The sequence below is a fragment of the Manis pentadactyla genome, chromosome X (assembly GCF_030020395.1).
Source record: "Manis pentadactyla isolate mManPen7 chromosome X, mManPen7.hap1, whole genome shotgun sequence".
Lineage (NCBI taxonomy): Eukaryota > Metazoa > Chordata > Mammalia > Pholidota > Manidae > Manis > Manis pentadactyla.
Genome location: NC_080038.1, coordinates 108,865,091 through 109,009,269, shown reverse-complemented (window position 1 = coordinate 109,009,269; position 144,179 = coordinate 108,865,091). Strand labels below are relative to the sequence as shown.

Sequence of the window (144,179 nt, the reverse complement as noted above, 5' to 3'; positions counted from 1 at the left end):
CATGCCCATTACTAGGTGTGCCTGTAGGAGATCCAGCAGTCCTGCCTTGATGTCTGATTTCACCCATCAGCCCAGTCCCCACCATCAGGACCAGAAAGTTCCTTATCTCACAAGGAGGGTGCACAAAACTGTGGGCTGGCAACACTGATGCAATTCCCCTGTGGCCAAGAGCACACATCTGCCACTGAGGTATAAGCACAGTGATGGCCATTGTGCCACCGGTGGGACACAGTGGGTGTCGATGCATGAATTACCTAGAGAAGTTCAGAGCATTCAAGGGCTGTGGGGGAAGGCACATGGGGCCTCCTACTGTGCTTCCAGCAGGACCCAGTGGGTGCCAAAATGGACCCAGCAGGCATTGATGTGGGAATTCTCCAGAGTGGCCCAGAGTGTGCAGGGGCTTTCTGGTGACAAGACATAGGGACTCAGCTGGTGCCTATCTAGGAGTTAGCTCAAGTGTGCCCCAATGAATCACTAACCCACAGCCCTCCCCACAACCAGTGCAGAATGAATCCATAGGTATCCACCCAGGATTCCTCCAATGGGACCCCCAGATTATGTCCCAGGGACCACAGCTTGAGAGCACCAGCACCAGGAAAAGCCTGTCTCACACTGACTTGTCCTCCAGATTGTCAAAACCATGAGGCACATGCAGTCTGCATAGGGGGCCCACCTACACATGGCCAATCCTTCACTGGGAGACTGAGCCTTCTCAACTAATTCATAGAATCAAGCAAAGAAAGTTATACAACATGATGAGACAGATGAATACTGTCCAGATGATAGAACAACAACAACAAAAACAAACAGAAAAAAACCTAAATGAAACAGAGCTAACCAATCTACCTGATAAAGAGCTTAAAGCAATGGTTATGAATATGTTCACCAGACTTGAGGAAGCAATGGCAGAACTCAAGGCAGACTTCAACAAACATAGAATATCTGAAAAAGAACCAACCAGAGATGAAGAATTCAAAAGAGGAAAGAAAAAAATACACAGGAGAGAATGAAGAGCAGACTAAAGGGTGCAGAAGAATGGATTAGTGACTTGGAAGATAGAGTAATGAAAAGAACTTGAGCTGAACAACAGAAGGAAGAAAGAATGAAAAGAAATGAGGATAGGGTAAGAAAGTTCTGGGAAAACATCTGCGTTATAGGAGTTCCAGAAGGAAAATATAGACAGAAAGGAGTAGAGAATTTATTTGAAGAGATAATATCTGAAAACTTCCCTAATCTGGGGAAGGAAACAGACTACTAGGCCCCAGGAAGAACAGAGAGCTCCAAACATGATGAACCTAAGGAAGTCTACACCAAGATATATCACAATTAAAACGTAAAAGATCAAAGACAAAGAGAATCTGAAAAGCAGCAAGAGAAATTCAACAAATTATATATAAAGGAAACTCCATAAGGCTATCAGCTAATTTTTCAGCAGAAACTCTTCAGTCCAGAAGGGGATGGCATGATATCTTTAAAGTCCTGAAAGGAGAAAATCTCAAACCAAGAATAATCTACCCAGCAGGGTTATCTCATTCAGAATTGAAGGAGAGATAAAGAACTTCACACACAAATGTCAGTTAAAAGAGTTTACTACTAATAAACCAGTCTTGCAAGAAATGTTAAAGGAACTTCCTTTAGAGGAAAAGACAAGACCCTAACCAGAAGCAAGAAATTTAAGAAAGAGAAAAATTTCCACTGGTAAAGTAGACATATAGCAGAAGTAGTAGATAAATTACTTAAAAGCTAGTATGGAGGTCAAAAGGACAAAAGTGGCAACATCAATTACATCTAAAAATTAGTTTAGGGAACCACTAAATAAAAGGGTGTAAAAGAAGATATTAATAAACATAAAATATGAGGGAGGGGGAATAATAAATGTAGTGCTATTAGAATGTGTTCAAACTTAAGTGACCATCAGATGATGTAGATTGTTAAATTCATAGGATGTCATATAACAATCCCATTGAAAGAACAAACCAAAAACTTATAATAGATACACAAAAAAGAAAGATAAAGGAACTGAACCATGACACTAAAGAAAGTCATAAAGCACAAGATGAAGAGAGGAAGAAAGAAAGGATCAGAAAGAATAACAAAAACAACTAGGAGATTTAAAAAATCACAGTAAGTACATACTTACCAATAATTATTTTAAATTTAAGTGGACTAAATGCTCCAATCAAAAGACATAAGGTAACTGAAGGGATTAAAAAAATTACAAGACCCAATTATTTTCTGCCTACAAGAGACTCACCTTGGACCTAAAGACACACACATACTGAAACTGAAGGGATAGAAAATATATACTATGCAAACAGGGATTGAAAAAAAGCTGGAGCTGCAATAATTCTATAAGACAAAATAGACTCCAAAACAAAGAAAGCAACAAGAGACAAAGAAGGTCATTACATAATGATAAAGGAATCAGTCCAATAGGAGTGTATAACAATCATAAATATCTATGCACCCAGCATAGGAATACAAAAATACATAAAACAAATACTAACAGACCTAAAGGGAGAAATAGACTGCAAAACAATCATATCAGGGGATTTTAACACCCCACTTACATCAGATCTTCCAGACAGAAAATAAATATGGAAACCAAGGTATTGAACAACACATTAGACCAGATAAACTTAACAGATGTATAGAGAACATTCTGCCAATAGCAACAGTATACATGTTTTTCCCAAGTGCACGTGGAAGAGTCTCCAAGGTAAATCACATATTAGGAGACAAAAGTCTCAACAAATTTAACAAGACCGAAATGGCAAGTATCTTCTCAGACCGCAATAGTATGAAACTAGAAATCAAATACAAGGAAAAAAACTGGGAAAAACACAAACACATAGAGGATAAACAACATACTTAAAATAATGGATCAAGGAAGAGATGAAAGAGGAAATCAAACAATATCCAGAGACAAATGAAAGGAGAAACACACTGGTTCAAAATATGTGAGGTGCAGCAAGAGTGGGTTTAAGAGGGAAGTATATAGCAGTACAAACTTGCCTTAAGAAACAAGAACAATGTCAAATAAACAATCTAACCTTATAACTAAAGCAACTAGAAAAAAGAACAAATAAATCCCAAACTTAGTAGAAGTAGGGACAGAACAAATCAGAGTAGAAATAAATAAAATAATAGAAAAAAATCAATGACAACAAAGAGCTGGTTCATTGAGAAGTTAAACAAAATAGACAAACCCCTAGTCAGACTTATCAAGACAAAAGGAGAGAGGACACAACCCAAATTAGAAACAAAAAAGGAAAAGTTACAAATGACATAACAGAAATTCAAAGAATTGTAAGAGAACTTTACAAAATATTACACATCAATAAACTGGACAACTTAGAAAAAATGGGTAAATTCCTAGACACATAGGTTTCTAAGACTGACCCAGAAAGAAACAGAAAATCTGAACAGACCAATTATTATTAATGAAATAGAATTGGTAATGAAAAAACTCCCACCCAATAAACTCCAGAGTCAGATGGCTTCATGGGTTAATTCTATGAAACATTTAAAGATGAGTCAATACCTATCCTTCATAAAGTATTCCAAAAAATAGAAGAGGAGGAAATACTTCCTAACTCATTCTAAAAAGCTAGCATTACTGTAACATCAAAACCAAGACACTACAAAAAAAGGAAATTATAGACCAATTTCCCTGATAAACATACACACAAAAATTTTCAACAAAATATTTTCAAACTGAATTTAAAAATACATCAAAGGGATCATTCATCATGACGAGATTCGATTTATTCCAGGGATGTAAGGATGTTACAATATTTGCAAATCAATCAATTTGATACACCACAGTAATGAAAGGAGGGCTAAAAACCATATGACCATCTCAATAGATACTGAAAAAGAATTTGACAAAATCCAACATCCACTCATGATAAATACTCTCAACAAACTGGTTATAGAGGGAATGTAGCACAACACATTAAAGACCATATATGACAAACTCAAAGCTAACATCATATTCAACAGTGAAACACTGGAAGCTTTTCCTCTAGGATCAGGAAGAAGACAAGGATGCCCACTCTCACCACTTTAATTCAATATAGTGTTGGAAGTCCCAGCCATAGCAATTAGAGAAGAAGACATGTAAGGGATCCAAATTGGTAAGGAAGAAGTAAAACTGTCACTACTTGCAGATGACATGATACCATATATAGACAACCATAAACACTCCACCAAAGAACTATCTAAACTAATAACTGGATTCAGTAAACTTGCAGGATACAAAATCAATGTACATAAATCTGTTGCATTTATACTAATAATAAACTAGCAGAAAGAGAAAGAAAGAAAACAATTCCATTTATGATTATATAAAAAAGAATAAGACACCCAGGAATAACACTAACCAAAGAGGTGAAAGACCTATAGTCTGAAAACTAAGACACTGATGTAAGAAATTGATGAAGACAAACAAATGGAAAGCTATCCCATGCTCTTGGATAGGAAGAAATTAATACTGTCAAAATGGTCATCCTTCCCAAAACAATTTCCAGATTCAATGTAATCCCTATCACATTACCAAAGGCACTTTTCAGTGAACTAGAGAAAATAATCCTAATATTTATATAGAACCACAAAGGCCCTGAATAGTCAAAGTAATCTTGGGAACAAAGAACAAAGCTGGGGGTATCATGCTCCCTGTCTTCAAGCTATACTACTAAACTACAGTGATTAAAACTGTATGGTACTGGCACAAAAACAGACATACATTAGTGAAACAGAACAGACAGACCAGAAATAAACCCACATATATATGGTCAATTAATATATGACAAAGGAGCCATGAATATGGAATGGGGAAAAGACAGTCTCTTCAATAAATGGTGTTGGGAAAACTGGACAGCTACCTGCAAGAGAATAAAACCAGATTCCTGTCTAACTCCATACCCAAAATAAACTCAAAATGGATTAAAGACATAAATATAAGATATGGAGCCATAAAACTCTTAGTAGAAAACATAGGCAAGAATCTCATGAAAATCAGCATGAGTAATTTTTTTCTGAAAACATCTCCTCAGGCAAGGGGAACAAAAGGAAAAAATAAACAAGTGGTACTATATCAAACTAAAAAGCTGGACAGCAAAGGAAAACCATCAACAAAACAAAAAGGCAGCTGATTGTATGGGAGAATATATTTGCCAATGATATATCTGATACGGGGTCAATATTCAAAGTATAAAGAACTCATAGAACACCATAAAACTAAATAATACAATTAAAAAATGGGCAAAAGACCTGAACAAACATTTTCCAAAGAAAATACACAGATAGCCAACAGTCACATGAAAAGATGTTCCACGTCACTAATCATCAGGGAAATGCAAATTAAAACCACAATGAGGTATCCCACATCAGCCAGAATGGCCACTATCTAAAAGACAAAAATAAATTGTTGGTGAGGATGTGGAGAAAAGGGAACCCTCCTACACTATTGGTGAGAATGTAAAATAGTCTGGCCCCTTGGAAAACAATATGGAGTTTCCTCAGAAGACTAAAAATAGAATATTATATAACCCAGCAATTCCACTTCTGGGAATTCATCCAAGGAAAATAAAATCTCTAACTCTTAAAGATATATGCACACCTATATTTACTGCAGGATTATCACAATAACCAAGATATGGAAGCAACCCAAGTGCTCATTGATAGATGAACGGATAAAGATGTACATTTACACAGTGGAATATTATTCAGCTATAAAAGAAGAAAATCTTGCCATTTGTGACAACATGGATGGACCTATACAGTATCATGCTAGGTGAAATAAGTCAGATAAAGATTTCCTTATATGTGGAATCTAAAATACAAAATAAACAAAAAGAAATAGACCCATAAATACTGATAACACATTGTTGATTACAATAGGGGAAGGGGATGGAGGATGGGTGAAATAGGTGAAGGAGATAAAGAGGTATAAACATCAAATTATAAACAAAAATAAGACAGTTGCATTAAGAGAGAACTACAAACCAGCATCCCTTATTAATATAGAAGCTAAATCCTCAACAAAATATTAGCAAATCAAATCAAACAACATATAAAAATAAACATATGCAAGTGAGACCATTAAAATGGTGGAGTAGCAGTTCTAAACATCCATTCCTTCACAGAAACATTGAAAAATAAGCAGAAACTATCAGACCAATTTTGTTAGAAACCTCTGGAAAATGAAGATTTACATCAAACAAGTGAAAGCAAACTCAAGAGAAAAGCAACTTAAAAATGGTATGAAATATTTGTTCCATTTTTACTTGCCCTTATACCACACTCTTCCTGGTTTAGCAGTGTCAGGCCCCTGTACCTGGTTCTGGAGGGAACAGAGATGACCTTATTTGTAAATTATAGTATTTATCTGTTCTAACCTGCCTGGGGCCACCTGAAAAACTGACACAAGGTGCTATCTCTTTTGCACACAAATAAAAATTCAGGGCAGAAAAATGTCAGGCATTTCTCAAAAATATTGTAAGCCTAAAGAAAAATTCACAGCCAACTGGGGCTGTACATTATGGTTGAGCATACAGTAGATCACCTATACCCTGGCAGGAAAATCTGCCAGGGTTGAGAGTCTTTGGGTTTCAAATAAGGACATTCAAAAGTATCCGGATACACTGGGGGAATTTAGAAAGCCACATGCATATCCCAAGACAAGGTGCATGCTCAGAAAAGAGGATGATGCGATTCAGCTGTTTTCTGGCAGTACATAAAAAAACATAATCTTGAGGAAAAAAAGACGGCAGAGTAGGAAATAAAGGCAGAAGCCTCACCCCACAAACACATAAAGAAAGAAACTACAGCAAAAACAATTAAACCTGAAAATGACCTGAAGAATGCAAAATAGACAATGTACACCTGGGGAATAAGAGAAGACCACACAGAAAAAGATAAAGTGGCAGAACCATGACTGAGCAGTACCCAAGCCCTTCCCCCATCCAAGCCCACAGTCAGGAGGAATAGGAACACAATGGGGATGTGACAGGCACCCAGGAACATGGCATGCCTGGCCCTGGACATCTGCTCCAGGAGTTCAAGTTCACATTACATTGGGTTCTGGTGATTAGCACAGCTGGACACCAGGGACAGTTGGAGCACCAAGCTGCTTGTGAAGGACAGGCACGCTCCACTGGTCCTGCCAAGACCTAAAGCAGAGGTGGAAGTTTGAAAGATTTTCCAGGAGTGGGAGTGTTGCCAGAGGGGCAAGGTTTGGATGGAGCTCTCTCCTCAGGAGACGATACCTCTCCAGACCTCTCTCAGCTCAACAGGTCAGAACTCTAAGGAGCCCCAGATGCTCCATTCCCCTCGCTGCCAACTCAGCCCCAAGGCACCTCCCTGTGCTCACTGCTGCTGAGCCAACATACTTGGCTCAGCAGCAATGTCAGACTTTGATATCTGGCAGGCAGAGGGAGACTCTCCCATCTTTCTCAGCCCTGTTTCAGCCCAACTGGGAAAGTACCTGCAGGAGTCAGCTCAGAGAGCTCCTTCCTCCCCACCAGTGTCCAAGTCTGATACTGTGTGTCCATCCTGCCTCAGAGTCACACAAAGCGCCCACCCCATTAACGCTGAAGCTCCATCACCACTCTAGGGCAGGTAGACGGACTGTCCACAACAATCCCAGCAGAGGCCTCTGCTCTGATTACAAAGACAGCTGAGGCAAACTGCCAGTGCTTTAGGCTCAGACCACTACCAGTAAACAGACAGAAAGGTGGCCCCACCCACTGCCCACCAACAACAGCTGGGGCTTCCACAAAGTAGAACCAGGCACTGGAGAGTAGTCTTGAGCTTCTGTGCTCCACAGGACACCTCCTTCATAAAGCTATGGCCAGAAACCATAACAAACCATCTAATACAAAGGAAGAAACACAGAAACCCTGACAAAATGAGGAGGTAGAAGAATATGTTCCAAACAAAGCTACAGGACAAGACACCAGAAAGAGGGCTAAATGAAATGAAGATCACCAGTCTTCTTGATAAAGATTTCAAAGTAAAAGTTATAAACATGCTCACAGATTTGCAGAAAAGTATTGAAGATCTTAGGGAGGACTTCAACAAAGAGATAGAAGAGCTGAAAAAGCCACCGGAGCTGAAGAATACAGTAAGTGAAATGAAACATGCAATGGAAGGAATGAACAGTAGATGGCTGTAAGTAGAGGAGATAGTCAATGAGATGGAAATTAGAGAACAGGAATATAACGAAGCTGATGAAGAGAGAGAGAGATAAAAGGATCTCTAGGAGTGAAAGAATGATAAGAGAGCTGTGTGAACAATCCAAATGAAACAATATTCACATATTAGGGGTACCAAAAGGAGAAGAGAGAGACAAAGGAATAGAAACTCTCTTTAAGGAAATAATTATTGAAAACTTCCCAATCTGGGGAAGGAAGTAGACACTTGGGTCATGGAAAAGCAGAGAGCTCCTAACGAAAGGAATTCCAGGAAGACAACACCAAGACATATAATAATTAAAATGGCAACGATTAAGGATAAGGAGAGTGTAGTGAATGTAGCCAGAGAAAGAAAAATGATTACTTATAAAGGAAATCCCATCAGGCTATCAGCAGACCTCTCAGCAGGAACTTTACAGGCCAGAAGGTAGTGGCATGAAATATTTAATGTCCTGAAGCAGAAGGATCTTCAACCAAGAATCTTCTACCCAGAAAATTATCACTTAATTTTGAAGCAGGGATAAAAACAATTTCTATATACACAAAGGCTCAAAGAATTATAACAATAAACCACCATTACAGGACATGTTAAAGGGATTTCTGTAGATGGAAATGTTCTTAAGGCTAAATAGTTTTCATCAGTGAAAATAAACCCATATGGTGAAATCAATAAAGAGATACAACAAAAAGTGCAGATTATGACATCTAATACATAAAGTGTGAAGAAGGAAGAAGAAAAAGGTACTTTTAAATTGTGTTTGAAATAGAGCAATCAGCAACTTAATATAGGATGTTACATGGTAATGAAGCTATTGAACCTTTGGTAACTACAAAACTAAAGCCTATAATAGATGCACAAACAAGAGAGAGAAATTCAACAACGGCATTAATGAAAACCATCAAATAACAAGAGAAGAGTATAAGAGAGGAAGAAAGGAACAGAGAGGAGCTATGAAAATAACCAGAAAACAATTAATAAAATGGAATAAGTACATATCTATCAATAATTTAAATGTAAATGGACTGAATGCACCAATCAAAAGACACAGAATGGCAGAATGGATTAAGAAGCAAGACCCATTGCTGCCTACAAGTGACTCATTTCAGACTCAAAGACACAGACAGACTGAAAGTGAAGGGATGGAAAAAGATATTTCATATAATAACAGGGAGAAAAAAGCAGGAGTAGCCATACTTATGTCAGACAAAATAGATTTCAAAACAAAGAAAATAATAAGAGACAAAGAAGGACATTAAAAAATGATAAAGGGGTCAGTCTAACAAGAGGATATAACCATTATAAATACCTATACACCCAAAATAGGAGCACCTAAATATGTGAAACAAATACTAACAAAACTAAAGGGGTAAACAGATTGTAACATGCCTTTTAGGAGATGTTAATACATGACTCACATTAGATCAACCAGACAGAAAATAAATACGAAAACAGGCACTGTACAATACATTAGATCAGATAGACTTAACAAATACCTACAGAACACTCCACTGAAAAGAAGCAGGATACACATTTTTCTCAAGTGTATATGAATGTTCTCCAGAAAAGGTCACATAGTAGGCCAAAAACAGAGCCTCAATAAATTTTAAAAGATTGGAATTGTATCAAGTAACTTCTCAGACCACAATGGTTTGAAAATAGAAATTAATTACACAAAGAATACAAAAAAGCCTACCAACTTATGGAGACCAAACAACATGCTTCTAAATAATCAATGGATCAATGAACAAATTAAGACATAAATCAAGCAATACATGGAGACAAATGAAAACCAAAACACCACAGCCCACAATCTGTGAGATGCCACAAAAGCAGTTCTAAGATGGTAGTACACAGTAGTATAGGCCTATCTCAAGAAATAAGAACAATGCCAAATAAACAGCCTAAACTCACAATTAAAGAAACTAGAAAAAGAACAAATGAAATGTAAAGTTAGTAGCAGGAGGGACTTAAAGATCAGAACAGAAATAAATAAAACAAAGAAGAATAAAGTAATAGAAAAAAAAATCAATGAAAGCAGGACCTGGTTCTTTGAGAAAACAAACAAAATCAATAAATCCTTAGCCCGACTTATCAATAAAAAAGAGAGAGTACACATGTAAACAAATCAGAAATGAAGAAGGAAAAGTCACAATGGATACAACAGAAATACAAATTATTAGAGAACACTCTGAAAAATTATATTCCAATAAATTGGACAACCTAGAAGAAATGGACAATTTTCTAGAAAAATACAACCTACCAAGACTGACCCAGGAAGGAACAGAAAATTTGAACAGACCAATTATGAACAATGAAATCAAATTGGTTATCAAAAAACCACCAAAAAACAAAATGTCAGGTCCTGATGGCTTCACACTTGAATTCTACCAAACATTTAAAGAGCTAATACCCTTCCTTGAAGTATTCCAGAAAGTAGAAGAGGATAAAATTCTTCCAAACTCATTCTATGAGGCCAGCATCATTCTAATACTAAACAGAGACAAAGATATCACAAAAAAAGAAAATGTTAGACCAACATCCTTGATGAACATGGATGCAAAATATTAGCAAACTGAATTCAAATATACATCAAAAAAGATCATCCATCATGACCACATGGGATTTATTCCATGGATGCAAGGATGTTACAGTATTTGTAAATCAAACAATATCATATATAACATTAACATACATGGATAAAAAACACATGATCATCTCAATGGATGCTGAAAAATCATTTGAGAAAATTTGATATTCATTCATGATAAAAACTCTAAAAAAAATGGGTATAGAGGGAACATGCCTCAACATAATAAAGGCCATATATGACAAGCCCAGAGCTGACATCATACTTAATGGTGAAAAGCTGAAAACTTTTCCTCTAAGATTGGAAACAAGACAAGGATGTCCACTCTTACCTCTTTTATTCAACAGAGTACTGGAGGTACTAGCTACAGCAATCAGACAAAACAAACAGATAAAAGGCATCAAAATTGGTGAAAGAAGTTAAACTGTCACTCTTTACAGATGCCATATTATACATGGAAAACCCTAAAGAGTTTACCCAAAAGCTATTAGAACTAATAACTGGATTCTGCAAAGTTTCAGTATACAAAATTAATACACAGAAATCTGTCACATTCCTATATGCTCACAATGAACTAGTAGAAAGAGGAATCAGGAAAGCAACTCCATGTACAATTGCCTCAAAAAGAATAAAATACTTAGGAATAAACCTAACCAAGGAGGTGAAAGACCTATACTCTGAAAACTATAAGACACTCACGAGAGAAATTAAAGAGACCAATAAATGAAAATCTATCCCATGCTCATGGATAGGAAGAATTAATATTGACATCCATCCTAAAGCAATCTACAGATTCAATGCAATCCCTAACAAAATACCAACAGCATTTTTCAATGAACTAGAACAATTTGTCCAAAATTCATATTGAGCCACGAAAGCCCTTGAATAGCCAAAGCAATTCTGAGAAAGAACAAAGCTGGGGAGATTACACTTCCTGACTTCAAGCTCTACTACAAAGCTACAGTAATTAAAACAGTTTGGTACTGGCACAAGAACAGACCCATAGATCAATGGAACAGAATAGAGAGCCCACATATAAACCCACAATATATGATCAATTAATATATGATAAAGGATCCATGAATATACAATGGGGAAAAGATAGCCTCTTCAACAACTGGTGTTGGCAAAACTGGACAGCTACACATAAGAGAATGAAACTGGATTATTGTCTAACTCCACACACAAAAGTAAACTCAAAATGGATCAAAGACCTGAATGTAAGTCATGAAACCATAAAACTCCTAGAAGGAAACATAGGCAAACATCTCTTGAACATCAGTATGAGCAGTTTTTTCAGGGACATGTCTCCTTGGCCAAGGGAAACAGAACAAAAATGAACTACATCAAACTTAAAAGCTTCTGTACAGCAAAGGACACCATCAGCAGAACAAAAAGGCATCCTATAGTAATGGGAGAATATATTTATAAGTGACTCATCTGATAAGGGGTTAACAACCAAAATATATAAAGAACTAATATACCTCAACAGCCAAAAAAGAAATAAACAGATTAAAAAGTGGGCAGAGGACTTGAACAGACATTTTTCCAAATAAGAAATACAGATGGCCAACAGGCACATGAAAAGATGTTCCACATTGCTAATCATCAGGGAAATGCAAAACAAAACCACAGTGAGATATTACCTCATGACAGTTAAAATGGCCACTATCCAAAAGACAAGAAATAAGAAGTATTGGCAAGGATTTGGAGAAATGGGAACCCTCCTGCACTCTTGGTGGGAGTGTAAATTGGTGTAACTGCTGTGGAAAGCAGTATGGAGGTTCCTCAAAAAACTGAAAATACAAATATCATTCCATCCAGTACTTCCACTTCTAGAATTTATCCAAGGAAAACAAAATCCCTGATATGAAGAGATATATGCACCCTCTATGTTTACTGGCACATCATTTACATGAGCCAAGATATATGGAAGCAACCTAAGTGCCCATCAATAGATGAATGGTTAAAGAAGAGGTGGTACCTATATACAATGGAATATTATTCAGCCATGAAAAGAAAATAAATCCACCACCTACTTGGGTCTAGAGAGTATTATGCTCAGTGAAATAAGCCAGATGGATGAAGACAAATAACCTATGATTTCACTTATTTGCAGAATACAAAAACAAAGCAAAACAGAAGGAAAAAAAAAGCAGTAGACTCATAAACATTGGGAAGTGACTAGTGGTTACCAAGGAGGGAGGGGTTGGGGTAAGTGGGTTGTGAGGGTGAGGGGAATAAAGGTGTACAATAATTTGCAATCACATTATAAATTGTTCACGGCGATGGTAAACAACATGGAGAATATATTCAATGATTCTGTAATACCTTTCTATATTGATAGATAAAAACCACACTAGATGGAGTGAAGATTTAATAATATGGGTAACTGTTGAGCCACTGTGGTATACATTTGAAACCATATAAGATTCTATATAAATGACACTTCAATAAAAAAACCATAATCTTACCTCTGATTTCCAATGGCATGTTCCTCATTTCTTTCTGAGCCTTTCCCAAAAGTGCTTTTAATGTTCACATTTCTATCAATATTCTTTTCATTATGACAGGCAATACATGGATTCCCTAAAATGATACAGGCTTTCTCTATCATGTTTCCTCCTGAGCCTTCATTGGCTGAGTCTTAAACATCCTCATTTCTCTTGACAGTCTGTTCAAGGAAATCTAAGCAGCATCTCATTTCTTGGTACAAAATCTGTATTAGTTTTCTATGGTTTGTATATCAAATTATACCAAACCCACAAACTAGGTGAATTATTTAAGAATAAACAATAATTTATCCTCTCACAGTTCTAGTGGCCATAAATCTCAAATCAATGTGTCAATAGGGTTGACTCTCTCTCTAGAGGATCTAGGGTATAATTTTGCCTCTTCTAGCTTCTGGTTGCTGACAGCATTTCTTTGCTTATGACCACATCATTTCAGCAGAATCTCACTCTCTTTCTCTCTTATAAGGACATTGGTGATGGCATACAGGGCTTACCTGGATAACCCAGGATAAGCTCATCTCAAGATTCTTACCTTAATCACATCTGTAAAGGTCTTTTTTCTAAATAAGGTATAATTTACATGTTCTAGGAATTAAAACTTGATATCTTTTTGGGTCACCATTCAACCTAGTAAATTATTTAAAAGAGGAATCAACTTTACTTGAAGAGAAATTATAAAGCAAACCCATGGCCCTACAATCACTTGATTTAGTCAGTTACTCTACTGTAAATAGCTGTCTCTAAGCTGATATAAAACAAGAAACCCATTTACTGACTATTGACACTGAGAACAAATTACAATAAGATTAATCTGGCCTATTCTGTGTTCTCAATTTTACATAACATATTTCACTTTACTGAATTGAATTTTTACTAATTGAAATTTTTTGCATGCAGTAAAGTCCTCTTATTGTAAAATTCTTTTATTATAGTTCCTGTCATTATCCATATGAGGGCAAATATCTAAGTTTTATTAGAAACAAGGCTAATAAAAGATGTTTTAGATAATTTTGAAAACCCAAAAGACATGGCCAGTATAAAAGATAGCTACAGTTCATATATTGTCCCTATTGCTTATCATTTCAGATACATATAAACTTTTATCTCCCCTTCTTGTCTACCTTAAATTGTTTTGTTGTTTCATATACTATAAAACTTCAATGAAATTTGTGATTGTTTAGTTGTTAAAATTGATACCCCCTATTATTTATAGCTGTTGATATGAAGTTTGAATTAAATAAAAAAGACCTTATGACAGCTTCTGAATCTGAAATAAACAGGGAGCTTTGTTAAATTTTGACAAATAGAAACCCAGAATTTACAGATTTTCTGCTAGTCCTAGGTCACTGGCAGTGGAGAAATGGGAACCCTCCTGCACTCTTGGTGGGAATGTAAGTTGGTGCAATTGCTGTGGAAAGCAGTATGGAGGTTCCTCAAAAAACTAAAAATAGAAATATCATTCCATCCAGTACTTCCACTTCTAGAATGTATGACAACTTCTGAAACTGAAATGAACAGGGAGCTTTATTAAATTTCCACAGTTATTGCCATCATCTTACTGTTGAATAACAGGTATTATAAACTCTACTCAAGGTCTATTTGATAGAAAGGTATCATCACCCAGGACAGCAGAGCCACAAAAATTGAAGAGCAGAGTATGAAAGCATTGTGCAGGACAGGAAAAGGCTATGTAGGGCAAGGTGGTACACACTGGAAAATGTAGGATGGGTTCAAGTCAAACAGAGTAAGGAGGGTTTGGGTAAGGCCAGGAGGTGTTGAGCAGAACCTTTTGCTAAAGGCAAAATTCAGAAAGTGCAGGAAGCAGGCAAATATGCCTAGGACAAAGAAGAGTTGAGCAAGTCAGCAGGGCAAAACAGGTCGTGACACAGTATGTCAGAGTGAGCTAGCATAAGGCAGGTAGGGCATAGTAGGGAACTGGTCAGTGTAGGGTTGAAAAAGTAAAATCTGTAGAGTTCTGGGAGGGATAGAGTAGAATAAGCTCATTACAAAGGTAAGTGTAAAGTGGGTTATGGTAGGACACAACCAAATCCGACAAAATGGCAGAGCTATATAGGACAGAGCAGGATGGGGCACAGAAGCCTCAGGTAAGGTGAGATGGAGCAAGGATGGGCAATGAATAAGTTCAGTCTGTAAAGAAATATTAAGTCCATGAGAAAACTAAGAACAGAAGTCTCCCATTACTTGGTTAATAAGAATTATGTGAATATAATGATTGATGTGAGTTTTCAATATTGGTAGTGCATATTAAGCAAGTCTAAATATAGATTATCCTAAATTGCAAGAGTCCTGCGTCAAGGTGCCTATCAACACTCATGTTACAAATCACAGAATTTTGTTCTACCATTGTCCTTAAACCTGTAAAGTTGGATTTAAGAGTATATTATAAATAAATCAATGCCTATCATAAGCAATCTCTATATATTTGTAATTTAATACTGTTTCTTAACTTGAGTGTTAAGAATCACAAGCGGAATTTGTGGACATATACACTTTAAAGTTGCTCCTGTAAAAACAGGTGTGATGAGGTTGGTGCTGTATTATTCTCACCAGATTTTTACAATCAGGAAAAATGAAAACTCACGTTGTTGTGGAGAGGTCTAGGAGGACCCATTAATACCACGGCTATCGTTAGCTACATCTGTTGCAAAGGGAGAAATGTCCAGAGTCTTCTTCCCTGAGACAGAGGATGGGAGAATGGGAATATATTTAATGGGTGACACTCCCTCTTTCTAATTAGTAGATATATTTTCTGCTTTTTTAATATGCCTAGCATTTGAGTGTGCAACTTAATGTAAACCATATAAGTAGGTTACTGTCTTGGTTAAAGACTAGACCATCTAATCCTTGGAGTATTGCAAAAATATTCTAAATTGTCTCCCAGAGTATTATCCCTCTCCAACCTGTTCTTCAAAGCACTACTTTGTAAAATCTTTCAGTTAGCTCCCAGTGCCCATAGGAGACATCAAAACAACTTAGAATAGAATGGAAGAGCACTCTATTCTAGACCACTAATTATGCCCCAAAAATCTATTCTCCCCTTCTTCTTGGACAAATGACCACACACTCAACTGGAATTTATATTTCCCTCCCTTCTTTGCAGCTAGGTAAAACCATATGACTAAGTTCAGGCCAATGGAATGTGAATGTAAGCAATGTATGCAAGATCTGCATCATTTGCATCTGAAAACAAGTGAATTTCCTGGATTTTGATTCTTTATCCTTCTCAAAGGCTAGTTTGAACCTATGCAGAAGATCACCACCCTGGGAAAGAGTGAAGCAATAAGATGGGAGAAAATTTGTTTCTTCTATCTGTATTCTGGAATCCAGAGGGAAATAAACATATATCTGGTACTATGGATACCACTGTGGAACCCACTATAATTGTGGGTGTGATTGTTAGAATAGTGTAACTTTTAATTAATGAATTAATTATTTTCTGATGCTCTTCCTTATTTATCAGTGTCTGGCTCACAATATGTTTCTTAAATGAATGAATGGTGATGTACGAATATGTACCCAACATATGTGGGCAGGCTTGTACTACTGAATATATAAAAACATATTATGTGCTATGTCTTGTTACATTCAATTTTATTTCTAGTTTATACTTCATTTAATGTAGATGTTTTTGAATGACAGATTAGTTTCATAAGATCTTTGGAGTGCAGTTTTCATAAAAAAATTAATTTGACAGTATGACCAATAATATCAATCTATCCCCATTCTCTTGTTACAATTTGTCTAATAGTACTATTGGAATTGTATCCTCTATATCAATTACAGGGTCTCTAAGAGGTCCCAGTTAGGATGAAAATTAACACATCAAGCCACTCTTACCCATTTACACCCTGAAATTAACTCATCTTGATGTTATTTTCAAATATGACAGTTGGGGTTTCATTGTACCCAAATAATACAGAATATGACAGGAAGATTTTATTAGATGGAAAGTCAGAAAAAGCAGTCCAGGCCATGGAGTTCTGATAGGAGAGCAGAGATGTAGCCAGGTCCCAACTTTGTCTTTGTCACCAATGATTGAATGTCCAAAATTTATACCTAACCAGTACTCACTAATTCTTATCACTCATATGTGCTCACATTGAAAGTTATTAGTTATTGATTGGTGAAACTTTTTCTTATTTAAGAATAATATTTAGTCTTGTGGTAGGTAATTAAAAATCCTCCCAGGTTTTATCCACATTATAACTGAACAAAGAGAGAAAGTTAAACAGTAAAAATACCATGGCAATTAATATAGAAGAAAAAGAGAAATGTTTGCTAGACCCTGCTTGGCAATATGTTGAGTTTAAAATGAAAGATATTGTAGTTAAAGTAAAAAGATAAAAAATAAGAGATGTACTGGGATAACACTGTCAGAAAGATCACGAGCAATTTACAATGGTGATTCATTAACATCCCAAAAAGTGAAAAAGATAAACACATTTTAATAAACAAATGTTACTGATTTTAATTTTAAAATTGAAGAAAAAAATTATCATATGTGTAGTTTGAATAAAAATTACTCTGACTTTGTCCATGAATCAGTATATCAGATAGTAAAGGGATTGATCTCAAGCCATTTTTTTCCTACTGGAAAGTTACTAAATAAAAAATAAAAATTGTTATTATCTTTAAAGGATCTTGATTTTCCATATTAAAAAGGGTAGTCTTGCTGGTGAATTTTCAAAATACATTATTGGCCATTGATTTCACTCATCTAAAATCAGCATTAAAAACCTCTTTATGAGATGGATGATAAGCAGTGGTAAACTCACTGATAGGTAATTTTTACTGTCAATTTTAAATTGAGTAAAAAGTCACAAATATCTTCCCAGAGATGACAAAGCCTGTTGGCCATTAACTTAAGAATTCAAATCTTTTCTCTCCTATGGGGTTGCTCATAGTTGAAATCCCTTCTCTGATTTCTGTTCTGCCAAGAACTCTTGAGTGCTTGTACCAACTTACAGCTGTCTCTTGCCCAGATATTACCCTTGAGATCCACTAAAGAGGATCAGTGAGTATAATAAGCACCACAACATCAATAGAAAGAGGGAATAAGATTTAGGTCTTTTTCTTTCTTTGGTACCTTCAACTCTACATACTTTTAATTTAGACATATCCCATCACACTGATAAGAGAAACAAAGAGTAGCAACCCTCTTTTCTCCACCCCCAAATATCTGAATATTCAACATCATCCCAGTGTGAACTAGTACCGACCTAATTAAAAAACAGCCTACTTCACTAAAAAGAATCCTCAGACTTAATCAATCCAAACTATTCCCTGTGCACAAACATGCTACCACTATTCTATCTGTGATTTTATTTCTTTTGCCAAAAAAGTCATCCTTGCTTTATTCTACTCACACATCTCAAGTATCAACTCAATTCCCACCTCTTTGATTGAAGCTTTCTCTGAAAATATCAGTTATGACTCTCTTCCTCCTTTTAAATTGTATAGCATTTACTAATGCAGCATGGATGCATACTTATTCCTATTGGTAACTAAGTCCTTTACAGTAACTAATTCTGTGTTCCAACTACATTATGTTTATGTACTTCCAAATCCTCCATAGTGTCTAGTGCAACACTCCGCTAAGTGACACTCTTGTCCCATGACAATCCATTATAAAGCATCCAGAATAAGCTTTTTAAAAGCATAAATCAAATTATTCCACACACCTGTTTTCAAACCCTCCAATGACTTTCTGTGATAGGTAGAATTAAATGAAATCTTACTATGGCCTACAACGCTATGTGTGATCAAAGTGGAAAACTATATTAAGCATTAGCCTTAATTGGTTTTAATCCCATGATTTTGGACTCCTCTACCAATCTTCTTCCCAATCCAGACTAAACTGTGCAGTGTACCATTCAAATGGAACCCAGCTCAGCTTGTTTGCTCACTAGGAGAGGTATGGTCAAGAAGCACTTGGAGTGTTATTTCACTAATTATTTCATTCAAAATATGTACTGAACACCAACTATATGCTAGATTCTGTTCTAGATACTGGGGCATAGTAACAAACAAGAACATGTCCCTGACTATTTGGTGTATTCGAATTAGGGTGAACAACTGCCCTGCTTTAAATGGGAAGGTTTCCTGGGAGGTGGGACTTTCAGTGCTAAAATTTAGGATGATTTGATCACTGTAATTCTAATGGAGGAACCAGGCTATAAATATATACATAGAGAGATGACATCTAATAAATATCTATTGAATCAATAAATCAATTATAATTAATTAAGGAAAAAAGCCTTTGGGTATTTCTTAAAACCTTAATTAGTGATCTTGAATCCTGTCTTGTGATTTTCATATGGAATTTACCACGTCTATTGCTGCATAACAAGTTAGCAGCATTTAAAAGAAAGCATTTATTTTTTCATGGTTTCTGAGTGTCAGGAGCCATCTAGGAGTGGCTTCACTTCACGGTTGTGGTTTAGGAAACGCAATGAGATTGCTGTCCAGATGGCAGCTAGGGCTACAGTCACCAGAAGCCTTGACTGGGGCTGTGTGATCTTCTGTTAAGCTCATTTGCTCTTCCATGGTTATTAGCAGGCCTCAGACCTTCACAGACTGCTGGCCAGAAGCTTTGGTTGCCCGCCATGTGGAACCGCCCATAGACCGCCAGAGTATCCTCGGCTGGTTTCTCCCAGTGTCAGCGATCACAGACAATCCCCAAGATGGAAGCCCCCAGTCCTTTTATGACCCAATTTAGGAAAGAACCATCATTTCTGCCATATTTTTTTGGTGACAGGCCAAACACAATCAAATGTGGGAGGGGACTGTATAAAAATGTATATACTGGGAGATGGGTTTACTAAGGGCCAATTTGGAGGCTGGGTAACACACCAGGCTTCTATCCCTGATCATCTTTGTCTCTGACCATAAACCATTAGTTTTTAATATTTAGTATGCTAAAGAACTTCCTTTTCAAAATACAGAATTTCAGGGCCCACTCTAAAAGCTTCTGATTCAGTATGTTAGTGTGTAGCATTTTTATGAAGCACCCTGGGTATTTCTGATATAGATAGTGTGAAGACTACACACTGAAAACAGAACTCAGAGTAAGCCTGCAGAACATTTTCATTTAGTCCTATGGGTATAAACTACCTCTTATAGAACAGACCAGTGGTTGCTATAGGGGAGGAGGAGAACGGATGGGTGAAATAGGTGAAGGGGTAAAATATTAGTGAGAGCGTTTGATATCTTGATCTGGATGATGGTTACATGAGTTACATATGTGAAAATTGATCAGGCTGTATACTATGATTTGTGCATTTTATTGTATGCACCTCAATAAAAAACTAACTTTGAAAAAAAAACAAATAAACTATCTCTTATATGATCATGACTTCCAGATGTATCATTTCTGATCTAGCTGCAGCATCATCTCAGACATGGTTCCAGGTAGCTCAAATCCATTCTTTCTACTCCCTAGCACACTGTTCCATAGCTGTCACTCTCCCTGAATTCCTCAAGGTGATGGATACTGTTTTTTTCAATAGCTCAAGTGAGAACTCCTTTGTTTCGCTAAAACCCCTCATACCAACACACCACAAAGCCCAATGATTCTACTTTGTTATTATTTTTCTATTGGTCTTCTCCTTTTCCCTTGCCAATGCCTTAATTCATGTACTTACTGGATTGTTGCCAATAACCTTTTACCTAGTGTACCTGCGGCCAATGCTACTCCTTTCCAATCTATTCTTTATACCACTGCCAGAATTTTTTTTTCTAGAATACTGATTTTATCATCTTATTTCCTGCTCAAAACACTTCAATTCCACATTTCCCATTACCTTTGGGATAAAGTACAAACTTTGTACTGTGATATAGAAGGCTCCTTTTACTAAGCCTCTACCAACATGTCCAGTTTTATCTCTTGACATTCCACCAATTTTCCAATAGCTATAATAAAATTATGTAAAATTATGGAATTCATTGTATATCTTGTCTCCTTGACTTTTTGAAATCTATAAATTCCTATTCATCCTGAGACTCAGCTAAGGTACTCCTTCTTCCAGAAATCTTTTTTCTATTGTCTTCACAATAAACAATACTTTCCTCTTAATCCATTTTTAAAATTTGTAGTTTCTTAACTGAGTGCCTATTAATTGAATGGTAAATGCTGCATAAAATCCTGATTATTGATTGACAGATGAGCAATTTATCAGGGAATATAAAAGGAATTTCTATTCAGGCTAAGGATACATATTCTTTGATTCTGCCTTTAGAATCATAGAACAATGAAAACAACAGAAATGAAAATGACCCTAACCTTAGATAAAAGCTAGTTTTGATACCATCCTAATTTTGCACATAAGGAAACTCAGATTTGGAACAATTAGTCTGGTTTGAAATCCACAGCAAGTTAGTGAGAAGATAGGACTAGAAAATATTCATGTGGACAGCATATGTGTAGTGAATATGAGGCATAAAAAAATCCATATCCTTATGCATCCATAGTAGAAGGCCAGTTTTCACTTAATCTGGGATTCAGCTTTATCTGAGCATACCTGGTAATGATTGGTGAGCAAGTTTGAGAGGACATGATTCACACAAAGTTTTGAGGCGTTTTGTTTTTGGTGTGTGTCTGGCTGAATGAAAGGTGTGGGAGATGCAAGGTGTGGGAGATGGCTATAACATTTGTTGGAAAAAATTCGCCCCTTGATCTTACTGTATGAGTTAGCATTTGAGCCTTGTAGAAAAATGGGCTTTAGACAACAGCTCAAGCAGCTATTTACCCAGAGAGACTGAAATATGGGGAAATCGGTAATACTACTTTAGGGCCTGGATGGTGAAGCATAACACATATCAGAAGGAAGGACATTTTCCAATTTCTGCAGGAGTATGACATAGATTTGACTCATTCAGGTTTTCAAAGGGCAATGTATCACCTTAGCACCCCATGGGCTTGCAGCTGAGAAAGAATTAGGAGATAGTTCCCTGCCATTCATACTATGAATTTGGGAAAAAGACACTGTCAGTTTGGGCTCTGATAACAAATTACCGTAGACTGAATGACCTAGAAAAATTAAACATTTATTTCTCACAGTTCTGGAGTCTGGGAAGTCCAAGATCAAGGTGCCAACAGATCAGGTATCTAGTGAGAACCCCCTCCTGGTTTGCAGATGACCATCTTCTCATTGTATCCTCACATGGAGGACAGTAGAAAGAAAGAGAAAGCAAGCTTTCCTTTGTCTCTTATAAGGGCACTAATTTCATCACAAGGGCTCTATTCTCATGACCTAATCACCTCCCAATGGTCTCATCTCCAAATACCACCACATTGGGGATTAGGGTTTCAACATATGAATTTGGGGCAGGGGACACATTCAATCCATAGAAGAAACCATGACCAGGTACAGTCTTCATGTTTTCTTTTTTACTACTAGATATGGTTCAAAAACAAGGGTTGGAATATAACTTGAAAATATTGCTTGTGAACATGTGTGAGACACCTCAGTTTGGATAAGATTTTTAAGAGATTTGGAAGTCCTATACCAGTAACTGAGGGCATAAGCTAATATATGAGTTATAATTATTAATTCCATAATCTTTCTGGCTGGGAAGGCTTGTAGAAGCTTGAGTTATAGGTCATCTCTGTGTAATATGGTAATCTCTAGAGTGGCATATAGTATCTTTGGTGTTTTTAACAGCAGTGACATGATTATGACTCAGAACAACCAGTATGCACTATTGGATTCACCTAATATGTACTTGTTACCACTTCCTAATAAGTCTAAGATATGTCATTTCAGTTGATCACCTGCTGTGTGCTCAGTACTCAACTCAGCAGAGGTTCACAGCTACCATAAAGCCATTCTTAGCTAAAGCAGCCTAAAGATACATTCTTATCTTTGAGTTCCTCAAGTGTACATTCCTAGAACCACTATATTTAAGAACTTATTAGATCATTTTTGTGTTTAATTATTGTTATATTATTATTATTATTATTTGTTTATTCTTGGTTTTCCAACCCAATCTGAATCCACTTTAAGGGCAATGGACCATCCTACACCTTATTCAATTCTGTGTTTCTTTGAGAACTACTGCACAGCTAATCATTCCTTATATATTCTGTATATTATCTATCCCAGTCTCCAGTCTCCAGTTCCGTTGTACCTGTGATCAACCTCTATTTTTGCCTTCCACCAATCTGATGCAGAACTTGGCCCATCATCACAAACTGAAAAGAATGCAGTCCCTTCGAAAGCCTTATTGTTAATCTGATAGCACAGAGTCCTTTTTATAGGCAAGGTAGTAAATTTGCACAAAGGCCATTGATAGTTAATAAGGCAGAACTACGAAGCAGATACCTACATGATATAATTATCCTTTATTAAGAGTTTACAATTTATTCATCTCTGAAGTGTTAATGTTCTTAACATGGAGTAAACCATAATGCAACACTCACAATGAATTCTCACATGTTGCAGTGAATTTCATTTTGGAGGCATGCAAGTATGAAGAAAGTGCATCATCACTGTAGTACAACTACAGAGCAATCCCCCTTCTCACTGCATCTTAAAGGGTGCCATACTGGAATTGTGAGTTGGACAAGCCTTTGTTATGTGGGCCCTTTGGCACCCTGGCCAAAAGTCACTAAATGCTAGTGTGGTACTGTAGTCATTACAATGAAAAACACTACCAGACACTTCAAACTCCCCCAGATGGTGCATGATACTACTCTCCTTTGAGAATCACTGCAAAGTTAATAATTTTTGCTAGTTAACAAAGCCTATGTACATTCAATTACTCTGCTGAGGTACTAACCAAGAGCAATGGTACTTAAATAGCATTGTTTTGATGGGAGCTACTAAAATTCATAGAAATACATACACAATTTCAAACGATGTACTAGTCTGTCAGCTCCTCAGCAGCACTGTAAAGCCCTTCAGGAATAACCCAAAACTTGAGATTCCCCTATCATAAGCCTTTGGTACAGCTGAGGGAGTCATTAGAGAGTTAAGTAACTCTTCCAAAGATCACAAAATGGTGTGTTGCAGTGTGTCTCTGATACTATTGCTTTTTACACTTTACATTTGAAAATTACTTTTAGAGGAATTTAAACATAAATTGGAGGACAAAAATGGCTTACCTAGTCATCATTCCCATGCCAGATTTCCCTGGATTAAGCAAGCACTAATGAATGCTATTTCATTGTTCTCCATTTAACTGGTAATAAATGTGGAACAGCTCAGTGAAGAACCTAAAGAGCAAGAAATGCAGAATCTAAGCTCAAAAATCTGTTTGCTAAAGGCAAGATGGTTTCTGTTATATTGCTACAGATGCCAAGGTACCCAAACTCTGTGGAATATACAGAGGAAAAAAACCTAATTTTTAGATCCTCATTCCAACAAGTAATGACCATTCCTGCTGGTCATTTGTGGGCATCATTTCAAAATGTAATGAACATGGGACTCCCTTGTCCCCTCCTGGCATTAGCCAGGAGCTCTTTCCTTTCACTTTATCTTTAAATAAAAGCCTCTACCTTGCTCTCCTACCTTGAGTGTTTGTGAAGCTCATTCTTCGGCTTCATGAACAAGAACCCCGGCATCATCTTTGGGGGCTCGTCCGGGATAACTTCGGAGGTCACAGGAATCGAGGCTTGGATTCACCAATACAGAGTAAAGGCCTGGAAAACTCCCAACACCTCTCAGACACCACAGATAAAGAAAAACCCATTGCACAGAACACCAAAATTTGGGAACCTGAGTATGCCTGTGAACCTATAGAAGATCTGAAACTACTGTTCAAAAGAAAATCTCCAACTACCAATATTTGAGATAAGTACTACATGTTTCTTTTTCTTTTTCTCATCCTCTTATAAGTAATAAATATGAAGTCTATATTACTTTTTTATTTGCTGCTCTCTAATGCTCCCTTCATAATAAATGAACCTAATTCCTTAAACTGAGCTGAAGACATAGCTAGAATAAATGGAAGTTCATCTTAGATATGTGGATTACTTCCTATTTCTAGTACCTCAGGAATCCCTTAGTGGGTGTCTCCTCTTCAGGAACATGATAGGTTGCAATTACAAATTCTTAAAAATGATGCACGCATTGCCCAGAGAGTACTAAGTGTTGAAATAACTAGTTGGAATGTAAAATTCTGGCCCATTAATAATACCTTAAAGGACAAAAGGCCTTAAATGATACTATCTGAAAAATAGACCTCCTAAACACTGAAGTTAAACTAATGCGCCAAGCAGTTATAGAAAATAAAATGACACTAGACATCTTAACAGCAGCACAAGGAGAGACCTGTGCCATAATCAAAGTTAAGTGTTGTGTGTATATTCCATATATTCACAAAATGTCTCTGATTCACTCCAGGACCTCCAAAGGCAAATCTAAACTATGTCAAGCCCAGAAATCCCATGGACTAATACAATAGGAAACTGGCTTTCTAAGTCCTTTTAGTAGAAATCCATTTTACTCATCAGGCTCATCATTATTCTCATACTAATATTTGGCCCCTGTATACTTACCCTAATAACATGATTTATTCTATCTCGCCTAGAAGCCATGAAACTGCAAATAGTGATGGAAATAGAATGCAGGATGGAAATGCCCATCTTCTGAGGCCTTCCTGACTGACCACTGATGGAGACCTAGCTGCACCCTTTACTGTGTCCCCTCTCAGCATGAAGCAGCCAGAGCAGTCATCACCCCCTTTCCCTAGCAGCAGCGAGGTCTCTATCTGTAGAGGGTGGAATGGGACAGGGACCATGGTGTAGTCAGAGTAGGGAGAGGCCCTCTGGAAAAAGCAAGGCAGGGTATTTGCAGTAAGAGCAATGTAACTACAAGCAAGGAAACCCCCTACCAAAACCCTGTGTTAAGCATTAAGTTCTAGGGTTATTCTTCAGTGAGATCACTTTATATTCCCCAGATAAAGAAGAGTAGCACATGTTTTTATTACACTAATCATTTATAATCATGCGTAAGATTCACTTTGGCTTGCTAAAAGGCCCAGGCCTATGTGCTGTCTTTCCTCCTTCAGATCTGATGAGGTGATTTTGCAAACTAGGCAACTAATTTAGCAAGTAAACCCAGCCATGAACAACACAGTAAAAGGCAGGAAGGATTTCACCTTAAACATAAGATTACATTTTAATACCCAAGAAGTTAAGAAGTTAGAAATTCTTAACTTATTTTTTAGAAAACAATACCTCAGTTCACCTTGGGGGCTGGGCAGGTGCTCCCAGACCAAGATGCTGGTATCTCAAAGAGAAATCATCAGAGCAGCAAGTTGCTTGTGTTAAGTTAATTCTAAATATTAAGGGACCACTTAACAAGTCCACACCCCTAAACCTTTATCCGGTTCCCCCAAATCCTCAACTGCCTATAAAACCCCTAGACAACGCATCACCCTGGACTCTCTTGTCCCCTCCTGGCATGAGCCAGGGGCTCTGTCCTTTCACTTTATCTCTAAATAAAAGCCTGTGCCTTGCTCTCCTAAAAAACAACAACAAAAAATTGTAATGAACATTCCTGCTTGTCATTATGTATCAAATTAGCATTGCAAAATGTGAGGTTAGAACACATCACTTAGAGTCTAAACCTAAGAGTTACTCTTGGGGTAATTTTCACAGGTGATAAATTAAAATTCCTTGGAAAAGTCACAAACAAAAATGAATCTGAGATTGGTAGTCTTTCTAATCTTCTAGTATTTTCCATATCTGACCCATCTGGTCTGAAGAATGCTGAATGAATAATCATTATATATGCACTATGTGTCATCAGACTTTAGTCAACTATGATAAACATTCTGTATCAGTTATACAACTTGACACTAAAGTAAGCACAGCATATTTCTTTTCAAATCAGGGTGTCTGTTTTCTTTGGGTAAATTCCTAGAAGTGGAATTAGTAGGTCGAATGGTATTTCTATTTTTAGTTTTTCGAGGAACCTCCATACTGCTTTCCACAGCAGTTGTACTAATTTACATCGCCACATTATTTACAATAGTTAAAATATGGAAGCAACCTAAGTGTCCATCAGTAGATGAATAGGTAAAGAAGAAATGGTATATATACACAGTGGAATATTATTCAGCCATAAAAAATAAATCCTGCCACTTGCCACAACATGGATAAATCTAGAGGGTATTATGCTCAGTGAAATAAGTGAGAGAAAGACAAATACCATATGATTTCACTTATGTGTAGACTATAAAACAAAACAAAAAAATTGAACAAAACAGCAATAGACTCATAGACACTGGGAAGTGACTGGTGGTTACCATGGGGGAGAGTTTGGAGGAGTTGGGGAAAGGGAATAAAGGGGCATAAAAGCTCAATCATAATATAAGTTGGTCATGGGGATAGTTGTACAGCATGGAGAATATAGCCAATGATTCTGTAATATCTTCCTATGTTGACAGATAGTAATTGCATAAGTGGGGGTGAGGATTTAATAATATGGGTAACTGTTGAACCACTGTGTTCTATATTTGAAACCAATGTAAGATTGTATATCAATGATAAAATAAAAAGTAAGCATAGCATGCCCCAGGACCTTGCAATGAAATTAGCCTTTGACTGATGTCCAGAAGATATTAAGTGTATATGTATATAGGTTGGGAGTGGTACTGTAAAATGAGAAATATCATTGCCAAAATTCTCTTGGTATTATATTTCCCTGCTTCAGTATGAGATATGTTATCTATGGAGGCAGCAAAACTTTTCTGAAAGATAAAAATTAAATGAGGCTACACTGTAAATAGAAAATACGGCTTTGTTTACATTACCAAACATTCAACTGTTGAAATACTTCTCCATATTGTGCAAGGAAGACTTATTAGAATTTGTTACTATGTGAGAAAAGACAATGTTCTGCAGATCTCAACAAAAGTCAGACAGCTGTCAAGGATCCTAATAAAGATGCTCTCCAAAATCCACCCCCATAAAAGCAATGAGAACACTAAAAAGTGGTCAAAGTTAACTTTTTTATTAAAACTCTGAAAATTAACTAAAGGCTTGCAATAATCCAAGGAGTATTTCTTTAAGAAAAACAGTTGAATCTTGGTAAAAACATCAAGCTTTGTGGTGTTTTTGCTTGCTCTATTGCTATCCCCCAGATCTATGGGAACCTTGAAAACTAACAGCCTCATGACTACAGTAGTCAAAACCAGCATTCTAGCAACCACTGAAAGAAAGAGAAACAGGTTCGGAGTTCCACAACATCTATCTCCTGATAATTGTTACTATTTGACACATCTGGAAGCTCCTTGCATAATTCCATTCTCAGGATTGTCTTTAATTGATTTGAGTCAGAGCTCCCTCTATTCAAACAACTCTATATCTAGGGAATTTGTTGAAAAAAACCCAGTGGTAATTGTTTAATACTACAGCTACCTGAGATAGTGATACTGGTGGGAGTTAACCGGAGGCTGATTAAAGAACTTAAAAGGAAAAAACTGGCAAATGAGATATTCATAGCAGGCCTTTAAAAGATCAATGTATTTTTGGAATGTCAGAAGGCTACATGGGTGTGCAGGGCTGTAGGCATCCCCCCCAAAAATCTCAGAAAGCCCTGATCTTAAGGCTCAGAGTAAGCATAGTACATTATTTAAAATGTCAAGTATTCAAAAAAAATTAGAAGACATTCAAAGAAACAGGAATGGAAGGTCCATATGATGGGGAAAAAAAGCAGACAACAGAAAATGCACCTGTGGAAGCCAAGATGTTGGACTTACTAGAAAAGACTTTAAATCATCTATTATAAAAATGTTCAAATAACCAAAGAAAAGCATATCTAAAAAATTAAAGGGATGTATGATAATGATGTCTCACCAAATGGAGAATGTCAGTAAAGAGACAGAAATCATATAAAAGAACCAAATACCAATTGTGTAGCTTAAAATTAAAATAACTGAAATGAAAAATTCACTAATGGAGTTCCACAGAAGATTTGAACTGGTAGAAGAAAGAGTCTGGGAACTTGAAGATAGGTCAGTTGTGATTATACCAAAGAGCAAAAAAAACAAAGAATGAAGAATACTTGGCTCAGAGGTCGGTGGTATACCAACATATACATAATGGGAGACCTAGAAGGAGGAGAAAAAGAGAAAAGGCAGAAAGAGTATTTGAAGAAATAATTGCTAAAAACTACTAAAATTTGATGAAAAACATGAACCTGCATGATTAAGTAATTGAATGATCAACGAGTAGGATAAACTGAGAAATATCCACACCTACAAACATCATAGACAAACTGCCAAAGCCAAAGCAAGAATCCTGAAAACAAGTAAAATGTTACTCTTACATACAAGGGATCCTCAATAAGAATAAAAGTTGAAGTGTCATCAGAAATCATGGAGGCCAGAAGGCAGTGGGATGATATATTTAACATACTGAAGGGAAAAAGTACCCCAAGAATTCTAAACCTAAGAAACTATACTTGAAAAACAGATTTTAAGACATTAAAATTAAAAATAGTTATGACTACCTTGCAATAAAAAGAACAAAGGTGGAGGACTCATAATTCGCAATTCCAGAATTTACTAACAGAGCTACAATAGTAAGTAAACTGTGGTACTGGCATAAACATTCACATAGAGATCAATGGAATACAATTGAGAGTCGACATATAAACCCATATACTTATGGTTAATTGAGCTGACAAGGGTGCCAATCCAATTCAATGGGGACAGAATAGTTTTTTCAACAAATGGTGATGGGCCAACTAAATATCCATGTGCAAAAGAATGAAGTTCAAAACCTAATTTCACACCACATAAAAACATTAAGTAAAAGTGGATTATATATCTAAATGCAAGTTCAAACTATAAAACTCTTAGGAGAAAACCTAAGTGGAAATCTTCATCTGATTTGGAAATAGATTCTTAGAAATGAGATAAAAAACGCAAGCAACAACAAAAAAAAATGATAAAATAGAGTTCATCAGAATTAAAAAACTTTTGTGCTTCACAACCTAAGTGTCCATTAGTAGAAGAATGGATAAAGAAGATGTGGTACATATACACAATGAAATACTACTCAGCCATAAGAAAGAAACAAATCCTACCACTTGCAACAACATGGATGGAGCTGGAGGACATCAGTGAAATAAGCCAGGTGGAAAAACATAAGTGCCAAATGATTTCCCTCATTTGTGGAGTATAACAACAAAGCAAAACAGAAGGAACAAAATAGCAGCAGACTCATAAACTTCAAGAAGGGACTAGTGGTTACCAAAGGGGAGGGTGAGGGAGGGAAGGTGGGGAGGGAGGGAGAAGGGGATTGAGGGGTATGATGAATGCTACACATGGTGTATGTGGGGGGTCATGGGGAATGCCATGTAGCACAGAGAACACAAGTAGTGACTCTGTGGCATTTTACTACACTGATGGACAGTGAGTTCAATGGGGTAGAGGGTGGACTTGATAATATGGGGAAATGTAGTAACCATATTGTTTTCAATGTGAAAACTTCTAAGAATGTATATCAATGATACCTTAATAGAAAAAAAAAGAAGTGAAGGAGAGAGAATGGTATTAATGGGTACTTTGGGTAATACACTGTGATTCTGAATGTATGGGGAGTAAGGACCAGACAATCCCTGCAAAAAAAAAAAAAGAAAGAAAAGAATGGATAAACTGAATCTTGAAAAAGAAGAACAAAGTTGGAGGACCCACACTTCCCAATTTCAAAACTTACTGTAAAGCTACAGCAATCCTAAAAAGCATGATACTGGAATAATTATAGACACATAGGTCAATGCTTTAGAATTAGTGCCAGAAATTAGCCCATATGTGTATCAGCAGTTGATTTTCAATAAGGGTTCCGAGGCCATTCAATGGAGGAACAAGCAACCTCTTCAACAAATGGTGCTGGGACAATGGGATATCCACAGACAGAAGCACAAATTTGTTCCCCAGTCTCACACCATGTACAAAAATTAACTCTAAAATGGATCTCAGAGCTAAATGTACAAAGTACAAAACTTTTGGAATAAAACATAGGTGTAACTCCCCATGACCTTGGATTACACCAAGACTACTTGAATATGACAGCAAAAGCACAGCCGCCTAAGGCAAACAAACAAAAAAGATGAATTGTACACCATCCAAATAAAAACTTGTGCACAAAGGACTCTACCTAGAAAATGACAGGACAGCCCACAGGATGGGAGAAACATTTGCAAATCATGTATCTGATAAGGGTCTGTCTTCCAGAATGCATAAAGAACTCTTACAACTCAACAGCAAAAAAAAAAAAAAAAAGGCAAGCAACCAAGTGAAACAATGGGCAAAGTCCTTGTACAAGCGTTCCTGCAAAGCAGTTATAAATGGCCAAGAGGCACATGAAAGATGCTCAATATCATTAACAGACAGGTCAATGCAAACCAAAACCACCATGAGATAGCACTTCGCACCCCGTGGGAGGGCTATTACAGGCAAGACAAGGCAAGAGAAAGCAAAGCAAGCAGAAAATAACAAGTTTAGGGGAGGATGTGGAGAAACTGGGACCCGCATTCACTGCTTCTGGGAATGGAAAATGGTACTGGTGCTGTGGGAAATCAGTTGGGCGGCTCCTCAGTAAGGTAAACATGGAATTACCATATGACCCCGCAATGTCAGCCCTAGCTATATACCAACAAGAACTGAAAACAGGTGTCGGAACAGAACCTTGTACAGGACTCCTCACTGCGGCCCTATTCATGATGGCTACAAGGTGCAAATCACCCAAACGTCACCAGCTGATGAACAGATACACAACACGCGGTTGACCACTGGTGTAGAGTTTGTTATTCAGCTATGAAAAGGAACGGAGAGCTGATCCATGCTACCATGTGCCCAAGCCACAAGGCAAACATTATGCTGAGTGAAAGTGGCCAGAGACAGAAGGCCACCTATTTACCGGTGTGAGGCCATTTGTAGGAAATCTCCAGAATAGGCAAACCTCCACGGACAGGGAGCAGGCTCGGGGCTGCCTCAGGGAAGAGACGACAGTGGGGTGAGTGCCAGAGGAGTACAGGGGTTTCTTTTTGGGGTGGTGCCGATGTCTCGGGACTAGATAGCTGTGATGAATGCCCAACACTGCGGGCCTATACTTGGTGCCTCTGTATCGTACCTGTTTGAGTTTCTCCTGTCCCGCGGGAAGTGAGAGTTCCCTCAGAGAGAGGTGCCAGGGAGCAGGGTACACAGGCTCACGCCTGCACCTTATCCTTGCAGGCCCAGGCCCGCCAGGGGCCAATGAGAGAGCAGTGACCTCACCGGATATATGTCACAAAGCGGGCTCCTCGACCACTCAGGGAATGAGGGGCCGTTCCGTGGTCGCTTGGATACGGAGTAGCGTCCTCAGTACCTGCTGTCTTGAGAGGTTGGGGCCAGTGGCGCACTGTACGGCATGGCACCGCACCTCGTCGCAGCGCATCCTGCCACACCAGACCGCACCTCTTCAGACCGCACCTTGTCAGACCACACCCCTCTGCACTGCAGAGCTAGGCTGATCGGAGAAAGCGCAACATGCCGCGACATAGGAGACGTCGAGCGTCATCTGGTGGCAGGAGGACGACCCACTCTTGCACCAACCGAGCAGAGAGCAGAGCTGCTGTTCTCCGTGAGCCATGTGGAACGCGTCCTGCGGGAGCGTGGCCACTTCTTGCCGCGCATGAGCCCTCACACATCGGTCTTTGCAGCGGCCGTCATCCAGTACCTGACGGCCAAGGTCTTGGAGCTGGTGGGCAATGAGGCCCAGAAACATGGCAGTGGGCGCATCACACCAGAGATCATAGACAGGGTGCTCCACAGTAACCCGCTGCTCAGCAGCCTTTTCAGAGACTACCTTCTTACAAGCGGCCCCGGCCAGGCAGTAGCTTGCCCAACACGATCTGGATCCTCGGGCCTTGGCAGACAGGCACCAGGTCTACTCACAGCTGGCACAGTCCCAGACTGGCTGGTGCCTTGGGCAAAGTCGTTGACATTCTTTAGTGTGTTTTAAGAAAAATAAAAAATAAATTAAAAAGTAATATATGTTCCATGTCCATTTTGATGTTAAGTTAAATGCTATTTAGTATTGTTAAGATGGCAATATTTCCCAAATTGATCTACAAGTTCAATGTAATCACTACCAAACTTCTAGCTGGCTTCTTTGCAGAAATTGCTAGCTTATCCTAAAATTTATATGGAAGCGCAGGAGACCCAGAATAGCTAAAATGATGTTGAAAGAGCACAAAGTTGAAGCTCACACATCCTGATTTCAAAACTCATTACAAAGCTACAGTAGTTCAGGCAGTGTGATATTGGCATAAGGATGGACTTATATAGATCAATGGAATCAAATCAAGAGCCTGGAAATAAACCCATACATCTGTGGTCCATTGATTTTCAACAAGAGTGTCAAGACCATTTAGTGGGGGAAAAGATAGTCTTTCCAACAAATGATGCTGGGATAACTGGATATCCACATGCAAACAGAAGAATCCGGACCCTTGCCTTACGCATATAATAATAATAACATATTGACATAGTTAATGAAAAATTAACTCAAAATGAATCAAAGATCTACACATAAGAGCTAAAACTATAAAAATCTTAGGAGAACACATAGGTATTTGTGACTTTGGACTAGGCAAAGTTTTCTTAGATATCACACCAAAACCATAAAAAAAGAAACGAACAAAAAGATAAATTGGAGATCATCAAAATGAAAAACTTCTGTGCTACAGAGGGCACCATCAGGAAATAGAAAAGACACCCCACAGATTGGGAGAAAATATTTCAAAATCACGTATTTGTTAAACGACTTAGATCCAGAGTATATAAAGAACACCTACAACTCAATAATAAAAGGACAAATAGCCCAATTAAAAAATGGCAAAGTATCTGAATAGACATTTTTCCAAATAAGATGTACAAATAGCCAATAAGCACATAGAGAGATGTTCGACATAATTATCCACCAGAGAAATGCAAATCAAAAGCAAAATGAGGTATCACTTCACACCCAATGGGATGGAAGTCATTAAGAAAGCAGATCTTGTGGACAAAGAATCAGAATCGTGGTTACCAGAGGCCGGGGGCAGGGTGGGGCTGAGGGTAGTCAAAAGATGCACACTTCCAGTTATGTTAAATCAGTAGTAGGGATGAAATGTACAACATGATGATTATAGTTAACACTGCTGTATGATACATACAAAAGTTGTTAAAAGTAGATCCTGAGAGTTCTCATCACAGGGAAAACCTTTTTTTTCTTTTTACCATATCTGTATGAGATGACTGATATTAGCTATACCTAATGTGGTAATCATTTCCACAATATGTGTAAATCGAACCATCATGTTGTATATCATAAACTTATACAGTGATGTATGTCAGTTATTTCTCAATAAAATTGGGAAGCAGAGAAGACAGATAGTAGCAAGTATTGGCAAAGATGTGGAGAATTTGAACCCTTATACACTGCTAGTGAGAATGCAAGTGGTGCAACTGCTTTGGAAAATAATCTGTCAATTACTCAGGCACAGAGTTACCATGGGATCCCACAACTCCACTCCTAGGCATACACCCAAGAGACCTGAAAATTATGTTCACACAGAAGTTTGTACACACATATTCACAGCAGCATTATTCATAACAGCCAAAATGCAGAAACAACACAAGACTGCATCAATTGGTGAGTGAATAAATAAAATGTAGTTACACAATGCAATATTATCTGGCAATAAACGGGAATGAAGTACTGATTCATGCTACAATATGAATGAATCTTGGAAATGTTCTGCTAAATGAAAGAAGCCAGACACAAAAGGCCATGTATTTTATGATTCCATTCATATGAAATGTACAGAATAGGCAAATCCATACAGACAGAAAGCAGATTAGTGATTTCCTAGGGTGAAAGGGAAGAGGGCTGGGAGGAAGTGGGGAGTAATTGCTAAAGGGCACAGGGTTTTTGGTTTCTTTTGTAAGTGAATGTAGTAACCATAATGTTTCTCATGTGAAACCTTCATCAGAATGTTTATCAATGATACTGTAATAAAAAAAATAATAATAATAAAATAAAATTATAAAAAATGGTTAAAATGTTATATTTTATGCTATACATATTTTACCACAGTAAAAAATAGGGGAATTAAAATAGATATATATATTTTACCACAATGACAAAGAGGTGATTTGAAATGGATCAGTTATGTATTTGAAAATATCATCTTTGTTACAAGTGTCTCTTCAGCTGCTGTTCTCACTCCCAAGGTTAGCTACTCCTATGGACACTCTCCTGAAGCCTGCTACCCTCCTGACTCTCCTTTACCCTACAGACCCTGCCTTCTTAGATGCATCGGTACACCCCCTGCCACTTTCTTCTCACCTTTTCCCCATACCTAAAAGTGCATCTGTCCTTGTATTCTTCTTAGAGGAAGCAGTTTCCCTCCTTCTGAAAAAGTGTGTGTCCCGTTTTGCAAAATAATAGTTATGAAATCCAGGCATTATGAGAGAGGGGCTGGGGAGAGGGAGGTAACTAGGGAGGGAGAGATTAATTTCCTAAATTCTTTTTATTCACAATTAACATGACAAGAGGCAGACACTTGATCTAAAATTTACATATAAGAAGCATGGTCAGAAAAAAAGGGAAAGGGAAAGAGAAAGGGAAAGTCTGGTCCTATCAGCCCTGATGGAATATGGGGATTAGAAAGGAGAGGTAGGGAAAGTGGGCAGGCAGATAATACCTATTTGGCAAACCTCTTGATTGAGACTCTGAAAGTTTCTGAAAAGAAAATGTCTCAGAAGTTGCCCCTTCACCAGAGTCTGCCTGGGAGCTTCTTTGTGTTGTGAAAGATACACAAAAGTTTGAGTTTCTTGTGAAGACTTGTAGAATATAGCTGAGGGTTATGAATGGGGAGCTTATCCATGAAGGCTGTGGCAAGGAGAAAGGAGCCCTGGATTCTATCGCACATTATACTATTCTTGAGCTCTTATTATGCCTGACATTGTTCTAAGCACTTATGTATTTGTACCCATTCAGGAACTACAACATACCTCTGATTTAGAACCATTATTATTATTTCAAAGCACTAGATCTTATATAACTCAGTCTTAAACATCACACCTACACAAGAGACTCAAAATACAACATCTGTAAAAGAACTGTGTATAGTCTGTTTCAGAAAGTATGATGGTGGCACATTGCACAGGTCATGGATATAAAGCCTTACTGCATTCATCTTATACTTAGGTCACTAATGTAGCTCAGTAACTTTGATTTCATTTCCCACTTCATTGGAATCACAGGAACCTTGACTCTTATATCCCAGTTTCAAGTGGTAGTCATATTCTTCAAGTAGGCTTAAATCTTTCAGTTTACTGACTGTTATTATCTTCTTTTAAACTTATTTCCCACTGATGGAATGCCCATTCTCTCTGCAGACTCCTCTGTGTATTGCCAGGTGCCAGCACGCCTACTCTTTTGTAATCTTGAAATTGTGTGTCTTCTATCTTTGACAGAGAGAACACTTGCAAGGTGGCCATACTTTTTAATATAAACAAAAACGGGTAGTAGTAGCACAAGTTCCCTTCTTCAATTGTTAGAGTACTATAGACATTCCTAAATAACATTCCTCACAACAGATTTTTCTTAATATCAATTACCTGAATGATATTTGGAGACCTGCCAGAGCTATTTTTCATCCTCTTGTTATTCTCAAAGATTGAAACCATGAAGTATAAAACCTCTCCCCACATCAAAGACTTTGCCTGCCCCACCCCCAGATGGTTCTGAATAATCCTCTTTGATGGTACACTCATATTTTTTCTCTCACTGATTGCTTACTACAAAGATGGAACTCTCGTTCCCCAACTTCAGTCCTATAATTGGGTTCCACTCCATTCTTTGCACTTATTTTCAGAAAATCAATAAAGTTTACTCAATTGGACATTCCTCTGGCTTGGCCCCCAAATCACTCCAGACAATATCCATGTGGTATTTGACAAATAATGTTCCCTTTCCAAATCCAGCTCACACACATACACCTTCTTGATCTTTATCATCTTTTCTGCAAACTACATCGATTGAACAATGTTGATGCCTTTATAGTTTTATGTACCTTCTGTTTTGACTTAGCTTATGTGAACTTGTCAACCGTAATTAAATTATTGCATGTTAGTTGATCTCAATTCCTTGGAACTAAATTTGTGTTTTGTTTTCCCCAAAAGTATTGTGGAAATGAATATTTTTATCTCATTGCTTTATGCTTCCAGACAACTTTATCTATGCCTCTATTTTCGCACTATCCACAGTCTGCTTTGCATTATTTTCATATAATGTTTGGCCAGGTGAGTGCCCCATATCTCCATGATTTTCTAGAGAATAGGGACTGTTACCTAGTCATTTCTTGGTACATAGTACAGAGTTATGAATACAGAAAGTATTTAATAAAACAGTAGTTGACTTTCATTGAGTGATGTGATTTGGCTAACAATGAACATATAGCAATATCTGTTTCTTGATATAGCCATTATTTCCCTCTCCCTCTTCATTATTTTATAACAGATTTGATCAAATACCAGTACTTATTCTATCTCATGTTTGCCTTGGTGGCATGGCTCAGCAAAAGAGACTAAACTATTTATTGGCCAGAGTGGAGAGATTTTGTGGTCCACTGTGTAGTTATCTCATGAGTTTTATTATGATTGTGCTTAATAATCATTGTAATAATGAATCCTTTTGTAGCCCTTTACAGTCCTCTCATTGAATGCCAACTATGTGCTAGGAACTCTAGATATCACTAACGTTCTTGGCAGATATAAGGAAGCTATTATTTTACCAATAACAATATAAACAGCAATATTTATTACTATGCCAGGCATTATGATAAGTGCTTTACATGCATTTTTTCATTGACTTCTCATCACAACCCTATTAAGTTAGTTTTACCAATATATCCATGTTACAAATAAGTTCAGACAAGTAACTTGCTCAATTATCACACAGCTAGTAAAAAATGGACCAGAACAATTGGAAAATAATAATGAGCAAAGACATAATATCATTAAGGTATAATGAGTTGAATGGAGAGCTAAACCGACAAGTTGAAATGACTTATCAGAGAGCAGAAAAATGAAGAAAACAGATTAAAACCTAATTTATTTGAAAGTTTAAAAGTTTATGAGCAAAGAAAGTATTCTAAAAGGATCCAGCATCCTTGTTTCCCAGTCAGATTACCTTAAAGGAATAAAAAATCAGGCTGGCTTTGGAGTTAGTTATTAAATGCCAGAAGACAATGCAACTATCTAACATTTGTTAGTGCTTATTATGTACTAGGTACTGTGTTACATAATTAACATTTGCCTGTCTCATTTACTCTTCAGGACAATCTTGTGCGTTGTTGCTTGGTATCATTTTTTTTTATTTTTTATTTTTATTGAAGGGTAGTTGACATACAGTATTACATTACATTAGTTTCAGGTGTACAACACAGTGATTCAACATTTATATAGATGATAATTCTAGGTACCAGCTATCCCATACCAAGTTGTTACAATATTTTGACTATATTCCTTATGCTATACATTACATCCCGGTTACTTATTTATTTTACAATTGGAAGTCTGTTTATATATATATATATATATACATTTATACTTTTTGTGAGGGCATCTCTCATATTTATTGATCAAATAGTTGTTAACAACAATAAATTTCTGTATAGGGGAGTCAATGCTCAATGCACAATCATTAATCCACCCCAAGCCTAATTTTTGTCAGTCTCCAATCTTCTGATGCATAACGAACAAGTTCTTACATGGAGTACAAATTCTTACATAGTGAATAAGTTACATGGTGAACAGTGCAAGGGCAGTCATCACAGAAGCTTTCAGTTTTGTTCATGCATTATGAACTATAAACAGACAGTTCAAATATGAATATTCATTTGATTTTTATACTTGATTTATATGTGGATACCACATTTCTCTATTATTATTATTTTTAATAAAATGCTGAAGTGGTAGGTAGATACGAGATAAAGGTAGAAAACAGAGTTTAGTGTTGTAAGAGAGCAAATGTAGATGATCAGGTGTGTGCCTGTAGACTATGTGTTAATCCGAGCTAGACGAGGGCAATAAACATCCATGTATGCAGAAGATTTCTCTCAGAACAGGAGGGGGGAGGTTCTAAGCCTCACCTCTGCTGCTCCCCATTTTCTCACCACATGGCCCCCTGCGACTGTGCCTGTCTTAGGTTGTTCCTCCCTTGAGGAATCTTACCTGTCTCTGGCTAACCAGTCATCTTCCGGGGCCATACAGGGAAATGTTAAGTTGGTAAGTGAGAGAGAAGCCTTATTGTTTGAAAAGGTTAGCTTTTTACTTCTTTGCATATTAATGCCCTGTGGCTTCTATGCCCAGCATTTGTCTTGAGGTGTCTTTACCACTTGGAAGAATTATGATACTCGGTAAATTTGACATGTGGCACGAGTTCTATTTAAAGGTTGTGATTAGGTAGGAAGAAGAAAAGCTATAGAAGTGGCAGGCAGAAGAAAACCTGGGAAGATTGATTATTTCTTTGACATATCTTCTTGTAGAGTAACTTCAGCATGGATAGGTTTTAAACTACTAATTAAATTGTGCACACACATTAACATAATAGGAATATAGTTACATAACCAAAGCATACCTGTAATTACCAGCCATCTCCAGTGAAAGCTTGGTATCATTTTTTATCCTCATTTGAGGCTGAAGAGACTTGAGGTACAGTATTAAGTAATTGTTCAACTTGTCACAGCCAGTAAGTTGCAGAATCAGAACTTATACCTATCTGTTTGAATCCAAAGCCTATCCTCTTACCACTTCAATGCTCTACCTAACATGCTTTTTTTTACATCTCTGTTCTCAAGTGCTTGAGGTTCTGTCTTATGCAAATTCTTGCTTGGTTTAACCCAACACATGGAATTTGACCTCATATCAAAATTTGGATATTTGCTTTATTCTTCTGCCATATCTGACACCCCACATCCAAAATGACCTTAGGTTTGGACTTTAAACCTATTGTGTATGTTCTCTATTTCATAAGAAGTATGGCCTGAATATTTGTGTCACCCCAAAATTCATATGGTGCAAACTTAATGCCTATGGTGATAGTATTAGGAGGTGGGGCCTCTGGGAGGTGATTAGGTCATGAGGATAGAGCCCTCCTGAATGGAATTAACACCCTTATAAAAGAGGCTCCAAAGGGCTCCCTCTCCCCCTTCCACCATGGGTGGACACAGGAAGAAGTTGGCAGTCTGCAACCTGGGAGAGCGCCTGCACCAGAAAGAAACTATGACGTTGCCATGATCTTGGACTCTCCAGCCTCCAGAACTGTCACAAATAAGTTTCTGTTGTTTATGTGGTACCCAGTCTGAGGTATTTGTTACAGTTTGAATGGACTAACACAATAAGTAAGACAGTGTTTCTGAGCTCTGACCCTGAGTAACTTGAAAGTCATCATTTATTGTAGCTCATTTATGTCTTCTGTTTTCCTCATATCTACCTTTACCCACCCCCCAACCTCTGCCTCATGTACATGGTTCACCAGGCTCTTTTTTCCACCTGTAACATCCTGCTTATGGACAGGCAAATCTGGTGACCAAAGAGTGTTGGCATGTTAAGTTCAGCTGAAATGTTGCTCTGTGAACTGCTGTTTTGAATGAATGCTTTTTTCCCCCAAATATTTAAGTCATATGGAAAGTCTCTCTTTTTGACATAAAAACAATATTAAAAAGCCAGGACTTCAATCGAGAATGGAACTGTATGTTGTTTTAACACATTGTTCCTCTGGCTCTCAGGAAACAGAGTGGGCTTATAAATAAAACAACTGTGAACAGAAATGATTTGCAATTATACATGCTATCTATATTTGTATTCATGCCAATTTACAAAACAAGTATTTCAAATTCATTTCTACAAAATTTGGTAACTGCCTGCTTTGGACAAACCACATCTATGCCCTCTGAGTTGTGTCAAAATTTACTCTCTAAAAAGACCTTAGCTGCTCCTCAAAGAGTAGCACAATTCTGGAAGATAAACTAGGCATTGAAAGAAGACAAACTTAGTTTGACTCTTCGCTCTTTTTGTTAACACCAAAGTGACCTTGGATAAAAGCCATTAAACTCTTCCTGACCAAACAAGACCAGGGGATTTTACTACTTAATTCACAGTGTGGTTGTCCAGATTAAATGAGATAGGGCACACCAAAACATCTAAAAAATTTCCAGGTGCACACTGAACACTCAGTGTTACTCAGTCTGCCTTCCCACTCGGTATTTTGAGCCTGTAGGACTACAGTAGTGGCAGGCTGGTTGTATGAAACACATAGTAGGAACTCCAGAAAGTGGTTGATTCAGTACCCAAAACAATATGTAAATAATATACATAACAAAAATATTTTAGGATATACTAATGCTTCTCTACATCTCAAAGTGCCTTTTCTTTAATTGTCTCATCTGTATTTTATAAAAATTCTGAGGCAAATCGGTCAGTTATGAGGAAATCAAGGCACAGATAGGTTGACTCACCCAAATCATAGAGGTTAATTGGCTAAAACTGTGTTGGTACAGTCCAAAGAGGGAGCTCTAAAAATTCCAAAACTAATTTCAAGATTTTGATCATGGGAGATTTGAGGTTCCTACTGCCAGTGGTCCACCAAGCATGCACAGCCTGGCTAACTCCCGGGTCATTCCATGCCATATGGATCATGTTAGGATACAACTGGAGGTAAGAATGAAGGTATTATGGTTGACTCTCTGAGGTAAGGCTTATAAACAACAATGAAATTCCCACATCAAAGACCTAATTTGTCTTAGTTTCTTATGTTAAAACAGCAGGGATAGGGGAAGAAAATCATCTGAAAATAGCATTACACATTTTACTGGTTTTGATATTGCATCATAGTCATGCAAGTTGTTACCATTGAAGAAAACTAGGTGAATGATGTGTGGACCCCCGCTGCATATTTTTTTGTGACTTCATATATAAATCATTATTCTCAAGAAAAAAGTTAAGATGATACCATTATACAGCATAATCCTGTGCTATTTGGTATCTAATTGACTTTTCTTTATTTAAAAGTAGCTGTATTAAGTTTTATTGAACTGATATTGGAATTTAATATTTAAAGAGCTGAGTGTGACAAAAAACCTACAACTCATCTCACTAAATAAAAGGTAAATTCTGAAACTCATATAATGAAAAACAGCACCAAAATATGGAAGCTTTTGGACACAAGGCAGGCTGGGTGCCAGACTGCATGTACTCAAGTGTGAAGATACCGATCAGAGCCCTAGCAAGAGTGATGGCTAGGATGGCATGCTCTTACTGTGAGTTAATAGACCAACTCAGGCAAATTTTTTCCTTACCAGTTATATCTCTGGTCCAAACACTGCTTATGCAAGTGAATATGAGCCAGAGTGGCCATGAGAAACCCTTTTTCTAGTCTAATGCAATCAATACTACTGTGAGATAGGCTATATATCAGAAGAGAAAGCTCCATCCAATAAAGATTACCTTTAATCTCTTTATTGGGCTCAGATAATGTTACTGGGATCTAGACAACACTATCAAAATAGAGACCTAGAGAGGACAGTATTTCCCAACCTATGGGAATGCTAGGCACTGAGTGGATGACCCTAGTAGGAACTCAAATATAAATTGGGGTACTCTGTTTATTGGTGTTTGGCTCTGTCTTCTTCCTGTTTCATTTATCTGTATTCATTTATGATTCTCTGCCTCTAAACTACTTCCTTTGAAAGATGTCCTTAGCATTATGGTCACAATAATCCATCTCCTGATTGTCATTCTCCATGTAGAAGGGACAGTCCTAAATGTCTTCACACAGGCCTGTAGGTATCAAGGTTTCATACTGTGGTATTGTCCTGATCTGGACATTAATTCCATGGTTAGGTTCTTTCTCTGCATTCTGCAGCCATCAAAATTTAACTGTTCTGCAATCTCATCCAAACAGAGACTATATTTTACTCGGAAAGAATCTGATCAATGAATATACTAAATTCTAAGTTAATTCTTTGCATCAATATTTATTGAGGACTTAACTTTACACAAGGCATATTCTGGGTATCAAGGTTATAATAATGAACAAAATAAATGCCATAACTTCAAGGAGCTTACATGTTAGTAGGGGAGAAAGAAAATAAATAAATAAATATGCAATATAATGTCAAGTAGTTAAATCCTTTTGAAGAAAAATGAAACAGAATGAAAGAATAGAGAATAACTGCTATTTAGAAGGGTTTTTTAAGTTACTGCTATTTAGATAAGCTCCTCCCTCAGCTGATGATGTTTGAGTGAAGACCTAAATGATGTGATGTAGGAGTCACGAGAGGGAGGGGAGTTCCAGGAAGAAGGAACACCAAGTGCAAAGATTGAATGACTGTTAGTAAATTACTGAGTTAGATCCTTGGCCTTCTCTAAGGGCCATAGCAAGATTTTTTCAAATTTCAACTTTTGTGAATGTCTCTTAGAATATGAATGCCTTGGAGGCTTCACAAGATGATGGTTTGAAAAGTTCATAATAAGAGCAACACTGAAGTTTTTTGAAAGCTTTCTTCCTCCCTCCACCTGCTGTATGTGGATGAATTCTGCATCTAATCCTTACCATTCTCAAGTAACTAGAATCCTCAATGACAAAACACACTATTTTCTTCCCAGAGGGTCTGAGGGATCTTCAACTGATTGGGCAAAGCTATTTTGTTCTACTCCACTGTATAAAGACACATTGTCTTGACTGCCAGTGACAGTCACTTTTAATCAATAATGATTATCAAGAGTGACAATCTTGCCATATATGAGTTCCTTTTCTACTAATGGTTTAGCTCTTCATACTTGAACACAAAAAGTTCATCCTTCTCTCAGAAAAGACCTCTGCACACAATGTTACCCTTCTTTTCAACTTCTCTTCTGTCCCAATGTTTCTTTTTTCTCCTCTCCACTGATCCTGATGCCAGGAACACCACCTCTATTTTGTGTGTAATACACCATTCTTTTAGCTGCTAAAATATCTCATTTGGTCACTCTATGTCAAAACACCTCCTGCTGATTATGAATTCTCTTGTGCTCTGCCCTTGGCTACTTTCAATTATGGCTGAACAGAATCCTGGGCAATTACTCCTGGATTCAATTATCACATACATGTACATAGCACACTAGGTTTAGTCAGGTGTAATACCCAAGCATTTGTATTTGTATAGAAGATTAAGTGTTCTATAGGAAAATGTGATTGCAGTAATTAATTTGGAATGATCTCTTTAAGCTGCCATACAACTTTATTTTTAAAGAACTCACAACTAGAAAAGTGCATATTGATTTTTAATTGTGAAGTCTATCTTACCTTCAGCAGTAAAGAACCAGGCTTTTATAATGCTTCTATTATATGTTGCTATTCAGTCAAATAGCAGTTTTAAAGACAAATTCTTTCTAAATGAGTTCAAGCACTAATTTAGGAATGGGAATTCCACCATTTGTTCCATTTGTTACAATTTTCTAATAGACTATTAATGATATATAGGTGGGATATTAAAAGTTAAATTAAGCTGCATTGTTTTGATCTCAATTTAAATTAATTCATGTCTTTTACTGTGTATACGGCAAGTTTCCACACTTCCCAAGAGTTATGAAATCTGAGTACACCTGAGATATTAACACTAACATTATTATGAGTCTGACTCCAAGTTAATTCAGCATAATTTTACTTTGTTAGTATAGGGACTGAAGCCCTTAAAGTATTTGTGATACTGAAGGATGCAATTATACTTAATATTTCAATTATTAGAACATAGTCAATATTCTTGATGAAATAACTTCTATGTAATGGGGGTAGAAAAGAGTTTCTCTGCTTTGTACAGCTCCCAAATTATACTCCTATTCTATTTTAACTTTGTTGAGGCCTGGTTCCTACAATTATCTCTACTTTGATACGAGTTCCTTTTTGCTCATGCCTCTATGTTTCTACAGCACTTTATTCATCTCTCGTGAAGTGTCTAAGGTATTTCATCATTTTGATCTATTTTACGCTCTTCTTCTCCACTAAATGTTGACATCAGGTTCTGCCTTCTATTCAGCTTTATATCCCCTTGCCCACTTCAGCACTTGGTATCAAGTAGAAACTCAGTACATATTGACAGAATGAATGAAAGAACAAATGGATACATAAAGACAGAATATATATCACTGCAACTTTTCCTTTCATTGTAAATAGCTTTCGAGGTATGATATTTTCTGGTCATTAGAATATTGAATGTCCTGGAAAACCTAAGGAATTCTTATTCCCTGCACATGAAAGACATCTAGATAAACAAATCCTAAAATCTATATTAATTTTCTCAGTCATAAATAATTTAAACTGACCTTGAGGACATGCAGACTGATATGATTAAAATTGCTATTTCATGCTAATTTATTATTGATCTACACAATTATGGACACCAACAAAAAATGGAAGATATGATATCAAGTTGTAATGTGATACCTCTGAAAATGTAACACATTGTGATACCTTCTTCCTTCTGAGGTTCTGAAACTAGAAAGTACATTTCTCTGAGGGACTGTTGATTTGTACAAAATAGTTAACTCACTTTGGTAACTTGAATTGATCAAATCATAATTGGAAAAATGCCATTTAGAGAATTTCATCTGAAACCAGAAATTATATTTAAACTACCAGTGGGGGAAGTTTCACTATTTAGAACAATGCAGATACCCTGCTTCTTGCCAAAGAATATAAAACTACAGCCTCAAAATGGTAGAACAGAGCCGATGAAGCCCTTTAAGATGAGTCGGTACACTGATCACTGCTCTGGTCTGGTGCTTCAAAGCAACATTTAAGCTATTTACATTACATCACATGATGAAATGCTCAAATATTACCTAACTATTGTGAACAAATTGTAATAACTCAATTAACTTGGAAATAAAATTGCCCACAGCAAACCTGACTTTTTTTTTTTTTTAAGAAAAAAGGGAATTATTTAAGAAAAGTATCAGAAAGTTAAAATTAGTCTGTTTAGGAACTGGTGTAGATATAGTTTAGGAATTCTGGATTAACATGAATATGATTCATGATTTTTGAACTAGAATTACCTCTTCCCTTGTTAGTACTAGTAATGTACAATAGATAAAAGAAAGAGGTCTAGATTATAATTTTGATAATAAAATGAGTTATATAGCAAGCTTACTTTTAAATGTAAATATTCCTTTAAAAGGTTTAAAAATAGGTTACTCCATAATATTGTCTCATAAACAACAGACACTCTTTGCCTTTTCTCAGGAGTCCTCTAAGAAGGATACAGGTGTTAAGCTAAGCTTTCCTGTAGGTTTGATGCCAGGAGAGGAAGAAATCACATCTGTTCGTTTTAGTTCTTTCTTTTTTGCATTTTGGCAATGGACTAGATTGGCATTTCCAGGCTTTGTTTTATGAGAATACACATCCTACCAAATGTTAATATTTACATGTGTGTATATATATGAAAGAGAGAGAGAAAAGAAGAGAGAAAAGGAGGAAGGGGGAGAGATAAAGAGGAGGGAGAGAGAAATGAAGGAAAGCAAAGATTTGTGGTCAAGTAAATGTGGGTTTCTCTGGGTTAAAAAATGTTCAAAAAGGTTTTCCTTTTTCAATAAACCCAAAATTTTCAATGCTTTAAAAGATTTATTACACTGGGAAAATCCATGATTTCAAAGATCTAATGTCTCAAGGGTTAGTAACTTTTAAGAAACACGTTTTAGGTAATCCTAGAGTAGACAATAAGCTCCTTTGAGGGTAGGAACAATTTCTAATTCACTCATGCATCCCTACTGCCTAGCACAGTGCATGAATTCATTCTGCTTTGTATATTCTTTAGTATATGACATAGTTTATAAGTTTAGAGGGATAGATCTGTACCTTTCTGTATGTCCAATGGCCATAAGCCAAACTGAAAGTGGAGGAAATAGCCACCCTTACAAAAGTAGCCCAAAAAGAAAATTTTAAACATATGCCCATAAAAGAACACTGGGATATTAAAATAGGATATTTAGAGTTCAGTAGAATTGGTAAGAAATTTGGAATTTTTTTTCTTCTAAGCATCTATTTGCATTGCCAATAGTTTGCAAAAACACAGCTTGATCTTGCAGCTAAGTGGTTAAAATTCATTTTGATGTAAAGAGTGCTGATGTTTACTGTGTAAATGGAAACCCTTTAATTTTTTGAAATGGACACTGATCAGACTAAAATAAAGATGCAAACTAAGAAACTTGTTACTGACAATCTAGGCAGCTTTCTGAGCTGAATCTCATCAAGAGAGCAGAATGTGTCACTCAAGACTCCATTAAAGAAACAAAAAGGAGTAATTGTAAGATGAGCTTTAGTTAATGAATTATAACATGTCACAAATCATGTTGGCAAAATAGAAGGAGGTGTGAACACAGGACTTCAAGTAAAAGTAGTGTTGAAGAGAAGTATATAATCATATGTCAGCCACAGAGTCCTTAAGCATGTAAAGCTAGAGATCAAATCTGTGGAATCATCAGGGCCACGGTAAAGTCCAGATATTCTTTACATAGTACTTGAGAAAATAAACCCTGGAGTGAGGCAGATTGTTTAGACAGGCTCTGACACAAACAGGCTGTGTGATGTTGGAACATTTAATTAACTTTCTAAAGTTCAGTTTCCTCAACTGATAAAATAAGGGTAAAACTAACTGCATAGAGTTAATATGAGGAATAAATATGAAAATGCATGTAAAATGCTTTCCACGGGGCCTGGCTCAGTATGGTTGAAATAAATGGTAGTAGCATCATTATTTCTCCTATGACTATAACTACCAGGCTGTCTAGCTGTCTTTCTCCCAACTTTTAACTATAGTACATGCCATCACTCTGCTTCATTTATCAGGTAGCCTAAGTTGCAGCATCTCTTGACTAGCCTCTGTCACCCTAAACATCCTTACCAATTTGGTCAAGCTAAAGATATCTCTAGGTACAAGAAGATATCTCTGGGTACAAGTCGTCTTCTCACCTCTAAATTTTTTTCCACAATGTTTTGTTGCTGGAATACCCTTTTCCCCAGTCCAATAAATGAATGCCCTGGGGTTAGAGATTTTGATGCCCCTGCTTCCTATACTTAAAAGCCCCGTTATGTTTTGTTTAAATGGGCTTTTAAAAATGCTGTTTCATTTTCATATCATTTATTTATTATTTACATACCACTCTCGTCCAGAAAAGATTAGAAATGGCTAAGTAATGTTCCAGTAAGCTTGGTTTTATAAATCTACTCTCTGTATTAAAAGTAATTTATTATCTCAACAAGAAAAGGAGATTGTTGGGTGGTGATGGTGGTAGTAGTGGGGCATGATGTTTACAGGGAGGTGATTTAAAGTAAATGGGGAACCATACATTTTCTACTTTTAAAGTACAAAGGAATAAGGGTTGAGCTTGGCAAATGTTAGAATCATAAAATTGGAGACCAGGGAAGGACTTATGGTATCAGTTTGTGAGATATCCTCATTTGAACAATGAGGAAACAGAAACCCTGAAAGTTAAGTGATCATAGCCACATAGCTAGTGACATCATCTTTCTGTTTTAAATAGTAATAATTAAACAAAAATAAATTTATTGTATTTTCTCAGTTACCTATGATTATAGCAAGGCTTGCTGCCTTTCTGTAATATTATCTTCGATCTGATGTCAGCATATTTTATTTGAGGCAAAGTACTTAGAAAGAAAATATTTCTTGAATGCTAGACTCACACTTCTGATGCTCCCACACCACCACTACAAGACGGGGATGGCAGCACAAAAAGTCAACAACTAGTGTCCTAGTCTCATCTTTTCAACTGTTCTTAGGAGTCTTCTTCCATAAGGAAGAACTCACATGTTAGTCAAATTGTCAGAAAAGGGCTTTTGGCCTCTCCTTTACTTTTAGAATCTGTCCCTAGTATAAAGTTATTCTTGCCCCATTCTCAGAATTTATTTACCCCTGACCAGTTGAAATAAATGTCTGGTAACTAATATTTTGACATGGAATTGTAGCATTTTAGAAATAGAAGTGTTAGTACAATTATTCTGTGATCTATGTCCTGTTCCATACTTTTTCCTTCATATTAATGATGAGAGATATCTTAGACTGTGAACTCCTGAATGAGAAGAACATTTTCTTTCACTCATTCATTCAACAAATATGTGTTTAGCAACTACTGTGTACCAGATATTGAATTTCTACAACCAGATCAAGGTGAGCTCCCTGAAATAAAACAAATGTATGTATAAACAGTATGCTTGGAATATAGCAGAGGCTTATACATTTGTTGAATAGTGAATGGAATAATGGGTGTGATCTCTAGGAGCCCTGTTAAAAAGAATCCAGATTTTCCAATCTTGCTTCCCAATTTGATCTAAGGATAACTCATCATAGTCATGCAGTTTGATGTACTAAATAATTGATTAACCTTGATGACAGTGATGTTGGTGATAGGGCTGGTAAACTTTATTGTTCATGATTAGAAAATAAAAGGACTGCCTTTTTTTCAATGCCTATTAAAACCCTCCAACAAATGCATTCAAGGAGAGGTACCCTTCTTGAATTTAAAAGAGCGTAAAGCCGACTCAAAAATTCCTTCAAAATATATCTTTTCAATGCCAGTTTTAATCAGCTGGATAAAGCTTTAGAATTACTAAGATTGGCCTTATCTCAATATACATTTTCTGAGTTTGCTAATGTTTTTCTCACTCTTTGGGGTTGGGATGGTGGGGACAGGAAACTTTCAAAATTTCATTATTCATCTTATTATTATTATTAATAAATAAATTCTAGTCTGGGAGACTAAGTGCAAATATTGTTTGTCATATTTTGAGCCTGACTCTCTAGTACAAAGCTACAGTCTTCCCTCAAATATATATATATATATTGATTAATATATTTATATTAATTTTCCCTGAAAATAAGAGTTTTGCTTGAGTGATTATAGAATGTGGAACACTGCTTCCTAGTTGAACACACAGGTCTTGGTTTGGTTCACAAGATTCTGAAAATAATCACTTCTTGTGGGTTGTACTTTCTATAAGCTTACTGATTTTATAGAGAATATTAAACTTCTAGTTAATTTACAATACTTAGTTTAACCTTGGAGTCTTACAAACTCTACCATTTACCTTGATATGGAGATCAGTATTCGTCTTTAGGAGAAGCAAAATTCTCTGTGATTCTGTGTCTTCTAATTGTTACTTTTCTCACACAGGGCTTACCAGTGCTCTTTGGAGGCTTTGTCAACTAAAAGAAGAGATGTGATAAACAAGGACAGTTGTTCACGACTTTCTTAGCGCTAAGATTTCACTTTGCATTCTTTCCTAGTCCTGGGGCCTCTTCCTTAGTACTTCAGCTGGACTGTACAGTACTTTGGCTGGGGTGGGGAGGGGGTTGGTGGCTTTCAGTGAGCCAGCTGATCTGTCCACACAACTCTTTTTTTGCTTAAGTCAGCAAAGACAGGACCAGAGATACAGACTGACTTATTTGGCACTACTTAGTAGGAACAGAGGATCTCTCTCTCTCTGATTAAATTAATATGAAACACATTTTCCTGTATTGAATCCCAGCATCTTCACGTAGGTTAATATCTGGCAGCTATTGTGACCTTGGTAGAGAGGGCTAGCTGAGTTAAATAAGCTGCTGATGTGCCTGTCATTCAAGCATTTATTCAACAAAGCTACTTCAAACCAAAAGTTTTAACACTCTTTGCTTATTTCACTCTGCTCTAGACACATGTTTGTTTCCACTCCAAGGCATTTACACTAGCTGCTCCCTTTCCCTGAAATGACCTTTCTCTAGTCCTTTCCCTGACTTGCTTCCTTATTTTATTCAGGTATCTGAAGGAGGTCAACATCTCAGGTAGGTCTCTGAAAATTCTGTCTAAAGTGATATATATGTTGCTAAAACTATAGCAATAAATAACATAATTTATCATAATAATAGTAATAAATAAATATAATTTATAGTAATAAACATACTATTTATGATCCTACTGAAATGTAAGTTTCATGTGGGCAGGCATATCATCTAACTTGTTTTCATTGTTCCTCCATCCCCTTACCTCTGTGTCTGGCACATGGTAAGTTCTCAACAAATATTTTTTGAATGAGTGCATGAGACAGTAATTAAAAGTGGGCTATGTGCTTGGCACTGTCCCAAGTTCTGAGGATTCAGCAGTGAACTTACAAAATCCTTCCATTATAGAACATGGAGCATCACTGCAAATTATCTGGTGAGAAATCATTAGCAACTTTACTAAAATTGCAGTGGTGGGGATGGAAAAGAAGGGTAGACTGGAAAAGTGTTTAGTAGGTAGGCTAAATGGAGTTCGATGATTTTCAACATTAAGGTGGCAGTTCATTATCATCAAGGTCTGGACAAAGTTTCAGTTGAGTTGAAGACCTTCTAAACTTTTTGATGCTTATTTCCTGAACCCCCTCTCCTTATTTTCCCAAGCACTCAGTGTTGTCTTTCTTCTTCTCAGCTTACCAAGTATCTTCACTGACCCTCAGCTTTAGTAATGATCTTCTTCTGGTCTGGGTGAGGTACATCCAGATCTCTTATATAAGTGTCTAATACTCCAAATTTCCACCTCCTTACCCTGTTTGAAATCCCTAATTCCCGGGACTCTCAGGATCCAGACAGCAGTATTAACGTAGAACTTCTCTACTTTGGGATGGCCTTAATATCTTATGCAACAAACAGGTTTTCACACTGCTATGTGCTAAGCACTAAGGATACACAATTAAATAAGCTAGACAAGGTCCATACCATCTAGAAGCTCCCCATCACAGTCAAGTCATCTCCCCAACATAGACAGCAGACAAGTTCTGTTTTCCTTTTTATAAAGTCATCAACTTTAATCAAACTCCTTCATCAAATTTTATTTCTTATGTAAAGAATATAGTATTTCTCAGGTGATCAATACATTCAGAGCATACTGATGTTCAAGTCTCTCCCAACCTAGGTTACCAAGTTCACTTATACCCCAGATGCCCTGATTCAGTGGTTTCCATCCTGTGTGTACTTCCATCACCACCACATTCACATCAAACTGGGTACAGGGATTAGCAGCAGAAGAAATAATTTAAACAACATTAATAAACCACCTAACCATCAGAAGAGTGGGTTTCTCAACTAACAGCTTAGTTTTACAGCCCTCCTCCCATTTATTACTGAAGGGTTACAATGTTAAGCTAGACATTGATATTCCAAAGTAACTCTGTCATTTATTTCTAGGTTAGGCTTCATTGAATGCTTAAATTGTTTTTCCCCCCCACTGTTGACTGATACGTGCAGTTTTTAAAAGCTTAAAAGGTAGTGACTCATATTTCTCAAAGAAATTAGGCAGTGCCCACAAGCAACAAATATATTGGCCATATATAATTTTACCTTAGAAAAGTGGTTCATATAAGATAAATGATATGTCTTTGAATATTTCTATGGTATGGCAGTAAAAGGATGAAAGGGCATAAAAAATAGATGATTAAAAAACCCCCAAAAGTTAGATTTAAACCAACCTATTCATAAATACTTAATATAAATAGCCTGAATAAGACAATTAGAAGACACAGATTGCCAAATTATTTAGAAAAGCAAGACCCAGCAATGTACGGCATACAAGAAACCCACAATAAAAATAAACTCACAAGTTAAAAGAAAAGGATGGGAAAATATATGCCATGGAGAAATGAATAAAGGAAAGCTGTGTGGCTCTATTAATATCAGTCTAAGTATATAGGAAAGCCAAAATACTATCTGGAATAAAGAGGGTCACTTCACAATCATTAATCAACCAATTTACATAGAGACTATGTAATACTAAGTGTGTATGTAACTAGTAATGAAGCTTCAAATACACAAAGCAAAAACTTATAGAATGGCAATAACAAATGGACATTCATCAATAAAATAGGAGATTTCAATGACTCTCTCTAAATAATTGTTAGGAACAATTAAAAAGGAAGTCAGTAAGACACTGAAAATTTGACCTAACCTATATTTACACTCCATGCAATAACATCAAAGTAAGCATTCTTTACAAGTACACATAGAACATTTACTGAGATACCGTATTCTGAGTCTACAACAAGCAATAATACATTTTAAAAGACTCAAAGTAATACAAAGTATATTACCTGATCAGAATGTAGTTAAATTACATATCAATAACTGAAATATATCAATAAAATTCCTAAATATTTCACAACTAAAAAACATTTTTAAAAAACCCATGAAACAAAAAAAGGAATCAATAGAAAATTAGAAGGTATTTTGAACTTAACTAAAATGCAAACACAATATATTGACATTTGTGGGAAACTTAAAGCCAGATTTAGAGGGGAATTTTATAGCACTAAATCTCAATATTAAAAAAGAAGTTCCCAAATAATGACATCAGCTTCCACCTTAAGGAAGTAGAAAAAGAAATTAGTGCCAAAGAAAGTAGATGATAGTAGACTTATACACAGAAAATATAAAGAACTATCAAAAAGCAATATAAAAGGGCATGCAGCAAAGGAAGTAACATTTCTTTAAGAAAATTACTAAAACTTGGTGAGAACAGTGAGTGTATGGCATTTGAACCACTATCTACTCCTTCCCTCTCTTCTACCAGATAGCAAGATAGAAAATCCACTCCAGGGTGGTGCAGTTAAGAACATAGGGCTTTCCCTTTCTCCAGCAACCAGTGAGAGGGCTATGGTATCTTCCCAGGAGAAGCAGGACATTAGATTTTTCATCTTGCCTCAGCTACCTGTTGCAGAAAATACATTCTAGGTATGCGTGGGTGAAAAATGGGGCTCCTAGTCTCCTGCCATGTGATGGAGGCTCTACCTTGAGTGCAGCATGATGAATATGCTGGGCTCAGAATGCCTTTGCTTCAGCTCATAGGCGATAATTTCATTACAAGAGAGCATGTCAGGACCTGAGACTACTGCCTCTTGTTCCCAGTGCCCACCTCTAAAAGGAGGTGTGTCACACAGAGGTAAATGCATCATTTTCTCTGTCCTCAGGTTATGGGCCTTGGCCCAGAGATTTTTCCTTGGGGGAAAAGCAGGCCTTAAAACAGAGTTCCCAAGATCTTCCCAAAGTAACTGACTTCATTTGAATTCGATTATCAGACAGTTCTAGTCAGAAGATTATCTTAAAAACAATGGAGGTTATGGAGGAAAGCAATTAAGAGGAGACAGGTAGACTTATTCAGGATATACGATAAACCATAGGCCAGTTACTTTACCAGAAAGAACGAGGGAAAGAGCTAGGAAGATCCCTCTTGGAGTCAGAACAAATCTCAAGCACTGACCACAAAAGCCATCCCTAAAAAAGGAGTCTAAATTTAATTGGATGAGTTAGTGAAGCAATTTATGCCCAAGTCATTGTGAACAATAAAGTAGTCAGCCAACAATTAGTGGAGCTGAACAGCTGGGAGTGGTCAGTGAAAGAGACATCAAAGAGAGACCTACTAAAATCACTGTCATCACAGGGAGGATGACAAGAGCATGATTAAGGCTGTATCCTAGTAGAACCAACATCAGGGCCTTCACACTGTGGGGGAAAAAGTTAATGAAACAAATGCTCTAAATATATCTCTCTCCTTTCTTCTCAGATTTCTAAAAAGACATAAAATTTTTATACCAGTAATTACAATATTGCATTATTGCATTTGTACCTTGTAGTATGTAATGTGCACAACAATAATACCAGAGAAAGAGGAAAAAGGTAATAGGATTATATAGGAGTAACATTTTTTTATCTCATTAGAATTAAATTAGTACAAATTTGAAGTGGATTCTGAGAGATTAAGATGTATAACTTAAAAATATGTAGTGAAAAAAATCATTAAATAATTTAAAATGCCATATGAGAAAATATTAATTTAATGCAGAAGAAAGCAGTAACAGAAGAATAGAGAAATAAAAAAGACACTAGAGTACAAGAACATACTCAGGACCCAGAGCATGGTTGCTAATACCACTTCCCAATAAAAAGAACCAGGACTCCTTGGAGAATGGCTGATTCTAGGATTGGGGTAAGAAATACAGAATTTGAGCCTACAGCTTCTTGTGCTGCCAGAATGCAATGGAGTACTGTAAAAAAAAAAAAAGAAAAATGAAGGGGAGGTATGTCAAAGTGAAACAGAAGCTACCTAAAAGAGATGGCAATGGTCAGAGCTAGAACAATTTAAGCAACAAAATAAATAGAGCTGGATTAGAATTGGATTCAGTAAAATTGAAAAAATAAGTAGAAATAAGTAGAATTGGATTATAATGCTGTATTAACTTTCTAGGGCTGCCATAATAAAGTACCACAAACTGGGTGATTAAAGCAACATAAATTTATTTGCCAACAGCTCTAGAGATTAGACATTCAAGACCAAGATGTTAGAAGGCTGACTTTCTCCTGAGGCCTTGCTCCTTGACTTACAGATGGCTACCTTCTTGCTGTGTCTTCGACATAGCCTTTCCTCTGTGTATGTGCATACCATGGTATCTCTCTGTATCTCCTCATTGCCTTTTCTTATAAGGGTATCAGTCCGACTGGATTAGAGTCCACCCCAATAGCCTCATTTTCAACTTAATTACCCTTTTAAAAGCCCTATCTCCAAATACAGTCCGATTCTGGGGTACTGGAGTTAGGGGTTTAGCATATGTATTTGGGGGCGGGACATAATTTGGTCCATAACAAATGCAAATCACAAAATAGATATATATCAGTCTATACTGATATGAATAAATGATTGAATAAATTAATAAATGGAGAAGAGACAAATTTCTTGACTGAAGAATTACAAGTGAATTTTGTAGATACCCATTCTAAATGAGGGAGAACATTACTCTTCATTCCTTAAGTGTGGGAAATGCATAGTGGCTTCCTTTCAAGGAGTACAGTATATAAAGGGGGGAAAACCAACTTTATAGTGGGGAGACCTGATAAACACTACTTCCTAAATTTTATATGAAAACTCAGTGGACCTAAAATAGTCAAGACAATGAAAAAAAATAAAAAACAAAGTTGGAAGACTCACTCTTCCCAAATCAAAAATTTGTAACGAAGCAATAAGAGAGTATAGTAATGGCATAAGGGTAGACATATAGATTAATGGAATAGAATTGCAAGTTCTGACATAAAACCTTATCTATGGCCAATGTTTTTTGACAAGGGTGCCAAGGCCATTCAGTAGGGAAAGAATAGTCTTCAACAAATGGTGCTGGAATAACTGGATAGTCATATGCAAAAGAATGAAGTTGGACCCTTATTCATATACAAAAGTGGATCAAAAAGCCTGACTATACCAAGGTTCAGCAAAGATGTCTAACAATTGAAATACTCATAAATCGCTGATGGGATTGTAAAATGGTACAAGTACTTTAGAAATTTGTTAGGAATCATTATAAAAACTTAAACATATCTCTAACATGTAACACAACCATCCTATTTCTAGGTAGTTACCTAAGAGAAATGAAAGCACAAATCCACTGAAAGATTTGTACATAAATGTTCATAGAAACATTGCTCATAATAGCTCCAAACTGGAGGCAATCCAAATGAGCATGTACGTGTAAGTAAACAAATTGTAGTATATCTGTACAATGGAATATTACTCATCAATGAAAAGAAACACAATTGATACCCACTGCCAATATGGATGAATCTCAAAATAATTATACTGAGTTAAGGATGATCAGTAGCAAAAAGTACATAATTGATTATTTCATCTATATATAAATCGAGGAAATGCAAGAATAATGAAAATTATATTAGTGATTGGAAATGGGTGGTAACAGGGCTTGAAGGAGAAATTACAATGGAGGATGAAAAAAGTGCTTGGAATAGTAAGATATGTCCATTATCTTGTGGTGATAGTTTCTTAGGTATATGCTTATTTCAGAAATTATAAATTGTATAGTTTAAATGCATGCAATTCATTTTGTGTCACTGATACCTCATTACAACTTTTAACAAGAACTGTAGATGCACTTAAGGGCATATTAGATATAGTGGAAATGGGAATATGTGAACTAGAAGGTAGATCAGAATAAAATATCCAAACTGAAGTATAGAGAAAAGAAGTTCAGATAATATAAAAGAGCATGCAAGCCATATGTGGTACACAGATAATATATGTTTAATTTGGCGGGCCAGAAGCAGAGGAAAGAATGGCACAGAAGAAATATTTGAAGTGTAATGATCAAAAATTGTCCAAAGTTTTCAAAAGCCATAATTTCAAGAAACTATATCCCTTAATTAGGGTGAATTCAATGAGAATCACATCTAGGTATATATATAGTAATAGTACTGAAAGATAAAAATAAAGAGAAAATCTTTAAAACAACCATATAAATAATTAAGCATATTATCATAAATGGAGCAACACTAAACAGACAGCTAATTCCTCAACAGAAACAGTAGAAGCCAGAAAACTATGGAATTACATTTAAAAATGCTGACAGATAATAATTCCCAATTTAGAATTTTATACTGAGGAAAAAATATCTCAAAAAACTGTCACAAACTCAGCTGAACAGGAGACAGCTGAGTTGTCAGGTGTTGGAGTAATCAGTTAATGTAACCAGCCAAAAATGAAAGTAACATTCAAGCCTTTAGTCATTTAACAAGAGGCTAAATCATAGAAAACTCGACTTTGTCCTGGTCCATTTCCCCACAGGGAATGGCAGGCTGGTTGAGGATTAGGTAGATCAGCACAGATTTGAAGGTTGTCTCATTGCCAGAGGAGCCTCAAACAAAAAGCTCTTGAAGATTTACAGATTCTGGATTTGGGGGATGAGGAGTGGGGACAAGGGGAAGGTCTAGTAAGTACTGAGTACTGAGTCAGAGTAGAGAAAGGTATCTTTAAGTTTTCTCCCTCTTGCCTTGAATAAGAAGGTCTAGGCAGAGGTGCCTGAGGAAGGCCACAGATAAAGACGCTTCTAAATAAAGGCACCCTGGCTAGGAAGGTAAATAAGCAGCAAGTGAGGTCTGACTCCTTGACTGCAACTCCCTTCCGTGACTGGCTGTGCACCAAGCCCAGTGTGTGTGTGTGTGTGGGCGGGAGGGGGGTGCGGGGGGCGGGGTAGGTAGCTCTTCCCTATAAGGCCAGCCAGGTAAAGCCCTGGTAGGTCTAAAGCATGTGAAGTGAGGCCCAAGATGTCCCTAGTACATCCATTTCAGGTAAAAAAAAGAAAAAAAAAAAAGAAAAAAATTAAAGTAAAAGAAAGCAAACAGAATGAAATAAGAGCCAAAAGTCAATAAAATAAGAAAGAACTATAGTATAGAAAGTATTGATAAGCACAAAGTTTCTTTGAAAAAAGACTAATAAAATTGATAAACCACTGACAAGACAAAGAAAGAGAGAAAAGGCACACATTGTGAATATTAATAATAGAAGGGAAACTTTTATTGAAACTGCAAACATATAAGAAGATATTATGAACAACTTTATGCCAATAAGTTTGAAAATTCAAATAAAATGGAAAAGTTAGGAGAAAACTACAATCTATACAATGTACACAAGAAAAAAATAGATCTGAGTAATTCAACTCATTAAGAAAGAAAATTAAATTTATACTTAAAAAAAGATGGCTTTACTGTGAATTGCCCCACCCTTTTAGAAATATCACCAATCTTATACAGACTGTTCCAGTGAATAGAAAAATATTCAACACATTCCAAGTCATTTTATGAGGCCAGTCTAACTTTAACATAGAAACCTGACAAGGCCAGGGCATGAAGGCAGTGTTGAAGTCTATCGTTTCATAAACATTAAGCGTGAAACTCATAAACTGAAACCTGCAATATATAATAAGTATAATATATGATGAAATTGTATTTTTTCAGGAATACAGGACAAGCTTAACATTTACAGAGCACTCACTGAAATTCACTACATTAATAGAATAAAGGAGAAAAATCATATGATGATCTCAATAGTATTTGATGAAATTCAAGTTCCCTTAATGATGGAGGAAAAATTTCTTAGAAAATTAGGAATAAGAGGAAATTTCCTTAATTTCAGAGACAGTTTCTATAAAAACCCTAGAACAATTACCATAAGAAATGGAAAACTGTAGAAAGCCTTTTCCTTGAGGAATGAGACAACTTCACTACAATATGGAGTTGGAAGTCCTGACCAATGCAATAAAAAAGAGAAAATATTTTTAAAGGTATAAAAAATGCAAAGAAAGGAATTAAATTCATTTCAAAAGGTATGGTTGTATAAACAGAAAAATCCAAAATAATTTATAAGTAAGCCATTAGAATTAATAAGTGAACCTTAGCAAGGTTGTTGAATACAAAGTCAATATTCAAAATTCAAGCATGTTGTAATTTTCCCATCTTAAAAAATAGACATTGAAATTTAAAAAATAGATACCATTTACAATAACATCAAATTATAATCACATGAGTAAGAATACATTTAACAAAAACTAAAACAGTGACACACAAAACATAACATATACTTGAAAAGAATTAAAGAATGTCTTTAAAAATGGAAAAATACACCTTGTCCATAGAGTGGAAGATGAATAGATTCAATGCACTTCATAAAACATGGATATCCAAATGTCCAGTAAGTTTATGAAAAATGCTTTATCCCATTAGTCATCTGGGAATGCAAATTAAATTCACAAGACATACCTATAATCCCACCAGAATGGCTCTACTTAAAAACACTGGCAAAACCAGTGTTGACATGTATATGGATCAATTGGAACTCTTATGTACTGCTCACTTTATAAAGCTGTATCTACCAAAGTTAAACTTATGAATACTGTAATACCCAGCAATTCATCTCCCAGTTATGCACCTGAGAGAAAGTATATGGATATGCATCAAAAGGCATGTATAAGAATGCTCATAGTAGCCTATTTGTGATAATCTCATATTGAAAATAATGCAGTTGTCCAATAATGGTAGAAATATTTAATAAATTGTTGTTTGAGAATGAAGTCACTAAAACCACATATAAAATGTGGATGAATTTCATTGAACCAAAAAAGCCAGACACAGAAAGTACACATGATTTCCCTTATGGAATTAAAATAAGGCAAAATTAAGCTACGATATTACCAGTCAGGTATTATTGAGCTTTGGGTCAGTGAGTCAGGGTAGTAATTGATTAGAGGGTATGAGGGAGCCTTGCAGTGCTGATAATGTTCCATTTATTGACTGTAGATAATAGTTACCAAAGGTGATGCTATGATTCACCAAACTCTACACTTACGTTATCTTGTCTATTGTGTTCCACCGATATTTTAAAAGTTAAATTTATCAAAGCCAAAGTTACCTTTTGTCCCCTAAACTTGCATTGCTCCAATGCCTGCCAACTCAAGATAAGCAGCCACTCTTGATTGTTCAGACTTTCTAATCAGGCACTTCACGTTTTTTCTAAAATTAAATATCTCCAGAACCCATCCACCTTTCTCTACCCCATTTCCATTACTTCATCTTAAGCTATCATTATCTCTTGCCTGGATTACTAATATGACTTTCTCCCAACTCAGCCCTTTGCTTTCATTTTTTTTGTCCTTTCCAAACCCCTTCTTTAGGATGGAGTCTAAACTGATTTTCTAAAACACAATTCACAAAACTAGTCATGTATTGCCTCTGTTATAAAACCTTTACTTCTTCCCATTTCTGTCAGTATAAAGTCCACTGACTAAAACATGACTCATAAAATGCTTAATGATCAGGCTCCTGTTTATTTCTGCATCGTCATCTCTTGCCTTCACTGCTTATCCTCTTCCCACAATTTGCTTACAAAAGGTACTCCATTTATATTAAATAATTTGTAGCTACCAAAATATGTTTTTGGCTGGTCAAGACTCCAGAGTTCTGGGTTGAAAGGCTTTAGGGGCTGCAATATTGTTAGAAGATGATGCTAAAAGTATTGACCTGAAGCTGCATTTCCACAAAATAAACCTGTGTGTGTGTGTGTTGTAGCTTGGTGGTGGTGCTTGTAGACATTAGGAGGTGCTAGTGAATGCCTCACCTTGCAACCATTTGCCCCAGACCTTTGCACTTGCAATTCATGCTCTCTAGAGCATTTTTGTTCTCTTTCTCTTCTCACCTAATCATCAGATCATCCTTCCAGTTCACATGTTACTTCCTCCATAAAGTCATCCCTAATTCTTCAAAACCAGATTAGGTGTCCCTCTGATTGTAATTCTCACACTGTTGACTTGGTTTTGTCACAGCACTATACTATCTTGGAGTCATATGTTGGTCAAAGGGTAGATTCTAAAAGTCCTTATTCCTTTATTCTCCCTTTGGCAATGTGATGGTTGTAGGATGGTTGTGGGATTCATAAACCTAGTAGCTGAGAACACAGAGAAAGGCTTAGAGTCTCAGATCTGTGTATGCCCAATAATTTTAATTTTGAACAACAGAAAGAGATGACTGGAGGTAGAGTGTTGGTAGAGTACCGAGACAAAGAAGGCAGAAATCACAGCTGGAGAACTAGACAGTTCAGAACCATAGAGATCCTATCGATTCTGACTCTGTAAGGAGTTTGGTTTTCATTTTTAGTGCAATGAGATGTTGAAGAATATTTTTAGTCATGAGAAAATCTCTAAGATACATTAAGTTAAAAAAAAAAAGAACAGAGCAGAGTATACAGAGGCTAATGTTTATTGAAAAAATAAGGCATTTGTAAATAGAAAATTTATGAAAAACATACAGTGCCAACAGTGTCACTGCCTCTGGATGGTAGTTAAAACCTTTTATATTGTTTGTGTTTTTGTTCAAGTACTCAATTACTTTTTCAAATGAAAACTTTCAATGACCATGAATTCTGTTGTCAGACAAAGAGAGATTAGAATCCTGGCCAGCTTACTCACTGTGTGACACCTGGCAAGTGACTTTCTCTCACTGAATGTAGGTTTCCTCATATGCAAATGAGGATGATAACCATGCATGCATGCATATGGTTGTGAAGATTTAATAAAATAGTGAGAAGTGCTTAAGGCAGAGCCTGGCATTGTAAGCATTCATTACATGTTACCTATTTTCATTAGTTTTGCCTTTATTGAAAGTTTAAACCACACAGGTCAGCAGAGCACAATAGTTAAAAACTTGGGCTGTGTCAGAAATGAGTCCAAAGACTGTTTCTGCTGCATATTCATTATGCACATTTTATCAGGTTATGTGCCCTCTCTAAGCCTTGGCTTCCTTACCATAAACATGCACAAGCAAAGTGCTGCTTGCCAGGGTGGTTGTGAGACCAGTGCTGCAACGAAAACCATGACAGCCCCCACTTTGTGGGCACTTTCTCTCTGCCAAGTGATATGTTTGCTCACACATACTGGTTCATATCATAACTTTTATTATTATTCATGAATATGTAGGGAGGGAGAGAGCAATATCAGCAGCAATGACTTTCAGACCAGGTACTGGACAATTACCAACTGTTCCCCAAGAAAGTACAGAGATACAATAAGTTTGTACTTAGAATTTCAATACATTGTAACTACCCTGGCCATGTCTCCCTACTATCAAGCCATAACCATCACAAAGTCAGTCAGGCTATAGTCCAGGGTGATGCCCACAGATGCCAAGGTGTTTGGTCCAAACAAGAAAGAAGGGAGAAAGCTAAAGATCACTTGTGAAGACCAGGGACAAGGCAAAATACAGAATCATTTTGAGAAAAGGTATGTTCCCACTCCAGTGACATATCAGGACTTGTCCTTACAACTTGGACATACATGACTCCACCATCTTCTAGAACTGGTCCTTGATCTTGCCTCTGCTCAGGCTTCCAATGATGAAGGCTGACACATTTTTCTAAGTCACCCCTTTCTAGGTCACAAGTAGCCTATAGAAATTTGTCTGTCCCTAGATGATAGCATAAAGCTCAATGTCATTAAGAAAAATGTGGTCACAGGGCTAAAGTGGCAATTGAAACTCATCTAGGCTTTGGAGTGGCCACATGCAGGTCCCACTTCAGGATGCTGATCTAGTCACTGCTACATCTAGTCATCTTGACTTCCAGAAAACGTGTGGTCACAGAAAACCTTTGGTACTAACATGTTGGTCACATGACTAGTAATGCTCAAAGATTCTAAAACAGGATACTACATGATCCAATTTGTTTTTTAAAAAAAGGGATCACTGTGTGCATTGTGGATGGAAGTGGGGAGGCTGGTGGCAGTGAAACCAATTAATAGGGTATTACAGTAAACTAGGCAGGAGGTGGTAGTGGCATGGATAATACTGTGACATATATGTATGTAAAAGTTTATTTTAATGAATATTTAAAAAATCACATTTAATATTCCAAGTGATGAATGAATTAAATATATTCCATTATGGATTGAGTGGTCATGCTTAGACTCAACTGAATTACTTGCTCTTGGTCTTAAAATGGAATAGTCTTTGATGGATACAGAGGAGGAAGGAGATGGAGAAAAGAATGAACAAATGCATGGGAAATAGAATTTTAGAGGGGAGCCTATAGGGTAGTAAGTAGAACAATTTAACTGGAATAGACAGGGTTTTTAAAATGTAGGGTGGACATTAATGCGGGTAAGACAGACTGGTACCAAATTGTGAAAGTCTGCATATGTGGATAAGTAGTTTTAATTTTATCCTCTGGGTAATGGGAAACTATCAATCCTTTTGAACAGGAAGTTAAAGAAATCAAAGTGTCAGTTTAGGAAGATTAATCTAGCAGTGGTGTGCAGGAGTGATGAGAGAATCTGGAGGCAGGGAGACCAATTAGCAAGTTACCTCAGTATTCCGTGTACACCTGCCTGGTCCTAAGTTAAATCAAAACATAAATAAGTTCTTCCTCAATGAATGATTGGATTATGAATGATATAGTCTTTTGAATTAGCCACATGACAGTGGAAATGGGGAAATTCTGCTAATGAAAGTCCTATAGGACTTGGGAAAGTTATATAACACTTTTGAGCTTCAATTTACTTATTAAATAGCATTGTGTTTTGTCATTGTTGAGAAGAACATGTGAAACAAATCATCTAAAGTGCATAACAAGGTGCCTGCCACATATGTGCTCAAAGGATAATTCGTTCCTTTCTTCTTTCTTGTTATTTAGACAATCTAAAATAAATGAAAAGGTGTCAAAGTTGATTTGAAAACTTTATATGTACAAATATTTGCTGAGAGTTGGACTATGTTACTTATTTTAATAGTAGTCTAATCAAAAAAGATACAAAAGAATCAGAAGAGGTATTTTAAGGGAGGAAAATGAATTTGATTTTTGGTATGTCATCCTATCTAAGTACAAGATTCTTGCCAGTGGTTAGAATTGCTGACCCAGACTTACTGTCTAGCTTAGAGGTACTAGTTGAAGCCTTGATACTAGTTACCAAAGAAGATATTAAATAGAAGCGTCAGAGAAGAATTCTTGCTCTTGGCCAATTGAAAACCTTTTCCTAACAATTGCTAATTTTCTGTAAGTTAGGAAATAGGCCACAATAAGGGGTTCTATTCAAAGTAAATCTATTTTCCTTGAGCATCTATTGTTTGTCAGATACTCTCTTAGGCATTTTATTTGTATTGTCTCATGTAATTTTTCTTATGACCTTCAAATATATTTTAATAATCCTATCTGTATTTGTGAGAAAGTCAAATTTCAGAGATGTTAAATGATTTATGAAAGACCATACAGTCAATAGACCCAGAAATCCAATTCAGATCTGAATGACTCTATGTTCCTTGGGACTAGGAATTTGCTAAAAAAACATTTTGTTCACTAAATATTGGCCAAATTTTCATTATCAAAATATCCTTACTTTTAAGCCATGATCCTTAGAGAGAACAGAAATGGAAATCAACTTGTCAGACAAACCTGGGTATGAACCTTGGCTCTGTCATTTACTGTCAATAATTTATTTGAATTCCTTACATGTAAAAATAATTAGATCATAAATGTAAACATCTAGTCCCATGTTTGGCATAGTCTTATTTGCATCTGGTTTCCTCTTTCTTTCATTTACTTATTATTAAATTTTGCATGTCTAGAAAAAATGAGAGTACATCCTACTGAAAAAGTTCCTCTCTCAAGGCATACTCTTTGTCTTGTGGGTAAATACACATTTTAATACATTTGTCACTTGGAACATCAACTGTTACTGTCTTTCAAATCTTCATTAAAATAACTTTGTATATATATATATATACACTTAATAATCAGCATCTGGAAAATTGCTGCCATTTCTATTTTCTTGCTCTGAAATACAAGTGATCATCATTATTCTTTCAGTTCCTATTCTCAGGACTACAAGCACACATTTCTTTCCAAGTACCAAACAAGTATAAATTCATCATATGGAACTGGATACAATTTCAAAACTGCTTTATAAACTGATAGGTTTGGAATGTGAATCCAAAGGAGGTTACAAAAATTAGCAAATTGTAGTGGTATTGGAGGCTAAAGCAGGGCTAGGCTGTATGTTTGAACTTTTATAAACTTATTTTTGACTCATGTGAATCTGAATTATAGCACATATAAAAATAGAGCTTAGACCAACTAAAAATGATTCAAACTTATTATCAGGAGCTGTCTTTTCTCTGCTTCCCATGTCCACCTTTCCCTTGAGCCAGGTGTGACACTTCCTACCCATTTGTGGATGGTTTCCCATCTGAAATCCAGCATCAGTGTTGTCACTGGATAGAATGCAAGTCAGAAATATAATCTTTGGTGATGGTGTGCCTTAGTGGTACTTGAGTTTCAAGCCATGTCCTATAAAATCTTGTTTACATTTCCTTTATATCCCATTATGAACACCAGAAATTTGAATCATAGAGTGCTATCTGTTCCTCCTTGCCTGAATTCACCCACCTGGATTTGTCATCTTACCTCTTGGCCTTTTTACTACTTTGGCATCTCCCTCTTGTCAGCAATAAAACTATGACAGTTTTATTCACCTTATCTTAGACTTTTCTTCTTTTCCTGCCACTTAACTCTGAGCCCAGTGCTTTCTATGAATGTTTCTGTTGGATGTCCCCAGATGCCTTTACATGACTCTTTTCCACAATGCTTCTCCTCTTTACCATTCTTCACACACGCAGTGTCTTAACTACCCAGATATACTTTTCAACCTCCCAGCATCCTCCACTCAAGTACAACATCTTGTGCAATGCCCTCCTTTTTAGACATTTCCTACCATCTACTTCCATCAAAACATACCTATTCCCGGTCCATTGTTTTAGGGCTCAGAGCTCTAATAAAGAAAACCCAATAAATAAAATCTGGTTTAGGTATTAATGATTGATTGTAAGTTAAGGTACAAGTCCTACCAAGAAATAAAGTTTTATTTTTCCTTGGCTTTTCATGCTTTAACTCCAAATAAATGTGGCTGATAAGGGTGCTATATTGTGAGTTGGGATTATCTTTAAAACACCCTTCAAAACCTATCATGCAATCTATATTGAGGTCATCAAATTTCTGTATTGTTTCTAAAGAACAATCCCCTTTGAGAATTTGTATTTATACATAGTTAAACACTCCATCACACATTTACTTTTTATGTAGAAATGTGTTTGAGATTGAATGTATATTGGATATAATTTTCTCTGTACAGTTCAGTTACGATAGTTCCCAAATGCAATTATTATATTTGAATGGAGTCTATTCCCCAAAGATAAAAACTTTTCACAATGGAAAGGAAATCAGTATAATATAAAATTAACCAAAAAGATAAGGAGAATTGAGGACACTCTTACAGATAGAGAATGAAAAAAAAGTCTTCATCAAGGCTAATGCTAATGCAGACCATAATGCAACCTTGCAAATTAGAATGAGAATAGCTTGGAAAAATGTGAGCAGCTTAAAAATATGCAAAAACATCACATATTCTACCCATGTCAGAATCCAAGCCCTCTCAACACTTCCCATGATGGTAGAAACAGAGTTCTATTTGCAGCAAATACACCTTAGTAACAAATTTGCATAAAATCCAAATATATTATAATAGATTCCTTTAAAATAAGCTCCTTGTTATATTCCCTAGGAAGACTTCACCAAATAGCCTTTCTTAGTCAATTTGGGCTGCTATAACAAGACTGGGTGGCTTTTAAACAACATAACTTTATTTCTCAGGGTTCTGGAGGCTGGAAAGTACAAGATCAAGACACCTGTAGATTTGGTACCTGGTGAGGACTCACTTTCTGATTCATAGACAGCACCTTCTAGCTATAACTCACATGGTATTAAGGGTAAGGGGGCTTTCTAGGACTTTTAAAAATAAGGATACTAATTATATTCATGAGGGATCTGTCCCCAATGACCTCATCTCCTCCCAAGGGATGCATCACTTTGGGAGTTAGAGTTTCAACATATGAAGTTTGGGGGTGCATTCAGTCAGCAGAGCCCGGCTAGAAGTGAGTTCTTCCTTCCTTGAACTCTATTCCTACTACTCTTCTGACACCTGTATTACAGTCTAATATATATTGCAGTGGTTTGTGTACATGTTTTGTTCTTTGACTAAAGTGTATATTTCTTGAAGGAAGATGCCAAATTCTATCTTTGAATCCCTAATACCTGTTAGAGTCTCTACCAATTGAAAAGCATTATCAGGTCTAAAATAAAGAATTGTACTCTTATTACTTCATTCACCATTGATTCATTTGTTCAACAAATACTAAGCACTTATGATGTGCAAGGCCCTCCTTCAGTCAGAAGGCAACAGTGATGTACAAGACACATGGTTCTTACTCCCACAAAGCTTATATTGACATGGGGGAAAGAATAGCAGCAATTGGCTGTCAAATCATTTCACTAAAATGTAATAAGTAGAAGGAAAACAGATCAGTGGTTGCCCTGGGCTGGAGGAGTGACTGACTACAAAGAGGATACATAGGGAAACTTCAAGGGTAAAAGAACTGTTTTTTAATTTTAGGATGAAGAACCTGTAATTTATTTGGGTGGTAGATGCAGGTTTACATGCATTTACAGAATTATAAATTACACAGGGTGATTTTAATATGTGCAAGCTAAAAAATAATATATTTGGAATGTTGGGGTATCATAGGGTGGAATGCAGACTGTGACAAAGCAATTTATCTCTATTACAAAGTATGACATTACCACACTGAAGGTGGGGAAAACAGGCTGACCTCAGTAACTTTGGAGAACAATGTCTGACAGGAAACTAAAGACAAAATAAACTGTATATAACCACTGTACTGTAGTTGGTAAATTTGTTTCTCATGGGGATACAGGTCAACAATTCTGAAACTGTCGTCCATGTATATTGCTGTTGAGTAAATTAGTAAATGTATGGTGAATAGTGACAGTCAGGTTTCTTAATGTTGGAGTGGGCAGTTACAGATCAGCAGAAGAGGAAGCGTAGAATGAACCATATAATATTGGATTAGAGTTGAGATATCCACATGAACTCATACTTTGCTTGATATAGATAAAAGTGGGTACATATAGAAATATTTAATGGTATGTTTATATACATCAATTACTATACATTTACATGTTTTCTTGCTCTGTCCACATAAAAGGCCTAGAAACAATGACAGCCCAGTAGCAACAAGCATAGCCAGTCTCCAGATCTTGGTCTGTAAACACCAATCTCCAATAAAAGGCTCCAAGCCTCCTTGGAGATATGGCTGATACTAGGGCTGGATTGAGGAAAATACAAAATGAGCTAGGAGTATCTTATACTGCCAGAAATTAAAGACGTGTTCCCTGTCCCCAAGAAAAATTCATGGTGATGGGGATATATCAGAGGGATACTGGAACCAACTGAAAAAGTTCCAAATGGCCAAATCTGGAAAAATTTGAGCAACAAAATCAGAAAAGCAGGACTAGATTGTAGCCCAAAGTATAAAATAAATACACATGAGTCCATAGTGATATTAATAAATTACTGAATAATAAACGGGAAGTAGAGAAAAATCTTTCTTACAAACAAATTCCAAATAATATATGCAGATATTCTTTTCTAAGGGAGGTGGATTTTCATCTTCTCCCACCCCGCTAAAGATAGCCTGAACTTAGTGACTTATTTAAAGAGTACAGAAAGGGAAAAACAGTAACTTTACGAATAAACCTGGCAAACACTACATTAACCAAGTGATGCAGGTTAACATCATCAGTAACGCCATATGGATATCATGTAAACTCTGATAGACGTGATAAGGGCACTTCATCTCTGGTATTCTTCCTGGAAATCCATAACTCCAGTCTACTCATGAGAAAAACACCAGAAACTCAAATCAGGGGACAGTCCACAAGATACCTGGTCAATACCCCTACAGATGTTCAAGGTCATGAAAGATACAGAAAGACTAAGGAAAATACAGAAAGAAAGAACAAAGGAAATTGGGCAGACATGATATCTAAATGTAAGGTGATACCATGGATTGGCTCCTGAAGCAGGAAAAGGACCTTAAGGGAAAAACTGGTAAAATCCAAATTAAGTCTGAAATTCTGTTAGTAGCAGTGTACCAATATTGGTTTCTTAGTTTTGACAAATACACTATGAAAGTGTAACATGTTCACAGTAGGGGAAATTGCATGAGGGGTATTCATAAACTTTCTGTAATATTTTTGAAACTTTTCTATAAATCCAAAATTATTTCTAAATAGAAAGTTTAAGAAATTTAATGAGTATATATATATATATATGTATGTGTATATATGTATGTATATATATACACATACATATATATATTCCATTAAATTGTTTGGAGATGTGGCTAAGACCTATCTTACTGTTGCATCTTCAGCATCTTACAGATCACTTCCATCCTTCTGTCCATTTGTACCACATCCAGAATCATCTCCCTACAAAAATGCTTTCATTATTCTACTTATTTGCTCAAAATCTATCATGGTTCCCATAGCTATAGAAGGAATATCCCAAACTTCTCAGGTAGATATGAAGTTGTCTTCATCAACTGATTCTTACCTTATCTTTCTAAACTTATATATGTATAAATTGAATGGATGGACAAATGTGTACTGGAATGGAATAACAAATATTTATTAAGCACCAATTATGAGTCAAATTTTCTGCTGGGTACTTTGTGCTCTAGAGAATATTAGACTGCTATACCTGTCCTGGACTTATAAATAGAAACATAAATAATTTGAAAAATTGTAACTGTTAAAGTAGAATAGAGAAAATAACATTACATGGATAAATAACTCACAGGAAAGGGAATGGAAGAGATGAGTCTTGAATGGAAGTAGAAGTTTACCAAGCAATGAAGTATATTTCATTCAAAGAGAAACCAGGACAAATCTTAGGAAGCCATAAAATACTTATATAGGGAATAGTGACTAGAGAGTGCAGGGTATGCCAACAAAAAAGATAATTAAAATTACCTTGAAATAAAGACAGAGTTTTATTTGAACCAAACTGAGGATTTAAGTCCAGGAGACACAATTTCTATGGATAGAAGGAGTTGTCTGAGGGGCTACAATCATGTATATATAAAGGTTTAATATCCTCAAAGAGGCAGGCAAGAAAGGACCTCAAAGAGGTATGTTTCATTTAAAAAGATATGTGTTTCTAATAAGGGTCTGAGCCAAAGGGATTTAAGGGGAAGGGCAAATATTCCTGCTTATCTTATTGATGGTAGAAAATCCCTGACTGACTACATTTCTAGGGGAATATGAAACTGAAATTAGGTTAGGCATCAAGCCCTGGTTTTGGTGACCTGGCCTAGCAGAAGTGGTCCCATGTTCAGCTTAAAAAAATTTTTTAAGAGGTATGTGGTAGAAAGAAGCAGCTAAGACTAGAAGAGCAAGTTAAAGTCAGACTGTGAAGGGTCTTGGATTCTTAGTTAAGAAATTTTCTTTATGGACGTTGTAAGTAACCTCTTTGCTAAAATGCAGAGTCATCAAGCACAACATTATATGTCATCTCATATTGTTCTCCAGTACTATTTTGTATGAAATACTACTAAAAAATCCTGCCTTTCTAGCCAGATTGCCAGCCAAGTCTTCCATTCCTGGATCCCAATATTATATAGCAGAGTACTGTGTTCATTAAGTAGCAGTTCTGAAAATTTTTGCTTAATGTATCCTTATATGTTTATGCCAGGCATTGTTCATTTACAAGACAAAAATCAATGGAAACCAATTTCTTGTTTTTGGATAACCATATCAGTGAGTAATCTTACTCTGGTATTTGCATTTCCAAGATGTTCACTAGATATATCACTGCATTTCTTTCCTTTAATTTCAGTATCACTTAGTATCATACTATGTACAAAATACTACCTGGTCATTCACTTAGTGGCCTTGAATTGACCTACTGTGTATGTGTACTTTTAGAATCCATAAGGAAGAAGCCCATTGTCCCTGGGAAGTTTGCCCAATACCTGGGGATTTTCCAGCTTGTATTATGGTTATAGTCAGCTATGAATGAAATTGGGTTATAGGCTCTGTTCTTGTTCCTCTGCAGTCCCCAGTGTTTACTGATGATCTAGTATCATTGTGATCTTGAGAGGTAAGGGGGGAGTTTGCTGAACATTATGCGTCAAGCTTTTTCCTCACTCCATCTCTTTCAGGGAAACAGATTGCCTGAAATACTTTTGCACTGCCAGAGAAAATCACTTATCCTTTTAAGACCAACAAATGTGTGAGACATTCTCACCTCTATATTCTAGATGAAAAAACAAGCACAGACAGGCTAAGTGAATACTTTAAAATCACAGAGCCAATTAATAGTGGTTCCAGGAGCAATCCAGGTCTCTTGAAGTAGTACTTTATAAAAACAAGAAGTTCACTAATAGCCTAGATAACACAATGCATTTTAGTAGAACACTAGAAAATAATCAAACTGTCTGGTGCAGAATAGCCTGGTCAAATTTTCATCATGGTAAGATGCTCTTCTGTGGATTGCAATTTTGAAGGCAGATGTTGCTGAAAGCAACCAGAGCAATTACAAAACTAACAGAATCAAGTTTGTCATGAAATTCATTCACATACCAGAAAAGCGATATTCTTCTATAACATCAACCATTGCTCACAGAAAATTTTATGCAGCTGACAAAATCAGCCTGATTCTGATACAAAAAAAGCCTAAGCACATTTAATTGGATGAAAACCAAATAGAACAGACAGTATATGTAAATCCAAACATGTATAATGGCCTCCAAAGGTGACCCAGATAATCACAACTCCAAAATGAAGCTCTCGACTACCTCAAGTTGGGAATTAGTCTGTGTGATCTCTGTGACAGCTGTGACAGGTAATAAAAGAGAAGTTCCAATAAAGAGACACACGCTGCAAATAATGTTACAAGAAGAAGCAGATATCATCAAGATTCATTAGAATTTGAACTTATGGTTAGCAAACACAGTTTTATTCTGTACATATTTAGGAACAGGGGAATTTCTTTTTTCCCTAAATTAACAGGAGATATGGGTAGCCTCAAGGTAAGATGATATCTGTATTTTCTTATTTACCTAAGCTGCCTGAAAATCAGTCTTCATGTTTTCTCACTGTTATTGTTCTGTGAAGTTTATTTTGCTATTCTAATTCCCAAGAAGTGAAAGGTACAATTATTTTTCTTTTCACTTCTCAATTTCCTTCTACTATACTTTATCTTTGGGGACCTTCTTTCACCATTCCAATAGCCAGCCAGTTAATTTATACCACAAGTGAAAGGAAATTAATATAAGTTCAACACAGAGAAGGACTACATTGGACTCACAGATGTAAACATAGAATTTTCCTTAAATTTAATGATAACAATAGGTATTCAGCCTTAGGTATAATTGGACAATAGTCCAGATGACATAATTTATTTTCCAAATTCTAGGATATCAGTAGAAAATCTCTTTCTTAAAAACTACCCTCAAGGTATTTTGTTTGCTATGCCTAGGTAAGAGAAACATCAAATCGGGGGATTAGGGGAGGAAAAAAATGATAGAAAGAGACATTTGAGATATTTCTTTTCTTTCTAAATGGATTATGTACTGATTATATTTCAGAGCTTTTATTCTCCTATTATACCACAGAACTCTGTTTTAAGGAAAATTCCAACTATGTCATCATTTTTAAATAAATCTGGAAGGTAAGACATTTTATCAAAGAGATAACCAAGGCAGAAAAGGTTAAATAACTATTGGTTTTCTACTGCTGTGCAACACATTACTAAAAATGCACTGACTTAAAACAACATAAATGTATGATCTCACAGTTCTATAGTCAAAGTTTGGGTAGACTTGGGTGGTTTCTGCTCCAAGTTTCACAGGCTGGAATCAAGGTGTCAACTGGCTTGCAGCTCTCATTTGAAGGTTTTAGGAGAAAATCTTCTCCCATGCTCACTTCAGTTGTTGGCAGGATTCAATTCCTTATAGTTGGAGGACCGAGGTCACTGTTTCCTTGCTGGCTATTAGTCAGAGGTTGCTTTTATTTTCTAGAGACTACCTGTGTTCCCTGATGTGTTACAGTCTTCTTCAGCATCAGCAATAGTGGACTGAGTCCTTTTCAAGCTTCAGATATCTCTGATGGCTCCTTCTGCTTCATCTTTTCTGTCTTCAGCTTGAGAAAGTTTTCTGCTTTTAAGGGCTCATATGATTAGATTGGGCCCACCCAGACAATCAATAATTTCTCTATGTTAAGGTCAGTATCCTAAATTACATATGTAAACTCCCAATTGCCAGGTAAGGTAATATAATTACAAATTCTGGGATTAGGGCAAGTACATCTTTTGGGGGAGAAGGGTAGTATTTGGCCTACCATAGTAACTTGCCCATGATCAGATAGCTAGTAAATGATGTAGTAGTTTGTGAAAATCTAGGGCTCTTACCACCTAGTGCATAGCTCTATGTTATCTTGTCAGTCATTTTCTTTCCAGATTAAGTAACAAAGGACCAATAAATCACCACTATATTGGGCGGCAAATATTTGGTTCTTGAGAATAAGCAATATTGCTGAAGTTGGAAAAATTAGGAAGTTTCATTAAGAATTATAAGAAGCCAGGGACCTCTAAATAATGTGTTCCTTCCAGGGAAGGGATCTGTCATTTTTTAGTCAAAAGCTTACATTATCAGTTACATAAAGTTAGGAGGTAAAGGGAACTCCACATCCTTATTATATCATTTTTTATGACATGACCAAATACTGATTAGAAAAATTATCTATCATCAAGTACAATGTAATGAATTCCTTCCAACCTGATTGTGAAGGTATTTTAAGGAGTTTGGTTGGTCTCTCTTACTCTGTATGAATCCAATGAAGATCCATACATTGGTTTTCTCTTTCTAATTCCATTGAAAACTAAACACACACACAGTCTCCAGGAGTCAGCCTCCTTATACTAAGCCTAGTGCTTAACAAATCAAGAAAGCTGACTTCTAGTGTTAGATGTGCCACTAGTAGCATGACTTTAGTCCAATTGCTTTAGCTCCCTAGGTTTCATTTCCCTATCTTTAAGTTAAAGGGAATGATCTAGATGATCTTTAATATTCACACAGCTCTGATTTTCTATTATTGCACTGTCTCAAATATTCAAATGAAATACCCTTGGCATCCTATCTATTTATAAAGGGCTATTTTGCTAAGATATTCTCTGAATTTCTACTGGCATTTTGAGTGACAGAGCTTAGATGCCAAACTTTGAATATTTTGAATGTAAAAATCAATTAGCCTTTTATGCAGCAAAACTATTGCCTTTGATCTTGTTGCTGTATTTTCAGCAAAGAGGGCACTTTCTGAACAATGCAGTCTATTCAATTTTCAACGAGTTATCCTTTGACCAGAACCTATTCATTGGATAACTGCCTTTGAAAACAACTTAATATCTGTTATTCAATATTTACTTTTTCTATGTATTTTGGAAGATGGAGGTAAACATATATAGGCTGAAACACCCAGCCCCAAATCTTTCTTCTCCACTTTAAATGCTACTGGAAAAATTGGACCAAATTTCTAATGAGAAGATGGAATGGGAGGCCTGATCACTGGTTTTTTAATTTAGCAAACATGTCTTGAAACAAAAGGCCTTCACTTGATTGGATGAGGCCTGCCCACATTATTAAGGATAATCTCTTTTAGTTAAAGTAAACTGATTAGGAGGTTAACCACTTCTACAAAATACCTTCACAGCAACACCTAGATTAGTGTTTGATTGAATAACTGGGTACTATAGTTTAGCTAAGTTGACATAGAAAACTAAACATCACATTATCTATTGGAAGAATATTTACAGTGCAAAAGATTACTTCCTAATAGCTAAAATAAATCTCTCAAAGATAATACCTGGTTTGGCTATAAAAAAAATCAAGTGTTCCTTTTCTAGGGATAAGTTTTCAAGCAAAGAAAAGTTAATTGGTTCCCAGTGATTATTATTTTCAAGACTTGATATAAGACCATATTAATAAATCATGGTCAGTATACCACAGATGCCAAATTGGTTAAAAAATTCTAGATTATAAGTCATCCAAAAGGTATATTAGGAAGGAGTGGAACATAAAATATGCCACATTCCTTACAGCTAAGCTCTTCAACAAGCTGCATAATTTGACCCATACTATAAGAAGTAAAAATTTTGATGAACTCAACAAAGCCTAAATGAATATTTCAAAACACACAAATATTATATTAATAAAATGATCCATGTAGAACAATTATGATACAACCTTGGGAATGATTAAGCTTAATTTAGCTATGTTTATTAATGCCTTTAAAGTGATTTACATATGTTGAATTACATTAAATCATCTTGCATTAATGAGTCCACTTATACCTAAAACCCTATGAAATATTTACAACAGTAGAAGAAATGTTTATATTTGAGGGAACTCTACATAAAGTTTAACATCAAAGAATTAAACATATTTCACTTGTCACCTTTATCACTTATGTTGGCCATATTAATAAGATAAATTCTTCCTTTGTCTTTAGAGACTCAGCTTTCAAAGTTGCAGTGAGAGAAGACACATGGTTAAAAATTATTTTAAAAAAAGGAACTAAAATCAAATATGGAAGAAGAAAGTTTTAGTAAACAGGTGGGTCAGTGACAATTATTTTGAGCTCCTTTCCCCATTTCCCTATGGTTGATAATGCTTACATCCCTAATCCAAGAACTCTATTCTGAGGCTGGAATGGTGTATTGGACGAAATTTATGTGTCACCTCCAAATTCATATGTTGAAACCATTATCGCCAATGTGATGCTATTTGGAGATGGGCCTTTTGGTAGGTAATTAGATCATGATTGGGATTAGTGTCCTTATAAGAAAAGACACAAGAGAGCTTTTCTCTCTCTCCTTCTCCCTCTCCCTCTCTCTCAATCTCTCATACTTTCCTCCCATGTGAGGATATAACAAGAAGAGGTCATCTGGAAACCAGGAAGAGGGCTCTCACCAGACACCCAATCTGTTCGCACCCTTATCTTGGATTTCCCAGCCTTCAGAACTGTAAGAAATAAATGTTTGTTGTCTAAGTCACTCAGTGTATGGTAATTTGTTTCAGCAGACTGAATTAAGACAGATGGAGATAGACCTGCAATGGACAAAATCTTCATGGATTAATAAAAGATGACACTATTCATAACACAGTAGGTGATTATCTACTTTAATAGAAAACTAAACCTAAATCCTTCTAGCCAATTCCTCACAATCTGTGATTTTGTCCTCTTGTAACTAATTTTTTTTTATTTAAAAAGATAGAAATCTAAAGTTCTAATTGTACCCATGTGGAAAGGCTGACTGGTAGTCAATAAAAGACTAATGATCCTTTTCTGAATATATTTTAGCATAGATCAATCAGCAACTGAGTATAAAATTCTTTGTTCAATTGTATGCTGCAAATGTCTTCAATATCCTTTAAAAAGCTCCTTGATCTTTGTTCCTCTATCTCGGAAACCTTTATCAATGACAAATTCAAACACTGGCAAGGCTTGATTTAGATTCTTTAGTGCTATTCATTTTCATCATACATTTTGGAGAAAGAATTAAAAAGGTATGAGTAAAGGAAAAATTTATTCGGAAAACTCTGATGCAAAATACTTGTTGGTTATTAAATATGGTTAAGACCATTGACATCATGCCACAGAGTATAGCATACCTTTGATCAGTTTTCTCATAATATAAAATTAAAAATGCATGGCTGCATGTATCATTCTGAGGCAGGAGGTAACCGGTGGGGTAGGTAGAACAAGACATGTTGCCCTGATAGTGATCAGCCAAGCGTGATGCTGACACCAGGCATTGTGGTCAGCTGGCCAAGCAAGAAGCATAAGAAACCACTCCCTGAAATGGTCAGCCTGAGAAACAAGGGAGTTTTATGATCCCCCAGCCCAGCCCTAGCAACAGGTCCTAGGCAACCAGGTGAACTTCCTCCTTTCCAGTGCTTATAATCAGTATCCCAAAGAGCGTCCTCCCTTGGAGCCCCTGCAGGACCCTTTTTCTTTCACTCCTCATTAAATGCTTTGCTGGTTGCTCTGTACTCTTGTCTGTTGGCTTCATTCTTTGTTGTCTCCAAGACACAATTCTGGGAAAAAAAGCATCTCAGTAGGTAACATCTTTTGGGGTCTTGTCTGGGATTTGACTTTGAAGGGAGAGAAGTGGTTACAACCAACATCTTTCTTTTACTTTCCTTTTAAGAAACTGTGCTGACTGCTGCATACAAGCCTGGGCACCCATCAGCCATCTATCAGGGACTCACCCAGGTGCCAATCTTAAGACATGGGTGAGAGGTTCCTCTGATTTCTGCTCAGTTGATCCCCTGTCTCCCTCAGGATTTGGGAATGTTGGCCAAGTAAGGGTCAGAATTCCTTTTCAAGGCTCTCCTTGGATGTGAGGGCCTGAAGAAAGCAGGCAGACAATTGTGAGGTCCGAACCTAGGCCACTTCTTGGTGCACACTCTAAGGTCCTCTGTTGAAACTCAAACCCCAACTGCCCAACTGGGTATCCATGTGGAGTTGCTTCCTCTTTTCTGTCTTGCTCTCTTGGGAGGTGTGGGAGAAGTTGGGGGGAGGCTCCCCTGAGTATCTTCTCTTCTGAGACTGACTTGAGGCAACCTCCTCCAAACCCCTGTAGAAGCCTCTTACATGGATTGAGCAATTCTTTTAAATCCTTTCCTTAGCTTCTATAACAGAATTATTACCCTGTCTGCAGTCCCTCTAACCCTTCCTTCTTCCTTGTCCTCATTATTTGAGATTTAGGAGAATTAGGCACCTATCAATTTGGTCAGATCTTGGGCACAGTGATGCTCACTGATTGCCCCTAGTATCCCATGGGGGATGGGAAAGCAGATATGTGGGCATCTCCTACAAGGAGAAAATAAATTAGCCCTTGAACACCTGCCCCAGCCCTCAGGCCAAGAGTAAACAGAGAGTTGCCCTCCCTTGACTATGAGAGAGAGGATACTCCCATGTCATCATTTGCTGAAGTGTCAGTGAAACTCAAGGGTAGGAGAGTTGATCAAGCCCCACTGTGACCAAATAGTCATGACATCTTGGGCCTAGCTCCTAAGCTATACACAAAAATGATATTGCAATCTCTGCTTGTTTTATCCAGAAGACTATCTTGATCCCAGCTCTAGCATCAAGAGAAATCTCCTTAGCTCCCATTGGATTAAATATCCCTCCCTAATAGAGGTAGTTCTGAGACACTTAAGGCAAGGTTTCCATATGGCATGGGAGGCCTATCAATCCTCCTACTCCAGGTGAGGCCCTATTAGAAGATATTATTATGACCAAGAGAGTCTAGGACTGGTTACTGAGTGGCTCGCCAGTACTACAGCATGGCTATGCAGGCAGTCTCAGGGAACACACTTCTCTCAATGTCACTGCAGACATGAGAGCAAGGGACAGACCTCCATGTAAGGCAAGGGATGCCTTAGCCTCAGCTGTTTGTCAGAGACAGAAAAGGTGACACCCTTTTCTCTCTTCTGGTGTTTTCTAGATGGTAAACTCAGAATCCAAAACCACCTTGGTCACTACCCCTCTGGGGTACATCCTCAAAAATTGGGAAGTTTTTAAACTAGATGCCCTGAGACAAGAAATTCATCTTCTGCAATACAGCCTGGGCCCTACATGGCACTCTAAACTACTCATCCTTAGGGTGAGAAACTTTTAATTAGATGAGCTAAAGAGAAAGAAGCTGGTTTCCTTCTGTAACACCTCTTGGCTTCAATACAAATAGGCAAGCAGAGAAAAATGGCCCCAAAATGAGACCCTTAATTACAACACCATTTTGCAATCAGGTAGTAATAACTAGGAAGTCTTTGTATCAGTTTCTCTGTGTATGTGCTCCTATATCTAATCCCTGGATAGTATTGCTAAGCTTGTTTTGTGCCCTGTGAAGGTGGCTTAATGACCGTCAGGTTGGAGACTCTATGATCACAGAAATGTGGGTTGCATCCCATTTGTGGACAGATATGACTGGAAAGAAATGTGGGTTAATGAAGGTTTTGTGGGTAATTTAGCATGGTTATTAAAAGCAACTGAACTAAATAGGTGTAGTAAGTAACTTTTTAACAATAATTATGCGTTACAGTATATATGCCTAAAACATCTTGAAAATCTTTTTGGTAACCTGAAGCCTTAAAGTTTTGTTAAGTAATGAGACAAGTTAATGAAAGACTGTACTATAAAGAAGCACATGTCTCTAGAAATAATGAAATGTATTCATAAATTTGCCAATCTAAGGGATACGAGTGTAACAGTTCACAATTGCTTCTTAGTTTTCATTGAAAACTAAAGTTTCTAAGGGTTTTAAGTTCTAATTAAGCTTAATGTCTCAATAAGGTGTTTGAATACTTAAGAAAACAAAATCTTAATATTAAAAGAGCTAAGAGCTAAATTTGTTAACAACTATGTAACCTTCTCTATCAGCCTTTAAAATCTTTTATTGTCACTTGAGTTATATGGATAAGTATTGTTTTATAGTGACCTATGATCCTATTTAGGCAAGTGCCTTAAAAACTTTCTTTGTGACAACTTCCCCAAATCAAATTCAAAAAGGTATTTTTACTTCTAGTTAACTCTTGAGATTTTCCAGAGGGCCCCTGGAACATGTCAGAGTATTTTCTCCTCATAAGGGAGAAATATTTAGCTAATTTGGCTTATTTATTTGATATGTAATTACCTGGGAAGCACTGTCAAATGAATGATATTGAATTTTAGATTATTGAACTGTTGCATGTTACAGAAATAACCAGATTTCCTTATCAGTTGCCCTATGATGAACTCTCATCAGATCTTCAACCATGACATTTCTGTTTGTCATTACTCCAGAACTAGTAAAAAAAAATTTTGATTCAAGCAGAACTGAAACATTTTTTTTCTCTCTACCTGATCACTCCAGAATTTAGAAACTCTCAGTGAAAACTTTTATATTTTATGGCAATATATTTATTTGTGTAAGTTCAATAAGAATCTTTCTTCATGTAACAAGACCAATTAAAACACTGGTTATATCACCAAGGCTTTGACTGAAATGTCATGTTTGAGGGAGACGTGCATAGACTCAGATATGACCAGACAGCTTTAAGGAACTAGGGTTGACTTTATGGAGCCAATAAATCCCCTTGGAAGAACTGGCCTGGTACCTTGCTTACAGGGTTCCCAGCAGCCTTACCAGGTGAGTAAGGAAGGTCACTTCCTGGCAGGTGCAGGAACCTCAGAATACCTTGGGGGACCTTGAGAAGAGAGGAATTCACCCAAAATCTACAGGCACTGTAGGTAAAACTTGATGGCAAATCTAGCTTAGCTTTCCTGGCTTCAAGAAGCCTTTAAAAGTTCAATACGAAATTCCTTATGAAAAGTTCCAGCAAAGCACATTTAAAAGAGAATGTACAATCAACTTCCCTTATGTAAACAATCAAGCCAAGTGTTTTGAAGCTAAACATATTTTACAAATTAGTCTTAATATGGTTACCTCTAATAAAAATGAGAGTGATTTTAGAGAGAAAAGAAATATGTTTCAATAGTACAGCCTTAATGATATTAGATTCTAGTACTAGTCATTTAAAAATAGACTGGATCCTGAGTTCTGGTTTCCTCAAACTATCTGGCTATGACTCTTTTCCAATTTTCTCCCATCATTTTAATTGGAGTCTTACTGTTCCCAGTCCTCATGTTTAGCCATGCATTCTTAACCTCCTTGTCAACTTTGTTCCCTCCAGAACAGAAAATCCAACACCAGATGTTACTTGGACGAAGGTTTCAACCCAACCCTCATGCTGATGAAGATGAACATCAGCAACCCTGCAATCTAGTTGCACCATCCTTTTACATGCCCTTGTCCATCTCAGTCACTGCTAAGACATCTCCATGACCTCTCTCTTCTTGACAAGCAGCAAAAATAATTAGCAGACTGAGCCTCCCAAACTTGCCAATGGCTCTTGAAATCCTGGGAAGTTTGGTCTCCCTTTTGGAATTGGACATCTTGGCTGCTCCCTTTTGCTGGACCTTTGCTAATGCTTTTTCTAGCCCTTTTGTTTGGGCCATTCTTAATCTTTTAACCAAATTTGTTTCTTATCACCTAGCAGCCATTAAGCTCCAAATGGTGGTGCAGATCAAACCCCCTGTGTTGGTTCCTTGTGAATTCCACTTTGGGCCACTCAGAGAGCAAACCCAGACTTCTGTTGCCAGAAGGAAGCAGTCAAAGTTGTCTTAGTCCCTTTCTTAATGGAGATAACCAGTGGGCAGGTAGAACAAGACATGTTGCCCTGGTAGAGATTGGCCAAGAGGGATGTTGACACCAGGCACTGTGGTCAGTTGGCCAAGCGAGATGTGTAAGAAACCATTCCCTGAAATGGACAGCCTGAGAAACAAGGGTTTTTTCTGATCCCCAGCCCTAACAACAAGTCCTAGGCAGCCATGTAGACATTCTCCTTTCCAGTGCTTATAATCCCCTAGACACTGTAGTCCAAACAGCGTCCTTCCTTAGAGCCCCTCCCAATTAGCAGAATTCATTTTCTTTTCACTCCTCATTAAAAGTTTTGCTGGTTGCTCCATATTCTTGTCTGTAGGCTTCATTCTTCATTGCCTTCGAGACACAGTCCTGGGAAAACAGCATCTTAGCTGGTAACAATTCTAGTATTCACAAATTTTGCAGGACAAGAGCTATATCTAGATGGTACATAGTAATATATAGTATTATTGGAAACTTTTATTCCAATGTTTTACCACCATGTTATTTGTGACATTGTTCTTTTCCTTTCTGGTATCCAGGAAACCAGAAAAAATAATCATTGTTTTGCATGTAGAGTTACTAATTTTTACTCTCAGTTAATGAATTGACCATGGTTACATCAAATGTAAGAAACTCAATGATTTCATAAGTAGCCATCAGGTCTCCTTATTCCCAGTCTATTTCTTTGTTATTTCAGTAAACATTTCCCAGATTTGGAGGAAAAAATTCCTTAAATCATATAGTTACTTAGAACATGTCCCTTTCCTCTGACTTTACCTCAGGAAGCTAGAAATGAATCACATCAAATAAAATAATTTCTGCCTGAAAAAAGGAAACAGTATCACTATATTTCTTAGGTTTCACAAAGTTAACTTATTAGCTGTTTAACGTCCCTCTGGAATTAGTCACCTAGAAGTTTGTGCTGCAAAAGCCATGTTTTTACTATGAGATATGCTTCTGGTGACTCTTAATATCCTACATTAAAAAAAATTTCCAACTTAAATAGAAGATTAGCACTGATACATTTGGTAATTTAAAAATCCCATAAAACTGACTCTGAAAAGAACATTTTCAATATCTCTTAATGGATTTTTAAAAATCTCAGTGACCCTGAACATACTTAGCCTTTACACATTTGCAAATGACCGGGCTTTATCTCTTCTATATGAATTAGCTTACAGTTCAAGTTTGATTCATTTTTCTTCTTTAATGAGATTAGTAAAGTTGGGTTTGCTTTCTATAAGCTGAAAAAATCTTAAGAAATACAACTGAAATAAAGACAAAGGAAAATAAGAAAAAAGAATAAATTAAAAAGTTTCTTATTAAGACTTTAGAGTGGCCAATTTACATCTACAAATAGAATATTCTGCATTTCAATGATACAGTATATCAGGGAATTCAGGCAGAACTTTCTATTCCTGAGTATAGTGTCCTCCTGTTTTCTATTTCTTACAATAAATTACCCTGGCATTTATACAAAAACTAAATTTAGAATGCATATTGGTAAAAGAAATGGTCACCATATTTGGGATCAATAGGAAAATTTGATGACTTTACTGGATAGCATTTAGGGTATTATTAATTAGTCTGACTTGTTCAAAAACCCTACAATAGTCTTTGGGGGTTGTAATAATATTAATATTACCATGATTTTAAACAACCAGCACAAACATAGCAGTACGTGGTTTCATATATTTTCCTTATATCTGACAACTCAAAAAATATTTCACGATCTTAATGTCTTAGCAAAGCCTGATTTGGGGGAGCATAAAATTACCTACAGGACTCACAAACATAAAAATAATGTGTATTAGAGATCGGAAAGGGATGTCAACACAGATTATAGTACATTAGTTTCAACTATTGTTTTAGGGTATTTTTTATACTTTGTAATGGTCAATTTTATATGTCTTCTTTACTAGGTCTTGAGGTATCCAGATATTTGGTTAAACATTATTTCTGCGTATATCTATGGGGGTATTTCTGGATGAATTAACATTTGGATCTATAGATTGAGAAAAGCAGATTGCCCTCCCCAATGTAGGTAGGCCTCATCCAACTCATTGAAGGACTACATTGAATAAAGTTTGAATAAGAAAGAATTCTCTCTCTGCCTGACTATCCTTGAGTTGGGACATCAGCTTTCTTCTGCTTTCAGACCTTAGATTTGGACTGGAATTTATACTATCAGTTTTCCCTTCTTGGGCCTTTGGACTTGGACTGGAACTACACCTCTGGCTCTCATGGGTATGAACTTCTCAGCCTTCATAATTGAGTGAGTCAATTCCTTACAATATCCTCAACATAATAAATGCATATATGACAAACCCACAGCTAGCATCTTACTCACTGAAAGGTTGAAAGCTTTTCCTCTAAGATCAGGAACAAGACAAGAGTGCCCACTCTCACCACTCCTACACAAAATAGTACTGGAAGTCCTACCCAGAGAAATCAGTCAAGAAAAAGAATAAAAGGTATCAAATTGGAAAGGAAGAAGTAAAATTGTTTCTATTTGCAGATTATGTGATTTTATGCATAGAAAATCCTAAAGACTCCACTAAAAAACTGTTAGATCTAGTCAACAAAATCAGTAAAGTTGCAGGATATACAATTAACATACAAAAATCAGTAGCATTTCTATGTACTAACAATGAATTATCTGAAAATGAAATAAAGAAAATGATTCCATTTACAATAGTATCAAAAATAATAAAATCCTTAGGAACAAATTTAACCAAGGAGGAGAAAGATCTTTACACTGAAAACAAGACATTGATGAACGAAATTAAAGAAGACACAAACAAATGAAAAGATATTCCATGGTCATGGATTAGAAGAATTAATATTGTTAAAATGTCCATAAAACCCAAAGCCATCTATAGATTAAAAGCAATCCCTAGTAAGATTCCAGTGGCATTTCTTATAGAAGTAAAAAATTCCTAATAGTTATATGGAACCATCAAAGACCCCAGATAGCCAAAGCAATCCTGAGAAAGAAGAACAAAGTGGGAGCCACAACATTCCTGATTTTAAGTTATATTATTAAACTATACAAAACAAAACCATATTAGAAAATGAGATACTGGCATAAAAGCAAACACATAGGCCAATGGAACAGAATTGAGAGCCCAAAATAGAAATACACCCATGCATATACAGTCAACTAATATTTGACAAAAGAGCTGACAATACTAAATAGAAAAAAGACAGTTTCTTTAATAAAAATGGTGCTGGTAAAATTGGATATTCACATGTAAAACAATGAAATTAAACCCATATCTTATACCAGTCACCAAAATTAACTCAAAATGGATTAAAGAATTAAATGTAATACTAGAATCCATAAAATTCCCAGATGAAAACATAGGAAAAAAGTTCTTGGCAGCAGTCTTGGTGATGATTTGTTTGGATATGACTCCTAAAGCACAAGCAATAAAATAAAATATGAACAAGTGGAACTATATCGAACTACAAGGTTTCTGCACAGAAAAAGAAATGATCAACAAAATGAAAAGATGACCTGTGGAATTAGAAAAAAATATTTGCAAACCATATATCTAATAAGGAGCTAATATCCAGAATATATAAAGAACTCATACAACACAATAGCAAAAAATCCAAAAAATCTGATTTAAAAAATGATCAAAGGAACTGAATAGATATTTTTTCAAAGAAGATATATGAATGACCAACAGATAATGAAAAGATGCTCAATATCATTAATCATTAGGGAATGTAACATGAGATATCACCTCATGTCTGCTGGAATGGCTAGCATCAAAAAGACAAGAGATAATAAATGCTGTGCAGAAAACAAATGTGCAGAAATGGGAACCCTGTGTACTGTTGGTGAGATTGCAAACTAGTACAACTACCATGGAAAGTGGAATGGAGGTCCCTCTAAAAACTAATAGAACATGATATGATCCCACAGTTGTACTTCTGGAAATAAATCTGAATGAAACAAAAACTCTGTTGAAAAGTTATCTACAACCCCATGTTCATAGCAGCATTATTTATAATGGTGAAGACAACCTAAGAGTCCATCAGTAGATTCATGGATAAAGAAAATGTGGTATATATACACTGGAATATTATTCATCCATAAAAAAGGAGGGAAGCTTGTCATTTGTGACAACACGGATGGACCTTGAAGACATTGTGCTAAATGAAATAAGAGAAAGAAAAATACTATATGACCTCACACATATGAAGAATCTAAGAAAGCAAAACTCATAAACTCATAGAAACAATAAAATGGTGGTTTCCAATGGCTGGGGTATGGGGAAAATGGGGAGATGCTGATCAAAGGCCACAAACTTCTAGTTATAAGGTGAATAACTTCTAGGGCTATAATGTACCACATGGTGACCAGAGTTAATAATATTGTATTACATATTTCAAAGTTGCTAAGGGAGTAAATCTTAATGTTCTCACCACAGGAGGGAAAAGGTAATTATGTGAGGTGACGAAGGTGTTACCTAACCCTATTGTTGTAATCAAAACTATGATGAGTTAGAATACAAAATTTGCATGGAAGTACATAGTACCACAAGAGATTTCAAAGAACTATCATAATTATAGATGGCTGTTCTAAATCATGCTCTTTAATGGTATCATGTTGACTTCTGTTTTTGCTGTGCTCTCTTGATCCTCCTCTTATTCCTGAGTGCTGCTTCTCAGTTTCTCTTCATAGCTCAGTTTGCTCCTTACATGTGGGTTTTCCCAGGGCTATATATACTTGTCAGTCTGTTCTTTAATGCTGATGGCACAACATAATCTGGAGTGTATAGTAGCAGGCAAAGCAGGACATCAATGATGGCTACAGTTCCATATTTATTACTGAGTGACTTGGCATAAAGCTGAGCAAATGGAACTGAGCACTGCATACCTGCTGAATCAATAAACAAAGAAGTTTCAGTTGTTAGATAAAGTGGTTCATGTTCCTCTCTGTGAAAAAAATAATAGGAAGCCAGTACTGCCTGACAGTCTGAGACAGACAACTTGGTCACCAAATGCAGAGAGACTTCACTTTCTCTGGATGGATAGTAAGAGTATCAGGTTTCAGTATCTTATATAGGGTGGGGTTGATTCCTGTAAGAATTGAACAGTTATATAAGAAGGAAGTATTATAAGTTCTGCTGCCTCATTTTCCTTTGTTCTTTCTGCTACCTAATAATACACTGAAATAATGAAGGACTTCTTGAAGTCCTCTGGCAAATACATTCTCTGCTAAGTCCACAATCAGGATAGCATTGAAATATGCCATCAAAGAAGGAAGCTGCATCACTTGGAGAAAACAGAAATGTCAAACTAAAGACCCTTATTTGGAATACCCTCAATAAGTTATGATCATCACTTGAGGCACCTGCAACCATATTGATGCCAGGGTTCTTGTTCAGGGAGCCGAAGAATGTACTTCACAAACACTCAAGGTAGGAGAGCAAGGCAGAAGCTTTTATTTAGAGAGGAAGTGAGAGGACAGAGCTCCTGGCTCAGGCCAGGAGGGGACAAGAGAGTCCCAGGGTGGTGCATTGTCTAGGGGTTTTATAGGCAGTTGAGAGACAAAGGGCTAGGAATGTACACTTGTTAAGTGATCCCAAAATGTTTATTTTTGAAGAAACACTAAGTTTCTTATAAGTCTTCCTGGTTATTTACAAGAATTTTACTGCTCTGATTTCCTCCCAGGATAGCAGCTTCCTGGTCTGGGAGCATATTACTTAAGGCTGCCTGCTTTGCTCCCAAGGTGAGCTGAGTATCATCTGTTTGTTAAGAAACTTATTTTTTAACTAATTGGTTTTAAGATGGAATCCTTCCTGTTTTTACTATGTTGTTTGGGACTTGCTTGTTAGGTTGCCGAAGTTGCAACAAATCATTTGTTTAGGGCTGGAGGAAGAAAATCAGCACCTGGGTAAAGTCAGAAAAACAAGCTGGGCCCTGCAGCAGGCTAAAGCAAATTCCACAATGGATTATCTTGCTTTGTTTTTCTGGAGGTCTTCACCCTACTCTGTCTAAGCCTATGGTCCCTGTCTTAATATTTTCTTTTTTTTCCTTCCCTTTTCCATTTTTTTTAAACTATCATTGCTATACAATCTTGGTTTCAAATACAGAATACAGTGGTTTACAGAATACCCCCTTCAGTGCTGTCTCTATCAACATTATCAACATAGTAAGATGTTACAGAACCATTAACTATTCTCCGTGCTGTAGTACCGTCCCCATGACCAACGTATATTGTGACACCTGCAACCACATTTTCAGTCATGAGTCTGCAAAGACTTCCTTCCCATCAAAAGCACTAAGAATTCACCTGAATGGCAGAACTTCTTTGTAATTGCATTATTCACAGAACACTCATGTTTTCCATATTGTCAGACTTCACTTTCATCTTTTAGTTCCCAAGAGGATTTAGTCCACTCTAGTAGCTTAATGAATATATGGAAGATTGAAGGCATCTTAATTGATCAACTGTTCAAGTTTTTCTCCCTCCTACCCTTGCCCCATCCATCCAAAATGTGAACATATATATCCTACATCTGAAGTTAAAATTATTCCAACTTCCCTTCATATACTCTTATTTTCCCAGAATATACCCTGGGAAATCTGTTGACAATTCTTTCTTTTAAACAGTCTGTCCTAAAATTACATATGCTTTAGACTGTAATTCCTGATTCATCTGAATTTTTTCTTTCCCCCAAATGTTTGAGTTTTGCATTTGCAGGAAGGAATGGATATATCTCTGAGAAGTAAACATGTGAAATACTATTTGTAACTTAGCATCAAAGGCACTACCTATTCTAACTTTTTATTTGGCATTGTGATCTTGAAAAACATAAGATCTTCACATTTTTGGCCAAATATACTTTTAAATGTTTTATGGAAGTTACCTTTATCAATCTTTGATACACTGAAATGAGTCAACTTCCATATTGTTGGTTATTAGGGCAGTATATAGAAATACCTTACCTTAGACCCTTAGAACAGAACAGATCTCATATACTTCATTGTCCAAATAATAATCTAGATACCAGGTGATATGAAGTGCTCTGAGAGTTGCTTGATTTCATTCAAATGGATTTCAAAAAGCATTTCCCTTAAGATGGCTTTCCACTTTGCATTTTACTACATATACTTGGATTTGTTAGCAGAGAGTTTCTGCACCGTTGTACATCTCAATCGGAGCTTTTTAATGCCTGGATTGATTGTTGGATCTTCTGCAACATGTATTTTCTGTGTACTACTGACCTTGCTGTCAAAATCGTGTTATGGATAGCATTTAAATTTGTCCAACTCACTAATGCTGCTATTTTAAGTCATGCTCACCCCCTTTAATAAAATATCAATGAATTATACTGATGGTAAAAAAATCCCATATTACTACACAGCTCAGTATATTTCCTATGCTGTCCATCAGTTGTATTTTTATGTATGTGTTTATGTATGTATGGTCTCCCAAACAACTAAATATGATCACAAAATTAATTTCACTCTTTTGCCATTTTGTATGAAATTGAATTATTAATTTAGTATGGAATAATGGACAACTCTTGGTAGATTATTGGGAGATGTGGGTTTTAATCCTGCCTCTGACACTAAAGGGCCTGACACCCTGGGTAAGTTTTATCCATCCTCTAAAAGCCTTGTTTTCCTCATCTCACACTATAGTGTAGTTTATTAGGAGGTATGGGCTATAAATCCACCCTCCATGGACTTAAATCCTGGCTCTGCTATTTACCACATGTGTGACCATGGGTAAGATACTTATGTGTGCCACAGTGGAGATAATCATCTTACTTTACAGGGTTTCCGCGAGTATTAAGTGAATTTAAGGCAAAAAAATTTGAATACTGTTTGGCATTTATAAAATGTTCACCAAATATTATATATGCTATTGTAGAAAATTGGCCTATTGGACCTGATAAGATTTAAAGTCTTCCAGTTCTACAATTCTGTGATTGTGTATTATAAGCTACTTAAGAATAGGGACTGTATGAAATCATTCTCCCAGAGCATTAAGCACAGCATTTTCCATATAGTGCATGCTCAAAAACACTTGATGAATAAAATGAAACAAAATAATAAGGAAAACTTAAACTAGAGCAACAGGACAACCCTTTGCCTATTACTACCAGGTCATAATTACCTTTTAGCTTTTCAAAAAATAGGTAAAATTTTTTAAAACAGTTTCTAAAAGCATCACTACCAATTAGGACAAACTGTTTAAATTCATTAACAGATTTTCAAATTCCATATTCCAAGGTGGAAATTGATATTCTGTCATAAGTAGAAGTTAGATTGTCTGAGAAGCAAGGCACTTTTAAAATCTAGTGATAAGCAAATTCCCTAACCTATTCAGACAGTTGAAAATTAAAAGCAAAGTACTTTGAAAAAACAATATACAATGTCAATAGATGGTAAGTTTCACATTTAATACTCACTTTGTCATTCATAGCCACTTCCTGTGGATATAAAATTCCTTTGTGTTCTCTTAAAAATTTAAAGCCTTTGTTCTTGGGAATAACTGAATCTGGATGCTATGCAAAAAGAGAGTGAAAAGGAAATAAGTTAATAAGATGAAGATGGTAAAACTTTTTTTCACACTCTTATCATAACTAATGTATCTCTCTCATGCTAATTTTTACACTCCCATCATAACTAATATATCTCTCTCATGCTAATTGCTGCATATATTAAAGTGACCTATGTATGCAAATTTTTCTCTTTAATGGACTATGAGTGTTTTGGAGCAAGTACTCTGTATTATTGACCTTTGAATCCTAAGGGCTTATTTCATTTCCTGATACATAGTAGGTACTCAGTAATGTCTGTGTAATAAATTGAACAGATAAAGGGAAGGAAAAGAGAATGAATAAACTCAACATTACCTTCTGTGTCTCTGAGAATTAAGAAATCCCAACTAAAAGTTTCTTTTTAGGTGTTTGTTCTATTGTTTCCTATTAACAATTATTTGTGTATCATAAGAAAAAGAATGGATGAATAGGGTTCTCAGGACTGGAAAAATAATTTTGATGATGACAGGTAAGCATTCTGAAGCTGACCGGCTGACTGAATTTCTGTTGAAGGCAGAATTGGATGTTGGGGTCCAAGTACACAGGCATCTGTGTCAAGAATAGATTGCTGATGACTTATTTTTGCTGCATCCTCAATGAAATCTAATGAAATAATTCATAGTCTTGAATTATGAAAGGCTTTGTCTATAGTCCTCTATCTAGCTACTCTTGCAGTTCTAGGTCTCATAGACTTCTGTGGAAAACAGAAAGGTAGCATAAATCCAAATTTCAAAATTATCATTTTTAGAGAAAGAGTATACATTTTAGAGAAACGTATATGACATTAGACTTAAGGTAGTGCGCATATTTCTAGTATAGTAGCTCTTAGGAAAATGAGTAATTCAGCCATTTTCCTCCCTTTTCCACATTTCCTACATGTCAATCTCTTTGCAAGTAAACTACCATTTTTACTGGACAAGAATCTACGTCTTTGATTGACTTATGTCTTTTCCAAGACCTGTACATGGTCTTGGATGTACAGGTGATGATGGATTGATTTTAAATAGAGATGATTAAAGTACAGCATTTCTGAATGTGAGTATTCAGGATGTGGGTATTCAGTAGTAGAAGAGGCTATTTAGTTCAACATCCTTATTTTAAAGATCTGTCAACCAAAGACTAGAGAAGGAAATAGACTTGCTGAAGATTATGTGAATGTTTGGTCAAAGTGCTGGGATGAACATTCAGATCACCTGTCCAGCATCCTACTGTTCTTTCAACTACAGGGATCTTACCTCAGAAAAAAAGGGCAAAGGGTCCTCCATGTAAAACAAAAGAGCTTCCTAAAAGGAAACATAGTAGGAAAGTTCAAAGAAAGGATGCTTCTTAAATTTCAAAAACATGGTAAATCTGAACATGTAACCTATTTATGGGAAGTCCTGTGCATTCTGAACTTTCACAGGCCAGGTAAAGGAATTTCTTACTTTCTAACTACCTTCCTTCCCCTAAGTTATAACCCTGTCCTTGTAGAGCAATTTAAGGAAAATAGAGTGGTAACAGAAGCTTCTAGAGAGGAACAGTGAAAGACAAATTGCAAATGACACATTCAGAGTGAACAGTGAATAGAGCTGCAGTCCTGATCATTGCACCACTGGTCAACAAAGCACACATTATGTGAGGCATTATCTAGTTCCAACGTGTTGTCATCACAGACCAAATCTTGAATAAGCTTTCCTTTGTACTCCTTTGCAATTAGGATGCTTCAAAACACATGCTGAATGAATGAATGAAGTGCTTACCTTTGAAATGAAATTACACTTGAAGTGAAACATACTTCCATTAGAAGTGAAATTATCCTTGTGAACTATTAAAGCTCTTTTCTATATATTAGCACAGTTTACCTGTCTCATTCCTCATCCATCCCCTTACTGAGAAATTAACTAATAACAAGTGATTGTGAAACTATAGGAGGGCAGGGACCTGGTTTCTCTTGTTCATCACTGTTTTGCCAGCACATAGCATGATAGTCGGTATACAGGAAATTTCAGTAAGTACCTAAAGAATTTTGAATGGAAGCTTATCAAATGGTAGTGTCTACCCTCTACTGTTCCACAAAAAGTTTTCATTAATTAGTGTACTTGAGACAACAGCAACAAATTAGCAACACATTTGTGGAAATTATGTGTAAGATAACTGGTGTTGAGGACTTCCACTGTCTATCATATATGAAGACAGTTGTCTAATACATCTGTTTGCACTGCCATTCTTCCCTAGAACTCTTGCTTGGAAAAGCCAGTATTATAGGAACTTAATATTAATGAAAATTTTAACATTAAGGTAGGGATACAGAGGTTTATTTTTTTCCCCCGATACAGTTGTGTATCATTTTGTGACATCATTCCTCCAAGACTTGATATAGTATTCCAATATCTTTGGTTTTGCCCAAATTTATGAGTGACACTGTTCACTATTTCTCTAGAAAATTCATACTAACCTAGATATTGAGGGAAGGGGTCAAAGAGCTAGTACAATATCTGTGGTGTTGACAACTAAACACAGTTTACATGTAGATTGAAGAAATATTATAAATGCCTTTACCTCAGAGGTTTAAACAGACATTTCACTAAAGAAGATACTGAGATGGAAAAGAACTCTTGAAAATATGTTTAATATAATCAGTCAAAAGGGCATTGCAAATAAAAATCATAATGAGATACAGCTATGCATCTACCAGAATGACTAAAAATTAAAAGATTTCCATTCCAAGAGCTGATGAAGGTACAGAGCAATAAAGCAATAAGACTGTATACGTGACAATTCTTATAAGTTACAGGTGGGAATACAAAATGACATAGCCACTTTAGAAAACAATTTGGTAGTTTCTTATAAAGTTAAATATAAACTTACCATACAAACAATAATCTCACTCCTAAGAACTTACCCAAAGAAAAATGAAACATATGTCCCTGAAAGACTTATGCATGAATGTTAATACAAGCATTAATTTTAGCTCAAAACTGGATGCAAATGTCCATCAAGTGGTGATTGAATGAACAAATTGTGACACATCTATTCAACGTGATACTACCCTGTCATAAAAATAAATAGACTGCTGATACATGCTACAACACAGATCTTAAGTGAGGTAAACTGGACACAAAAAATTGTATACCATATGATACTAATTTTGTGAAATCCTACAAAAGGCAAACTACAGTGACAGAAAGCAGATCACTGGTTTCTAGTGTGAGAGCAAGGGGTTGATTGAAAAGAGCACTGAAGGAATATTTTATGGTGTTGGAATGTTCTGTATTTTGATTGTGGTGATGACCATAGGACTGTATATACATTAAAATACTCATGGAATTATATACTTGAAATTGGTAAATGTTATTATATATAAATTAGACTTCATTAAATATGGTCCAAAAAATGTTTTGCCTCCAAAAACTTTTCCTTAGCAGCCAGCCATAATATTTGAAAAGACTCATCATTAATCCTTCCCTTGATGAAGTCCTAAGAGGCCTCTGCTGAAATGTAAGTCATGCATGAGTGGTGTTATATATTGAGTTACTATTCTTCATTAACAGTCTGTGAATTTGTTTTTCCATCTGGCTTTCCACCCCAAGCAGTGATACATGGGAAAGCGACATAAGAGATACAATTGACTGGGAGGGAATAGACATGAGAGGTCAAGAGCAGAGGAGATGACAATGTGGTGGGGTGAGAGTACCATAATGGAGGTTATGTGAAGCAACAGAGTCAGTATAGGACATGAGATGATTAATATTTAAATCAGTAGTGCTTGAATAAAGCCAAGGGTAAGCTTCATCTAATCAGTTAAAAACTTCATGAGGAAAAAAGACTGAAGTCCCCTGAGGAAAAAGGAATCTTGCCTCCAGCCTCCCTTTGGACTTGAGCTGCAATATCAACTTTCCTTTGGGCCCATTTTTCAGATTGCAGAATTTCCAACCCCCATAATTATGTGAGCCAATTTCTTAAAATCTCTTTTGATATATAGATACACATACATACACATGCATGCCATATTGTTTCTCTAGAGAACTCTGATGAATACAAAGGAATTCACAAAATAACCCACCCACAAATGATTCTTAAACATTTGAAAATATGTTACAGTGTATTCATAAGACAAATGAAAAATAAAACTATCCAAGATAGCTTTCTCTTTTACCTCCCAGTTTGGCAAAACAATCCAAAAATTTTACAACTGGAGTTCTCATAATTTGTTAATGGGATCATACAGTGGTAGAACCTCTGTGGAGAACAATTTAGCAATATCTATCAAAGTTACAAATATATTTACCTTTTGAGAAATTGATAAGGAAAATATTCAATACAGCTGTCAAGGTCAGCAAACCGCTTTCATCCTCCAATTGACAAAGCACTCCCAGCTCTCTCCTCCCTCCTCCAGGCTCCTTTTTTGCCCTACACATGCTGAAATGCCACATATCAAAATAATATAAATTGCTCCCTTTGCTTGTGCTTAGGGCTCAGACTTTTGAGAGATTACTCCCCTCTGAGCCCACCGGCGTGAAATAAAGCCTTCACACTCCAAGTGCTGCTTGGTTCTTCCATCAGTGATCCAGTCCAGGCTTTCCAGTATTTTCCATAACATTTGTTTCCCTGACTGGGAAACCCAACCATGCTGGCCCTTTGTTGCCACCGGTTTGGGGCAATGGCAGGGCGGTGATGGAACTGAAGATCACAGTGGAGAAGGTGCGCCCTGCTTGATCTTTCGGCAGTCTCCCATCCAGTCGTCCTTGGTGGCCCTGCTCCACTGTTCCCGCCAGACTCAAGGAGGCTTGGCAGGTGAGGACCTGGGTCTGACATCGAATCTGGTAAGGCCCTGGGGCACCTGAACCAGCCATTTCCCACCCGTTGGGGTGGAAGGGGAGCCTGATCACCTCCCGGAGACTTCTTAGAAGTCTCACAGGTAGACATTCTCAGCGGGGGAATGTTTAAACTCTGGTCTGAGTGTGTAAGTGAGTGTGCAGGGCAGCTGAAGCCATTCAGTCTGCAATGAATCTGTGATTCCACAGCCTGCGCTACGGAATCTGTGTGGGCCCTTATCCACATTCGCGGTCAGCCATCACGGCATATCGGTGATTCAGCTTTGGCTGACCTGGCCCAGAACTTACACAGGTGCACCTTAGCTAAGGCTGGCCAAAGTCTCCGAGAGGAGTGCGAATGGATGGACATCTGACTGGTCTCCTCTCTAGAGGAGGCACCCCTCCCTTGTCTGTTGTCATGGCACTGTCCACGGACATGTCATGGAGTCAGGGCACAGTACACCCACAGTTCTTGACACTATGATCAAGAATTTCAGGAAGGGATTTTCAGAAAACTACAGAGTAAAATTAACTCCTGGCAGGTTGAAGGCCCTCTGTGAATCTGTATTGCCCACCTTTAGCATAGGGTGGCCTCCAGAAGGAACCCTAGATGTCCCAACAATCCACTGAGTCTGGTGGGTCATTTCTAGAGATCCAGGTCATCCTAATCAGTTACCATACTTTAACTCTTGGTTAGAAGTTTCCCAGACCCTTCCCCCTTGGGTGCGATTTGCTTGCAGCAGGCAAGGACAGGGTAGGGTCTTAGTTGCCTCAACAAAGAAGCCTGCAAAGAATCAATGGAAGCCTGAGCCTCTGCAAATTCTTGCTGGTGACCCAGTGGAAGAGCCAATATTGCTCCTACGTTATGTGCTTCCAAGGTTGGCAGCACCCAGTCCCCCAGTCCCAGACACCCTGCTGTAGTCAGCCTCCCCGCCAACTCCAGAACCAGTGGACCCTCTCTCTCCTGGACCAGCAGCCAGACTCTGCCCTCGGCTGGAAGTAGGCACTCTTCAGATGTCAGTGCAAGAGACACAGGAGCCTGAAAGGCACAATAAAGACAGGACCATCCACCCTGGCTAGTCCATGTTTTACTATCAACCCTTCTAACCTCCTCTATTAAAAACACAACACCCTTTTGGAAAAGCCACAAGCCCTGGTTGATCTCATGAAATCTCTCTTCCAAACCCATCAGCTGACCTAAAAAAACTGTCAGCAGCTTCTCCGCATCCTTTTCACAACGGAAGAGAAGAGGCAGCCAGGGTCCTTGATCAGGGTGCATGGGCTGAAATCACTGCCCCCAAAGAGCACCTTGAGTGGGACTTCACCACCCCTGAGGGACAGCACCAGATCCACCAATATCAGGACACCCTCGTCCAGGGGATCAGAGCTGGGTCCAAAAAGCCTATGAACATGACCAAAGTTTCTTTGGTCACTCAACAACCAGGAGAGTCTCCTGGGGACTATTATGAAAGACTGTGTGAAGCTTATCGCATCTACACCCCCTTCAATCCTGAGTCCCCAGGAAGCCAACAAATGGTCAACACCTCATTCATAGCTCAAGCCACCCCAGACATCAGAGGAAAGCTCCAAACACTTGAAGGCTTTGCTGGGATGAATATTACTCAGATGAACAAAATTGCCAACAAAGTATATCTAAACAGAGAAGTTCAGGCTGACAGAGAAGCTGAAGGTAAAATGAAGAAAAAGGCCAGCCTCTGGGCAGCCACCCTAAAAGAAAGAGAGATGACCAAAAGGCAGAGAAAAGCTGGCTGCCAAGAAGGGGGAGGCCTAGGACCTCCTTAGCCAGGGACCAGTGCACGTATGGTGAGGAGAAGGGGCATTAGAAGAACAAATGCCCCAACCAAGGCAAAGCCCCGAAAGCCCAGTTGCTATGGGGAGGAGCCTCACAGGGAAAGGCTCATTGGCCTGGCAGGAACAGACTCAGATTGACAAGGATGGGCTCTCTTACTCTGGGCCCCTATGAGGCCATGGTCAAAATGAACGTGGGGTGCCAAAACATAACTTTTATGGTTGACACAGGGGCAGAACACTCTGTGGCCACAACCCCTGTAGCCCCCTTCAGTAACAAGACTGCAACTATTCCTGGAGCCACAAAGACAGCAGCAGTACCCCCTCTCACAAGAGGCGAGAGCAGGCACCCAGGAACACCTGATCAGACTCAAAGAGGCAGGCATTCTAATCAAGTGTCAGTCACCCTGGAACACCCTGTTTCTACCAGTCAAAAGGCCAGGAGGAGGGTACTGGCCTGTTCAAGACCTGCGAGCCATTAACAGAGTGACTGTTTCTTTACACCTGATGGTCCCAAGGATTTGGGACCCTCCTCAGCCAGATCCTGGGATCTGCCAAATGGTTCACTTGCCTAGACTTAAAAGATGCATTTTTCTGCCTCGGGCTGGCCCCACAAAGCCAGCTCTGATTTGCCTTTGAATGGACTGAACCTGATACGGGGCAGCAGATGCAGTTAACATGGATGTGGCTTCTACAAGAGATCAAGAACTCACCCACTCTCTTTGGAGAAGCATTGGCTGCAGACCTTGCCAGCTTCTGAGAGAAGCCACATGCTGCACCCTCCTCCAGTATGTAGATGACTTTCTTCTTGCCAGTGACACCCAGGAAAATTGTGCAAAAGGCACAAAGGTCCTCCTGTAACTCCTGTCAGACTCAGGATATCGAGCCTCATGGAAAAAGGCACAAATCTGCCAGCAGCAGGTCTGGTACTTGGGCTTCCTCCTCACCCAGGGAGAAAGGGCACTAGGGCCAGAGGGGAAAAAAGTCATTATCTCCTTATGTCAGCCCTAGATGAAGAAAGGCATATGAAAGTTCCTGGGAGCCACTGGGTTCTACAAAATCTGGATTCCCAGATTCTTGGCAATGGCAAAACCCCTCTACAGCTTCCTGGGGGGAGGGAGGCCAGACCGAGAACCCCCTGTCTAGACAGAAGAGGCAAGAGCCACCTTCCTGTAAATAAAAGCTGCTTCAGAACAGGCACCAGCACTAGGCCTGCTAGATATAAAAAAGCCCTTCAATCTCTTTGTACATGAAAAAAAACTAGCCCTCGGAGTTCTCACATAGACTGTTATGCCCTGGCAGTGGCCAGTCACACACCTGTCAAAAAAACTAAACCCAGTTGTGGCAGGATGACCACCCTACCTCAGGATGCTGGCAGCCACAGTTCTATTCATTAGAAAAGCAGATAAACTTACCCTGGGACAAAAAATAAATGTCAAGGTCCCCCATACAGTTGTGTCCCTCTTAAACACACAGGCACACCAAATCCTCTCCAGTTCTCGGCTGGCACAATACTGAAACCCCTGAAGGCTATCTGGCTCCCCCGAAAAAGTAGCAATTCTGCATTGCAAAGAACACCAAAAGGAAAATAACCCTATAACACAGGGGAACCAGCTAGCAGATAAAGCAGCTGAAACAGTGGCCGATAAAAAACAGATAAAGCTCCTTTCCTCACTATGGCCTTAACACACCCAGTGGAGGCCCCTCCACCCAAGTACAATGAAAAACAGAAGGACTGGGCCATGGCTGAAGAAGCCACCCTAACTAAAAAAGGATTGTAGATGCTGCCTGACAAACACATCTTTGTCCCAACTGCAATCAGAAGGCATCTAGTCAGCAAATACCATCAGCTCACCCACCCAGGAAAAACTGCACTAGAAGCCCTCCTCAAAAAGCAATACTACATCAGCCAGTTGCCAGCATTATTAAGCTGAGCAATAAGTGAGCAGTGCATGATTTGAACCAGAAATAATGCTTGATCTGCACTGCAACCTCTGCCAGGTGTCCAAAGAGCAAGAGTTGCCCCCTTTGAAGACCTTGAGATAGACTTCACAGATGTCCAGCCAACCAGAGGACACAAATACCTTCTAGGAATAGTGTGTATATACTCTGGGTGGGTCAAAGCTTTCCCAACCAGACAAAACAAAGTCAGGAGATAGCCACAGACCTCCTGAGAGAAATTGTGCCCCAGTGTGGCCTACCATCTACAATTCACAGTGACAATGGATCTGCCTTTGTAGCAGATGCAGTACAGATTTTAACTAAATCTCTCAACATTACCTGAAAACTCCACACTGCATACAGGCCTCAATGTTCAGGGAAAGTGGAGTGAATGAATCGTACCCTCAAAGGAACCCTAGCTAAGTTTTGCCAAGAAACTGGCCTCCCATGGCTGGACCTACAGCCCCTGGCTCTCCTGCATGCTTGCTGCACACCTGGGGCTCAAGGCTTTTCCCCTTTGGAATTAGTATATGAACTCCCTCTCCCATGTCTAGGAAGCCTCCCAGGGAACCTATGCCAGATTGGAAATAAGAGGGCAAGAGAATAGCTCCAAGCTTTAAGAGCCACCCTAAATAAGCTGCAGCAATATACCACAGAAAGCCCCAATCTCCTCCTTTAGGGACCCCAGTACACTCCTTCCAGGCTGGGGACTCAGTCTGGGTCAAAGTTTGAAAAAGAGACCCTCTCACACCTCAGTGGACTAGTCCCCACATTGTTGTTCTAACCACTCCTACTGCCCTCAGAGTTGCAGGCATCACTCCGTGGGGCCATCACTCCAGAGTGAAAAGGGCCCATCATCCGGACAAAGAAATACATCAGTGCAAAGCCCAGCCAGTCCTCCAGAATCCTCTCTGCCTCCTCATCTGACGATTACCCTCTGACTAATGAACACCTGCACGCATAGATCCTGGCCCTCACCAGAATAGAGGCCTCACCTGGGCATGAAGCTCTCTGCTGCTGCCCCCTCTGACTGAACTGTTCCTCAAAGAGTTGCCCTTTCTACCGTCTATCAGGAAATCGTTAAGTTGTTTTGCTGTGCTTACCTGTCTCTCCTAGCTGAACTCAAGTCTCAGCCTGCATTTCCAAAGTACCTCTCCGTAGTGTTACCTCTATCAAATTAACTGTACAAAGTTGTAAAGTGCATGGTCATCACCCAAGGGAGCTGCCCTCGGTGGCCCTCCACCCTTAGAACCTGTCCTCTCACACTCAAATATGCCAGCCTGAGTGTAATGCTCAGCTGCATAAAAATAAATTAGGACAGAGGAAAACCATGTATTTTTTGTTAAGCACAGGCTTATCAAGAGTCTGAAGGACTCATTTCAAATTGTATGCACAAGGCCCATACAGACAGATGCATAAAAACATAATCATTTATGTTCTTCACAAAGTACTCAAGACTTTAACGAAAAATGCCACAAGAAAAAATCCTAGCTCAAAGCAATTAAAAGTATAAATACAAGCCATTATAACCCTTTCATAAACCAAAAAGATGATGTCCCCTAAAATGAAGTGTTTAAAGGGGCATCAGAGAGGGGAGTGATAAGGAAAATATTCAACACAGCCATCAAGGTCAGTAAACCGCTTTTTTCCTCCATTTGGCAAAGTCAGCAGAGCACTCCCAGCTCTCTTCTCCTCTCCTTCTCTGGGCTCCTCTTTTGCCCTGCACATGCCAAAATGCCACATGTCAAAACAATATAAATTGCTCCCCTTGCATGTGCTCAGGGCTCAGACCTTGGGAGATTACTCCCCTCCGAGCTTACCAGTATAAAATAAAACCTCAACACTCCAAGACCTCCAAGTGCTGCTTGGTTCTTCTGTCAGTGATCCAGTCAAGGTTTTCCAGTATTTTCTGTAACACAATAATCTCACTTCTGGGAATTTATCCCACTGCTTTGATTGTACACATACAAAATGAGGTATATTCAAGGTTACTGCTTGCAATGTTGTTTATAATAGTAAAAGATTGAAATCAACACAAGTGACCATGGTTGAATATACTGTGCAGCTTTAAAAAACATGAGCAAGCTCTCTATTTACTGAACAGGTCTCCTAGATTTGTTAAGTAAAACAAAACAAAACAATGCAGATAGTGAGACAGGGAAAGTTACAGCAAGGTAAAGGCCCTGGGAAGAACAAATGAAAAGCTTACTAAGGACCTTAGGAATGTGAAAAACAGGAGACTTGCAGCTGAAACAATGCAACAATGTTTAAGAAGGTTCCCACTGAGCCTTCATGATAAAGAACCATTTTACTGACTATAAGTCACAGCTCACTTTACCAAGGCATACTAGTTAAAAATAGAAATGACCTTTAGTATGATTGATTAAAATATAGCTGGCATTTTGATGGCAACCTATAGAAAACAAACAGCTTCTCTAGCTCTTCAATGTAACAGGCATAAAACCCCTAGACCTGAGCCCATGAACGGCAGCCTTGCCCATCCTGGTATATGCCTGGGAGTTCTGTATCTTTACTTCTTTCTATCAATAAAAAGCCTCTTTCTTGCTTGCCTGCCTTGAGCAAGTGAAGTTCATTCTTTGACTCCATGAACAAGAACCCTGGTATTATCTTTTTGGGGACTCGTCTGGGGTCCCTCCCTGTTCTCAGACTCCTAGAAGGCAGTTACCATTCCCTACTACTCTTCCTTTAATGAATTCCTTCCTTATCTACACTCGTCCGACCTGTTCAAGGATTCCTTCTCATTCAGAATCAAGAACCCTCCCCTGACGAGGTTGAGGCTTCTAGTGCTTCACCTAGGGTGCAGGTGCCCAGCAACAATAGTACTCTGTATTTTGTGTAAGAAAAAAAGAAATATAAGAATATAATGTTCATATATATACATATATACTTCTATTTGTATTGTATAAATACTGGAAGAATTCAAAGGAAAGTAATAGATGTGGCTATTTGCAGAGCATGGGAGTGGTGAGAAAGAGTTAAAGTGCATATATATATGTGTGTGTGTGTGTGTGTTTGTGTGTGTGTGTGTGTGTGTGTATAATATATTTTTAACATTTAACATTATACACATATTTAATAGTGTTGCCCAAGTTTCTACATTAGCCTTTATCAATTGGTCTGAGGCACACATTCAGGCATAGCACAAATGTGGCAGGTAAATTGAAGCCAAACTACAAGTCTTCCAGGGCAGTGCAGCGTCATGATAGCCAGTGTACACACACAAGTGTAATCCCGGAGAATTTGTGCTCCTCTTGGAAGCAAGGAGATTAGATTGGGTTGGGGGGTAGTTACCCCAAGCAGGACATGCATTAATCAAGCAGTGCAGGTAAACAAGGCCCCACTACTGTGGCCTTGTACTGTGGAGCTTTCCACCCTAGGGTTCTTAGTTCAATCTAAAAATATAGTTCTGTCCTTGGTTTCAGAAGGGCTAACTGAAAGGCCATCAGTTCCCAAAAGTTTTGCTTGTTCATGACAATAATTTGCCTAATGCAAGTGGCCTGCATGTGGAGGTGTTCTGTGTGCAAAGTGCCAGAGCTGTCACAGTCTGTCTTATTGTGTGCACTGTCCACATTGTCAGTTTGACTTCAAAGCATCTGCGGCAGTTCCGTAAGGCAGCATGGAGTGTTTTTCTTTGGGAGGAGGGGAAAGCTTTTAGGAACAGTTTTGAAAAACAAGCATCATAAATTCCACCTCCCCCCTGAAGCCTCAGCATTCCTAGCTTTCTTCCCAGGTTTCCTCTGTTGTCATATGTTTTCACAAAATTGGTATGTCCCATATGGTATTCATAACTTTACTTCTTTAAAAAAAAATCCCTTAACTTCACACAGATCTTGCATCTGGAAAGGTTGTATGCAAGAAGGCAAATCATTTTTATGGAAAAACATCTTTATACAATTTAACTGGAAAGACCAAAATGTTCAGGAAATGGTTGTGATAAAATTTTGAATTTTGTTTTTCCAAAGGAGTTTACCTACTGCTTATGCCTTCCATTTTGCCTTGACCCTTTACCCAGTGAGCAGCTAAGAAAAGATCAATTTACTTTGGGGAACAGCTGCATTTGATCATTAAACTGCCTTACTAAGGTGTATATATGAGGGAAAAGGTGAGGGAAGTCACATCAGGCTATTAGTATACTGTTGCAAACTGCAACTAATACAGAAAGCCAAAGAATACAAGTCAACAGACTCCATTTTGTCAGAAGTGGGTGCTAGGGTCACTGTGCTGGTGATGTGTTCTCCCCTGACTTGCAGCTTGCTGAGGAATCCCGAGTTGGAAATGAAGTGAGTGTCAGAAATATAGCCTAGGGGCAGCTTGATTGCAGAGGGCCCCATCAGAGAACAAGCCCTTTCCCACTGGCATCTGCTAATGACCCAGACAGATCAGTCAATCTCCATAATGCTGTCATTGTTTATGGGCTCACAGAAGGGTATCCTAAATCTGTAACGGTCTTCGAGTGTAGATTCTGTTCACTGAGCTCATGCCTACTATCAGTGCAGCAAAGATCTTTCTGAGATGAAAACAGCCCGTAGTGGGCATTAAAAGGTTTTGGTTTAGAGTCATTTCTAAGAAATTAGGATCTGAGAATTCAGGATTCCATAAAGCCAGTGGCTTTTCTTTGGGAGCAGCAAAGCCTAGATATGGTAGGGCCAGACTCTGTGTTCGGAGTCCAAGAGGCAGAGCAAGGCTTCCACAGCTGATTATATCTTGTCAGTCTTCGAGTCCAGATTGACCCACTCCAGAGCATACAGATCAGGCAGGCAAATCATCAGCTTCTAAGGGTCAGACATCTGATTTTATGAGTTCATTAGCAAACCAAAAACTGCACTTTAAAATTTCAAAAGTGTATCTTCAGGTGATGATTACCTCTCATTTTATTTTGTCTCCCTTTTTCCTGAGGCACCAATAGGCAAAAAATCATAGCAAAAATCATCACTTAAAATCGTTTTGTTTCCAAAACTCAGAGCGTAAATTACAACACATCTACTTTCAGTAAAAAGCAAGAAAGTTGTATCCCACTAAATTGTGTATATGTGTGTACAGCTTTCCCTTTAACATTTATGAAATTACAAGCATATAACGTTTTACATTAATTTGTATCATGCACCCAGATGCTATAACCACAAATACAAAGCCATTTGCTAGAATCACCCTTTGCCTTTAATCTCATTGCAAGTCTACTCAAACCCCTAGCTGTAAATTTAGCCACTGAAGATTAAGATGGGTGTGGGGTGGCTGTGACAGCAGTGACAGCAGTAGGGCTAGAGTGGTTTCATTTTTTTTTCTTTTTCTCCTCTGGTTTATCTAAAGCTTTGCTCCTGCCCGGTGAACTGGTTTAACCTTTTTCATCCTATTTGGAGGAGAAAGCAATGCAGATCTTTCATATTTTTGGTCTACTCAAAGCCCCATTTTAGGATTTTTTAAATTATATTCCCCAACACATGGAGAAGATAACAGCTACAAACCATGTCTAACTGACTTTTCGCCACCCAAAGTCCATATTTGGGACTGTTTGGGAACCTTTCTCCTCTCACCTAGAAGAAAGTAAAAGCAAAAGGCATCACCCAGGTGGAGCTTTCCCCCTCATTTTAGCTAGTAAAACCAAATGCATCTGGGGGATCCGGGGAGATAGCTCTTCCAGGGCTGGATCTATCATTTTGAAATTCACAGGTAACTTACCTCTCACCAAAGACAGCGACTCAGCTGCTGTTTCATACCATGTAGGATTCCATAACCACCCAGGCACCAGTGTTTTGTCATCCTCCGCTCCTCGTACATTCTTTCCCCCAAACAGCACTGTAGTCATGTTGCAGTGAGTCAGGGTTATTCAAGTGAATTCCACTGCAGTCACTGATGTGTTGGGGGGTCCCCAAGAACCCAAGAACACTCCCAGACTCACAGATTCACTACAAGTACCCGAGGGATGCAACATCGACTTTTTCTCACAGTTAAAATGTATTAAAGCAATGTGGTAAGGTTACACAGCCAGAAGAGGACTCTGGAGTAAGCCAAGCCTAGACTTCCTTATTCTCTGTCCTCTGTGAGTGGTCACACAGAGTGCTTTCTCCAGTGATAACACTGTAGCATTATATGTGTGATGTTTCTGCCCAGGGAAACAAACCCATCCAAGAGGCCTAGTGCCCATATTTTTACTGGGGGCTGATACTTAGTAACGTCTGCCTGGCACATACAAAAATTCCAGACTCCGAGAAAGAAATCTTACCACATCACAAACAGTCTAATTACAATGACCCATACTTATTTAGAGAATTATTTTTTTATTAGTATAACGAACTGTTTATCAGTTAACTTTCAGGCACCAACTAAGGATCTACTTTATGTTAACTTTCTTTCCTTTCCTTTTTCTTCCTTCTTTCCTTTCTTTTTCTTCAGATATAATTCATATACCATACAATTCACCCATTTCAACATACAATAAAATAGCTTTTAGTATATTCACAGAACATGGCAACCATCACCAAAATCAACTGTAGAACATTTTCATAACTCCCAAGACAAACCCTGTACCCATTTAAGGTCGCTCTTCATTCCCTCCTCCACTCACCTCCTGGCAACTACTGATTTAGTTTCTATATCTATAGATTTGCCTATTCTGGACATTTCATATAAATTCAATCATATAATATGTGGCTTTTTGTGTCTGGCTTCTGTAAATTAGCATAATGCTTTCAAGGTTGATGCATGTTGTAGCATGTATCAGAACTTCATTCTTTTTTTGTGTGGATGAATAATATCCTATTGTTTGGGAAGACTACATTAAAAAAAATCCATTCCTTATTTGGTGGGCATTTGGGGTGCTTCAGCTTTTGGCTACTGTGAACAGTGCTACTATAAACATCCCTGTAAACATATTTGTTTGAACACCTGTTTTTAGTTCTTTTGGGTGTATATTGAGGAGGGGAATTGCTGGGTCTTATGGTAAATCTGTGTCTAAGCTTTTGAGGAACCACCAAACTGTTTTCCACAGCAACTACACCATTTTACAGCTCACAGTAATGTATGAAGGTCCAATTTCTCCACATCTTTGCCAGTACTATTTGCTATTTTCTTTTCTTTTTAAAATTATAACCATTCTAGTGGATGTTAAATGGTACCTCATTGTAGTTTTGATTTACATTTCACTAATGACAAGTGATGTCAAGCATCTTTTCATAAGCTTACTTGCCATTTGTATACCTTTTTTGGAGAACTGTTCATTCAGATCCCTTGTACTTTTAAAAATTGTATTGTCTTTTTAATATTGAGTTAAGAGTTCTCTTTATATTTTAGACACAAACCCACTGTCAGCTATATAATTTGAAAATATTTTCATCCATTCCATGGGTGGGATTTTCATTTCCTTTGTGGTATCCCTTGAATTGCAAAAGTTTTTAAACTAGTTTATCTCATTTTTCTTTTGACACTTATGCTTTTGATGACATACCTAAGATGTCATTTGTGCATTGCCTAACATAAAGTCACAAAGAATTACTCTCATATTTTCTTCTAAGAATGAAAAAATGTTTCCATCCTACATTTAGGTCAGTGATCCACTTTGTGTTAATTTTGGGGTATGGTATGACGAAGGGGTTCAATTTCATTCTTTTGCATGTGAATATCCACTTGTCCCAGCAAGAGTTGTTGAAGCAGCTATTCTTTCCCCATCGAATTTTTTTGGCACCCTTGTCAAACACCAGTTGTCTGTGCAAGTGGTAATTAAATGCAATTGTTTATTTCTGGACTCCCAATTCCATTCCATTGATCCATACGTCTTTGTTTAAGCCAACATCACATTGTCTTTATTATTGTACTTTTATGAGAAATTGTGAAAGTGGGAAGTGAGAATATTCCAACTTTGTTCTTTACCAATATTGGCTTAGCTGTTCTAGATCTCTTAAACTTTCATATGAATTTTAGGAGAGACTTGTCAATTTCTGCAAAAATACTGCAAGGATTTTTATAGGGATTGTGTTGAATCTGTGGATTGACATGGGGAGTATTGCAATCTTAACATTAAGCATTCCAATCAATAAAATTGGAATGTCTTTACATTCAAATTTCTTTCAGCTATATTTTGTACTTTTCAGACAACTTTTAACTTCTTTTGTTTAATATATTCCTAAGTATTTTGTATTTTTGATGCTACTTTAAATGTAATTTTCTTAATTTCATTTTTGGTTTATTGGAAGTATATACGAATATAATTGTATTTTGTACATTGATCATGTATCTTACAATCTTGCCAAACTTTTTTATTCATCTTAACACATTTTTTGTGGTTTACTTAGGATTTTCTATATACAAGATAGTGTCATCTGTGGAGAGAGTTTTGTTTCTTCTTTTCCAATCTACATGCCTATTAATTTTATTTTCTTGTCTAATTGCTTAGCCCCATTACCTTTTTTTCTGCACACCTACACTCACAGGTTTTGTTGTTGAACACTAGAGGAAATAATTAATGTGAAATTGCTGTAGAAACTGTAAACCCTATCTAGACAAATGTAAGTATTTTGTTATTACTTAAAATTTGAGTAACTACTGAGCATTTGTATTAACAATAGAGGTCATAGTAAATCCAGATCAAGTGTCTTGGTATTAACTGCCAGTGACTCTCTTGACAAAACATCTCTTTTTGTTTAGGAAAAGATGCATTTTTCCATTTGTACAGTAGCTGCTTTCTCCACCTTCATATATCAGAGAAGCAGCTCTAGCATCTATTCAAATCTGTGAAATCTTGACAGGATTGGTAGAGTGATCAGGAAAAGGCCAAAGGCAGGAATAGAGAATTCCTAGCATGTACAATCCATTTTTCCACTACTTCCTAGGTCTTGCTGCATCTCTAGGTGGTAAGAGTAAAGATCCACCTGCCATCGGTAAGGTCTTGAATGAGGGATTCCAGAAGTCCTGGAATGAGTCTAGAAAATGCCCACATTAGGGAAACATTATATATTCTTACACCTATGTAAATGTTTAGAAAGACTATGAAATATGGGCTTTCTCCTCTTCTTTGGCACAAATGAAATTTAAGTATCACCAAGTAGGATCTTGAAAACACAAACAGAAAATAGACATTTTTAGCAGAATAGGTACTTCTTTAATATTTAAAAATGAATTATACTGAATAGAAGTTTTTAATATTATACTGACCTATCCTGTTCACATATGCACTATGACTCCAAAATGTGATTACAAGGCTAACTGGAATAAAATTGAAGTCAAATTCAACTTTGCTTTGATTGATCTCAATCAGATTAGAGGAAGACAGCCAACTTCATCCATTAAACTTTACTAAATCTTTGGTAAGCTTTGTAGGTCTCACTCAGCACTTTTTATTTGAACTTCATGGCCTATAACAGAAATGTATGTTGAATTTGGGGTCACTTAAGTGAAATGCATTACATAATACGTCACATAATTCAAAATAAAATTGCAAGTAAAAGGTGAGGATGAAGTATGAAAACTTGGCTCACTAAAGCGAATACTATTTTTCACAGTGTCAAACTTAAGGTTTGAAAAGTAAGTAGAAATCAAAGATGATGTCTGGGGCTATAGCTATAGTTAATGTTGCCAGACAAAACTCAGAATCTCAGCCTCCATATGTTTGTTACAGATTTTAAGAAATTGATATAAAATATTATCAAAATGCTGTAAAGTTATAGTGATATTTTTCATTTTCTTTACTACTAGAGAAAACACTTGTAGCTGGTCCTTAAAGTAAAGGAAGAATTTCTATTCATCAACAGCAATCAGTATTTCAATACATCAGGAAAAAGCTACTTTTAACATTTCAATGGGGTTTTACAAAACAGTTTTAATAGGAAAAATTTACCATAAGGCAAAGATCTTATTGATATTTTATGGAGAGGAAGAAAAAAAGCTGAGTTCAAAAAAGGACCTCATCCCCTCAAAAAACACATGAAGACTATTAAAATAATCATGAAAACTAAGCAGTGGGCCTCATTTGCCCTGGAGGAAATGTGCCATAAACACATGAAATGAAAATATTGACCAATAGGTGCTACTAGTATTTTTTATTAGCATTTATTATTGAGCACTTATTATATACAGACAAATTGAAATATAGCTTGCATATAATATTCTTTATTTCAAATTTACTCCTCATAACAGTCCTGTGGCAAAGGTACTATTACTATGTTCCATTTTTCAGATGTGAAAACTGAAGTTTACTGTGATTAACTTGCTTAATATCTTATAGCTAGTAAATGGCAAATATAGGTTTCAAACCTAAATCTCTATAACTCCACAGCACAAACTCCTAAAAACATAACCCAATATTTGTGTTCCAGTATTATGTGCTTCTTTCTAGTGAGACATTATATTGTCCATGGAGGGAATCAGAAAATTAAAATGAAAGTCATCATTGGACCAGGAATGCTTTGCAAAAATGGGTTTTGCTTTTTTATCCATTTAGTAACTCTCTGTCTTTTGATTGGTGCATTCAGCCCATTTACATTTAGGGTTATTATTGATAGTCATGTACTTATTGCCATTGCAGGCTTTAGATTAATGGTTACCAAAGGTTCAAGGGTAGCTACTTTACTATCTAACAGTCTAACTTAACTCACTTAGTACACTATTACAAACACAATCTAAAGTTTCTTTTTTTCCCTCTCCTTTTTCTTCCTGTTCCATTCTTTTTATATTAGGTATCATATTCTGTACTCTCTGTCTATCCCTTGACTGACTTTGGGGTAGTTGATTTAATTTTGCATTTCCTTAGTAATTAATTGGTCTACTTCCTTTTGTGGTTTTATTTTCTCTGGTGACAGCTGTTTAGCCTTAGGAACACTTACATCTAGAGCAATCCCTCCAAAATACACTGTAGAGACAGTTTGTGGGATATAAATTCTCCCAAGTTTTGCTTATCTAGAAATTTTTTAATCCTTCCTTCAAGTGTAAATGATAATCTTGCCAGGTAGAGTATTCTTGGTTTGAGGCCCTTCTGTTTCATTGCATTAAATATATCATGCCACTCCCTTTTGGCCTGTAAGGTTTCTGTTGAGAAGTATGATGATAGCCTGATGGGTTTTGCTTTGTAAGTGATTTTTTTCTCTCTCTGGCTACTTTTAATAGTCTGTCCTTATCCTTGATCTTTGCCATTTTAATTATATGTCTTCATGTTGTCTTCCTTGGGTTCCTTGTGTTGGGAGATCTGTGCACCTCCATGGCCTGAGAGACTATCACCTTCCCCAGATTGGGGAAGTTTTCAGCAATTACCTCCTCAAATACACTTCCTATCCCTTTTTCTCTCTTCTTCTTCTTCTGGTTCCCCTATAATGTGAATTGCTCCATTTGGATTGGTTACACAGTTCTCTCAACATTGTTTCATTCCTAGAGATTCTTTTTTTCTCTCTGTGCCTCAGATTCTTTGTATTCCTCTTCTCTAATTTCTATTTCATTTATCATCTCCTCTACTTCATCTACTCTGCATTTAAATTCCTCCATTGTATGTTTCATTTTGGATGCTGTATCTTTCAAAGTTTGGATCTGATTCTTGAATTCCTCCCTGTGGTCCTGAATATTTTTCTGTAGTTCTGTGAGTTCATTTATTATTTTTATTTTGAAATCTCTTTCAGGAAGATTGGTGAGTTCAGTTTCACTTGGCTCTCTTTCTGGTGTTTGTTGGATTTTGGTTTGTACCAGGTTCTTTTGATGTTTCATATTTGTAAAAATAAGTTGGTATAGGCGGCAACCTCTAGTGCCCAAAAGCTCGATTTTCTGGAGCTGCTCCACCTCTTGAGCCATGGTGGGGGCCACAGGTGAGTGGCACTGATGCCTTCCAGGAGGAAAGAGCTCTTTACTGCTTCCCCACTGCAGTACCTGCCTCCACTACTAGGGCCAGTGGGCTGAGTGCCCAGGGAGGAGCCTCTATGCCATGCCCTTGTAGCTGCCATAGACAGGGCTGCCCTCTGGCTGGCCTGGAACAATGGTGGGGGCAGCTGGTTTGTGAGCCCATGCCAGGAGGAAGGAACAGCAGGCTTGTATCATGTTGGGGGTCCTTGAAGCTACATAGTCAGCCAGGGTGATGGAGTGTCTGAAGCTCCTGAAAGTTCCCAACCTGCTGGGCTGAGTGTGCTAGGATAATTTTGTCCACCTGTCCTTTCTCCTGAGCAGCAAGCTCTGTGCTATCCTTGCCCCTTTAGCAGCCCTCTCACTGTTGGGAAGTCTCTCAGACTGCCCTCCTTTCCTTTGTCCCAGAGTGGCCAGTTGTGGTTACCTGTTCTCCACAAGTGGCTGGAATCTCAGTCTCTCTAAGTATTCTGCCCATCTTAGCTTTCCAACCCCACTATTCTCCAGAGCACCATGTAATGTAGGTTTGTGCTCCCAGAGAAGATCTCCAGGGCTGGGTGTTCAGCAGTCCTAGGCCTCCACCCCCTCCTCCCTCATTCCTCTTCCTCCCGCTGGTGATCTGTGGTGGGGGAAGGGCTTAGGTCTTGCCATATGGTGACTTTGATACTTTACCCTTTTCTGTGAGGTCTGCTCTTTTCCCCAGGTGTAGGCAGTCTGCTGCAGCATTCTTTCCTCTTGATGTTTCAGGAATAGTTGTATTTGCTATATATTGATATTATATGTGGCTTTGGGAAGAAATTTCTGTCTCACATCTCATGCTGCCATCTTTAAGCCAATCAGGCCCTCATGCCTTTTTAAAGTCCATCTCCACTCCAGTCCTCAGGTAATCACTGATCTGTCTTTTATTGTAGATTAGTTGGCATTTCCTGGAATTTTATACAAATGGGGTCATACAGTGTATAAGTATACTTTTTGGGGAAGTGTGTGACTTCTTTAAAAAGCATGATTTTGTGATTTATCCAATTCATTTATCCAACTGTGTCAATAGTTTGTTCCACTTTATTGCCAAGTAGTATTACATTGTATGGATGTATGATAATCCATCCAAGTGTTGATGAACATTTGGATTGTTTCTGGTTTGGGTTATTATAAATAAAAGCAGTTATGAACATTTGGATACAAGTTCCTGTGTGTGCATCTTGTATAAATATCTTGAAGTGGAATGGCTGATATATATTTAACTAAGTAACTGCCAAGCTTTTCAAAATCGTTGTTCTATTATGTTCCCACCAGTGGTGTGAGAGAGTCCCAGTTACCTCTTATCCCTACCTGCAATTTGTATGGTCTGTTTTTTTGTCTTTTAGGGTTTTTTTTAGCCATTTTGGTGGGTGGTGTTTTGTTTTTCTGGAATTACATTGTAGATTTAAGTTAAATTTCTCTGAAAACAAATGATGTTGAACATTTTTAATATGCTTATTAGACATTCATATATCCTCTTTTTTTCAGTGACCATAACTTTTGCCCATTTTTTATTGGGTTATATTTTTGCTATTGAGTTTTAGGAGTTCTTATCTATTCTGTATATACATTCCTTTTCAATTTTATGTGTTACAAATTTTTCTTCTAGTCTGTGGTTTGCTCTTTACTTTTGTTGAGATTGTCTTTTCTATAGTAGCATTTAAAAAATATTTATTTTCCTTTATGGTTTGTTTTTTGTGATCTGTCAAAGAAACCTTTGCTTAGATGAAGGTCACAAAGATTTTCACCTATATTTCCTAGACATCTGATAGTTTTAGGTGTTACATGACATATTTAGATTTAAATATTGCATGTAGTATAAGGTAAAGGTCCATGTTTATTTATTACCATATGAATACCCAGTTGAATCAGTACCACTTGTTGAAAAGATTTTTCCCACCATTGAATTGCCTTGGAATGTTTGTCAATATTAATTGGTAATGTATATTTTGGGTTTATTTCTGGGCTTTCTATTCTGTACTATCGAACTATATGTCTATAATTTCAACAATGCCAAATTATCTGGATTAATACAGATTTAGAGTAAGTCTTGTAATCAGGTGGCATAAGGGCTCCAGATTCTTTTTTTTTAAAGTTTCTTTGGTTATTCTAGGTCTTTTATATTTCTATATAAACTTTAGAATTAGCTTACCAATGTGCAAAAAAAATTGGGTCAAATTTTTTTTGACTGCATTTAATCTATAGATCAATTCAGGTAAAATTGTCATCTTAAAATGTGGTTTTCCTGTGCATGAACCTATTTTATCTCTTCATTTATTATGCATTTGAAAATGTCTTTAGCAATGTTTTGTAGTTTGTAGGGTGGAAATCTTGGACATCTTTGGTTAGATTACTTTCTAAATAGTTTATATTTTGATGCTATTGTAAATAAGCATTTTATTGATTGCTACTATATAAGAATACAATGTATTTTTATATTAGTATACATAGTCACATCTAATTTGGAACACATTGCTAAATTCACTTATTAATTTGTTATGATTAGGTTTCTCTTTTAAAAGTAAAAATCTATTTTAACTCCAGTTCCCTTCACCTACCTGGCTTTTCCTCTTCATCATCAAAGTTTTTAAAAAAATGCAATGTTTCTTGTTTCCACATCACCTCACATCCATTTCTCAGTGAATTCTAATCTACTTTGCTCCCACAACAATCTGGCAAGATTTCCATATCTCTTTACTGAAGTTTCTAACAGCATGGCTATCATTATCATTAACTTGTTTGACCTCACCTCCATTTTTAACACTGATGATAATGTTTAATGCACTATTTTCTGATTTAATTCCTACTTCTCTAGCAACTTTGTTTTAATCTTCTCTGTGTGAATTTCTTCCTTTGCTCAGTCCAAGTTAGGAATCTGTGTTTGGCCCTCTTTCCATATCCCAAACTATTTTTGGATAATTTCATACAATTCCCTGACTCTAATTACCATTGATATATTGATGACTTTGACATGTCTACCTCCAGGCCAGACCTTTCAACTGAAATCTAGATAAAAACAAAATATCATTTCTTACTCTGGCAAATTGCTTCTTAGAGGACAAGACTAACACAGAGAAAGAAACCTGGGTTTCATCCTTGATTGTCTACATCCAAGTTTTTGTCAAATTGTGTTATTTTATCTCTTTAATGTTTCATAAACTGTCTGCTTTTCTCCATTCCCACTGAAACTAACTTAGTTGAGGCCAACATCATCTCTCACTAGATTCCAGTACTGACCATTGCCCTGGTCTCTATTCTTGCAACACTCAATACAGTATTTACATTGCACCCAAAATGATTTCTTTTTTTTTATTATTATTTTTTTTGTTTGAGAGGGCATCTCTCATATTTATTGATCATATGGTTGTTAACAACAATAAAATTCTGTACAGGGGACTCAATGCACAATCATTAATCAACCCCAAGGCTAATTCTCAACAGTCTCCAATCTTCTGAAGCATAACGAACAAGTTTTTACATGGTGAACAAGTTCTTACATAGTGAATAAGTTCTTACATGGTGAACAGTACAAGGGCAGTTATCACAGAAACTTTCAGTTTTGATCATGCATCATGAACTATAAACAATCAGGTCAATTATGATTATTCATTTGATTTTTATACTTGATTTATATGTGAATCCCACATTTCTCCCTTATTATTATTATTATTATTATTATTATTATTTTTAATAAAATGCTGAAGTGGTAGGTAGATGCAAGATAAAGGTAGAAAACATAGTTTAGTGCTGTAAGAGGGCAAATGTAGATGATCAGGTGTGTGCCTATAGACTAAGTATTAATCCAAGCTAGACAAGGGCAACAAAACATCCACGATGCAGAAGATTTCTCTCAAAACAGCGGGGGGTGAGGTTCTAAGCCTCACCTCTGTTGATCCCCAGTTTCTCACCGATGGCCCCCCTGTGACTGTGCCTGTCTTAGGTTGTTCCTCCCTTGAGGAATCTTACCCGTCTCTGGCTAACCAGTCATCTTCCGGGGCCATACAGGGAAATGTAAAGTTGGCAAGTGAGAGAGAAGCAATACCAAAATGATTTCTTTTAACACAAATCTGATTATGAGTCATCAGATCACTCAATTATTAAACAAATAAGCCTGTTGTTCAAACTGAAGACAAACCAATGAAAATTATCCAATCTGAAGAACAGAGAGAAAATAAAGATTGAGAAAATAATGAACAGAGAGGTTCAGTACCTGTGAGATACTATGAAGTGTTTTAAGAAAATTTTTAAAAGTATGAACTGCTAATACATCATGGATTAATTTCAATAACCTTATTTTTAGAGAAAAACACCTGACATAAAAGAATAGGCACTGAATGATTCCACTTAATGTGAAGTTTCAGAATAAGTGAAACATACCTATTGTGAAAAAAAAAAGAAATGTGCATGAGCTACTTTTATATCGAGAAAATTTAAGCCTAGAAATATTCATTTAAAAATACTGAATCATACTAAACAGCAATGAAAATGATCTATACCTACGCACACAACAAACATAATATTGAATGAAGGGGAGTCATTATTTATTTGGTATACTTTATTAACTTCCATAATCAAAAACATGTTTAGAAAATTCATATTCTGTTTCGCATTCTACTTTTACAAACAGGAGCTTCCTATAAAGTATGCTTTTTTCTTATGAAATAAAAGAAGTGTGAAACTTTACTCCATTTATGAAATGCACGGTTTTTAAGATCAGTATTTATCAATGACTCTTCTTAATAATGCTAATAAACACATAACCTGATAGCTAAATAATCAACTTGTTTATTTGAGTTATAGATTATAGTTCATGATCCTACTAGTTACTATTTAGCCAAAATTCTATCCTTAGCTGTAACACAGCTCTCTATTTATTTTCAAATATCCAGATGGTTGCTTTCCTAAGACAATTATATCAAAAGACAAATTAATAAGTAGGTTATTGCCAAAAGAACAGTACCTATGAATTGCATTACATTTGCTATTCTATTTTCTTCTTCCTTAAAATTATAAAAACTTTTTTATAATGGAGGTTTAAAAGTAAATAAACTCAGTATCATCAAGCTCAACAAGGCTAATGTCAATGCAAGACATAGAAAGTAAATAAATATCACTTTGGTTCATAAACAAAAATGTTCACCTAATAACATTTTAATGGATTTTAAAAAGAGCTCTTGCATATATAGGTTTGTTTTCCAAAATAAGGAATAGGTAACAGGGACTGTTTTCATTTATTGTAAATTGTGAAATTGCAGATCAGAGAGAGGGAAACAGAACATTCAAAAAAGGGTAAATACTGTTCCTCTTAATGCACACTACTTGCCACATTAATAGGTGTTGAAAATAAAGCAAATATTACAAACAGCATATGTATTAGTAATGCTTGGTTATAGAAATCAGAGCAATGCTGCATGCATTGGATTCCATAAACAGTAAAAAAAATAATTCTTTTTCATTGAAGGTGCATATGATATTATTAAACAGGAAAACATACTTCACAATAAAAACTTTCAATTTCCCTTATCTTATTAAGTAAATGAAGTATGGGACAAAACCTTCATTTATTATCTCTTTAACTATCATATTTACTCTGTTCCTTTGCTGTAGCCTTAAAGTAGGACTTTTTCTGCAACTAGTTCACAGCAGAAAAGATAGGTAAAAGAAGAGAAGGTTGCTGAGAATGGATAGAAGGGTAGATAGGTACAAGGTCAGCATTAGAAGAGATAGAAGAGAGAGAAGCTACAGGCTTTGTCCAAGTTCCATTTAGTGAACAATTGAATACTCATGACAATTCTAATATGTACTTAATAAGTGTTTACTGAATGAATAAAAATATGGCTGTTTGGAGGTCCTAAGGTTGGTTAGAGAGTGGATTGTTTACATCTTTAAGGCCAGCAGAGAGATCACAGCTGAAACTGTAAACACTGATTTCATTCTTCTTTGTAAAAATAGTATTAGATAAACTAATCTATTAAGCAGGGAAAATCCTGACTGCTATATTTTTGCTTTATTTCTGCCTTCCTTGTCAAGGAAATTAAATTTTTGCTTAAATCTGGTTTATCAAAGCATAATTTACATAAGGTAAAATTCAACCTTTTTAGGTGTACAGTTCCATGCATTATGAAAAATGGATAGTCAAATAGCCATAACCACAATCAAGATACAGGATATTTCAATCACTTAAAAACACTCTTTCTGTGTATTTGTAGTGTCTCCTCCATCCAAAACTACTAGCAACCACTGATCTATTCTCCATTTCTATAGTTTTGCTTTTATTGAGGCCATCATAAAATTGGAATCATATAATATATGGACTTTTCGAATCTGGCTTCTTTCACTTAGCATAATGCTTTTGAGATTGATCCATGTAATTGTTTATTTCAATTGGTTCTTCCTTTTTATTGTTGAGTAGTATTTTTTTTTACAGTTATACCACCTACTGTTCCTCCAGTCACTAGTTAATGCAAACTTTGGGTTTTTCTAGTTTTTTTGTGATTATTAATTAAGCTATGATATATATTCACATATAAATTATTGTGAGGACATATTCTTCATTTCTATTGGATAAATATCTAGGAGTGGGATTGCTGGGTCATGTAAGTATATTTTTAACTTTATCAGAAACTACTAAACTATCTTCCAAAGTGACGTTATTATTAGTGTTCAGTTCTAGTTGCTCAACATCCTTGCCTCCACTCCCCTCCGCCTTCTAATAGGTGTGAATTTGTGGTTTTGCTTTGCATTTCTCAGTTACTAATGATGGTGACTGCCTTTTCATGTGCTCGTTGGTTATTTGTATCTCTGCTGTGATGATGAAGTGTCTTATCAAGGAATATACTCTTTAACTGAGAAGGAATATAATTTGGTGCATATTGAAATTCCCATGCAGCCCCTTCTCTTCTCTGAGACAACTCTCCTGACAATAATGGCTACTAGCAGCCATATTTGTATTATGTGACCTCACTCTTCTCTTGTCACGGATGATTGGACTGAATTCAAGGGAACTCAATCCAATGGCTGGGCTGGATAAATCAGAGCAATTTGTAGTAGCTGGATCATTCAGCTACAGAAGCTGAATTTGGAAGGATATTAAATACATTATTTTGAGACTGTTTTTAGGGTTTATGTATAAATGAAGCCAGTCTGAAGAGAGAGAAAAAATAAAAATAGCTGCACAGAGATAATATCTGAGACTATGTGGCTCCAGAAAGAGTAGGAGAAAGAGAGTTGTGGCATCTGGTAGGTTTCCAGTTTTGGAAAGTCTCTCTTGAGGCCTAGAGTCACTTCCTATCATTGATTCCCTGTGAGATAGCTCTATATTCTTCCCATAGATTTCCCCTTTTGATTAAGCCAGCTTAAAATACCTTGGTTGTGTTTCTTTTTCTTGTTACAAAATGATACTTGACTAAAATAATGAAAAGATAGCTCTGAATGAATGAAAAAAACAGAGAGCAATTAAAATTCAAAAGGTTTATCAAGTTTTATTAGATAAGATGTTTATTAGATAAAAATGTATCAGTATTGAAAGCTGCCAGCCCAACAGTTCCTTTATGAGCATTTCATTATACAATATGTTTCCCCATGGGATTGCAACACTAAACCATAGCTAGCTCAACCTAATATTAATGTTTGAAACAATGGTAACAATCTAAAAATTGGACAGCAATCTATGGGGGTAGCTTGAATCATAATATGAAACATAATACAATAAAGATTTTCTATATTGTATAATGATTGCCTAACTAATAATGAGAAACATTATTCTATTCCAACTATTCTCTGTCTCTGCTTCCACTTATCTTGCAGCTCATGGCTAACTTTCCCTCTGTTCTCCTATCTAGACTCATCCAGAACCTAGGAACCTAGGAACAAATCCCAAGAGAGGCCAGACAGGAATCCATCCTAGATATATGGAAAAGAAATTCCCTTCTAGCCCCGAAATCCTCATTTGGGCAATATTATTACTCTTCCAATCAATTTTCTTTCCTCCTGGATGCTTATATCTTTGAGGGCAATAACTTGGCTTTTACGGTGTTTTAAAAGCTATCCAAATTCTGAATATAATCCGTGCAAAAACATTCATTAATGTTGAAATGAACTTTCATTTTTGTGTCCTCTCTCTCTTCTCCCCACTACCAAACAAACATATCATATAAAAATGCCGAGGAACAGCAAACACTGATATCTGTTTTTTTTTAAAGAATAGATTATTTCTGTCATACTTTCCTTCAGGGCTTCTTAACATTCTTGCTTCTTCTTAAAAGAGGACCAATGGTAACAATCTAAAAATTGGACAGCAATCTATGGGGGTAGCTTGAATCATAATATGAAACATAAGAGCCTGCTGACCAATCAATGGAATGTCATTCCTATAATACATCATAAGACATCCCGCTGGCAGGAGCAGGAGGCCAGGAACTGCCCTTTTCAAAAACTTTAATGAAAAATAATATACCGATCAACTTTATGTTAAACAGGCTCAGATGCAAAGCTAGGTCCCCGCCTATGAATGAAAGATTTTTATACATCTACAAATCAATGGAGGGGGAGGAAGAAATCCTGCTCTGGAATAAACACTGGATTGAGAGCCAGGAGACTGAATTTAACCTCAGCAATGACACGAAACTAAAGGTGTCATCTCAGGCAAATGGCTTCATTTCTCTGTGCCTCAGTTTCTTTATCTACTAACTAATGGCCCCTAACACATCCTAAGTACCACAGTGCCCCAAACTCCTAATTGTGAAAAGAGTTTTCCCCATAAAAAAGAGAAACCCTGGTTCCACATATAGACACTCACAAACTCTTTCATCTCCTTTAGCAGTATTCCTCTCTCTTCCTGTCTGCTATAAATGATACTATACTGTATTACATTATACTATACACAAATTTTCCAAATGACCGGGCTTAATTAAAAGCTGAAAGAACAAGGGCAAACTATTTATCATGGAGGTTGCTAAGGGCATATTACAACCCTGTGCTATTCAGCTATCTTATATTCAACCATATAACTAACCATTATTAAACATTTTTGCCCAGAAGTAATTGCTATTAGTTGCCTGGAGTCCCAGGGATTTTCATTGGCTCATTATAAGACCTTCTTAATTTCATACGGATCTGAATTTGAGTCTTGGATCAACCACATGTTGTTAGCTGTGTAAGCTTCAGTGAGTTATTCTGCCTCTCTGGCCCTCAATTTATTCTCTGTAAAACTGGTATGCCGAGACCCAATTCACAAGTACATGAAGTGCCAGGCAAACGTCTTGATACTTGATAGGCTCTTCCCAAGTGCTACTTCCATTTCTCTTGTCTTCCCTTCAGGCCCTTGCAGCCTCTGTTTAGAGCTATTCCTATTTGACTCCTCCAAGGCCTTATCTTCTATGTCAGGCTTCTTTTCAATACATTCCTGGCTTTACCATGGTCTCGTCTAGACCACTTTAACCTGGACTTGGACAATGCAATACTATATATAATACACAAGGGCATTTTTAAAAAGCAGTAATGTGGAATTCTATTTCCCTTTTGAAGTCCTTGAGGATAATTTTAAATTTTGAAATAAAAGAGCATCCCAGAACTTCTCTACAAAGATTCAACAACAATCCCTTGGGGAAGAGAAACATGCTCTCCCAATGAGTAATGCTACCTGCCCTTCCTACCTTACAAGGCAGTTGTGTGGATATAAAGGTAGTAGAAGTGAAACCTTTAAATAACTTCCAGGAGTAGAGATGAATTATTATTTAAATGGAAGGATCTGCTCTTTAATCATCTGGGAAACTTTATCTTTCTGACAATGAGTGTGAAACCTCATAGCAATTAAAATTATCTTTCTTGCTTGCCACATCAGTGTCTTTTCTATTGTGTCTCCATGTAGCCCATTCTGCTTGTCTCACTATCATCAACTAGTGCTTACTGACGCAGTTATTGCCATAAGAAACCCTTCCTTAGCTTTGCAGGAATTTAGTGGCATGTTCCCTGTCACAAAGAGCAAATTCTGATTCTGAATGAGATGAAGGCACAGTGAAAATATATTTAGTAGGGAAGAAAACAATAGCTTTTGCTTTGTCCTCTGTTTCTCTACATATATCATTGTGACAGGACTGCAGCAAGAGGACAGTGGCTGTTTGGGCCCCATTCCAATGAGATATTCAAATAGGAATAGCTCTCATATCAATGCTAAGCACCTTTATTGCTAAGAACAGCAATGGAAAGATGGAAAGTGCCAGGGGATCTCTTCACCCCACCTTTAATATGAGGTCCACATATGGAGATGTTCTTAGTAACTCAGTGACAATAGTGTGCTGAGTTCGAGATCTACCTGCCATCGTGGCATTAGGTTTTGAGCTATCCACTTGCTCTTTATCCTACTTCATTCCTTACTTTAATGAATTTGTCAGATCCCAGAACAAGGGATGATGGCAATTACAGAGAACAAAGTTACAGCCTCTGGTATGTGAAGTGACTTTGATTCTATTCATTCACTCTTTCTTTCATTTATCAAACATATATTAAATATTTGTTAAATGCTATGCATTATACTAGGATACAAAGGATACAAAGATCACTTTGTAGCCCAAGAGATCATGTCTTAAGGAGGATACAGACATTATTCAGTTTGCTATGCAGTCTAGTAAGTCTACACACAATGTCAATATAGCTAAATATTTACAAAATGTATGAAACTTCAGAAGGAGCAGCATCTAAACTGGCATGAGAGAATGAGATTGGACTTGGAAGAATAGGGAGTTGTCAGGGGAATAGCTGGGACAGGGTGGAGGAGTAGATCATTTTAACAGATAAAGCAGAATGTGCGGAGGCGGGGAGGTCCAAGAAAGCAGTGCATTTATGAAACATGGTCTAGTTTGCTGTTTCCATAGCATCACATAGTCCATGCTCTCAACAGATTAAGTCAAATTAACACACACACACACACACACACACACACACACACACTATATGCCATGTGGAGCAACTCTGGCATGGTTCTCAGTTTAATAAAATTAGGTTCAGTTCAAATGAATTCAGCTGCAGAGGAAGAGGAAGTTTAATGACTTTCAGAATGAAGAGAACTCAGGCTACTAATGTTTATTTTCCACAGGTGCACTGGCACTGCCATAACTGCCAAAGTGGAAACAAGTGAGCAAAACTATTCAAAGATGGTTGGTATATAAATAACACTTAACGTCTCTTTCAGCCCTGAGGTACTATGTTATGGAACGGAATTTTACGAACCTAAACCAGAAAAAAATTCATGGTCAAGAGATATGAGAATCAAATTGCAAAACTTAAATGGCAAGTGAAAATGGCATTTCTCCTCCAATGGAATAAGGTTACTTTTTGAAAGCAAAGATAAGGACTACTACATTAGTGGTAGGTGAATTATGTAGTTTGAGTTGTTTTTCTTATGGTGATGTATATTTGACAGATCTATTCTCTCTACCGTTTGTCACCAATGGTAAATATTTAAGGGGAAACATGAATTAGTTTCATTATGTGTTAAGGTATGTATGTTATATATGTATGCATGTGTGAATGCATGTATGTGTGTGTATATATATATATATATATATATATATATATATATAATTTAATTTAATTCTCACAATAGCCCTAGGAGTTAGGTGCTGTTATTTGCTTGATGGTCTTGTCAGTTAGCTTTGTGTGTGTGTGTGTATTTTGTTTTAACATAATGGAGAATGAAAGAACTGGATTCACTCATACCAGTAATTGAGGAACCAGAAATTAACTTTAAAGGCCGCTGGTCTTACATGGATTATTATGCTATCAAGCTCTAAGGAGACATAAAGATGACTAGGATCAGGAGTGTATATAATAGCCTGGCACTGTAAAAGCTAATATATTTTCTTTATTTTATTTTATTTTATTTATTTATTTTGTTAGTAAGGTACTGTTGATATACACTCTTATGAAGGTTTCACATGAAAAACAATGTGGTTACTACATTCACCCCTGTTATCGTGTTCCCCCCATACCCCATTGTAGTCACTGCTTGTCAGTGTAGTAAGATGCCACAGAGTCACTATTTACCTTCTCTGTGCTACACTGTCTTCTCCCTGATCCACCCCACACAATGTGTGCCAATCATATTACCTCTGAATCCCCTTTTCCCTCCCTCCCAACCTGCCCTACACCACCCCTCCCCTTTGGTAACCTCTAGCCCCTTCTTGGAGTCTGTCAGTGTGCTGCTGTTTTGTTGCTTCAGTTTTGCTTTGTTGTTATACTCCACAAATGAGGAAAATCATTTGGTACTTGTCTTTGTCCACCTGGCTTATTTCACTGAGCATAATACCCTCTAGCACCATCCATGTTGTTGCAAATGGTAGGATTTATTCTTTCTTATGGCTGAATAGTATTCCATTGTATATATGTACCAACTCTTCTTTATCCATTCATCTACTGATGGACACTTAGGTTGCTTCCATATCTTAGCTATTGTAAATAGTGCTGCAATAAACATAGAGATGCATATGTCTTTTTGAATCTGAGAAGTTGTATTCTTTGAGTATATTCCAAGGAGTGGGATTCCCAGGTCAAATGGTATTTCTATTTTTAGTTTTTCGAGGAACTTCCATATTGCTTTCCAATAGGGTTGAATCAGCTTACATTCCCACCAGCAGTGTAGGAGGGTTCCCCTTTCTCCACATCCTTGGCAGAATTTGTTGTTCTTAGTCTTTTCAATACTGGCTATCTTAACTGGTGTGAGGTGATAACTTGTGGATTTTATTTGCATTTCCCTGATAATTAGTGATGTGGAGCATCTTTTCATGTGCCTGTTGGCCATCTGAATTTCTTCTTTGGAGAATTGTCTGTTCACATCCTCCACCCATTTTTTAATTGGGTTATTTGCTTTTTGGGTGTTGAGGCATGTGAGTTCTTTATATATTTTGGATGTTAACCCCTTATTGGATATGTCATTTACAAATATATTCTCCCTTACTGTAGGATGCCTTTTTGTTCTGTTGATGGTGTCCTTTGCTGTACAGAAGATTTTAAGTTTCATGTAGTCCCATGTTCATTTTTGCTTTTGTTTCCCTTGCTCAAGGAGATGCATTCAGAAAAAAGTTGCTCATGTTTATATTGGGGAGATTTTTGCCTATGTTATCTTCTAAGACTTTTATGGTTTCATGACTTACATTCAGGTCTTTGATCCATTTTGAGTTTACTTTTGTATATGGGGATAAACAATAATCCAGTTTCATTCTCTTGCATGTAGCTGTCCAGTTTTGCCAACCCCAGCTGTTGAAGAGGCTGTCATTTCCCTATTATATGTCCATGGATCCTTTATCATACATAAATTGACCATATACACTTGGGTTTTTATCTGGGCTCTCTAGTCTGTTCCATTGATCTATGGGTCTATTCTTGTGCTAGAACCAAATTGTCTTGATTACTATGGCTTTGTAGTAGAGCCTGAAGTCAGGCAGTGTAATTCCCCCAACTTTATTCTTTCTTCTCAGGATTGCTTTGGCTATTCTGGGTCTTTTGTGGTTCCATATGAATTTTAGAATTATTTTCTCTAGTTCATTGAAGAATGCTGTTGGTATTTTGATAGGGATTGCATTGAATCTGTAGATTGCTTTAGGCAGGATGTCCATTTTGACATTATTAATTCCTCCTATCCGTGAGCATGGTATGTGTTTCCATTTATTGATATCTTCTTTAATTTCTCTCATGAGTGTCTTGTAGTTTTCAGTGTATAGGTCTTTCACTTCCTTCGTTAGGTTTATTCCTAGGTATTTTTTTTATGCAATTGTGAATGGAATTGTTTTCCTGATTTCTCTTTCTGTTAGTTCATCATTACTATATACACTAATGTGTATAGTGATAGTTTAACTCCTTCTTTACCAATCTGAATGCCTTTTATATCTTTATTTTTGTCTGATTGCTGTGATGAGGACCCCCAGAACTATGTTGAATAAAAGTGGAGAGAGTGGGCATCCTTGTCTTGTGCCCGATCTTAATGGAAAGGCTTTCAGCTTCTCGCTGCTAAGTATGATGTTGGTTGTGTGTTTGTCATGTATGGCCTTTATTATGTTGAGGTACTAGTCCTCATACCCATTTTGTTGAGAGTTTTTATCATGAATGGACGTTGAATTTTGTTGAATGCTTTTTTGGCATCTATGGAGATGATCATGTTGTTTTTGTCCTTCTTTTTATTGATGTGGTAGGTGATGTTAATGGATTTTTGAATGTTGTACCATTCTTGCATCCCTGGGATGAATCCCACTTGATCATGGTGGATGATCTTTTATACATATTTTTTAATTCAGTTTGCTAATATTTTGTTTAGTATTTTTGCATCTATGTTCATCAGGGATATTGGTCTGCAATTTTCTTTTTTCGTGGTGTCTTTGCCTGGTTTTGGTATTAGAGTGATGCCTGCCTCATAGAAATAGTTTGTGAGTATTCCCTCCTCTTCTAATTATTGGAAATCTTTAAGAGGATGGGTATTAGGTCTTCACTAAATGTTTGAGAAAATATAGCAGTGAAACCATCTGGTCCAGGTGTTTTATTCCTAGGTAGTTTTTTGATTACCAATTCGATTTCCTCACTGGTAATTGGTCTGTTCAGACGTTTTGTTTCTTCCTGTGTCAGCCTTTAAAAGTTGTATTTTTCTAGAAAGTTGTCCATTTCTCCTAGGTTATCCAGTTTGTCAGCATATAATTTTTCATAGTATTCTCTCATAATTCTTTGTATTTCTGTGGTGTCCGTAGCAATTTTTCATTTCTCATTTCTGATTCTGTTTATGTGTGCAGGCTCTCTTTTTTCTTGGTAAGTCTGGCTAGGGGTTTATCTATTTTGTTTATTTTCTCAAAGAACCAGCTCCTGATTTCTTTGATTCTTTCTATTCTTTTATTCTTCTCAATTTTATTTATTTCTGCTCTAATCTTTATTTTGTCCTTCCATCTACTGACTTTGGGCCTCATTTGTTCTTCTTTCTCCAGTTTCATTAATTGTGAGATTAGATTGTTCATATGGGATTGTTCCTCTTTCCTGAGGTAGGCCTGTATTGCAATATATTTTCCTTTTAGCACAACCTTCAATGCATCTCACAGATTTTGCAGTGTTGAATTATTGTTGTCATTTGTCTCCATATATTGCTTGATCTCTGTTTCTATTTGATCATTGATCCACTGATTATTTAGGAGCATGTTGTTAAGTCTCTGTGTATTTGTAGGCTTTTTAATTTTCTTTGTGTAATTTATTTCTAGTTTCACACCTTTGTGGTCTGAGAAGCTCACTGGTACAATTTCAATCTTCTCTCTTTGTGGCCAAGTATATGATCTATGCTTGAAAATGTTACATGTGCCCTTGAGAAGAATACATATCCTTCTGCTTTTGGGTGGAAAGTTCTGTAGATGTCTATTAGGTCCATCTGTTCTAATGTGTTGTTCAATTCCTTTGTCTCCTTACTTATTTTCTGCCTGGTTGATCTGTCTTTTAGAGTGAGTGGAGTGTTGAAGTCTCTTAGAATGAATGCATTGCATTCTATTTCCCCTTTTTATTCTGATAGTATTTGTTTCACATATGTAGATGATCCTGTGTTGGGTGCATAGATATTTATAATGGTCATATCCTTTTGTTGGATTGACCCCTTTATCATTATGTAATGTCCATCTTTGTCTCTTGTGACTTTCTTTGTTTTGAAGTCTATTTTGTCTGATACAATTACTGCAACTCCTGCTTTTTTCTCCCTATAAGTTGCATGAAATATGTTTTCCATCCATTCACTTTTAGTCTGTGTATGTCTTTGGGTTTGAAGTGAGTCTCTTGTAGGTAGCATATAGTTGGGTCTTGTTTTTTTTTATTAATTCGGTGACTCTATGGTCTTTTGATTGGTGCATTGAGACCATTCACATTTAGGGTGATTATCGATAGGTATGTACTTATTGCCATTGCAGGCTTTAGATTTGTGGATACCAAAGGTTCAAGGGTAATTCCCTTACTTAACTCACTTAGTATGCTATTATAAACACAATCTAAACGTTCCTTTCCCCCCCCTTCTTTTATTCCTCCTCTATTCTTTATTTATTAGGCATCATATCCTGTACTCTTTTTCTATCCCTTTTTATTACCTCTGGTGACAGCTATTTAACCTCAGTACCACTACCATCTATAGCAGTCCCTCCAAAAAACACTGTAAATATGGCTTGTGGGAGCTAAATTTTCTCAGCTTTTGCTTATCTGGAAAATGTTTAGTCCCTCCTTCAAATTTAAATGATATCCTTGCTGGATAAAGTAGTCTTGGTTTGAGGCCCATCTGCTTCATTGCATTAAATACATCATGCCACTCCCTTCTGGCCTGTAAGGTTTCTTCTGAGAAGTCTGATAATAGCCTGATTGGTTTTCCTTTGTATGTGATCTTATTTCTCTCTCTGGCTGCTTTGAATCATCTGTCATTATCCTTCACCTTTGCCATTTTAATTATTATATGTCTTGGTGTTGTCTTCCTTGGGTCCTTTGTGTTGGGAGATCTGTGCACCTCCATGGCCTGAGAGACTCTCTCCTTCCCCAGATTGGGGAAGTTTTCAGAAATTACTTCCTCAAAGACACTTTCTATCTCTTTTTCTCTCTCTTCTTCTTCTGGTACCCCTATAATATGAATATTGTTCCGTTTGGATTGGTCACACAGTTCTCTCAATATTTTTTCATTCCTAGAGATCCTTTTTTTCTCTCTGTGCCTCATCTTCCTTGTGCTCCTCTTCCCTAGTTTCTATTTCATTTATCGTGTCCTGCACCATATCTAATCTGCTTTTAATACCATCCATTGTGTTCTTCAATGATTGGATCTCTGTCCTAAATTCATTCCTGAGTTCTTGAATTTTTTTCTGTACCTCCATGAGCATGTTTATGATTTTTATTTTGAAATCTATTTCAGGAAGTTTTCTTAATTCAGTATCACTCTGTTCTTTCTCTGGTGTTGAGATTTTGCTCTGAACCAGGTTCCTTTGTTGTTTCATATTTGTATGTGGCACCCTGTAGTGCCCAGAAGCTCTGCTCTCTGGAGCTTCTCAGCCCTTCGAACCATGTCGGGGGTCATGGGGGAGTGGTACTGGTGCCTGGTGGGAGGAAAGAGCTATTTCCTGTTTCCCAGCAGTTATGCCTGTCTCCACTGCCAGAACCAGTGGGCTGAATGTGCAGGTGTAAACCTCTATGCTTTGTGTTTGTAGCTGCCATAGGCAGGGCCTCCCTCTTGCTGGCCTGACACCAGTGCATGGGCTGCCAATTTGATAGCCAGGTGCAGGCTAGCTGGGAGGAAGACATAGCAGGTTGCATATCAGGTGGGAGGCCTTGGAACTGTAAAACCAGCCAGCCAGGGGGATAGAGTGCCTAAAGATCATTTAAGTTCCCAACCTGCTGGGCAGAGCGTACCTGGACAATTTTGTCTACCTGTCCTTTCTCCTGAGCAGTAAGCTCTGTGCAATCCTTGCCCCTTTAGCAGCCCTCTTGTTGTTAGGAAGTCTCTCAGACTGCCTGCCCAGATCAGCAGGATATAAATTCCTGTTTTCCACAAGCAGCCAGAATCTCCATCTCTCCAGGTATTCTGCCTGTCTTAGCTTTCCAACCCCATTAATCACCAGAGCACCGTGCAATGTAGGTTCGTGCTCCCAGAGCAGATCTCCAGGGCTATGTATTCAGCAGTCCCAGGCCTCCACTCCCTCCCTGCTCTGTTTCTTTTCCTTCCACCGGTGAGCTGGGGTGGGGGAAGGGCTTGTGTCCTGCCAGGTCACAGCTTTGTTACGTTACCCTGTTCCATAAGGTTTGCTCTTTTCTCCAGGTGTATGCAGTCTGGTGCAGCCTTCCTTCCTGTTGTTCTTTCAGGATTAGTTGTATTAATTATATTTTTTTATTATATGTGGTTTTAGGATGAGGTCTCTGTCTCACCTCTCACACCGCCATCTTTAATCTGGGAAAGCTGCTAATATATTTTCAATTCCTCTTCCACTTTTTTATGTTTATGCTTCTCTTGAGTCATATTGGTTCAAAACATGCCTCATGTAATCTTTGTTCTCTCTACTGCCCTGATATGTCATACCTCCTACCAATAGTCAACTTATCTAAGTAACATATGCTATTTAAATATTCCCTATCTCCTCCAAGAAACATTGAGTCCACCCAATAATCTCTCTGACTTCTGAATTCCGGTAGCATTTATTTTCTATACTGCTAACTTGTGACTCATTATGTGTACAGATATTTATCATATTATTTGTATTGATTGTGTGCATGTGTCTTGTAATACTGTTTTGCCCATGTGCAGTAGAACGATTTACAGAGGTAAATATTCAGTAAGTTTGCTCACAATTATGGCAATCAAAGAATAGTTCATTGGACCTTGACTTCCTTAGCACCATGTACTAATTCATCTAGAAACACAATTCTACTCCAGCATGCAATTCTTCATATAGTTCTGGAAAATGTTATGTCATGCATGTTTAAAGTCTAACCATAATTAAGCATAAGAAAACAGCTTGAGGTATCACTGCTAAAATGTAAGTACAACGGGCTCAAAGAAAATAGTTGTAATTATTCCAGAACTGCATTAAATTGTCATTTTACAGAGAATTTATTTGCCTTGTCCAGTTTCTTTTTTCATTTTCTTTGTTATCCTTTTTGACAACTTCTGAAATGGGGCTGAGGTCCAAATGTGGCAGATGCTATAAGTCTGATTAGTTCATTATATGAGGAAAGATATTCAGATTCTGCTTATAGACAGTACATGAACCAGACTGTGACATTACTGGTATGCTCATTTAGACTGTTGACATGATGGATGCTGATGACCATAGTTAAATCCATTGGGAAAACTGCCAAACTGAAGTAATCACCAAGACTTGGGCCATTTAGAGATCATGAATGTTTACTTTTTTCAATAGTTTTAGAGAATTTAGCTCTTCTTTTAGCTCTACCATTCTAATTTTTTCAATTTGAGACCTCTCTAGATTACAAAATTCCATTTAAATATTCATAGAATATTTGATGTAAAGGTAATATATAAACACATATTTTTATACATAGGAGTTGCTTTTTCGGAAAGCTTTTAGCAAAAGTGACTACTGACAAACAATTCTTGGTCTACAGGAATAATTTCTCAAATATATGGTTTGACTGAAACTATTTTTCTCCTACTACCTCCTTTCTTGTCTTACATTGAAAAATGTTCTTAAAGAAGAGGCTAGGTGAGAATTTGGCTGGCTGATAGTCAATCAATAGATCTTTTTGTCTTCCTGGAAAACTGTCTTTATACCATGAAAGACAAAATGAAAAGCATCCCAACTATATCATTCCTTCTCCCAAGTTCTATGATTCAATTAAGTCCTTACTCTCAGGTAGAAACAACAGTTAGTCTTCATATGAAATAGAAGACTGCAACTTTTACTTCAAGGAATATGTCATTCAGCTAGGGAGAGACAAGGCTAAGTAACCGTTGTGTTTCACATATGTTTAGGCTATTTTGACAAGGACATCTAGGCCCTAAACTCACTTGAACTTCCCTTACTTCAACTCGTTTGTTCCATCTCAGGCCTAGACCTCTGCCTCATGTGCAAACATTTCCTGCCTCAATTTTCCTATTATTGCAATATTTAATGTAATTATTAAGCTTCCAGATTCCTTTAGCAGTTTTTAGCAACTCCCCTTCCTCTTTCCAGCCATCTAGCTATCAATAGTCTCTGTTTACATGCTTGGTTTTTGAATGTCTCTATAATGCAATAGTCACCCTACCCCTATTGAAATACCCCCGCTTAATTAAATTTTTCTTACAATCATCCAGACTTATGGGTGGAAGGGAGGTAGTTTTGGGGTGGGGGATGACTTAGACAAGAAAAACTATCATATTCTAGCATTGTTCCACAAATAATTACATACACCAGGCCTCAGTTTCTCATCTCTGAAGTGGTGATAATTATTTCTTCCTGTTCCTACCAGACATTTTCAGGGTGACTCATGAGAAGATATATTTTGCTATGAGCCATTTGAAAGTATGGTGCTGTGTTAGATAATTACAAGTTCTTATTACTACCCCCATTAATAGCAATGATGTCTTGTTTTAATCTGGCGATTTTCCAAATGTGTTCCTTGGAGGTCCTTGGTCCAGCAGCATCAGCATCATTTGGGAACTTATTAGAAATGCAAATACTTGGTTTCCACTTCAGAGCCATCAGATAAAAAACTGTGAGGCTGAGGCCCAGTATTCTGTGTTTTAATAAGTTCTCCAGGTAATTTTGATGCATGTTCTCATTTGAGGACTTAATGATCAATTAAAATATATCAGTGAGATTGCAAAAAAATTACATTTTTGCCAAGAGCTTTGAAAACATTTGTATAAGATACCAGTTGCATTTACCCACAACTAAAAATAATGCTTAAATGCCTGGAAAGTCATTCATTTTAAAGCACTCAATTATATTCTTCCTGGTGGATGATGTGGATGCTTGACTCATTTCTTTTTTACTTATTTCCTTGCTTCTTGAAGATATCTGAATGAGGCACATTTTCTAAAACAGAGCCCTAGGATTCCTCTCACATTGTACAATCATCATGATAAAAAATTCACTATTGATGGATAGCTCCTGTACTCTGTGAGACATCGAGCCCTATTAGTCACTCATTTAGGCCATTTAAATGCTGGATCTTGTTTTTCAGTGCTGCAGACACATTACCAAAGAGGGCCCAGCTGTTACTTTTGCTTTAGGGACATTCTTTGCAAATTCAATGAGTTTTGCTTCAATTCAGAAAATGGAAAGCATTAGGTTTGTAACAATAATTATATATCTCTCCAGGGCTCTTATACTATCAAGCCGAAGAAGAGAGTAGTAGTAATTGGTTAGATTCATCAAAAGGGCAAATTTTTTCTTACAGTATCTTTCTGCAGTGGACAAGTGTCCACTGAACAGATGGGCCAACAGGCACAATGTTAGAATTATATGGATACCTAACATTTGGGTGGCATTGTTGAAAATATGTCCAATAACTATCTTTTCCATATCAATGCTCACAAAAACTCTTGGGTTAGGTATGACTGGTGATTCACAGTCTGAGCAAATAATATCCCTTTCTTTTGCATGAATGTTTTCCTCTTCAAGTGGAGGCAGTGGAAAGACTCATATGATTGATGAAGAACAAATCCGTCAGTCTTTCCTTCTCATAGAGAAGGAAGGTGCCTCTTTGGCACACTTAACTCCTAACACATCTGTAAGCATTCTTCTATTTTTAGTAAATGAGATTTTTCACTCTTTAACTGCTCCAAATCTACAGGATGGCTGGACCCCATTTCTATCATCAAGCAAAAGTAGTCTGGCATCAGGTTAAAATGAGAAAGACTGTGGAGGAAATGCTCACATATTACAAATGGATAGGGATTCTTAGGGGATAAAAATACACAAGTGAAAATACTGAAGGGAATATCAGTCCATTTTATGTTTCCATGCACTAATATTTCTCAGTCTTGAAGCCTTAAACCCTATTATATTTTAGAAGTCACCCCTAACATTAAAGGGTATTGCTCCCTTACTTTCTGGGGGTTCTGGTAGGAGTTGCTTTTCCTGAAAGCTTTAAGATCTCCAAGGGATTTGAGGGGGGTGTCTGTGGATAGAGCAAGGTGGGGCAGGGGAAAGGGGCACATAACACTAACATTAAGAATGTTATAGGTAAGAATAAGCCATAATCATTGACATATGGGATGGGATGCTGTTGCTGGCATGTTCCTTTTGGAAGCTGGCAAACTGCAGTAAGGGTTGGAAGCAACTTAAAGAAATAGAAAAGATCTATTCATTATCTTTCTAAGATAGATTTATTAGTAATTTCACAGAAAGGCAGAGCTTATTATTAAAAGGCAGCAGACTTCCCTAAAGAATTTGAACCTTTTAATAATGGAGTCCATTAAGATGTGCAGTCCATAACTTAATTGCTTGGACAAGTCACTGACATGCCACAGGAGATACATGATGTTTTAACAAATGTGAAACCAACCAAAAACCTACCTGCCTTTCTCAAGGTAGCTGTCGAAATGCTCTTTCCAACCTGCAATAGTGTCTGACATTTGCAAATGTCAAATAGTAGCTTATAAAGAAAAAAAACATTAATTTCATTTAAATGACTGAAGTTCAATGCCAATTTCTCAAAGTGGTAGCAAGCGTTTAATGATGAATAATGTGTAACTAAAGACAAAACTTCATCCACAAAGTTTCACTTTATTCTCACCTGTTACTTTTTGATAAGAAATAATGGAGCACAATTCTTACAAGGGTGAAAACCTGGCTCTAGGAAGTGGAAAGTTTTATGCAAAAACAAAGGAGGATCAATAATGATTTGCCAAGCAGTATATAAGCTCCTCCAAGGGAAGAGGCACATCTTTTACTTTGGGTAAAAATACTCACACAGCTTCTGTCATAGGACTGTACACAAGGTATATGCTCAATGTGTAGCCAACTCTATAACAATTATATAGTATGTTGTATGATGATGGGGATAACCCATGAAGAAGGAAACATTGATGGTGAAGGTGAGAAGTGCTGAATTTATGTTCTTAAATAGAGAAGCAGGAATGGGAAACAGTGTACAAATGGAGGAGCTGAGTATATCTGAAAGCACCGATAATCTACCTACACCGGAAGGAGGGAAGATGGAATATATGGCACAAATGCAAATAGGGGCGCAGATGTGTCATAGGGACCCTGCAGAGGTTCTTTTCTAGTGGCTTCATAGGAATATTTGAAGATGATGGAGGAGGTGTTGGAGATTCAGAGAGATGAAAAGATGAAATAATCACCAGTTAGGACTGAACCAACAACAAGAACTGAATATCAAGTTCTGGGAAAATCCTGTTTTAGGGTTAAAGAAGCCTTTTTCCATTTGATGACCCTCAAGTTGGAACTGAAGAGTGAATATTTGTTGAGAACCAAATAAAGGGCCTGTGCACTGCACCCAATTGTATATTGAGTCAGGATCCTATCTCATACTCCTCATTAAAGTAGTAAGAAAAGCAAAGGCCTAAATGAGAGATTTTTAAAAGCATTAGTTTTATATAGTCTTTTTTTCCGAATGTTTATCTTCTCAGTGACACATAGCTTTCAAAATGGTCTTGGAGGTTTCAGCTTATTTATTTCATCTACTTTTTTTTGTAGTAGAGATGAGAAGAAAGGGTGCAGTGTGTCAAAGTTTCACAAAAGCTAAGCAAACTTACTCCATGGAACTTAAGCTATTAAGGTGATAGGAGGGCTGCTGTCATTTGCCATGGAAATTGGATTTTTGTTTCTGAAATGAAAATTGTGTTCCACTTTTACACTAACCAAAGAGGAAAATGTCCACCTGGGGTCAGGATAACAGATTTATTGGTGATTGGAATGAAAGATAATATGTTTTAAGTGGAACAATGTTTATTTCATTGCATTCAATCTTTGTTTTAAATAATTAAAGTTGTAAGATTAAATACTTTCCTCTGACTTCATCTGACTCTGTATACCACAAATGGATATGAAGTATCCCTGTTTTTATCATTTTGTAAATAATTTATCATTTAGGTTCATTTTTACCTTGATCAGGGATTAATTAACAAAGTGTTTAAGTGTTTAGGTTGGGGGGTCTGTCTTCTTATTGTTGACTCTTAAATTTATGTGGTCAAGAGTATGAACTAATACTATCTCTTTGTATGAAACAATTGTTTTAATAATTATGCTATCAAGACAGGGACTGTGGATTTAGACAGAGTAAGGTGAAGGCCTTGGGAAAAAGCAAAGCAGGATAATTACAGTAAGAACAATGTAAGAATGTGCAAAGAAACCCCTACTGAAACTCTGTGTTATACATTAAGCAAAGTCAGAGTCACACTAATCCTTTAGGGTAAAGATACCAAGCTAGGAATATAGGCATTCTTCAGTGAGATCAGTTAAAACAAAAAACAGCATCTGGGTGGGAACCAGTTAAAAAAATAAAACAGGCAACTCAGTTTAAAAATAAGATATAAACCCCTAGGCAAAGCCCAGCCATGGACTGTCTTGTCCCCTCCTGGCATGTGCCATGAGCTCTGTCCTCTCACCTAATCTCTAAATAAAAGCCTCTCTGCCTTGCTCTCCTACCTTGAGCATTTGTGAAGTTCATTCTTTGACTCTGTGAACAAGAACCCTAGCATCACTCTTTCACTTATTTTAAAAGTCATTATTATTAATATTATTATTAACATCTTTGTAGCCAAGTGCATCATCAGTTTCTTTCTGCATATCATGATTACTTTTATTCTCTATTTGTAGGGCTCATATCATGCTTATTAAAGTTATTATACAATTTATGTTTATTTTCCTTATTTTTTAATCTACTTAGTATATCAAATATTGAAAACATATACTAACATCTCCTACTGTAACTGTAGTTTTACCTATTTCTCTTTGTAGAATACGTTTTTCTGCTGTTTGGTATTTTGTGCTATTTTTTCCATAAAATGTTGAAATGTTTACAACTTATATTTTCTTTATTACTGTTGTCCCAGAATTATTAAAAATGCCTCAAAAAAGTCCCTCATTTGGATGAAAACCTATATAGTCACCTTAATTGTACTATAATCATTCCATTCTTTTTGTTTGCTGCATTTGATCTTAAATTCTGTCTCTGATATTAATGCTGGCAGTCTTATTCTTTTATTGTTTTCATTTGTCTAGTTTCTCTTTGCCTATTTTTTTTTATTTTCAACCTTTTTTTGCCACTACATTTTATGAGATTTTCTTGTAGAAAGTATCTTTTATACAATCCAAGAATATTTTTTTCTTTTGCTTTGTAAATTTAATGCAGGAACATCTAAGTTAACAGGTGAGATATTCACTATGTATTATTTTTAATATTTATTGTATTTACGCCAACTGCCATAATAAATGGAATGTCTATGAATCATAAATGTTTACCTTCCAGCTAAGAGGGGCCCTCTGCCTGCTCACTGACTGCCTGCAAATCCTTACAGGGTAAGAGGAATTTGCTCATGCACAAACTGCTGGGTTTTAATTGGCCCTGTTGTTAAAAACAATAACATCCCCAAACCTGCACATTCTTCTGGACAACCAGCAATCTCAGCTGACACCATACACTACCCTCCTGCCTTTGTTTTTGAGAATGGACTGAGAAATAGAAGTAAAAAAGGGTGATACCTGACTAGAAGAGTTAAAGAGGAAGCAATCAGACTTGCAATCTCCCCCAAACACGAGTGCATGAAATGAGTCTTTTGATGTAACTTTCTGCAGGATGCACATTATCTTCATATTAAGAAACTAACACCAACATGTATCCTACCTTACTAGTTTTCCAACCATTTGTTTATAATGTAGACATAGCCTGAATGTCAACTGATTATTAAAACTGCTCCAAATCTCTGCAGGCTCACAGACCCTTTGTTTTCAGATGATAACACCATTTCTCCACAATTGGTTGCCCTCAAGTATATTACATACAGAGAAAGACAGGCTCACTGGAATAAAAAGCTAAAAAAGTAGAGAATTTCGAGCAAAATAACACTTTCAGAGATGGTGTCATAGTCGAAAGTGAGCTAAGGTAGGCTTGGGGAAATTACTAATTGACATTCATTTGCTATGGCAAGTCCTGTCCTACATTTCTAGGTCAGGCCCAAGGTGGCAGCTGCCACTACCTCTTACCCACAAGGTAGAACTAATGCCTTGCATTTATATGGTAATGGAACTCTTCATAGTACATCCCCATATGCTAACCTATTTGAGACTCACAACAACCCTAAGTGGTAGGCCAAGTAATAATTATGCTAATTTTACAGAGGCGCAAGACGTAAAATGATTTTTTCAAAATTACATAGTTATTTTAAAGCCAAAATGAAATGTCCAATGAGTTTTCCACTATGCCATGCTTCGTGATTATAAAAACTTTGTATTCTATAAATGAAACCTTTTCCTGTATAGTAAGGTTTCCAGTGTGTATGACAATAGCTAAAATGAAAAATTTATATTGGTTTTTTGCCTTTATTTTAAAAGAAAACATTTTACTGAGGTATGATTGACATGTGCAAAGCTTGCATATTTAATACATACAATTTAATGTGTTTGGAGAAAGAGTACAGACTTGAAATCATCACCACAACAATGCCATAAACATCTCTAGCACCTCCAAAAGGGCTTATGGCCATTATTGTTGTGGGAGGAGGTGGTATCTGAAAGACTGATAGAATTCTGCAGCTAAAATCTAGGTCTCTCTCAATACCTGACTACAATTTATTGCAATATTTATGGATTAAGTTCACTGAGAGTAGAAGTCTATATTCCATTTTTTAGGTAGGAAAGCTAATAATGCATTCCTAGCTCCTTTGCCCAAATATCACCAAAACATTTTTAAGTGCCTAAATTACCACCTATCAAGGATTTCTGCATAATATATAGCAGTTAAAACATCAAATAATATTTGGAGGGGGGCGCTTTTGGATATTTAGGTTTAGAAGAAGCCATGAGGGTGGGGTCCTCATGATGGTGAGGTAGAGCAGGGACATGGGACAAGCATCATCACTAATTTTTTCTATGATGAAAACTGCTGAGATATAAATAGTAAGAACAGAAGGGACTCTATCTTAAGGCTAAGATTTCATTTTAAAAACCAGAGAGTTAGGTGATAAGATTCCTAAAATATTTTATGTTAATTAGCCAACAACTCACCCTGTCTTAAGTCAGAGCAAGCAGTTCTAAATGATGTTTCCACTGCTTGAGAGTAACCATTATCTTGGAGAAGAACAGGAGCAGTAAATTCCTTGTGCTAAGTTTATCTTCTGTATTTAGAGGACTGACTATGGATGGTGACAAAATATCTCTCACTGGACACAGATATCATGAGACTACATGTCAACTTATGCTCCCCCTGGCCTTTTGCCCCATTCTATTTATATCTCGGCAGTTTTCATCATAGGAAAAATTAATAGGGTAAAGGGCCCTTTACCCCAAATCCTAAACCTTTAAGTGTGCCTCCTCTCTGAGGTCGCCTGCACTCCCAACCTGAGTGTGTACTATCTTATCAAACAAATTTTCTTGTTGCTTAAACCTATTGCACTTTATCTCCGAACTTTTTTGTGATGCTAAAAGACAAGAACATGCTGACCTCCACCTCTGGTGATAAATGTTTTTTTTCACTTTGCTATTTCATTCAATTTCCTAGTCTTAAGCACAAGTGTTCTTTCTGTTCTACTTCAGACAAGTAGGTAAGGGCTACTGAGATCTCTGATTTGGAGCTGCAAGTTTCCATTGCCTGGGTGCCCCAGAAGAACTGCAACTGTACAATCATGCTCTTTAGTAGCCTGCTCCCAAATCTCATTCTTTGTTTTGGGAAGTTCTCAGAACCTAATCTCACTCCATCCAGTGCTCTGCAGCTCCCCCAGATCCTGAGGTGGTAGGGGACTAGTTCCCACACCATGTAGATTCAAGCAAACAGTGATGTCAGGAGACCCTGGCTTTAGGAGTTGGCAAGTGATTTTCCCAATGTTGAGCAGGAACTCAGTGAACTGTCCTTTCTTCCCTCTGTTCTTCCTTGCTTTCTACTTCCTGCATGGCTGCTGCTCCCTTTAAAGAAATTCTTCCTTACCTGCACTTGTCCAACCTGTTCTTGAAATCTTTCCTGATCAGAAAAAAGAGTCCTCTCCCACGTTGAGGTCTCACCTATGTGCAGGGAGATTTCCCTGGATTGGATTGCCTAGCAACAAGGGGATTGGTATCCTTAAAAGAAAAGAACAGAAAGCTAGCTCTCTCCCTCGTTACCAAATAAGGACATAATATGAAGCATTCCATCTTCAAGCCAAGATGAGGACCTTCACCAAGATCTCAACTATGCTGGAAACTTGATCTTGTACTTACAGCTGTGGGCTTCTGTAAAAAATAATTTATTATGCCTGTTGTTTAAGCCAAAAAAAGAAAAAGCAAATATATAATCATTTAATAGTGGATGAACTCATTAGCAAGTCTGCTTTGGGCAATATCCAATGATATCAAACAGTATTCAACATTAATTACAGTTCCATTTGCATTGCAAAGAATAGGTATTGTGAACAATTGGCAAGCAAATGCTGAAATTGACAAAGGGTTAAATCCCATAAGAACTGTGGCGGAAATGATAATGATAATGTACAACATGTTAAAGCAACTACTCAAGATAATGCTATCAGGAGGAGATTAAAGATGGTGGCATGAGAGGTGAGAGAAAACTCTCAAAACCACATATAATCCTAAAAGAACAACAGGAAAGAAGGCTGTGCCAGACTGCATACACCTGGAAAACAGAGCAGACCTCACAAAATGGGGTAACATATCAAAGCCTTGATCCAGCGGGATCCAAACCTTTCCCCCACCCCAACTCACCGGTGGGAGGAAGAGAAATGGAGTGGGGAGGTGGTGGAAGCCTAGAACTGCTGAATACCCAACCCTGGAGATCTGCTTTGGGAGCACAAACCTACACTGCATGGTGCTGGTGATTAGTGGGGTTAGAAAGTTAAGACAGGTAGAATACTTGGAGAGACTGACATTACAGCCATTTGTGGAGGAAGGGATCCACATCCAGTTGTTCTGGGACAAATGAAAGGCAGGCAGTCTGAGAGGCTTACTAGCAGTGAGAGGGCTGCTGAAGGGGTGGGGATTGCATGGAGCTTGCTGAGCAGGAGAAGGGATAAGTGAACAAGGTTGTCTGGGCATGCTCTGCCCAGCAGATTGGGAACTTTAATCTGGGAGCAGCAGGCACTCCATCCCCCTGGCTGGATACTCAGCTCTGAGGCCCTGCACTGTGATACACAGCCTGCAGAGCCTTCCTCCTGAACTGCCAGCACCGGCTCACAATCCAGCAGTCCCTACCCTGGCATCAGGCTATCCAGAGGGAGGCCCCGCATATGGCAGCTACAAACACAAAGCACAGAGGCTTACACCAGGGTGTTCAGCCCACTGGTTCTGGCAGTGGAGACAGGCACTTTAGCCAGAAAGCAGGAAACAACACTTTCCTCCCCCCCGCCTGGCACCAGCGCTGCTCCCCTGTGACCCCTGACATTCTACTCCAGGGGCTGAGCATCTCCAGAGACTAGAGCTTCTGGGCACAAGAGGGTGCCACATACAAATGTGAAACATCAAAGAAACCTAGTTCAAACCAAAATCTCACAAACACCAGAAAAAGGCACAAGTGAAACTGAACTCAACAATCTTCCTGAAAGAGATTTCAAAATAAAAATTATAAACATGCTCACGGAGGTACAGAAAAATATTCAAGAACTCAGGGACAAATTTAGGACAGAGATTCAATCATTAAGAAATTCCATATCTGAAATGAAACATACAATAGAGGGATTTAAAAGTAGATTAGATGTACTAGAAGAAATGGTATATGGAATAGAAAGTAGAAAAGAGGAATACAAAGAAGCTGAGGCACAGAGAGAAAATAGGATCTCTAGGAATGAAAGAATATTGAGAGAACTGTGTGACCAACCCAAGTGGAACAATATTCACATTATAGGGGTATCAGAAGAAGAAGAGAGAGATAAAGGGATAGAAAGTGTCTTTGAGGAAGTAATTTCTGAAAATTTCCCCAATCTGGGGAAGGAGAGAGTCTCTCAGGTCATGGAGGTACACAGATCTCCCAACACAAGGGACCCAAGGAAGACAGCATGAATACATATAATAATTAAAAAGGTAAAGATCAAGGATAAGGACAGACTTTCAAAAGCAGCTAGGGAGAGAAAAAAGATCACATATAAAGGAAAACCCATCAGGCTATTATCAGACTTCTCAACAGAAAACTTACAGGACAGAAGGGAGTGGCATGATATATTTAATGCATGAAATAGAAAGGCCTCAAACCAATAATACTCTACCTGGAAATATTATCACTTAAATTTGATGGAAGGATTAAATAATTTTTAGATAACAAAAGCTGAGAGAATTTACCTCCCACAAACCAACTCTACAGTGCATTTTGGAGGGACTGCTATAGATGGAAGTGTCCCTAAGGCTAAATAGCTGTCATTGGGGGAAACAACACCACAGTAAAGAAAGTGGAACAATTAATAATTAAGCAGATGCAAAATCAACTCTAAGTGAGTTAAATTAGACTTTCAAATAGTAAGGAAATTACCCTTCAACCTTTGGTAACCAAGAATCTAAAGCCTCCAATGGCAGAAAGTACATACCTATCAATAATCACCCTAAATAGAAATGGTCTGAATGCACCAATCAAGAGACAGAGTTACTGAATAGATAAAAAAACAAGACCCAACTATATGCTGCCTACAAGACACACTTCAAAGACATACAAACTGAAAGTAAAGGGATGGAAAAAGATATTTCATGCAACTAATAGGGAGAAAGAAGCAAAAGTTGCAGTACTTGTATCAGGCAAAATATGCTTCAAAACAAGGAAAGTAACAAGAGACAAAGAAGGACATTACATAATGATAAAGGGGGCAGTCCATCAAGAGGATATAACTATTATAAATACCTATGCACCCAACACACAATCACCTACATATGTGAAACAAATACTAAGAGAATTAAAGGGAGAAATAGATTGCAATGCATTCATCTTAGGAGACTTCTACACACCATTCACTCCAAAGGAAACCAGACAGAAAATAAGTAAGGAGACAGAGGCACTGAATAACACATTAGAACAGATGGACTTTAAAGACATCTACAGAACATTCCCCTCAAAAGCAACAGGATACACATTCTTCTCAAGTGTACATAGAACATTTTCAAGAATAGATCATATACTAGGCCACAAAAAGAGCCTCAGTAAAATAAAAAAGATTGAAACTGTACCTATCAGCTTCTCAGACCACAAAGGTATGAAACTAGAAATAAATTACACAAAGAAAATAAAAAAGCTCACAAACACATGGAGGCTTAATAACATGCTCCTAAATAATCAGTGGATAAATGACCAAATAAAAACAGAGATCAAGCAATATATGGAGACAAATGACAACAATAATTCAACATTGCAAAATCTGTGGGACGCAGCAAAGGACATGCTAAGAGGGAAGTACACTGCAATACAGGCCTACCTGAGGAAAGAAGAATAATCCCATATGAACAGTCTAAATTAACAATTAACAAAACTAGAAAAAGAAAAAATGAGGTGCAAAGTCTGTAGAATGAGGCACATAATAAAGATTAGAGCAGAAATAAATAAAATCAAGAAGAACAAAGCCATAGAAAGAATCAATAAAAGCAGGAGTGAGCTGGTTCTTCAAGAAAATAAGCAAAATAGACCTTTAGCCAGACTTATAAAAAAAAAGAGAGTCTACACACATAAACAGAATCAGAAATGAGAAAGAAAAATTACTGTAGACACCACAGAAATACAAAGAATTATGAGAGAATACTATGAAAAATTATATGCTAACAAACTGGATAACCTAGAAGAAATCCGCAACTTTCTAGAAAAATACAACACTCCAAGGGTGACCCAGGAAGAAGCAGAAAAATCTGAATAGAGCGATTACCAGCAAGGAAATTGAATTGGTAATCAAAAAGATACCTAAGAACAAAATGCCTGGACCAGATGGCTTCACTGCTAAATTTTATCAAACATTTAGTGAAGACGTAATATACCCATCCTCCTTAAAGATTTCCAAAGAGTAGAAGAGGAGGGAATACTCTCAAACTCATTGTATGAAGTCTGCATCACTCTACTACCAAAACTAGGCAAACACAACATATATAAAATAAAATTATAGGAGAGTGGATTAAAGATGGCAGCATGAGAGGAGAGACAGTGGCTTCCTCCTAAAACTGGATACAATTAGAAAATTTAATTGGTGCAACTAATCCTGAGAGAGCAACAGGAAAGAAGATGGCATCAGACTGCACACACTCGGAGAAAAGAGCAGACCTCACAGAACGGGGTAATGTACCAGAGCTGTGGCTCCACAGGACCTGAGACCTTCCCACACCCCAGCTCACTGGTGGGAGGAAGACAAACAGAGCAGGGAGGGAGTGGAAGGCTTGGGACTGCTGAATACCTAGCTCCGGAGATCTGCTCTGGGAGCACAAACCTACATTTCATGGTGCTTTCATGAGACTCACATGACTATCGGGTTGGAAAGTTAATACAGGCTGAGTTCCTGGGGAGACTGGGATTCTGGCTGCTTGTGGAAAGCAGGGATCCACATCCGGATGCTCTGGGACAAAAACTTATACCTGTGTGCTTGGCCCACTGGCTCAGGCAGTGGAGACTGGCACAGCAGTTAGGAAGGGGGAACAGCTCTTTACTCCCCCCAGGCACCAATACTGCTCCCGTGCAACCCCCGACATTCCTTCAGGGGCTGAGCAGCTACAGAGACTACAGCTTCTGGGCACTAGAGGGCGCCATATACAAACGTGAAATGCCAAAGGAACCTTGTTCAGAGTAAAATTATTAATACAACTCCTGATAAAGATTTCAATGATATGGATCTCGTGACTCTTCCTGAAAGGGAATTCAAAATAAAAATCATCAACATTCCAATGGAGGTACGGAAAGACATCCAAGAACTCAGGAATGAATTCAGGGTGGATATCCAATCATTGAAGAGCATGATGGAGGGTGTTAAAAGCAGGTTGGATACAGTGGAGGAGACGATAAATGAAATAGAAACTAGAGAAGAGGAATACAAAGAAGCTGAGGCACAGAGAGAAAAAAGGATCTCTAAGAATGAAAGAATATTGAGAGAACTGTGTGACCAACCCAAGTGGAACAATATTCGCATTATAGGGATACCAGAAGAAGAAGAAGAGAGAGAAAGGGATAGAAAGTGTCTTTGAGGAGGTAGTTGCTGAAAACTTCCCCAATCTAGGGAAGGACATAGTCTCTCAGGCCATGGAGATCCACAGATCTCCCAACACAAGGGACCCAAGGAGGACAACACCAAGACATATAGTAATTAAAATGGGAAAGATCAAGGATAAGGACAGACTGCTAAAAGCAGCCAGAAACAGAAATAAGATCACATACAAAGGAAAGCCCATCAGGCTAACATCAAACTTCTCAGCAGAAACCTTACAGGCCAGAAGGGAGTGGCATGATGCATTTAATGCCATGGAGCAGAAGGGCCTGGAACCAAGATTACTTTATCCAGCAAGATTATCATTTGAATTTGAAGGAGGGATTAAACAATTTCCAGATAAGCAGAAGCTGAGAAAATTTACCTCCCACAAACCATCTCTACAGTCTATTTTAGAGGGACTGCTATAGATGGAAGTGTTCCTATGGTTGAATAGCTGTCACCAGAGGTAATAAAACCACAGTAAAGAAAGTAGAACAGCTAATTGTGAAGCAAATGCAAGATTAAATTAACTATTC

General features: G+C 37.1%; 1 pseudogene; it reads left to right on the top strand.

The window, feature by feature from the left end:
* Positions 1-32,802: 32,802 nt before the first annotated feature.
* LOC118928214 (histone H2A-Bbd type 2/3-like) lies at positions 32,803-33,277 on the top strand (annotated as a pseudogene).
* The last annotated feature ends 110,902 nt before the right edge of the window (positions 33,278-144,179 follow it).